This window comes from Columba livia, chromosome 1 (genome assembly GCF_036013475.1).
Source record: "Columba livia isolate bColLiv1 breed racing homer chromosome 1, bColLiv1.pat.W.v2, whole genome shotgun sequence".
Lineage (NCBI taxonomy): Eukaryota > Metazoa > Chordata > Aves > Columbiformes > Columbidae > Columba > Columba livia.
In genome coordinates, this window is record NC_088602.1 from 101,435,948 (window position 1) to 101,559,750 (window position 123,803).

At 38.8% G+C, this 123,803-nt stretch overlaps 1 long non-coding RNA gene across 2 annotated transcripts; it reads left to right on the forward strand.

The window, feature by feature from the left end:
- Positions 1-58,356: 58,356 nt before the first annotated feature.
- LOC110363036 (uncharacterized) lies at positions 58,357-121,217 on the forward strand. Of its 2 annotated transcripts, XR_010473994.1 has the most exons (7): positions 58,357-58,699; positions 61,192-61,333; positions 68,441-68,515; positions 69,965-70,011; positions 111,694-111,874; positions 117,449-117,569; positions 119,203-121,217. It is a non-coding gene; the product is annotated as an uncharacterized LOC110363036 (long non-coding RNA). The 2 variants fall into 2 exon arrangements; XR_010473993.1 differs by having other exon boundaries at positions 111,694-117,569.
- Positions 121,218-123,803: the final 2,586 nt, after the last annotated feature.

The window sequence follows — 123,803 nt, forward strand, 5'->3', positions numbered from 1 at the left end:
GGGCATCAACTGTCATCTGGTTATTTCGGGTGGATTTTCCATTTGTACATGCTGGTCAAATAGTCAGTTTGGGATCACAGTGTGTGGTCAGAAACATTGCTGGAAGTTTCTTGCTCCTGACTGCATAATTTCTGATCTTGGATTGACAAGCATGGTGTAAAAACAAAGGCATGTATACATTACAATCAGAACAGTTCAAATGAGTTGATTTGATATAGTAATAGTCCAAGCCCTGACAATGTGATGTTTATGTAACAGTTTTTTCCACGCAGATTTAGCAGCCGGTGCCAAACTCCATGTTACTGGGCTCACAAGAGGCCAGCAGCAGCATTAGTTCACTACAGTCATGGCTGTGATGGCAGTACCAGGCACCTCCACCATCCCAGTGAGGGGAGCTGGCCTTTCAGCCTTTAAGCACAGGGTAGCTTATTTGTTACTCAGTATTTCAAACAACTTTGAGATCCCTTCAGCAAACATTCCTGACCATGGCCCAGTTCTTTTTCTACCTCTGTGTGAATTCATCTGAACATCTTCTGAGTGAGGTAAGACAGCAGAAATGGACTGGCATATTTGGCCACACCTAGTTATTGCTTGACCACCTGATGCATGGAAAACAACTACCATAGTGCAAACAGGTCTGACTGTAGGCGAGGTCCTTACCTGCCATTCTGCAGCATGAAAGGCTCTTGGAGCTCACATGTAACTGTCCTATATACATGTCATATGATTGAAAAATGCAAAGCAAACACTTTGGGATTTTTTACTTTGCTGTTGAAGCAAATGATATAACAGAAGAAGCTTTGCCCATTTTAAAGGAAACCTCATACAAATTCTAGGTCTGAAAGGACAAGTACTGTATCTGAGTACCTAGGGAATAATTTTGTTTTGTCAAAGAAGGTAAAACCATGTATGATGCATGGTTAAAGCTCACACAATTCTTAACAATAAGACATGGCATTTTAGCACAGAAAAGGAATTACTTCTGATGGAGTACCTGTATGCTTCTATGCTGCTCTGTGTTTAAACGTTCTTGGTATTATGGAAAAAAGGAAAGCTAAATTCAAAGTAACTTTTATTTTGGAATTATCCATGCTATTTCTACAAAATACTAAATATTATATTGGATATTCCTACCCTGTCCTATGCTTATCCAAAAATACAAATTTGACATCAGAAAACTTAAGGGAAGCTAATGCTATTAACCCTTTTGCATTCTTCACTGCGGTATAATGCATTTCAGATTAAATGGCATATCATAAGGCATCTAAAAATATCTTCAAGGAACATTGCCAGTAGATGTTCATTTGCAGACGTTATATCTTTGGAGATAAGCTGTAACTTACTGTTTTATCTCAATCAGATATTTTTTTCCTGGATGCTAAAACAAGCCAGTACCCATTGTAATTGATACATTATTCCTTCTCATAGATGTGCTGAGTCACTGACAAATAATTCAGTTATGCCTGAAACCATCCTACAAGCCAACATTTATTTACTGCAGATACTTCACTTGTTCGCACACCTGCCCTGCAATCCAGTCCAGTGGGGGTGAAGGAAAAAAGAAAACTTTTCCCCTTCTTTACATTAGTCTTCTGGCATAGCACTGAATTGTTCAAATTATAATATGTCAAGCCACACTTTTAGTATCAAGAGACATTTCAGTTTTACCCTCCCCAAACCACTGCATCTGTCTTTTCCAATAATTGCTGTTGACTGTCATTGGTAAAGAACTTGGGAATATTATAAAACCTGAAAAATCCTTAGTTAGTTTTGCAAATTGGGTTACCATGATTTAGATGTTGACATGGACTTGAAGTGAGCCACACATTGCAGAGAAATTATTCCTAAGCAAGCAGTCTGTTTTGTGGGTTTGGTATCTGAGTTCGACTTGGCACAAGAACTGTTCTCACCTGCTGAGCACACATCCTTTTTCCTGCCATGCCTACGTAACAATAGCTGTAATGTTGAAGGATCTGGCAGGACCAGATACTGTGAAGAAAAATGAAAAAAGCAGTAGTTTGTATTGTGCGACTGGCTTGAGACTGACAACTTGTCCAGGACACCAACAACCATCACTGTGAAGTGTTGACACCTGGGACCTGCTGTTTCTGTGTCCCAGAATGTCCCTCTCTAATTCACTGTACTTCTTGCCTGCCTGACATTATCTGCAGGCAAAAATGTCAAACTTGTTGCTCATTATCTCCCTCTGTTCTGGCACATCACTTTTTGCCCATGGGAGTGAGGCCATTTTGAAGTGACTTGATCCAAATGGAGAAAAATGGATCTGTTTGGCTGCTGCAGCAGGCCGATGCTTCTTACCCTAAAATGTGCAATGTCAGTGCCATGAAGTGGTGCCAATTCCCATAATATTTTTCCCTCTTTGCCTTATCTGTCATTTGCATGTCCTTATATGTCTGGAAGGTTTACTGACTGATGCCAGTTTCTGGACTGCAGATATTCTCCTGTTTAACTTTCTGTTTTATCAGCTAGTAACAACCCAGACGTCTTTGCTTCTGTAATTTAAATGCACTAAATGTGGCTATCTTAACACTCACATTTTGGTGTTTTCTCTTAAGAAACTGCTAAAAAGGGGGCTCCCATATACAAATTCATAGGAAAAACAAGGAGAAAACCAGGCTACATTTTGATTTTTGCCCTGTTATTCAGGTGGTTGTCTCGCTAATAATAGTTGGTGGCAGAGATTTAGCCAAAGTCCATAAGTCATATGACAATTGCTCTTTAGTTTGCCAGCTATTCAGAGTGGCTTCCCTAATGCCATTTTTGGTGTGTTGTTCTTTCTTTGTGATGCTCAGAAATTGATGTTGGTGTGGAAAAGTAGTAGGAGGATGGAGGTGAGTATCCCCTCCCCTGCCTCCTTTCCATGGTCTTTGTTTTAATATGAAACCTGCTTCAAATTTGCTATACCTCCAGTTCCAGCAAAGTGTTTTGGAGAATCAGCACAGTCCAGCCTTTTCCAGTAGGAAATCGTCATACCTTAGATAAGGAAGGAAGTTGCATTGTCAAAAAGACACTTGCTTTCAGAAGTTTCAGGCTTTGGTATAAATCAGCTGTCTTTTTGTAGCTAGAAATATATGTGGAGTTCATGTTTGGGAAAGAAAACTACCTTTGATACTTACTTATAAACTCATTTTCTCCAAAATTATGTTATTGTCATAGTATTCAGTATGTTGGTTTTTGGTTGTTGCTGTTGTTGTTTTTCCCCATGTTTATTGAAAACATTCCTTTGTTAGAAAACAAAATCATAATCTACCATTGTATTGACATAGGTGTAAGGATTTAATTACCAGCTTGTTCATTACAGTACAAGTAGCTGCGCTTTTGAAGCAAAAATCATATTTCACTAAATTAATTGAGCTTTTAATGAACAAAAGTTCTCCCAAGCTTCATTCAAATGTGGGGAAAATGTTTCTCAAGTGGTCCATTCTCAGGAAAAACCTCCTAAAGTTGAATTTGATATGCCGTATGAAGATTTTTAGCTCCAGAATATTTTCATTAAGAAATCTCAGGAAACAAAATATGCTATATGGAAATATTTGCTCAAATTAACTGACTAAAATCCATTGTCTTTGCTCCAGGCTGCCCATTTTCCCATATTATAAACAAGATCTTGTTCTCTCAACATGACATATGATTTGGTATAGGTGTAAAGCGATAATTGCTGCATCAGTTTCACTGTTTGCTTTAGGTATTTCTTGCCTTTCTCTTAGATTTTGTAATTTTTTAACTTCTCATTCATTGAATAATTTAGGAATCTCTGTCCTTACAATTTTTAAGTAAAACCTGTTTGAAAACAATGGAGCTGAAAAGTACTTATTTTGGCTCTATAAAACTAGGTTCATTTAGTCCATCTGTATATTGAAAGTTTCCCTGACGTCTATGGATTTTTTTTTTCATAGCTGTAAAGTTCCAGGTGTCCCTTACAAAATTATCATTATATCAGTCATCTATAAATGGTCTCTGCAGAAATTTATTTTTTACCTTTGTGGCCAGTGAGTCAGTGATCAAGTATATTTTCACCAATCTACATAAGGTCTATTGTAGCTCTGAAATCAGAGGTTGTCAGAGGCAGTGGGAGCAGGAGGTATATTAACCAATGCTAGTTAAATGAAGATGTAAGTGTATGCTCTAATCTAGCAAATTCCCACAACTGTTTCTCACCAAATAAGAACTTCAACATAATTACTGCAAGCTCTGTTGAAAATAAAGATTTAGGAACATTTTTGCTCACCTTGAAAGGAAATGGCTATCTTAAAGCATCTATGATAATTTAACACAAGACTGACTAAGACAAGACCTTGTTAAAAAGATTAAACTAAAACTCTTTTTCATTACTGATAACAGGAACAATGCAGTGAAGTCGAAAGGAAAAGTCTGTAAATCTGGTCCGTCAGAAGAAAGAAAAAACATTTCATCATTTTGAAAACACAAACTTCATATGCCCCGGTGCTGGTTATGTTTTCCTGAATATTGGATTCGTCTCAGAAACCAGCTTCCAAGCATTAAGGAGGCCTCTCAGTCAGAACGTGTTATATTTTATTGATATCCAAGCTAATAAGAGCAGATACACAAGCAAACTCCATCATGTGAGCCAGAGCATGCTCTTGGGTCTTCGTTTAACCAGCACTGGTGAATAGATCTCTTTCCCCTCCCTCACTTCAGACAGCCTCTAATTTCAAAGCTACCAAAACCCCTCATGTAGGCTGGTTCAAAGATACTTGACTATTGACTCCTTGACCATAGATCAAAAAATACGAGTGAGTGTTTCTTTATGTTTTGCTACAATACATTTATTTAGGAGAAGTGAATCCTTGGCAGAAATATACTCCTAGCAATACTCATCCTTTTTATGCATCTTACCCTGCTGTTAACTCCCTCCTGCTCTTAGTGCAGTTGTGCTGGTGTTCTGCTTGAGATGTTACGGGACAAATTTATTTTCTCTTTGTGGCAGGGCTACACTGTGAGATTTATACATTCCCTTTGGCTAAAGGAGTAGCTTATGCAAAAGATTTGATTATACAATACACAATAATAATCTGGACATGAGGGCCAGGCTCATTGCTGAGGGCAAAAAGCAAGAGGAATGGGTTGCGCTAGATCCCACCCATTTATTCCAGCTGAGAATTTAATCAAAAGACTGCTATGGTGACCTACTTGTCTGGGTTAACTTGAAAAGAAATCTTTGTATTGTGGTATTTTCAGGTTAGAGTTTGACACTTGCCCACTTCTGATGAGAAATACAACCTCTACTGGTGTTCTGCGTTATTATATACCAATAGGTTCTCTGACTCTTCTGTACTCCGTGTTAACTCTATACCACTGTATTAAGGAATATCTAGAACCCTCTTCCCTCTAGACACACACCCACCATGATACCAGAGGGATTAGAAATTATATTCCTTCCATAATGTTGTTGAGGACAGGCACTGACGCTGTGAAATAACTGTGGTAATTCATAAGTGTCTGTGAAAAGAAAAATCACAGAGCAGAGAGAGAGAATACCTGAAATACTCTGCAACAGCTGTACTGCTTTTTATTATCTTCAAAGGCAGGCAGAAGCTCATTTCAATGCTATCATAATTTTCACACACAAAACATTAATAAAAATTGGTTCCTTGTTTAGTGTTTTACTAAAAGCAGTTACTTCTTTCCTTAACCACATTCAGGTAACTATATTAAAATTTATTTGACTGTGGTAGTAAATAGAATGATTGCAAATGGCTTCAAGATTACATTTACGAAATTCTTAGTTCCCTGAGAGATTCTGAAATAGCCACTGAATCTGCTGACCTAAAGTCTGTGTTTGTAGTTCATGTTTTTGAACCACCTGGGCTAACTACCTTTGGTAGAGGGAAAGGTTAATGAAGGTATTCTGTCTCCAGTACTCAAAGAAAGGAACCCAGAGGCAGCTAAGCATCACATTCAGGTCATCTGCAAGTGGAACAGGCTGCCCAGGGAGGTTGTGGAGTCTCCTTCTCTGGAGACATTCAAAACCCACCGGGACACATTCCTGTGTAACCTCATCTAGGTGTGCTCCGGCATGGGGAACTGGACTACATGATCTTTCGAGGTCCCTTCCAATGCCTAACATTCTGTGATTCTGTGAGGATGACAGCACAGAAAAGGCCTTCTATGTGTGCAAATATACTGAAACAATTTATCCCCTCTCTAGACAGCACAAAGAAAATATTTTGCCCGTAACTGGGCTACACAGTTTTGTGAGGTGTTCCACATGATGTAGGGAGCTGCTGTGTGACTCACTGGTGCCTCCACAGCTGTGAATGGAGAGATAGAGTGGGGGAGGTGAGCTTTTCTCTGTAGAATCCCAGATAATTTTTCTTCAAATTATACAAATGAGTGAACATTTACTTAACTCTCCAGGGATGTCTGCATCAGGAGTCTGCAACATAGATCACTCTTTCTGTTCCTTGAGTGCCTACTCATGCTCAGAAGAAGCCATTCAGAGCTGTTCAGTTTGAAAAGGTGGCTGTATTTAGTTTGCAAGCCTGCTCTTTCTCTTTAAGGCAGTCAAAACCACATAAGAAGCATTACAGAACATCTTTACTACAGAGTCCTTTCAGCTGGCTGTAAGGAAGGCAATAAGTAGGTTCATGCTGTTGAGGTTTGTATATGAAATGGTACAAAACTACTATACTCTTCATATCGAGATTATCTTGGATAAAGGACTTGGCAGTTTTTCCTAAAGGGAAATGCATAATTGCCCTATTTTAAATGTATTTTTAAGGAGAACTGTAAAAGGTGTTTGTTTACCATCCCCTCATAAGGTAATATACATGTACTTGCACTAAATCTACTGATCCTTGGGTGAGATGTACACAAATAAATACACAGTTCACCTTTGAGGACATGAAAAATAACAATAATAATGGTCAATAATAGTAATAGTAATTGTGGGTGGAAACTGTGTGTGCTCAGAAATCTCTGGGCTTGTATCCTAGTTTGTTTATCTTTTATGTGTACTGCAAAGTCCTTGCTGACTTTTGATGAAAACAAACGCTTACTGACTGAGATCAGAGGTCCTGAATCTGGGACTTTCTTTATTGACTCTGATTTACCCTTCTCTAACAGTATACTATACCTTTTAATACACAAAAATCACATTATCTATGCCATGAACAAAAAATGCAGGGAATCCCAACAATGGGAAGGAATTATATACAATTATACAAAAATATATATACAATATATACAATTATATACAAAAATATAATTTTTGTATTTTGCCTTTATTTTCCCACTTCACCATTGTAAAGTCATTTACAGTCACTACAGGAAGAGATACACTTTGGCAAAGGATAATTTTCCTTTACAACTTTCCTTGTAATCTTCTGGCAGATTTTTCCCTTACTCAGAGAAAAAAAAAGAAGTAAACATTAAGAGGCCGCATTAATATTGGATGTGCTGCATCATATGGCTGTTTCCCTTCTATTTTTGACACACATGAAGATTATGCTCAAGAATATGAAAGCAATATTCTCAGGATTTCCTTGATGAGAAAAATGGCTTTGGAACCATACTGGTTGAATTAAAAATTGAACTGATGGATCACACCTGAGCTAAAGATTTTGTTGCTGATTGTTTTTATTTTGTTTGCATTGATGTGAGAGTGTGTGTCAGGCTGGATCCAGTGAACAGAGCTGAAACCTGAAGGGCTTGCTGTTTCTCAAAACTATTTTTACCCATGAGCTTTCTTGGAAGGCTCTTTCTATTTATCTGTAGAGTTTTCTTTTCTTCCCTTGACATTTCTTCTATCATCTGATAAAACCTTCTTACAAGGAAGATGGAAACTGTTTTTCCTCTCACAATACAGATCAGATATCTGAATTAATAGACTGTGCTGATAATATTTCCATTGGACAGGTTAAAATGGGATACAGCACTATTTTTAAGTTGCAAGTACTCAGCCGTAAGCCACAAAGCTTACCTTTTTCTGTTTTCAAGGTGTTTTTAATTGAAGCTGAAATGAAACATGGCAATAGCCTGATTGCAGTTATTCTTTCAAGGTCATACAGCAATCCTTTAACTTAATTTTCTTTCAGGTCTTATGGAGCTTTTCTCCCTTGGGAAATACAGAGTTATTCACTTGCTGAGGGAAACAGGGAGGATGTTGTTTAATATTTTGCTTTGTTTATACAATGCCATTTGAAACATTTCAGGGCTCTGATTAAACTAGAGGAAATGACTTTATAACTGGAGTTTCTAAAGGCAATATATTCTGGGACATGTACGCCAGACTTTCTCTGCCTCCAACAATTTTGTAAATAACTTTAATATGCCTGTGAATACCACAGCTGTGTATCAGCAATGTCTAGAACATTGTTTGGGGGAAGGAAACGGAAGAGTGAGAACATTGTGAACAAGATCCTGAAAAAAAATGCAAAAATATCCTTTTGATGGATAGCTTCTGCTTTTCAAAGGTAAATAAACAATAAAATAGAAGCCTGCTCTTGTGAAATGTGGTATTGTAAAATTCCTTTTGAGGTAGAAAACTGTGTTGATACACGAATCTTGGATCATTCATTTAATTTTGCTTAAATGAAAACTGTATCTGAAGTTTCTGAATTAATTCCTCTCACACTGAAATGTTAGCACATCTTAGATTAAGACATATTAAAAATCTCTCACTTCATTAAGAAGTTATTAATAGATTTCTTGTAACCAGTCATCTTGAAGAAACACAATGTAATATTTTTATCAGCAGAGCATTTAAAAAATAACATTCAATCTAAAATAAAAGGCACTTGGAATGAGTATGATTAATAATTTAATACAAAGATTGGCAAATTAATTAGGCTGGGTGAGATTATTTTTCTTAATGTTCCTCTCATTGACAAAGCATTAATGACATTAAGGCTTCTTGGGGGGACACAGTGAGGAATGTCACTGGCACCCCATCTTCCTAGACCATAACAACAGGAGTACGGCCAGCAGACATACTGGCAGAGAGGTCTTGGGAGCTCACATATGGAGCCAGCTTGGCTCTGGGGGTGTTGGAGACCCAGCCTCTTTGCTCTTAGATAGATGGCAAATCTTTACATCAGCTTGTTGGCCCTGCAAACACTTCCAGTAGCAGCAGCAGCCTGTGGCAGAACTGGCCGTGATGGCTGAGGCTCACTGGCCTGAGGCAACCATGCCATCCTGGCAGGCAGCAGGCAGGGAGCTGCCGTGCTTGGCATATTTGTGTAGGAAAGGGAGGCAAGAAGAAGGGGAGAGGAAAGAGAGGATGAAAACAGCTAAATGGACACAGGACTAGTTATAACCAAACCCTGCTGGCATGCCAGGGGCTACCTGTGCCAGCCTTTACTTGGAAGGTCTGGGGGAGCTGCTGCAATTTTCAACATCAAGAGTTTGCTAGTTTTAAATGCCCCTAAGCTCTCGTAAGTGCCCCATTTCCTGGTTAGCCACCCTAGACAATCTGTGTGACTTAACAGCTGGAAAGGAAAGTTGTTTGTGTGCAACTGATTTGAGAGGGAAAGTAGAACCATCAATGCTGTGAGTACCAATAATACAGAGATTTTCAAGCAGCAAAAGCACTGAGATGGGATGCAGAAGTAATCAGCAAGGTTTGAAATGCAAGCAGTAGGTACCTAACTGATTTTGTGAGCGGCCCCTGAAACATCCAGGACGTTACCGTCAGAAGAAAAATTGCTTCAGAATCATTTGGTTTTGTTTCTTTCTCAATGGTTTTTCAAGCTATCTGTTTCAACTGAGATCTATAAAACAAGCTGAGCTTAAATTTTGGACTCTACATGAAACATTGTATCAAAATGTATAATACCAATGAGGTTGATATGCACAGGCCGGGCATGTATTGCATTGTATTCAAAACAAAGCATAGAATTCAGGAGTGCTTGGATGGATACTATGTAAACTACCAAAACTGAATCAGTCTTCTTGGCATATTCCAAACATTCAGCCTGATGAAATGGTTGCTGGCTACAAACAGAAAATGAAAGGAAGACTATAATGAAACTAGCATTTCAGTTTTAAAGCATAGCTGTTGCCACAGCAACCTCTGTAATGGACACATTTAATCCTAAAATTCAGCGTTGCATCTGAACTGACTTGAACAGTAAACAGGATGTCAGTGCTTGCAAACCATTTGACTGATAAGAGTTTACCCTTCCCAGATGGGATGAAAGGGATACATGTATATAAACTGGTGATGAAGGATATTGATTAACTTGCTGCCCTATACATTTTCTTTTAAGTTATTAATTGGGTTTCATAGCCTAATAAAGATAAACATCCCATAAATGATATTCTGAGGAGGATACTAGGCTGATATGGATATTTTTGAAGACTGTCAGTTTTTACAGGCCCAAGGTTCATGTAATAAACAGTGGCTTAACTCACTTCTGCTTATGAGGATTTCCGGCATGGTGTCACAAGATAACTGATATGTCTCTGGTTTGAGCCCTGAATCATATCTATTTTACCTAAGACTGTTTTCCTCCTTGTTTTAATCCTCTATCTGCTTCTACCAGAATGGAAAAATGAGATGACACCTTGCCAGTTTTTAGGACAAGCAAGAATCTTACTGTTTCTAATGATGGTCTGTCTCACCATAGGGTCACGATTCCTTGAAGACTGACTTCAGGCATAAATCTGATAAGTTTAAATGCCATTAAACAGGTCATAAATCTCATTTTACAGGGTCTGAAACTTGTTTCTGTTTGGATCCTGCTATGATTTGGAAGGAAAAGAGAAGTTTTAAGATGAGCAATGTTGTAACTGAATTATTTTATTTGCAGTAGGTATGTTGGATCTCCATTCTGTTAGGTGGTATTGCTTATGCTTCAGATAATGCAGAGGCAAGATAGCTCAACCCTTAACTCTCCTGCAAAACATCTGTTGTTAGACAGAGATCCATGAAGCACAGTAGTTAAAGACCCTCACTTTTTAGCTCCCAAACTGTGCAAGGGATTGAAATAGTACAGTCATTGATTTACACTGTGGCCATTTGCTTGACAAATTAATCTTCTTTCCATTATGTGGACTAAGGCTGTAAACATACCACATGCCAGAGGGAGAACACAAACAGTTCATCTTCCTACTTAACCAAAATGTAAAATAGAGCTACCCCAAAAAGCTGTACTAACCTGCTGGTTGGACCCCAGCTTGACTTCCTGCTTCTAGTACTGGAATCCAGATCAATTTACCTTTTCTCAGTGTTAACACTCCTATTACAGAGAGATGTGGACAGGCTGGAAGAGTGGGCCAGCAAGAACTGTATGAAATTCAACGAACACAAATGCAAGGTCCTGCATGTGGGATGACATAACTAAAGAGCTCAGTACAAGCCAGGATCTGATGTGACTAGGGAGAAGTCTTGCTGAAAGGTATCTGGGTGTCCTGGTGGATAAGAAGCTGTAGGTAATCATATTTGATTGCAGTGAACCACTTCTTACACCTCAGTGTGCTAGGAAAGGTGTGCAAAGTGAGGTTATATTAACTAAAGAGTCAATGAGGTAAGAAATAAACTGGACTAAACTAAGCCTGAGATTAGAGGAAGCTAAAGAAAACATCTAAAACTGTGTTAAGCAATGAATGAATGACTCATGTGGACCGTGAGAGGTACAGTTCTCACCTCCTTCCTATTTTTATTTAGTGGGGCAGAACTCACTCTTTTTGTGAATTAAATAATCTATGAAAGCAGAGTGCACATAGTGTTGCTTGTGGCTCAAAGCATGCTGGCAGGCATGAGAGAGCTCTGGGTGGCATCAGAAGTGGCTTGGTAAGGAAACCCTTTCAGTCTGCTGCCAGTGTGGGATTAAGAGCAGCTGTGGGCAACAGTGCCTGAATCATGCCAGGATGTCTTGCACCCATGTTAGGTCCAGTTATTCAGCTTTTGTCAGGAGCTTGTGTGCCTGCACCCATGGCACTGGGCTGTTCCTGCCCATTTGGTAACGCTGGTGCAGGCTGGCTCAGGCCTGCTGGAGGTCACAGTGCCAGCAATGGACCTGGTGCCACTTGCCAATGGGTGGGCAGAGGGACGGAAGGCACTGCTGATGGGACAGGGATGCAGCCAGGGACACAGGAGAGGCCAGGGGACACAGTGGTGGCTGGTGTGACCATGTACCAGGGGTAGGTGGTACAGCGTGCCAAAACCAAACATTGCAGCCCCTCCTCACAGCTCCCAGCTGAGCTGACTTGACTGGAAACAGAGCAGGACATGAGGTGTGGTGGCAGGTTTAACTCCATGCCTGCCCAAGGGGAGGGTAATCTGGGCAGAGAGATTCCTGAGGAGAGGGTCTGTGTGGGGAGAAGCACTAAGGCAAGTCCTCCCTGGGAAACAAATGAAGATGTGATCCTTGCCAAAAATAAATGTACTGGAGTTTTCCCTTTGCTTATATGATGCTCACTATCCCAGTACAAACACTTTTCTCCCTTTTCCCACATGTGTCTTCTTGGTATTCTTATATGTCTCTCTCCCTTGTAGCATCCCATCCCTTGCAGATAGCATTTCAGAAGAATATGGTCAGAAATTAGATCAGTATTTTCTCTAATATAATATTTAGGTTTTAGTTCCACCTTTTCCTCTCCCACTCTTTTTTCTAAATGCTGTTGAACTAATGCATGACTTCCTTTTGTTTTTCTGGTAAAACTTCTCATAGACCCTTTTGGGTTGAATTCTATCTTCTATGTGATGGCATTGCTTAGGCTACCTCAAAACAGATATTTAACAATTCTAGTACATGCTAGATAAATTCAAGTTTATGTTTTTGCATCAGTGTACTTGCAAAGAAGCTGTGGATGGTGGGGCTGAGTTGTCAGCACATAGAGAGGAGAAGCGGTAATAAAAAAATATTGCCAGGTACCAAGAATGTTCATATTAAGTGCTTTAGAAAATTGTCTTTCCAGAGCATCTCACAGAATCACAGAATCACAGAATCGACTAGGTTGGAAGAGACCTCAGAGATCATCGAGTCCAACCCTTGGTCCAACTCTAGTCCGTTTACTAGATCATGGCACTAAGTGCCATGTCCAATCTCAGTTTAAAAACCTCTAGGGACGGCGAGTCCACTACCTCCCTGGGCAGGCCATTCCAATGCCTGATCACTCTCTCTGTAAAGAATTTCTTTCTAATATCCAGCCTAAATTTCCCCTGGTAGAGTTTAAGCCCATGCCCCCTTGTTCTATTGCTAACTGCCTGGGAGAAGAGACCAATCCCCACCTGGCTATAACTTCCCTTCAGGTAGTTATAGAGAGTGATGAGGCCTCCTCTAAGCCTCCTCTTCTCTAGACTAAACAACCCCAGCTCCCTCAGCCTCTCCTCATAGCCTCTCAGTTATTGCAAACTTGCTGAACAATTAGTTGTATGAGTATATAATCAAATAAAAAAAGGAAAGAGACAGCCATGGAATTTTTCAGTTATAATCAGGATAGCTGATCCAATGACTTTTTTTTTTTTTTTAATTAATATAAAAGTAGGACATCAAATACACATGAAAAGATAACCATAATAATGCCCTTACTCTTAATAGTTTGAACATCAGATGTTCCCATAAAGGCATGCCATTATATCCAATCTTGCCTTGTCTTCTTTTTAAAATGAAAATAACTATAAAATTAAGTCTTTACCAGCAACAGCTTCTGTTGTGGCTATATATTGAACCTAAAACAGACAGTATTTTAGTTAAGTAGCACTATTTATCAAAACAATGTCTTAGAATGAAGTCTGGGAATTTATTCTTTGTGCTGTTTTTGAGTATTATTTGTCAAGTAAAATTACCACATGCCTGCTATCCCTGGCATACACTGAAGTCCCCTAATAATGAGAAATTACTTTTGCATTTCTCAGTCGCATTCATTAAGCACTTGAAAAATAATCAAGAGACTGCTTTTAAATTTGAAAGCTATTTAAATAGCAAATATATAGGGCAAAATCTCTTCCACTGAATCAGGTCCAATAGTTTACTTAGGCAGCATAAAAGAATCAGCCTCTGGCAGCATCTGTCCAGCTGAGAATATCCTTGATGAAAGGGAAATTTCAGTTGGCATGTAGTTTGTTTACCCACCTTCTTTGCCAGTCAGTCACACCAAAGCAGACATTCAAAGCATGGAGGGACAGAAGTGTGCAGCTGCACGGTGCTCATTCGCCTTTGGTGCAGGGCACCATGGAGGGAGCCTTACCAACAGAAGCGTGGAAAAGTGATGATCATCAGGCCTTAAAAATATTGTCATAAAAGTGTTTTGATCTTTCTGAAAGGGCACTCTCTGTGGGTACAAGCCCTTCCTGGGTTGGTCTGCAGCCCTCTGATTCCAGCCCTGCTCCTGAGCAGAGGGCGCTTGAGATGGGGATCCTACCGGGAGAGAGAGCAGACAAGGGGGTGTCCCCAGGCACAAGCCCACACCACAGCCCCTGCAGCCTGGACCAAGGGGCTGGTGGCCCCTGCTCCTGGCCTGCTTTCTGGGATTCACTGAGGAGTCAGAGGCAGGACCAGTTGGTGTCTTCCTTCTGTTTGCCGGGGAAAACAAACAAACAAACAAACATAAAACAAAACCAACCACCAACAACAAAAACAACAACAACAACAACAACAAAAAGCGGAGCCAAAACCAGAAAAAAACCCCACAAACCCACAAACAAACAAACAAACAAAAAACCAACCCAACTTTTTGAGAAACTCCCTGCGGATAAACAGTGCCAGGTACTCCAGAGGAGCAGCCAGCCTTTTCCAGCTTCATAGGGTGCTCTGGTGAGGACAGCAACTTGCAGCTTTACCACCAGCACTGTTCCCTCTCATCCATGTCTGCCAACATATCAAGCTGCTACCCCATCCTTTGTATGATCTGGGTGCTGTCTAGCACAAGGTGCCATCTGGTACTGCATATGATCCATCAAATTCACAGCCATCTAGTCAAACTAACAGGTGTATTATCATTTGGAAGTCATAAAGTTGTGACCACCTTGTACAGAGTAGATTGCTTCTCACTGTCTCAAATACCATATGCTTCCAGCAGGAGCATTCGTGACATGGAATTCCACTGTGGAATGTTAAAATACCTTATCAATTTTTGCCCCAGAAGCTTAAGTCTTAATATGGAAGATATCCAAAGTTCATTTCTGCATCTGAAGGAGCCAAGAATAGCAGTAGCAACAAGAAGAAAAGCTTTCTGTTCTGTTGAACTCCTAAAGTTTCAAAAATGTTTCTTGTCTTACAGTAGAAACCAGGAAAGGAAGAGTCGTCAGTGACCTCTCCTTGCCCCAAACCCTAGCACAGGGGTGTGCATTTGGCAGGAACCATCTCTGAGGATATCTGAACCCACACTTCCCCCATATCAGCTAAACATGTCAACGTCTGTTTGCACAGTCACATCTTCTTCCAGATGTCAAGCCATGGTAGGAGAGAAAGTCTATCTGTGGCTAGGGGAATTATGTGAGAATCCAAAAACCATTGCCATCCTTCTAGCATGCCTGGAGGTGAACATCTGAATATCCAATCAAGAATCACTCGGTATCTTTTGAACACTCTTTTATTTTAAATCCAGCTTCAGTTGCTCCCAAGAGGCTTGGACATTGTTTGCCTGACCTGCAGTTCTTTCAGCAATTACTGCTGGCAGTATTTGTTCTTAAGCAATGATTCATTTTTACTTCCTTTGATATTTCACGTTGAAAGAATACTGAAGGTAAATTGTTCAAATGGTCACATGAATGCTGTACGTCTTCTCACAGCAAGTTCACTGTCTTTGACCCCAGCATGTTTGTATCATAAGTATTCAGAATTACTCTCAAGGAAACTAAAATCTAGGCAGAAAAAAACCACTATAAAACGTATTGATGGAAAACAAATATAATGATATCTTACAGTGACTGCTAGCATCTGAACTAAGAAGCCATAAAATGATATTTGTGGTTATTCTACCATTGTTTCTCTCAAACTTGTTTGTGAAGCGTTGGTTTTATTTTGCTTAAGTAACTTTTGCCTGACGTCTGCACCTCCATCTGTGAAACTTCAGTGGTGTTATTTGAGGAAAATAGGAGCAGATGGAAAACATTTTAGCTCCATACTCACTGAGCACAAGATTAAAAGGAAGGCCTTGGTGCATTTTTAGTAAACTAGGTGATTACACATAGAGCATTCCTTTTCTGTCTGGGAAACCATGTAATTTACAGAGCAGTCTGGACTTCCTTGGTCAGCTGGTTTAAAAAATACATTTTCAATTCTGTTGCCACTTCTTCTTCTTCTAGGCAATTCAGAGAATCCTTGATAATCAAAATCAACTCTCTGTTCTATTGCATATTATCATTGTAAATTGTTGCACCTGGAATTGATGAACACTTGGTTTATTATGCTAGAGGAGTCAAGTCATATGCAGCTGTTCTTCCCCCAAGTGATTCATTATCACGTGTGAGGAGTGCATCCTACATTACACAGTAGCTGAATGAGTTTCCTGTCTGCCATTCAACTTCCTAACAATTTAAAAAAGAAAAATGTTGTGCATTAAAATCAGGCCAGATTCCTAATAAACCCAAAAGTTATCACCAGAGCCCTTTCAGTAAGCAACTTGTTGAAGATGTGTCATTGGAATTCCCCAGCTGTAATATTTATGAAAAATAACTTTTGTTCATAGATGAACTTTCTAAAAATTTACCAAAATTTCCTCAGACACTGAAATAAGGGGTGATCAATGTTTTACATATGGCACAAGAAATTTAAGCTTTCTTCAGAGTATTTCTCAAACATTAAAGCAAAAGATTTCTGTGGGACCTTGGACAAGGTGTTTCATTTCTCTGCAGGAAAAGTCAAAGTGTATCTATTAGACTTGTCATTTCCTATATTCAGAAGGATGAGAGTTGGCTATTCTAAACCACTTGTACTGTTAAAATAGTAGTGCTGTTACCTGATAGCTTAAGATCACGTAAGATTGTATTTCTTCTGAATAAGGCTATCTACCCTCCCATGTCCCTCCATATTCACCTCCATTGCTGCCTTCCTACTGCCATAACATGGTCCGGGTGAAAGCTGACCCTGAGGACAAACAATATGAGTAATTTGAGCCAGCTCATTCAATGTCTGGGATAACATGGTGTGACACAAAAGAGATGATGGGAATTTGTACACAAAGCATATGTAGAAGAGTGGGCTAGTGATTTGTAAGAAAGGCAAAGCCTAAATTGGCATCAGGTGACTGTGAAAAAACATATTTACATTGCTTAGGATTTGTGTATGTTTTCAGCTCTTGTTTTTATATCAGCAGAAAACCTAATCTAAGGATGATGATGACCAAAAAAAAAGTAGATTCAGCTGTGTATTATTTCTTTTGGGGAGCTGTTATGTCCGAGGCTGCATTTGCAATAGGAGTTCTTGCAGATATCACTTTACCAGCATCCTCTTTCTTGACTGCTGTGTAGTTTATTGGTCTCTTATGAGCTGAGGTGACAGTTATGAAAACATAATGTTCTGTGTCCCGGTTCTCCTCTGATGAAACAGAAATAACCCCTCCCACCTCACAGGAGCACTGAGAAAATTAATACTTCAAGCAATTGAAGGTTTGAGATACTGTGGTAATGACAGCTATATAACTGTGCAGCTTCACTTTGTGTTTAAATCAGCCTGACTGCAGGCTGAGCCAGAGATTGATGATTCCTCCAGTTGGTCTCCTTCCTGATGTGCCCATTCCACACTTTTTTTTATGCACCTCTGTGGGGATCCCACCAGTGCAGAGTAGCCCTGTCTGCCCCATCAGCAACGGGTACTCCACAACCTCTGCTGAAGCAACTTCTGCCGTTTCAATCACTCAAGTTTCCTCAAGGCTTTGTAGGTGTCTCTGTGACCTCCCTGTAATTTATTCCTCCTTTTTATTCATGTGTCTCCTTCTAAAAAATTTTCGTGTGTCTCTCTAATTGATTATGTGGAAAGTTTCTTGCTCTTGGATTATGGAAAAGTTTGTCCAAATGTTTACAATAGTTTTAAAATTGGTTGACTGAAAACATGGTACCATGTTTGGCTTAGAAAGGGACAAATAATTAATGCTGCCTGTAGAAAGCAGCTGTGCTGACACTCTTCAAACGCAAGTACTCTGTCTTATATGAAAAGGCCTTCCAAATGCCACTTACAGTATCCTGGTTCACTTTAACGGATGCAGTAGCTTTTATGTAGATCTTAATAAAAATACCTACCTGTAGCATACCAGCATGACTTAATTATCTACAGTTGCACAAAATGTAAAATGCTAAGCCATACTTAAACTGACACTCCCCCCTACTTTTAGTGTCAGTAACACATGCTGCATATTAACATATTGTTTGAGTGAATGTATTTCAAACTCAGGGGTCTTCAGCCATTTTAATACCCTGTTTCCCCAAAAATAAGACAGGGTCTTATATAAATTTTTGCTCCAACTGCAAAACGTATTACTTTTTTACATGTATAACTGCCTGGACATTCTTTAAATTAACTTTTTTTATTAACTGTAACTAGGGCTTATTTTTGGAGTGGGGCTTATGTTTCAAGCATCCTCAAAATTCCTGAAAAATCATGTTAGGGATTATTTTTAGGGAAACAGGGTAGTTTTTCTGTTGGCATACCTGGGATCATCAGGATATAAGCAGACTTTATAGCCTGGACTAAGAGGTATGGGAAATTACACTTCTTATGTCCACATATCGGATTTGCTACTGAAAGAAGAGGCATCCTGCCCTACCTGGAGCCTACTTACTTATCTAGTTGTCTTTAAACTGCCTGTCCATCTTCTTTTAACAGAAGGTACAGAATTAACATATGCCAATTCTGACAGCCAGGAAAATTGATATACATGTATGATTGCAATATACACCAGTATATACAGTTACATAATTATGAAGAATATATGTATGTATAGATGCACTGCCTATTTTGAACTTACTCTGCAGCAGGCCTCAGCCATTTTAATGACATTTTTCCTTGCTTCTTTCAACTCTATGCAGAAAATTAATAAATGCCAAATGTGCATTAACAAATGCAGGAGAAGACTGTGTTGTTTGCTTTGGCTTAATTGTGAAAAGCCCATCACTTTTTTCCTGGCATAAAGGAATAGGCTGTAGATATCTACTTCTGAAGCTCTTGTTGAAGCTTGTTCAAACAATATCTAAGGACAGAGCTAAGAGGAGAGCCATATACAGATTTTTCAGCCCTCATCATCTTTCATATTTTTGAGCATGCAAGTATTTATTCATATCTTTGAACTCCTACAAAAATAAGATAATATAGGTAGCATAAACACATTGTTGTAATTTAAATCCGTCAAGCTATATTATACAAATAATCTACTTTTGCTATCTCATTTTTTATTAGGAACAGTAGGAATTTCTACCCACGCCTTCACTCTTAATGAAAATATCTTCCTTTCCTCCTACAGTATCATTCCCTCTTCAGCACAACTGGATCCTTCACAATCCTCAAGGAACTGTTTTTCACAGAAAAAAAAAATAGAACTGATCGTGAACTTCTGTTCTTTGTTATACTATACTAATGTAGAAACAACAAGTATGATGAAAGAAAAAACATCCAGTTCTAGTCTTGACTACAAAAAAGTCATAAGACAGCTGAGCAGTCCCTCAAATTTAAATACTAACATTGATAAAACAACATCAAATGCTTTCATAGTAAAAGCTACTGCGTTGAAATTGAAATTATGTTACCTGGGCTTTTTCTTACGGCTCTGTCACTGTTACTAATACCCATTACTTCTCAAAAAAAAGCCATATTCAGTTCTACTGAACCTCATCTGGAGATGGGTTCTTGTTATAATTCCTCATTGTCATTTCCACTAGCATTTTCCTCTTTCTCCTTTTTCTGTCTTCTGACAGATACTCAGCAATGACTGGAAACTACCCATCACCTTTCACATACCACACACTCTGTAAGACTTCCTCCACTTTCCTAGTAAGAATAAGAACTAAATGAATACATATAAACATTTACGTGGATAAATTTCATAGTACCTTCACTTCTTGGTCATGCTAATAATTTATTGTTTAGTATGCAGCTTTTTAAGAATTATTTTTTTAAGAATTATTATTTTAAGAATTATTAAGAGTTTTTAAAATAGGTCTTTCAAGAATGGATGCATGGAGACATAATGTTACATTTCATGTCATGCAGAGCTTTCCCTTTTTCCATTAAAAAAACTTAAGAAAGCTCAATAGAAGATCCTGCCATTTGCTTAAAAAAAAAAAAAAAAAAAAAAAGCTGAACTTGAACATTCATTAAGGAAAATCACACAAATTTTACCAGAAAGGGCTTTTCACATAAAACTAGCAGAACTGAAACAGGATTTATTCTTAGCACAGGCACACAACAAGAAAAGGGTGAATCCAGAAAAAAGCTGTCCAGGTGGACATAGTTTTACATTTCTTCAGCGTCCTTCTCACTATTGTTTAAGGCTAAATAAATAACTCTATGGTAGATAGCACTTCCACAACAGGCATTAAAATAATACAAATAATAAGAAAAATAACCTAACATTGATTGCAGAGAGCAATAAAAACCAAACTGCTTTGCATAAGTTGAGAATACAGCATTCATGCAAGATTTTCTAAATTATGTACTATGTTCTTTGAAAATAAACTAAGCTCTACATAAACAGCCTTAATTATTCCCCTATTATACTTTCTTTGGGTATACAGAATAGATGAAAGATATTTATGCTCAGCTGGTTTAAAAGTAAATGGAAGAAACAAAACTCATGAGGCAATAAAAATTGTGACAGTAACAGTACTATGTTAAGTTCTTCTGAAATACTGTGTGCGAGATCAAAGGAATGCAGATTTTAAGAGTTAAGATGACAGATGAATATATAAAAACAATAATAAACCACCCTTGTTTTCTTATTCCTCAAAAATTTTGCTCTGATTTAAAATCAGTAGGACTTTTCCACTGGCATCACAAGCACCAAAGCTTCACATTTTGTTTTAAATGTTAGAGTACAACTAAGTAAACTGCTTTTTAGACTGAACAGAACGATTTTTCATAGAGATGTGAGAAAGATGGATTCAACCTAATTCCAACTGAAGAGCTATCTATTTAGTGTAGCTGCAGGGCCAACAATTAAATTTGCTTAAGGGGTGATTCACAGCAAAAAACTCGAGCAACTTATCTTCCTGGTGACTTTAGTAAAAAGACTGGATTTTCTAGCATCTGAAACTTCATAGTTACTTAAATTGGTGGCTTGGGATAATCAAACCAGAAAAAAATGTCTACATCCTTCCTTCATCACAGTTTTTTCAAGCTTTGAAAATTATGGAATAGAAAATTTTGGATTACTGTACTGATTTCGTATGGTAACTTTTCCTTAATTATTTTGGAAACTGTGAATAGCTTAAGTGTGGAAGCACTTCTGCCTCCAGATCATTTCTTTACAAAACTTCCAGGTACTCGTGGGTTTGAAACACAGCCTCATTTTCCTTCCACTTTTTTTTTGGGGGGGAACAATGTGGCATATTAGGCTTCCAAAAGGAACAAGTTCAAAATTTTCTGTTCTATAACTCCTTTCCTTTTTGGATGAATCAAAAGGTTTTTCAGTCTTCCTAGATCCTCATTTTCTCCTTGGAGTATCAAAAACTTCAGCATTATCATTTGACTAGTTATAGAAGTAGGTTCTAGATTGCTGAGTAATTTCAAATAGTAAACAAGTTCCATAAAAATTAAAATCTTTTAGTGATACTTCTTCAACTTACCTCCTCAGGTCTAACCCTTATGTTGTGCTTCTGCTGGTTTCTTAACATTTATTAGCATCTGTCAACACTTTTTAAAAATAATTTTTCTATGCTCTATCACAGCATTTCCTAATAATGTAAGCTAATGGAGACATTTTCCATCCTGAAATTGCAGCACTTGGGTTTCCTGAAAAAACTCTTGTAAGCCAAAGAAGTATAGCCGAACTATACTTTCTAGGTTATATAAAGCATTTTTGAATTAGTAAACATTTACGCAAGCAGAAAGATAAAATTTTTGCGCTTACTAATGGGAATTTGGATTATTCAGCATGCTAAAACTTTACCCACTACATGCTACTTTGAGGTAAAAGCAAGTGATTAAATGGAAATTAACATTTCAAGAGTAGCCATGTGATAGAAAAATGCTGGATATGTGTGAAATTACATGGGATATTTAATTTCAAACAGTCAAGTTACATTATTTCCGAGCATGCATACTGTGCAACTGATACAATAAACTCGTATTTGTTTCCTAGTAAAGTAACATATTGCTTTCACAGGGTGGTAATGGCCTGCTAGTGATCTGTGTTTGGAAGATGCCTTGTTATCTCCAATGCTGTTTTTATGTAAGCTTATGTAGTGTTCCATCAGAAGTGAAAAGCTTCTCAGAATATTGCCAACTCCAGCATTTTCTCCTGGAAAACAACAAATATTGTTCTGCAGTCAGCATTTTAACTTAATCCAAAATGGTGATGAGAGTCTATGACAGTTCAACTGCAGGCAAAAACTAGGCAAAAATGCCAAATTTTATCTAATGCTACTCTTCAATGCTGAACTTAATGTTAAACTTTAAAACTCATACAATAATTTTGCAGAACTTGCAAGTATTTTAGGTCTAAATTCTGCTTCTTTAGTATAGCTACTAGTCATTCAAAATGTGAGTTTTCTGAAGGAGGCAAATACTACTCAAAAGCTCAAAGGGTATGTATGATCTTTAGTTGCTGTAACTGTGAGGAAATCTAAACTTCAAATTGCCCAGATCTCTTCCAAGAAATATTGAGCTGTACCATCATTTCATACATTGTTCACATCTTCCAGGCATGGTGAAAACAATACATTCTGGTCTGTGTGGCCGTGAAAGTATGGTGTGTTAGGACATTTTCTGAGGTGTCGTTTTGCCTATGGCCAACTAAGACAGCTGGCGACCCTGCAAGATAAACAGAAAAACAGGAATAGCTTCCACTCCTATAGAAGAAGGATATATGGAATTAGCACACAACTTTTACTGCTCTTTCCCTGTATATTTACAGATGCTGATCTCAGCCTGGAAGGGTGTAGAATGAGTGAGCCACTGCAGAGGGGTCATGGCTAAATAAAGTAGTTCTTTGTTAACTCTGAGTACCACCAGTGGAATATTTCATTCCTCTGTCCTTTTTGCACTGTTGATCTCACACATGCTAATACTCTGGTGCTGGGGTGTTGCTTTAATGCCTGTCTTTCTGGTTGGCAGACAAAAAAAGAAATGGACTGCTGTGCAGCGCTCCTGGGATTGACTGACCTTCTGGTGATGTGGTGTCTCAGGGCAACAAAGAGAAGAAGGAAACACCCATTTTCTCTTCCTCCATGGGGACACCTGTCCCATGAGATGGGATTCAGGCACAGTGAGGCAATGGGCATGAAGTAATCTTCACAGTTTGCATCACAGTGCTCACATGACTATACTGAATATAAACATTCCTCTCCCTGTTGCTGTCTCAACCTCAAAATACTGGAGGCGGTGCAAAAGAAAAAGTACTAGACTGTTATGTCTGGTATTGTTAAACTTCAGAGAACTGGAAATCCAAATGATTAGCAAGTCTTATGAGAATGATGAAGCTTGCATATTTGAGGATGTGAAAGGATATACTGTGTGTGCTTTTTGGTTTTTTCTTCCTTTTTTTACCTTTTTTTTTTTGTTCCCCACCTCCCCTCCCCTTAAGAGATGAGTGGGTAATAAGTTACTGAAACTGTAGAGGATTGTTTAGCCTTCTTGTTGCTTAAGTGACTTTCCAAAAATTATGTCTTGATAGTGCTTCCACTTGCTGCTATTCTAATAAGGACAGTATGCCTAGAACTGTAATTAGGAGAAAGCATATCTTTAAATGAGCAGTATAATGCCTTTCCCAAACAATAACTTAAGTAGGTCTATATGATTCATGAGAAGTATTCTTCAGAGTATGTCTTTTTCCAGTGTTAAATTCTTATGTGCTGCAAATGCTTAGATACAGGCTTAGCAGTATGCATAAAAGCAGCCCAATTGACTTCAGAACAAAATTTTAAATATGTATGTAAGTATTTGCAGAGACTGGATCATTGTAAAGATAAGCTCTAGTTATTTTTAAGGTAAATACACTTTTTTATAAAGTTCAGCCAACAAGATGTGCGTGTCAGTTTTCTACCTTTAAAAAAATAGCAGGGCCAAGTTGGAGACTCAGCTTGACAGTTTGTCTTAGGCAGTGCTTAGATATCAGGTCTTTCCCAACAGCCACTCCTGCTTCTTGCATTGAGAAAACCCACACACATGATCCTAAAAGGATTTTCTGTCTTAATCTGCCAGACATAATCAGGTGACAGTCACCACGACTCTAAGATTTCATTGAAATCATTTTCTTCCTAAATGTTTGAAGAAAGAAAAAAAAAAAAAAGCAAAACAAAACAAAAACCAAACGTCACTAATTTTAGAGGCAAAACAGCAGCCATTAGGACCTTCTAATTCTAATTATCACTCGATTAGGAAAAAATCAGGTGACTCAGGCAGGGTGCTTGGTTACCTTGTTGGAGCCATATTTATACAGAAGTTTCTTAATACCATTTTGACAAGATAAAATGCTTTTAAAGTGTAGGAAGAGTAATTCATAGTTGAAAGCTTTTGCACTATCGCTTCAATGAAAAGCAGCTTTACTGCAAATAAAATTCATACCTCAAATTCTTATTTTTTTTTATTTGAAGCTGGAAAGTAAATAACTTTAGTCTGAAAGCTGATTTTCTGAAAACAGTGCTGGCACATGTACCTGTTCCTCTGATGGTAAACTATCCTGTGAATCAATCTTTTGAATGATGCATCAGCAGCCAGAGCACAGGCTTTTATCTGTTCATAACGTCAGAGGGCAGCCCCATGTGAGGCCAGCTCTCCACTCCTCAGTGCTGAGTTATGGCTCAACAAAAGTCAAGAACTGATCCTGTAGAAGAACTGCAGTTGTCATAGCTGTAGTTGTTTATTATTAGTACCAGACTCATATCATATATGATCCCTATTAGAAGTGGGCCGATTTGCTTTTGCTGGTTTTGGAAAAAATGCTGATCTGAAAGCTTGCCAGCATGCAGGGTAAAATCTAACCTCATACCACATTAAGTAGTTTGTCTTTGTTCTGTAAGGAAAGTTCAATGGCTAATTTATCATGAAACAAGACTGGTTTTTTGAAGTTTCTTCCAGGCTCCACAGTATTTTGTGAAATGTCCCTTGGAATATGTATTGACTACAATTTTCAGTCCAGTACAAGAGAAAAGTTGTCTGCTTGCATCTTTTAGGAAATCTGGAATCACCCCGCTTGTTTTGTATTTTTTTTTTCCCAACTGTTGTCTTCCTTGTTGCTTGGTAGGTAATGTTTTGGTTCATGGTAAAACCTAGGTAAAAGTGAATCTGAGCAATTTATTTTATATTTTAATTGTTTTGATTGACAATAGGCTACAAATATCTGCTTTACATGTATAAGTGATTTGTGTAAACAGGAATTCTACCAGTTTAAATTTTTTATATTTTTCACTTCTTTAAAAAAACTAAACTGATGTAAACACTCATTTGGAAACTCTTGGAGTAGCTTTCATAGGATTTATTTGGGTTTAGTTTTTACTAATGTATGCAACAGCTAATATACTTGATTATCAGTGGCATATATAGGTTTCCTCAGATAATTTGAAGCTAACCTTCTGAAACTTCATTACCACAGAAACCACACTATTCCAAGGTTAAGAAATCATTCCAGTTGCAGGGATTTAACTAGCAAAAGAAAACTAACTTACTTCTTGCGAACGTGCTGCTTGCTCCCGTGAAAATGCATCCCTGTCTGGAGAATTTATGAACAAGCAGTGCCAGGAAAATTGTGCCTGTGGCATCAGGCAGTGAGTGCTGGGCTTCTGCTGCCTGAAGGAACCCTGTGAAGTGGCTGGTAATGAAGTAAAGAATGCTCTTGAGAAGGAGTATAAGGATGGGATATGGTTTGCTTTTTCATGCTTAGCTAAATACAGCGTCAATCCAGGCACTAAGGAGTTGTTTACCTTAAGAGGGAGAACTTCAACAACAATTTGGATGACTCTGGCAGGCCTGTGACTAAGCAAATCTTCTCTACACAGTAGAGCAAGCTGCAGTGCCGGCAATACTGAGAGAGGATTGAAGGGTTCTGGATGATATACGACCCTCTCTTTTCACTGCTTCAAAATCTGGGAGAAAATTCTGGTTTAAATAAAGTTGCCCAATGGATCATTATTTGATAATATGCATAGGCTGAAAAACATCAGTTATCTAGAGATGAGAAAGTGAGACAACGCTGAGCAAGAGATTTTGTTTGTGTGTGTGCTTTGTGCATTGGAGGTCCTTGAGATCTTAGTAGTGGAGCGGTTTTTATTCTAATTGCCCTGCTCTATGACTCCAACTGAAAAGGATGCATAAACATGACAAAAAAGGCATGCCGCTGGTAAGCATTTCACTTTTTTTGCCTTTAAATAAATTGCACTGTATTTCATTGAGATCTGCCTTAGCAGCAGAACCACCTGTACTCTTCTTCTGTGGCAATTTTGCAGCACTCTTTAAGTATGCTTTCCAGTTTGGTGAAATTTTGGGGATTAAGAAAGTACAAAAAAGATTTCAAGATTCAAATTAAACTTCAGAACTGTATTATCCAAATAACTTTTACTTACTCAGTGATTAAATGTTCTTTATTTAAATAGCCTTTAAAATCCCCTTTAGCATCAGTTATGTGTATGAACTTAAGGTGAGTCACTGCTGTTCTTGGCACCAACCTGAATGTAAAGTTTGTCAGTCAGGCAGCACATACTTCAGAAGGGAAAGACCTAGGTGCAGTAGCTACTCTGGTGGCCTCTGCTTCCCTCCACCACAAGCCACCCCATCTATTACCTGCCTTACTCCTCTAAGTCACGCTGATTAGACACATCCTGTGTGCATTCTCAGCTTCATATAGGGGCTATGCCAGCCACAGCCTCCACAAGCCCTTTGTTCCACCCAAGGGATCCAGACAGCTGCACTGAGGAAGTTCAGCCAAGTCTGCGATCATGCTTGGTAAATGGAAGAAGGGAGGAGACTTGGAGCTCATGAGCTATGAGATTTCTCACTCCTTACTCCACCCTTGACCTTGGTAAATGCTGTTACTCTGCCTGACACTGAATTTTCCTTACTTGATGGCTCTGCTTTCAGAGTTGTGAGCTCATGACCATGGCTCACCCTCAGGTGAGCAGAGATTTTTGACAAGAGGTACAGGCAGCTGTTCAAGATGAACAGGATTACCCACAGTGCCCTGATTAATACCTTCCCTCTTCCTTCTTACAACTTTCTCCACAAGACGGGAGTTAATTGCAAGCTAGAAAACTGACCTCTCAAGGGTGACACAGAGCTGAACATCTTAGTTCTGGGGTAAGGTGTGAAGGCAGTGGATAGCTTAGACACCTGCTCAGGTACCTTGGGCCAGCCAGGCAGCTGAACACTGGCACAATGTAGGTGCATCCATATTGCAGCTGGGGTTGGACTCAAATATCTGTGTCCTGTTCGTCTGCATTCAGGTTTTATCACCCAGAGCGACAAATTATGTGCCAAAATGGAGCCAGATCACACAGAGCAGTTTGTAGGTGGTCTGGCTGATCAGGAATGGAGGCTTTGACCTGAAGCTGAGAATTCGTCACTATAGGAGTGCAGTGAGACCAGTACCCAGAGAAGCATCTGCAGTGGCTGGAGGGTCGTTGGCATCTCCGAGCGATTCAGAGCAGAAGCTCATAGTCACAGAACAGGGCAGGTGCTTTAAAACTACGCAGTGTGAATACCTTCATTCATTTTAAGTGCCAATAGCACTCCAGTTCTGAACAGCATTACAGGTGTTGAGTTAATTTCTGCTTTCGTCAGTGCAGAAGCCTATGTATATCTTTTCCACAGAAGTGCAAGCTTCATTTCACAATCTCCTCCTCACCAAGGAGAAACTTTGAGAGCCTGCAGGGACAGCAAATGAGCCTTACCTTTCAAGTCTGTTGCCATCTAGATTTGTGCAAACCCTTCTCAGTGGGTTCTGGGGTTTCCAGCTACTCTGCAGCCTAGATAACTTCACCTGAGGCAGTAGTACTTTTTTTAATGTCTGCCCCTCTTTACAGCTATACATGGAAGTAATCTAAGTGAGTGCTAGGGTTCTGGATATCCACAAAGTCCAGGAGATTATCCATGGAAAACACCCACTGCTGCACACCCCTTCTCCAAAATGTTTCCAAAGTATGTGCGAAGATCTGGAGATAGATTTGATGCATATTCAGGTCTCATATGCACCTGAAAAGTTGTTTGGAAATTACTTTTGTGGCTGTAATTTCTATGTGGTGCCACCTAGCCTGAGACTGAAGCCAGGGAGCTGTTTTCTAGAGTGGTATTCTGCCACCAGTCCAGGGCTATTTCTGAAAAACACAGGTACAGAATATGGAGTAAGAGTGTAGTTTCAAGCAAGTTTTTTCTCTGGGAAAGGTTTTCTATGAGGGTCCCATTGTTTTCACCAATGGCCACACATGGCAACTCCTGCACCTCAGGTCACCTTCTGTTTTGCTGTACCAATGCTGCTATGTATAAGGCCTCATTTTAAAATTAATTGTTGAAATTGTACATATTTATTTTCAAGTCAGGGTTAAAAAGAGCCCTAGGAAAGTCCCACAAAGAGGCAGTCCAGATGATAGGAATATGTGATTGGGAGTAAAGTGATCTGAAGAAAATTAACATAGGGTTAACCTAAAGAGGTTTAATTTGCATGTTGTGTGGGACTATTGTGTTTTAACAAGAAGTTATAAATTTGGATGAACTACTTTCACGGTGGCAAAATGCTGGATGAACCCAAACATATCTGCAAAGCCTAGTCTGAGCATTTACTTAATCTAATGCTTACTAACATCTCATGAAGATGACAAAGAAGGAAAGTTTACATGGCAAAGGCATTTGTGGGCTGCTGTACTAGCCTTGCAAAGTCATTATCATCACCCAGTGGCACAAGCAGCAAGTGGGTAACAGGAATAGACAGAGGAGAGCAGCAGTCATCAGAAACAACCAGAGGAAAGGGTTTAGCAAGAGGATCTAGGGATGGAAGATGGGATGAGGACAGCTAGCCAGGAAAGGAGTTATCATAAAGAATAAGTAGAAAAGATAGTTTCAGCTTAAGTGCAGTCAAGTCCAGTTTAAGTCCAGTGAGGCCTCCTGGCCCAGAAGTCCAAGCTGGTGTTATCAGATAGGCAGCACAGCTTCAGGATGAAATGTGTTTGGGCTGACACGCAGCAAATATGCCTTCCTGTAACAAGAAGAAGAGATTAATTCTTCTCTGTTCAGTTTGGGGCAGGATCCTAGTTTTTCTGTTGTGGATTTTTCTCTCTTTACGAAGTAAACCTCCTTTTCTGCCTGGTTAAGCCTGTTACTTATTAGCTGGAAGTGATGCAGTATAACTCGTTGCCCACCTACGCACCAGGCACTTTCTAAAGATGGGACGGTATTTTCCATTTTCCTGGACAGATGCTTCAGCCTTTGAGGGAAGACACAGCAAAGCCAGATTCAACTCAGCCAAGACCTGGCAGAGCCTGCAGTTATTATTTAAGATGGAGCAAAATTCTCATTAATTGGGCAGACAGTGAAGCAAAGCTGTTTCATTTCAGTGTTTGTCTGTCTGCATAGTCTTGAGTAGCACTCCAAACTATACTGTAAGCCTTGATCATGCCAGTTAGGCTTTCTAGTCTAATTAGAGATATTTGTATTCTTCAAGACAGTTGACTCATGATGATCTTTACTGACTTCTCTTCATAAGTGGATTTCTTATGTTAAACAGATCTTTGCTTTCACAAGTTTGCCAAAGTACTCTGAGTTTGTTATAGTTCTTTATCACTAAATGCGGTTGACCTTCCCTGTGGTGGGTGAGGCCCAACCTAATTCATCTCGCAGCTTCTGAAGAGGACAGTGCTCTTGTCCTATGTAGTTTACAGAAAACCCAATATATTTTAGTTCAATTTAATCAAATTTCTGGTAAATCTTCCCTGTGCAAAGGATTGCTATGTAGACCCTTGAGGCTTTTACTCATTGTGGCAAAACTGGTTAAATACATTAGTCATAGGATTTTGATTCTGGTGATAAATGAAGAGAAAGGATCACATTCAACAGCGGCAACAAACTGTCTTGACTGGGGTTAATTGTGATTTGAAGCAATTGTTTTTTTTTTTCTTTTGTGCTTTTATACTGATTACAGTTTGCATGCTTATGCTTCCAGGGTTTGTTTACATCTTGTAATGAAAACATTTTTATGACTCCCTATTCTCTTATTAATTTTCTGGAAATAATTTTATTTGGACCTTCTCAATCATAAAGACAAATAAATGAGGAATACAATCCTCATACGTGTATCCCCTAAACAGCTGTGCATCTGTCATTGCACTTCATCACTTTCTCTTTTTCTTCCTCTGTGTTAATATAACAAGTTGCAGATGGTAAGTGACCCGCATTTTAAAAATCTATTTTAAACCAATTACAGATACACACTATGGACATGAAGATGACTCTTTTTAACCATGTGCTGATGCAGCATTCATTTTCATCACAAAAGGTGACTTAAATTTGCTCAGATAATTTCTAACACTGTTCATAAGAAGATAATTGGCTTTTTAATTTTTCTATGCTGTTAATTTCTCTCGCCTTGTAAATAAAAACATTCTATATTTATTTGTTGTCATAGTATATCCCAATTTCAAAGGACTAAGGAACTACAGGGCCTATATGGTGAGAAAGCTGTGGTTTTTTATATCAGGTTTAAATACCTCTGCAGCCATTACTCAATAATTTCAATTATAGCAAAGGTGCCTTGTATCAGTAACACATTTGTGTTTCATTCCTATTCATGTCGAAATGAATTTGTTGCCTTGTCATTTAGTATGAAATGGGGTGAAATTGAGAGTTTGCTTCAATGAGATTTCCTTACAAAATACTAGGAATAAATGTGAAAGCAAAATGGAATTGCTTGCATTTTTTCAGTTTAACCTCAAGTAGTTGTAAGATTATTTTTTATTTAGTTCAGTTATAAAATATTTAGGCAGAAATACGCATGGAGAAGCAACATTTCATTCAAAGAATGGCTGGCAGTAAGGGGTAAGTTGCACATTAAAAATAAATTAGAACACAATGCTCATTATACAAACACCAGCAAAACCAGGAGTGCTTAGGACGTAATTTTCTAAAAATGCACATCTGCAACAATCTCCAGTGGTGCATATAGTAAGTGAAGTTTGTTATTTTTGTACAGCTGCTTATCTGTTATATGTCATTTCTTGCTGTAAGGGGAAGCAAGCTGCTAATTCACTTGAATAATCAGGAACTAATGCAGTCCTCTGTGCATATTTCTTTGTTTATGTTTGTTGTTTTTTGGGGTTTTTTTTTGTTTGTTTGTTTGGTTTTTTGTTTTAATTATAAGCTGTCTCTTCTGCTGTGACTCTCACCACTCTTATTTATTTATCTTACAGTATTACCAAGAAGTAGTAGGCTAGGACCGTAGCCCTGTTGTACTGGTTACCTGACCTGCAAAAGGACTTCTCCTGATTCAAATGTGCAATCAAAATCTCTGACCCTGGAATAGCTTAAAGCTGCATAATGAGACCATGCTGGTTAATGTTAGGCAGTAAATGTCTTTGATGGTTCAGGGTTTCCTGGGTAGATGAAGTAAGCCAAAGAGAACAGGAGAAAGTAATAACATGTGACAAATAAATACTAACAATACTTAATCACACTCCAGCATCATCAGAAACCCAGAAGGTCCCAGGACCCAGGTGGAGATACAGGATTTCTTTGTGAGGGTAGACTTTTTGTTATGACACACCTACTGAGAAGTGATCAGACTGAATTTTACCCAGACCATCTTTTTTAAAAAAAAAAAAAAAAAAAATTGAAAACATCCTTCATCTTACTGCATAAGCCTTTTTTTTTTTTCTTTTTTTTCTTTTTTTTTCTGGAGAAGATTATAATTTCTAAAATTATGTATATATTATAAATAGTTATTAAAGTTATCTGTGTAGACTCAAGCAGATTGAACAAGGCATTCTTTATCTCTAAATGATAAGACTGGACACTGTCTTCCATTTATAATTAATTGTCATTGGTAAAATCCTTCCAGGAGGTGGATAGTGGGGAGAGACAATGTTAGCTTTTGGGATTGCTGCATATGAGACTAAAGGCGCTACATGCAAAAGCAACAACAGTATCAGTGAGAGAAGTCATTCTGCTTCTCTTTCCCAGCCTGCTGATTAAGATGTCACAGTCCAATATTTTGCAGCTTTCCCATTGGAGGAGTGTAATCCACTGGATTCTACCTGGTGATGACCTCTGCACCAAAGCACTTTGTCTTTTCATGGAATCATAGAATGAGTGCTCCACTCCTCTGATCATCTTCCTGGCCCTCCTCTGGACTTCCTTCAACAGGTCCATCTCCTTTTTATGTTGGAGGCCCCAGAGCTGGATGCAGTACTTCAGGTGGGGTCTCACGAGAGTGGAGTAGAAGGGAAGAATCACCTCCCTTGATCTACTGGTTACAGAACATGGTTGGCTTTCTGAGCTGCAAGCACACATTGCTGCATCATGTTGAGCTTCTCATCAACGAACATCCTCAACAACTTTTACAACTCAGTTGCATGTATTATGAGTTTCATGTGATGCATTCATAATTCTCCCTGCTCTTATTTTCTTGGACTCTTTATGCTGTATTTTTTAGACATCATTGATTTTCTGTCACAAGGTGTACTATATCAATTCAAGGAAAAAGAAAGGAGGTATTCAATAATTTTATTCTAATCTTGACAGACTTTATCCATCCGAAATCAAGTATAAGGTCATTCACCCTTTGTTAAGACTGAGTCATGAACTCTCTCTCTTGCAAAATGCAAAATATTTCAGGCATGGGATTTAGGTTATCCCTAGACTAATAATGATTTTTTTCATATCTCTTCTATTCAAATGTTCAGAATATTTTTTTCCAGTAAGCCTATTGCTTAAAGGGAATTGGGAACAGAAAACAGCCTCTGATCATCTGCATTATTGTTATTTATTCAGTAGGTAAATGAAGGAAAAGTCATATGAGGTGTTGTCAGTTTGTCATTTCTGAATCTATATTCTGATTTACTTACAGTACCTCATGTGATCTTCTCTGGGGAAAGTGAACAACTTACTGTCATAATCACTCTGGAAGGTATACTGAGTGGTTAAATTGGGTGGTTATGGAAAAGGTCTTAGCTGACCAGGGAGTTCTTTTGTTCAGAACAGTCAGTCTTCACTCTGCTAAGCTTACTAATGCTTGGCTTACTGGAAATACAGGCATTTCTCCTCCTGTTTGAACAGATCTTCTCACATGCACATGCAGTTGATTTGCTGTTCTTGCCTAATCATCTTCTGAGTTCACATAAACTAGTTACTAGCATTCACCCAATCAAAGGAACCTCAAAATATTTCTGTCAAATCTTCTTCTCACAATCCCTTTCCCATATTAATGACAACTAAAAGGATGAGGTACTCGTAGTAGAGAGTGCAGTGTTCTCTCACAGTGACCCAGAGAGTCTGCTGTAGTAGAGATAGCTAGAAATATATCAGTTACTAACTGTTATAGTTAACTCAGACTACTTACTCAGTTAGTTTGTAGGATTAGCAGTTAGAATATAGTTAGTTTATTAGTGATTGGGTTGGTACAGAGACTAGGAACCACACCAGTTCAAGTTAAGGCAGCAGAAAAATAAGGACCAGAGATAAACGGTGTTTGGATGAGGTTTGGAGGGCAGGAAGGGGTTTGTAGGGAGGTCTCTAAAGACAGGACAAACAGCAGGCAGTAGGCAGACCCTGGAGATGCCTGTACATGTCAGCCAGTCCAGTTTCATTGAGGAAGTCTGTAATTACTGTTGTCTACCCCAGTGGGAGGCAGCATCCCCTATATGCCCCTGGCTCTAGGGCAGGTGCACCTCAAAGTGGCCTCACGCACCACAGCATCTGGCCTTGCCAGACAGTGGCTCATGCTATGGCTTGCAGTGCAGACCATGGGCATCATCCAGGCACTAGCACTGAAGACACAGCATATGTGTCTTGCAGTTCTGTTGATACTTGCGTGGACCAGATACCCTAGATATCTGAGACCCAAATACAGATCTACAGGCTGTCAAAGGAATGATTATGATACTTGGAGTAGCTGAAAGAATCAATGTTAAAGTCAGGAAGCCACAAGGAAAAATTCTTGGTCAGTGAAAAACAGAGGTGATGAGTGATGTTTGTGGTTTGGTGGTTAATAGAAATGGTGATAGCTGGTTCTTATAGCTGGAACAATCCATGGCAGCTGAAATAGGTGGAGGGATAGTTCAAATTTGGCTGAAGGTCACAGCTAAAAGTGATGGAGGTGACTGGATCTACCAAATGCACTGAACTACATGGGAAGTGGTATGTGGTAGTCTTTGTTGTGACAGTGGCAGAGTGATTGTATGTCAATGCAATTTTGGGAAAGCAGATTTTATTGTGTTGCAAGTCATGTGTTTCTGTGGGTGAGAAGTGGGTGCTATAAGAGGTAATGAATCCATTAGCATTAGTGTACCTTTCCACTGTCTCTTGTAGACTGATACTTTTCCATCTATGGAGGAAACAGATTCAGTTTTCATTTTTTTCTGGCATTTTCTGTTGCATGATATCCAGAAGAGTTACTGAGTTTTGTGCTTTTACACTGCTTTGCGTATACAGTTAGAGGCAACAAAGGCAAACAATTTTCTTGTTCTTTTGTTATGCATGATTCAAATTCCCAGTCTTCCTCTTCCTTGCTCACAGTCCAGCACAAGATCCATTTCCAATGAATGCTATTGCTCAGAAACAGAAGTGATAGATTTTGGCTACTACTTATCATTTGTGCAGCAGCATACATCCCAAAAGTCCTCACAAACAGCTTAGAGGCAGCACTTTTTGTGTGTCCGAGGAGAGAAAAGGGAACAATCTTTTCGATAGTCACATCTCTGTCTCTCCCCTGGAAATAGTGTGGGGAACACTGACTTGGCATGAGACCTGCAGGGCCACAGAGGAAGCTCTCTGCCAATTTCCTTTATGATGCCAGTCTAATGCAAAGATCTGGCAGCAATATGGGCTTAGAGAGAGACAGTATCTTCCTTGGTGAGCTGATTAGATGTGGATTTATGACATTGCATAACCTGCTAACTTCAGGAAGCCAATACTGGTGCCTTGGCTTCAGGTAATTGGAGAAGAGTGAAGGGGAGTCTCTTGTTTGATGATACAGTGATTCATGGCCAGTAGAATTCATGGCAGGAGCCTCTCTGTGAAGAGAGGCAGCCTTATTGGCACTTCAATTAGCTGTGTTTATAATTGATGGCATGGCTGGAAATCACTGTGGTTCATGAGCAATAATATTCATGACAAGAGCAACTCTTTCATTTCAGGGAAAAAGACCAGGAACTGCTCTAAATTGCACATGATTGTGATTAATGGCTTGGGAAGATAAATGGTGAGTGGGTGCCTCAGACCAGTGCTGTGCTGAGAAACCTCTTTAAGCCACTTTCAGAGGAACAGGAAAGAGAGGAGGGAACAGCTGTTTGAGCGCCCTTGCTTGTCAAATACCTCCAACAGGCTTTAATGGTGCATTAAGGTCTGTGCAGGTAGTGCAAAATTGCAGCAATGAGTGTTGCTGGCCAAAATTTTTTTTATATTGATTCTCCAACCTTTTGGCTGCTGTGGATACATGCAGTACTTTGTGGCATATCCAAACTTCTGTTTGTCATCAAAGAATTCTAGATGAAAATTACAAAATGAGAGGAGGAACGGAAGAAAGAATGGATTGTGGGAAGGCGATAGAAAAGAGAAATACAGCTAAGTTTCTACACCTTATTTCCTAGCAGAATTGGAAAGAACAGAAGGTCTCCAGCTAAGTGGATGGGATGACAGTCACCACTGTGCAGTGTAGAGCAGGACAGGGTCAGGGCTTTAGGAGAGCTCTACCCAAAGCAAAGAGCCACAATCTACAAAGTTAGAAAATAGATTTGAGGGAAATGGGATGGATTTATCTGGAAAAGGGAAAAATTGCACAAGAAAAATAACCAGCAGAGATGAGAGCACTGTCTCATCAGCCCAAGAATCTGTGGGCTACCATCATCTACTGCTGGTTCTAAGTATTGCAGTATAAATCCTTTTCCTTCTGTTTCTTTGTCATGTCCTCATAACACAAGTAAAATCTAGTGAAAAAAAATCTACTGTAGATCCATCTTCCGTAACAAACACTAATATGAAAATTTGCATCTCTTCGTCTTCACAACCATCCTGTTTATGAAAGTTTTCAGACTATAAGTTTCACCTTTTAACCAAAATTCTTAAACTGGAACATCTTGTTTATTAAAATATTCTCCTGTATAGAAATAGTGGCTTAGTTTATGATATCTGTCATCAGTATCTAGTACCCAGTAGCCCAGATAATGGACTAATCTCCATTAGGCTGCGTGTCATCCAGTCAGTGAGAATAAAAAAAAACTCCTAATGGATTGAACAAAGAGGATATATGAACAGTGAATACAGGTGAGGCTATAGTGATGCTTAATTATTTTTGCTGCTCATAGAAAGAAATATTTAAAAAACTTGTATTTAATGTAAAGCGACCTTTCTACATTCTTATTTTTCCTTGAAAATGGAGAAAGTACTTTTGTGCCTGCAAAATCTGTTTCTCCTCAGTAACTGTGTTTTCCTTTGCAGAACTAACTATAAAAATGTAGCTTCTGTGTGGGCTGAGAGATGTTTTCTGGAGATTCTCCACATGCTTAGCAAAATCACTGATTGAACTTGGAACTATGAATATGGATCTAGTTGAATCTGTAGTCTGGAGCAAGGGCCTGTTCTTATTTGAAAGCCATTCATGTTCCACTGGCTTTTAACGTGAATACTGCCAGCAAAATCATTTGATGCACTTTTCTTTTCAAAAGATATTCCTCCCTGAAGTGCCTAGGCTGACCCTTATTCCCTATGAGCTCTGAGGAGACAATCATGCTTTATATGGGGCAGCTGACCTGTGAACAAGCTCTGCTGCTGATGGAGGTGTCAAGAGAAAAGGTGATTTGAAAGAGAAGGGAATCACTCTCACAAAATTTCAGCAGTTTTAATGAGTTGAAGGTGCTTCACCTGCCAAGCTCAAGAGTCTTCCATCCTAAAATTGGATTCCTCTTAAGAGAAAATGAAACTGTCACATGCTACTTTTCATTAATAAAATTCCATTTTTTGTCTGGTGACATCTTCCTCTCATGTATCTTCTAAGGGAGAACAGTAATATTGCACGAAGACATTTACATTAGAAATAGTATTGTGTACACAGATGTCACCCAAGGTATGTCTAATAGTTTTTTTGTAGACTGATACGAGTTTTCTTTACTCATATTTTAGGTTGGATAGTGACAAGGCAGTTCCAAAACACGTAGTGTGGCACCGTGTTTAAATTAGTAAGCCCACAAAGAGAATGTCTGTTTGCAATCCTATCCTCCACCTCATATTTACACTTTCTTCTTTCTCAGGTTAAATCTATGGTATTGAAATGGAGTCTTTGGATAAAATATCTGTTGATATTTCTGAAGACATATAAATGTTGGAAATCTTGTGAGAATATCTGCTCCACTGAGTTTTCAGAGAGGCAAAAAAAATTGTTCCTGCAGTTGAGTAAAAATCTAGGTCTTGTTTGATGAAGAGTTAAGACAAACACAAATGCTATTTGTCAAATTCAGAATGGGTTTCATCAGGGTAAACAGTAAATGCCCTAGTGTGGTGACCTTAATTACTGGAAGTAGAACTAAAAGATGGATTTAAAAAAGAAGAGTTTGGAGAGTCCTGAAGTCCTGGCTATTGTGGCTGCTAGCAAAACAAATCACTTTTCCCTCCAACCTTGTTCACTCTGTGCTTGCAATAGGTCACCTCCTCATCTCACCACAGCTTTGACTTTCCTCTTTCAGCTGATTATTACCCTCCAAAATTAAAGACTTCTGAAGTGATATATTGATGTTTAAATGGTTGTTATATTTCCCCAACTAATTTTCATTCAGTCATTCCTCTTTTTCTCTCCTCTTTTTCTCTCCTCCATTTGTCCCCCAGTCACTGTTGTCAAATTCATATAGTCCCCAAGGTGTGATTAGTACCCTCATTCTCTACCTCAGTGTGAGAACTATATACCCCAAGCTTTGTGCTGATGTTTATCAAATGTGGTTTTATTTCATCAGATCTTCTGAAGAGAGAAAAATCTCTTTTCATAGATCAAGGAAGGGTTAGCATATTTAGGCTTATTATCCCCTCCTGTGCCCAGCAAAACTAAGTGTACCTCAAATTACGTAGTTAATAAAATGTATTATTTTGGAGATGAAGACAAGTATTATCTGAGGACATTTCCATGCATGTAGTAAGTTATTGTGTTTAGTTTTCCTTATTTGTGGTATTTATTTATTTTAGGCAGTTTGAATTAATGGTTTGGTCATGCATATTGTTAGGCTAATGCTTATGGGCACTAGTCACTGTGAATCAAAGATCTTTTGCTCCACAGATATTCATGTGGCTCCCTGTGATGCTGTCATGGATATGCTAAGACAAGAACCTGCTCAAAGTTTTGCATTATCTTCCTTAAGTACAAAAAGGCTGATAGCTCTCTAAGACTTCAGAGATAAATAGTTTTACTTCCTTCCAGAGTCTCATCCTCTGTTAGAGAGACCTGGTTGCTTCCAGAAGGTTTTCCTACAGCTCTTCTGTTTGTCTCTAATTACAAGTATAGTACAGTAAGTTGTTTCAAATCTATCACAGATATTACACTCATGAGGATGATAGTGCAAAATTTTTCAAATGCGGTAATAAGCAGTGCCTCCTCTAAGGTGCTTACAATCAAAGTAAAAACTACGTCCTAAAGATTATCAAGACCGACAAGCCAAGTGCCAATTAATCCCCAATTAAATGGATTGTTTTTTATCTTTTGAACAGGATCTAGACTGAAACCAGCTCATTATATACAGGCCACTATACACTGTTAATTGGATGGCAACATTTTTCTGTCATTATGTATTTGACCAGACAAAGTTAATGATGACCTAGTGGGGAAAAGTTCTTAAAACCATTACCCAGCACTTCATTTGCTAAGCTTGCAGAAGAATAGTATTGCTATTATCAATGCAATTGCTTTAAGAAGCATTAACACAACTTAAAAATATCTCTGATAATTACATAATGATGGCAAGCATAGGTCAGGCAAAAACTGAGGCAGCTTAAGGTCAATATGATGGTTTCTAGCAAGTCTATATAAATTCCTGTTACGCAAGTAATTTATTTTCCGATTAAAAGGTTTAATTGTCTTCCTTCTTATCATGTTTGATTCATGGCAAGGATAGACTTCTCACATGAACAGGTAGGGCAAAATACAGAATGTGTTTCCCAAACTGGAAAGCAGCCATAGCACTGAGCAGTTTGTGGATTCTCTGACCAGAGCTTAAGCAGCCCGAGAGGGAAGAATGTCACAAACAACTGGTGAGAAGAAAAAAGTGGCAGGTTATTGTCTGTTTGACAGGTCAGACAAGACAAGAACTGCCCTTTGGCCATACAATTGACTGTAAAGTGTCAATTAAACAAAAATCATTGTTTCAGATGCATGTCATGGACCACTGCTTATCTGCAAGAAACATGAAGCAGATGCATTATGGAATATATTAAAACAGTACAGAGCCTTGGAGAGTTATAATCTAAAAACACTGAATAAAAGCATTGTCTACCTATATATCTGGGTAAATTAAATGCTATGGACAGTTTTAGAAAACTAGCAATGATTGTGTTGGTTTCCATAAATACTTTTCCAAAGAACCTACATGTTGTTGATACATGTTCATTCAGTAGCTATACAGACACTGTGTTCAAGTTGTAGTTTCTTTCCACTTTTTGTAAACTAATCTATTTCACAGAGGTTTTAATCATCCTTTAGCACAGAGATGTATCTGTTTTTTCACACCTACCTTAACCTGTTTTCTGAACCTTCTGACAATGATGGTCCTTGAATAAGTAGCATCAACCACAATCTTAGAAGCTCTATGGAAATCTGATTCAATTTTTCTCTTTTTACAGTTCCTTCCAAAGAAGAAAAAGAACCGGGGGAGGGGGGAGAGGCATTAAAAATTTACTTTTCAACAGGGGATTTCACTTTCAAAACCAAAGAGGCAGAAGGAGGCACGGTTGTAAACAATAGGTTATGAAGGCTTAGTGAAAGTAATGCGCAGTGTTGCTCAGTGTCATTGAACTGGGAAAGGAATATATCCATTCAGTCAGAGTGAAATCACTCCAAAGCAATCTGCTGTCAGAGAACTGATCAATCCCACCCCTGCAAGTAGTGCTTAATGAAAACAACTAAAATAGCATGGAAAAAATTGAAAAATCTTTCACTGTTTCTGTTTTAAAAATAAAAAAATATGATTCAGGATAAGTAAATTGAGCTTTTGTTTAGTGAAATTGATAAATAGCAGATCGAAGGGAATTCAGTATATGGTTTGTCTCAATACAACTTATAATTACATCATTAGATGGCTTCAGTATCCCAACAGAAATAGGCTGGCCCCTTAAGAAAGAATTGGTCTGTTAAGCAGTTTGGGGATGTATATGGAAGATGTTGAAGATGAAGTGCTTTCAGATCCAGGCAAAAGAGCAGATATTGGCATCCTGGGGTGTATTAGAAAGGGGGTGGTTAGTAGGTCGAGAGAGATTCTGCTTCCCCTCTACTCTGCCCTGGTGAGACTGCATCTGGAATATTGTTTTCAGTTCTGGGCCCCTCAGTTCCAGAAGGACAGGGAACTGCTGGAGAAGAGTCCAGCACAGGCCAACAAAGATGATTAAGGGAGTGGAGTATCTCCCGTATGAGGAAAGGCTGAGGGAGCTGGGGCTCTTTAGCCTGGAGAAGAGGAGACTGAGGGGTGACCTCATTAATGTTTATAAATATGTAAAGGTTGAGTGTCACGAGGATGGAGCCAGGCTCTTCTTGGTGACAACCAATGGTAGGACAAGGGGCAATGGGTTCAAACTGGAACACAAGAGGTTCCACTTATATTTGAGAAGAAACTTCTTCTCAGTGAGGGTGACAGAACACCGGAACAGGCTGCCCGGGAGGGTTCTGAAGTCTCCTACTCTGGACACATTCAAAACCTGCCTGGACACATTCCTGTGTAGCCTCATCTAGGTGTTCCTGCTCTGGTGGGGGGATTGGACTGGATGATCTTTCGAGGTCCCTTCCAATCTCTAACATTCTGTGATTCTGTGATGTTAAAGATTTATTTATTTATTTACTTTTTATGTGCAGGCTACCAAGTAATTTTAGAAATAAATTACTGAACAAAATGAAGAAAAACCTCCATGTTGGCCTCAACTTCACAATCTGCTAAGATAAAAGAATGCAGAAAACTAATTAATGCAAACAGAACATCTGAAATAATACTATTCAGGATGAAAAAAATGTTAAACTGGCACATAACAGACTGATATCAATTTCTGCTGATGTAAGAAGAGAGTGGAGCAAGCTAGAGGTGAGAAATACCATTTAACAATCTCAGTGAAATACTTCAGAGCATTGTGCAGAATGGAGCTGTGTTATAATTACTCTCACAGGCACTTGGATACCATAGCAATGAGCACAAAATTGCAATAAATGGGAAAAAGGCCTCTAAAAAGTGCAGTGACAATGCAGTTAAAACCACTGTTTCTAAGGCTGTGCACTTTTATTTTTGTACTAACATGAATACTGAAAAATATTCCACAACTCCATGCTGTGTCCAGCATATTTGTGCTCCTCAAGTGAATTGGTTGTCTGTCAGCGCTGTTTCAGATAAGAGTAAATTTTAGGACTGAGAAAATATTTTGGAGCTGGCAATATATTTAGCGAATGAGGTTGATTTTTCTCTTTGTGAATGTTTTGCAAACCAACACTGAGTTTTCTCAAATGGATTTGCTATTCAAATAGTTCTGAGTGGCAGTTTGTTCCCAAGCAACTCACTGTAAATATTAATAATTTGAGAGGCATCATTTAATTGCGCTCAAATTGCATTCAGTGGTCGTGGTTCCTTGGTTGAATGAACTTAATTCCTAGCAGCATGTTTCTGATATGAATGCTTGCATAGGAATTTGATGTATTCCTTACAGTACTCTTGGATATTCATTTAGTATCTGTTACTTTGAAAAATAGTCCCAAAAAGAAAGTGCAGGTTCCCAGAATATGAATCAGGATGAACTCAAGAAGAGTAAATTCAGAGCACACTTCTCAGAGCTTTGAGAATATGGGTTCTATTTTGGAATCCCTCAGAAATTATACAGAGTAGGCCCTACAGAAAAAATACTCAGTTTTCATAAAAAATTTAAACAATTCCACTTATTAGTTCTTGGGAAGAAGGGGCTATATATATATTTTTTTTTTTTTGGTTATGTTTTACAAGGTTTGAAAGTAAAGGCAAAAAGAGACTTTCCATGGGAAAAAAAAAAAAAAAGTTCAGTCAACAAACAGCTTTTTCATAAATCTTTTTTTTAAAGGGAAAAATGTTGACCTTTTTTTGATATTTTCCTTGCTAGGAGGACTCACACTACAGGATTCCTTCTAGTAAATGGAGCTGGAGGGAAAAATACAGTGTGAGGGGGAGGGAGCCATGAGAGAATGTTATCAGTGGCTCCCCTGTCCTTGAGCTGGGATGCAGGGAAAGCCCGTCTCAGTGACTGCTGTATGTCTGTGTAGGCAGGGAAGAGTATAGCCACTCCTCACAGCCTGGTAGCTTGGTGGAGACTTGGCTCTGGGAACACTGAAGACTTGAAAATTTCATTGAATTCTTCTAAAAAGAGACAAAAAATCTCTCACAGTAGCTGTTGAACTTCATTTTCATTTCAAATTACTATCATTTTTATGACACAGTCGAAAACATTTACGACGGCTCTAATGCTAGTTGTATTTCACTTTTTTTGTTTTTCAGGAATGAAGAAACAAAAATAAAAACCAAAACAAACAAACAAAACAAAAACCAAAACCAAACAAAAATCACAAAAACAAGCAAGCAAACAAACAAACAACACAACAACAACGGCAACCAACAAAAAACAAGACCAACAAACAACCAGCAAATAAAAATTCTTGTCTGAGATGACACATCAAGTTGTAGCTTGGGGCTCATTTCTTCAATGAGCCAGTGCACAACCTCTATACTCAGAGATAGAGGTTTATGAATGGAAACACTGCTACATCTTTAACTTCAGCTGTTGAAATGTACTGCCAATATAATTTGAACACATTTGCTGTATGTTCTCTTCACGGACCAGTCCCAATGGATTGCTGTTGCCTTTGCATCACACTACCATATTAACTTCGTTTAACAGCTCATGCTATTCTTCAGGTTGGCTGCCTTAATAATCTGAAATTGGACAATTCTTTTTCTCCTCTAATACAGTCAGATGCTACAGTTTGTGGAACAGGGAACTGGTTCTTGTAAGCACACATCAATCATTTATTTCTATCTAAAGCTTGTCCACGGGTTGACCCTTGTATCTTCCCTACCCTCAGGCTCCAGCTCTGACAATGATAGATTGTCACTTTAATTTCTTTTTAAATTCAGTGACAGATATAAAGTGGAGCTACAGCCTGTCTTACTGACATGATTAGAAAGGAAGAACCACCCAGATGGATATGTATAGATGCAGCTTCATGTGTATGGGTCTTAGGGAGACATCCTTATCTCCTGCCTCAGCTCTTCTTTGCACAATATAGATGGCTGCAGAGGACAGGAGTCCCTGGTTAACCCACCTGCCTAGATGCAAGTTGCATTTGAAGGCAAGGCATCAGCAGCCAGACATAGTCAGTTCTATTCCCAGCAGTGAGTGCTTGGGCAGTATAGACCTCAGCACCTATATGAGGCACCATCTGCTAACTACATGTCAAATTAGCATGCTGGCACACTCTGGATGAATGAGTGGTCCTTAGTGCCACATGCACCGCAGTTTCTATTAGCGTTATTTGTGAATGCTTATTAGAAAGCAATAGCTGAAAGCAATCTGTGTTATCCTGGTTCAATACATTTTCTCCTCTGGGACAGGCACAGCAAGAAGCCTGCATCTATCATCCACCATGCAGCAGCCCACAAATGCCTGATTCTTCTTCTTCTCTGACCTCCAGCATAAGCACGTCCTGGCTTTTGGTGCATATTTCATCTATGCCGAGCTCCACCCTCCTGTGAAGCTGGGCATGGGGGAATGAGTGCTTCTTCCAAAACGGGTAATTGGGCTGGCAGCTGTTTTTGAAAGCAGTAGAGGAAGATAATAGATTTGGCTTTGATCTCAGATTAAAATATTTTTCTTTCCACCCACTAATACCACTGCCTATCAGACACCAGGCAGATCTGCCCACAGTTGCCCTCTGAAAACAGTCCTGGCAAAAAGGTGCTGTTAAACAAGGGCATCCACAGCCCTTTCTGGGCTGAACTGTCAGTGAAGCATTTATGCAGCAGACCAGCCTGACCAGCCCTCATCACTGCAAGGACACATTGCTCTCTGCTAGTCTGTTGTTCTCCCTTTCTATCATTTCAGAGAAGTATTGAATCTCTCTTGTAAAGGGAGTGTTGTTTATTCTGATCTCATCTTCCCTGCCACAAATTCCCATGTTTCCTTTACTTCTTCTCCATCTGTGTCTCAGAAATGGATGCTTCTAGAGAAGGAAACTGAGAAAATTGGCTTGGCCATATAAGGTTAGGGATATGGGGCTCTGTACACACAGAGACCTCTGCAAGAAGGAGGTTTTGCCTCACCTCCAGTGCAGCCCTCAGCAGAGGAGCTGCTGTATGAGATCCAGCAGGTGGGGAGGAGAAGCTGGCAAAGAGAAGCAGTAGCTATTGCTAAGGGCTCTCTATCAGTGACAGGGTTGTAACTGATGTGGGAGGATCTGTTTCCTGGGGAGTTTGGTTAAGTTTGGTTTAGGTACCACTTTTCTTCTTCTGAGTTGCCAGACGCAACAGGCAAACAATTATTTTGTGGGAATTTTATTTGTTTAGAGCCAAGTATACTGCTCTGCTGATGCTGTTAATTCAGAGGACTTCTCTATAGGCCTCCATCTGGAAAACATCGCAGATGTTGCATGCCTCCCAGAGAGCCTTTGACTCAGAGCCTGGCCAGCTGAGGCCTGCTTCTTTCTCAACCAGTTTCAGAAGACTTTAAAAGGTGGCAGAGCCGCATTTGGGTGGCTTAGGTGGCTGAAGTGTCAGTGCAAAGCCCTGAGTCCCTAAAGAAGGGAAAAGTTTTCTCTGAGATAGAAAAACTAAGATGTTTGGTATTGGACCAAAATAAAAGTTGCTGATAGCTGATGGGTGTGAAGTACATGGATGTTTATAACTTGTGTTCTGTTCCCCAACTTGGTGCCTGGGGAATGGCCGTTCTCCCAAATTCAGTCCCTTTTCCCTGTGACCACACTCATCTGAAGGCTCTGCTCTCTTTGCTTCTGGCTGTATTCTTGAGTTCCCCACCGATGAAGACACAGAGCCCATATTCCTTTCTTCCCACCCATCATCCTTAAAAATGCTGCTAGCTAAGGGAAAGAGGCACACTTCCACTGTGAGTTGGTGTGAGAGGGGGTGTACTTGACCCAGAAGTGGGTACCTGGGAAGCCTTCCCAGGCAAACACCACTGTTGGGATGAATGTCAAGGCTGTCTGTGTCCCATACATCAAACTAAGCTACTCTCAAAAATAATTAAGCATTTGTGGTGTGGAGTCAGACAAGGATTACAAGTCTGGTGGATTATCATAAGAGTGCTTTTAAAGAAAATGTTGATATAGTTGGTTGGAAATTACTTGTAGTGGGAGGAAGAGCCAGCTCAAAAGGCAGTGAAAAGATGGTGAGCTAATGAACTGCCTCCTGACTTTTTGATTCCTTTTGTGTTGAGAGAAGCAGGATATTATTTGCATTATTTGAAAATACACAGCATTCAATGGAAGAAATATCTGTCACCACCTACTTCTGTTTATGACAAAAACTGTCGATGTCCTAAGAACTCGCTAACCACTCATGTCAAAGGGGAAACATCACAGAAGACAGTAATAGTAATCTTTAATGAGGAGGCATTCATCAATGTAGTTAATAACCAGCTTTTTCAAGGTTTAGCATTATTGGATTTTTCTCCTACAAGTCTGTCATTGACTGCTGGCACAAATTAATCTCTTTATTCGTGTTCAGGAGAAGTGATCTATGGCCTTCTGCAGCATGTTAGAAAGTTAAAGCCAAGCTTGATAGATTCAGTTTTTGCATCTACCTCTTAATCAGCAGCACACCCACCATGATAAAAAAAAAAAAAACAAACAAAAATGTGTAGGTGTGTGTTTAAAATTCTGAGTGCAGAGAAAGCCACAAAGTGCTTGGAAGGTTCAATAACATTAATTTTTATTCTTTATGTGCCAGCAGAGCTCTTGACCAGCTTTAGTTGTAATTAAGTTGGACAATGACATATTTATTCCTGATGTGCTATGCTGTTGTTTGCCTTGTGCACGGAACAGCAGCTTTCAGTGAGAGCATGAGCTCTCAGATAGCTACATTGTTTAAAAAATATTAAATTCTGTAGTCATACACTAATAGAATCATTAACAAACTCTGCTGTATTACAAACATACTTTGAGACTGTAATGCTTCAGTTAGGTCTTTATTGCAAAGGTTAGAGGATATATATCATAATATATCATATTATCATATTAAGGATTTATGTCTATAGAGATTAACATCAGAAAGGAATGCTTGTATTGCAAAATTAGTAATTTAGCTGAACTTAGGTGGAATCAAATGTCTGGTTTAGACTTTCCATGAATTGGATGTGATGAGTTGTAAGGTTGTAAGGTTTTCAAAGCAGAAAATTTATTATAAAAACAATCCTTAGTTCATACATCTTGACCATCAGAATTAATACTTTGAATGCAACAGCTACTATTGCTTAACACTCTTTACCATGCTAAAATCCAAAAGAAAGTGTTACTGGAAAATGATAAAAATGATAAGTATGCTATATTATATCCAGTTTTTCAATGTATAAGCCATTGAAGTATTTGGAAAGAAACAGCCATTATAGTGCACTAAAAGAAAATATGTTTCTTCTAACAGCAACAGCGAGGAACAACTATTATAGGATTTGATCTGCTTGAATAGATAGTACTCTCATATGGTCTAAGGAAAACTAGATCTTGAAATGCAAAAGGAATAAGAAGTATGTAGGTCACATACGATTCTGGTGTCTTAATCAAAAGGCAGTGGACACACCGCTATAGCAAATCAGAATAAATCATTCAAAGACTTGGAAAGCTGACTGAACATTGTTATGTCAGATTACATGCTCCTAGACCATGATAAGAACAAAATTTCTTGTGGGAATTGACCAGAATCATGCTAAATGGGGCAAGGATTAACCACATGTACTTGCATCATGCAAGTAGCGATGGACAACTTCAGAATTTTCATAATTTCTGCTTCTTTGGATAACCAGCTGAAATCTTATATGACTCTGTGAAGACCATTCAAGTAATTTTTGTCTGGAGGAAAGAGATGGAAAGCTCTCAGAAACAGATTTTTCACATGAGGTTTCTAGCACTACTATCTCTGGTCTTGGGAAACATGCCTTTGAGAACACTGTTTTATAGTATTCTTTGTCTTATTTGGAAAGTATGTATAGGGAAAGAAATGTGCATATCTATCAGAATCCTCGTTTGAGTTCTAGAGAACTTAAATATTTAGGGAATATGATACCATTTGTTTCATTCTTACTTCTAGGAAGGGTGAACGTGAGCTTCTAATAAGAGTCCTGGTTTGGCTTATGACCAGCTACAATAGCAACTTCTGGTCAACCATTTCATCGTATAAGCCATAGAAACATCTTTTACACTGCCTTACAGTGTTAGTTGCAAAATGTGTGTTGCTAATCTTTGATTTCCCTGTTTTTCAACTTCAGTGTCTGTATGAATTCTGTGGGGGGGATGCCTGACTTCCAGGTGGCTCAATGGTACCGCTGGGCAACAATAAAAAAAAAAAACAAACATTTCTCAGCTCAGAATAATTTGTCTGATGATGACTGTTCTTATTTCACTTTCACAACTTTTGTTCATTCAGGACTCTTACCATTTAGTAGTTCAATAGCATAAAGAGGCAGTGCTGACGAGTAGGCAGTTTAGTTCCCGGGAGCCAAGTGCCTGGAGTTGTGCAGCTGGGCTGAGGGCTCAGCATCTCAGCACAACAGCTCACTGGTCTGTTAACACTTTCTCTGTCTACACTATATCTGTCTGTGTAAATCATCATTCCTAAGATCAAGAAATTACAGTCTTTAGTTGAATAGGGATGTTTGCTAAGATGAAAAGTAAAAAAGAAACAATACTACTAAAATGAGCATAAAGTCAGTCCTGAATAACAGCATGAGCTCTTGAAAAAAGCACCATACAGCACCCAAACAGACCACCAGTAATTAAGACAATTCAAACATGTGGGAAGAAAATTGATCTGCTAAGCAACAAAAAGAGAGATAAACTGACAATGGTGGGACCTCAGTCACTGCCTATAGAGAATCTATAGGATTCAAAATTGATGATTAGGCAGCTAAGAATGTTTGTTGGATAGCTAGAAGACAAAAGAAAATCAGCACTGCTCTAATAGAAAAAGAGTTATTTTGTTATTTGTGCAATTCCATGGAAAGCCCTATTGCTCCTGCAGTACAATCAGAAGCTGGTTTTGTACAAAATTACCTTCTCAGATCTACACAATGTATGTCTACTGATACTAAATGTAGAGAAATTGACAACTATAGCTGTCCTTTGAATGTAAGGAGGATCAGGGTATCAGAACAGAATGTCCTTGGAGAACTGCAAAATTAACCAGATTTTTGCATTCAAAAGGCTATGCAGCCTCACCCATTCTAAAATGTCCAGAAAGATTAAAACCACTTTTTTTTAATGTTTCTTTGGTTTCTTTGTATATCTCTCCCTCCTTCTTTCACAATTCCTCTCTCTCAGACTGTCCGTCTTTCTCTTTTCTGTTTTTTTCAAAGGGTTCAGAGGCAATTCCTTCTCCAATTTTCCTTTAGTAGAATTTTCAGCATAAAGATTCTATGTTGTAAATTTTGGCAATTCATAATTTATTTCTGAGTTTCCATAAACAGACCAACCACATGGATCACTTTATATAGGATATTTAGTTTTTATTTTCTCTACAGAAACTACTGCCTATTTTTTGGACTTCTGTTCCTTTTTTCCATCATTGGTATCAACATGGTGATGTCTTTATCATCAGTATGCAAGGTAATTGTATGGAGTTTCCTATATTTTGTTTTCCTACAATATACTCTGGTGCAGAGGCTTCATTCCCTAGAACTCAATGAAAATTGTCTATCCTCTGAAAACATGGATGACATCCTTTGTCCTCCAACACAAGTCCAACAGTATTTCATTTCTGTTGGCCTAAACAGAGTCACAGAGACATGGCCCCAAACATTTTTTTTTCTCTAATAGAAGCTTAATGTCATCAGTAATAATATTATCTTATTGCAAAAAATTGTGCTTTGTATTATATTTTTTGTCCAGCTTCAATATGCTTTCTTCATTTCCTCTGGGCTTCTTAAGTCCTGAACCAATGCCATGTCCAGAACTTATGCTCTATCCATTTCTTACATAGTCCTTGACAAAAAACCAAACCAAACCAAATCAAAATAGGTTTTTGCCTACCTGAGGGAGAAGCAATGATTAGGAAAAAACAAACAGCAAAGACGAAACATGGGTAAGGACTGTTTTCTGCTAATGTGGGCTAAAATGCAGTAATGATACAATTGAACCACATCAGGGAGATAGGAAATTAATAGAGGAGAGTGTCAAAGTACTCTTGCTGACATAAGGTGCTTCTAGCCAATTACTCTGATAGACTGAAAAGGGAGGGATTGATTTGGACCTTTCTTTCATAGGAACACTATTTTATGGCAAATGTGGATTTTTTGTTGTTTTGGAAGTGAATCTTGGAGTTAAGAAAAACATAAAGAATTATACAGGGGAGGAAAAGAAGCACTCAAACAGGATGTGGCGGAAAAGTGAGAAGTGTGTAGTGTGCAGTTCATGGACACATACTACCACTTAATTCCAGCATTTTAATGATATACTTGTGGGAATATTTACCACATTCCTTCAAAAGAAGCAAAACTCTAATTTACACACCACAACCATCTTTTTCAGGACTCAAGAAACCTGATTTTTTTTTTTTTTTTTTTTTTGGTACTTGTTGCTGCGAACAGCATAAATTATATAGATTATCATTTAATGATGCTCTAAAATTCCAGCATGACCCGTAAAATCTTTAGTTGGCCACCAAAACCAAGAATAAATAGCAAGGCAAATAAGAGAAAAAGCATTTATTATATTAGGTAGTACACATGTCTAATAATTCAGAAGGCTTGAAAAAAATGTTTAAAATTATACCTCTCATGTAGGGGTCAATTTTGAAAAAAATAAACTACAACCTCTTTAATCAGAACAAATTGTTAATGTTTTCCTTTTTTTAACTGTTATTTCTGCATACACATGTAACTGTACTACCTGACTTTCTGGTAGTCCTTCTGCAGATTGTTTTCAGAATCTGTTTTACAAGTCTAATATCTATGTTAATGAAACAAATGCTCTAGAAATCAAGCGCAAATGTATCCCACATTCTCAGTTTATCATACTTCTGGTTTTAATATTAATACTTGTTTTCCTAAGTGTTTCTTGTTGTTTGGGGTCTTTTTGTAGGGGTTTTTTTGTGTTTATTGTTTTTCAGCATGTGGCATTCTTCCTTCATGATTCAGCCAGTCTGATCTCTTGTGGGATTTAAGGCACAGAGTAAATATGTTCTCCTCAATATACCCATGGAAGCGGAGGTTGGGAGGGGGAAAAGTGCAGATGCAGATGTTTTGCTGGACCAGGCAACGTAGAACAGATATGGACAAAGACATGGAAGGTAGTATAAAGCAGGGCAAAACATGTTTGCAAGACACAGTGCTAGTTACTGTGCCTAATAATCTTAATACTGTTTGTTACTTCATGAATACAAAATCAAAACATTTAAATGGTATCTATTTATCTCTCGCCATTAGTCAAAACTAATTATTACTTATCCTAAATTTCTTTTGTAACAGGGTAATTCTGTTGTTTTCAGTTTATCTACATCATGCTGATGCAGGGAGAGATCATAGAACCATGACTCAAAGCTTTCAAATATGTGCCTTGAAATTAAAATATTACCAGGAATCCCATTTAAAAGGGATTTAATGCCCATATTTAGGCATTTATACTAGAATCTATTACCATTTTCATAGAAAATGCAAGTGTATTTTGTAAATGCATTGCAAATGCAGTGCACAAGTACATTAAAAAAAACCAAGTGTGAGATGAAGAAAATAATTGAAACTGTTGCTATGTTAGTATGTTTTGCATAAGTAAGCGGTAAGTTGTTGCAATTTGAATTCAACAAGGATTCCAGGAGAAGTGTAAAGTGCTGCCCTTGACTAAAGAAAGAAGCATCAGGTTCAAAGGACATGAATGGCAAAACATGGGACTGAATTTTGAATTTCCATTGACTTGATAAGGCAGAAGGTTAAAAAATTTGTGTGGATTTTGCTGATTCTTGCAGGCAAAAGGAAGTTGCAACCTTGTTATGAAGAACCAGGGGGATGGTCTGAAGAACAGAGAAAGAATCCCAGAAACAGCCAAGACTGAAGAGAGACTGTGAACTGATTTTGATGGTCTTTCTTAGTAAAAGCAAACTCCACAGACTATGTGATGTGGATGGTGCTTGTGGGTCAGGCTGATTAATCTGTTCAGACATATTTACAGTCAAAAATCATTAGGACAAACAGTATCCATAAATACATAGAGAATATTACATATATATAAAGACTAACTAATGCAGAAATTAAAATTATTTAGGCTACACAGAGCAAAACAGGTTGTAGATCAAGCTTTGAAATTTTGAGGAAGAGGGAGAAGAAAGGGTATAAAACTACTATAATATTGACATGCCAGCTTTGAAAAGTATCTGAGAAGCAGGCCATCTGCCGACTTAAAGATCAGTAGGAACACCAGATAGGGATCCAAGAGATATTAAAAAAGCCCAAGAATTATGTTCTAACTTGTATCTATGTCAATAAAGTGATAGAAAAAACATTGCTACAAAATTACTTGACAGACTTAATGTTCCTAAAATATGCAATGAATGAGGCTAACACCCTAGACAAATTGCTCATATGCACTGAAATAGAAAAGACTGTTCAGAGCTCAAGAGCTGATCTAAGGCCAGATGGCTTTATGATGGTGCCTTAAGTCTTTAAAAGAGGAGGTAACTCTTGTTCTGAAAAGAGTATTCACACATATGCATAAATGGGAATGTTGGCACCTACTGAAAAATAGGCTGCTATAACTCTTGCAGTGCCTGAACCACAACTTACTTTGTCTGTGGAGAGACCATGGCTGGAGCAAGAGAAGCTCATTAAATGATGCTCAGGAACGTAAAGTGTTTAGGCAGTGTATCTCAGTAACTTTGAGGTTTATTGAGTGTGATTTAGAACAAATTAGAAGTTTGCTTTGTACAATGTTGAAGACAAGTCAACAGACAGGCATGCAAAAGACAGTTTAAAACTGACAGTGAAATGTATCTGCTTTATCTGGCCAACAGAACAGGTAAATTTGCTTCTGTCTCATTTCATATTAATTTTGCTGGATAGACAATTTTATTTGATCACCTGTGTAATTCTGATGTTGTGTAAAAGGCAGAAGACCCATTAATTGTGATTTCCCTACATTTTTACACTGTGGTAGTCCTACTGAATTCACCAAAGGAGTTTAACTAAGTTACTGGATTTCTGTGCTGGCCAAAAAAATAACAATGCAGATATTATGCAGAATGGACAAATGACTCTGACCAAGTTTGAAGCAGAAAGAAGTTCTACAGACAAGCAAAGGGAAAATACCATGTAAAAAAATAATTGAAAACTTGATAATAAGGTTTTTAATTGTGGAATTCCTTTATTGGTTTTAAAGGTTAAAGCATTGCTATTTTTTGCAGTCATGCAGACAAGATATAGCTGGGACACAGGAGGTCATGTGCATGAACTAATCCTTTCATCCTCTTGTTCACATACGATCTCAATGACGTTCAATACAGCCACAGCTGAGATGAATAGAGTTTCATCATAAATCTTATATTTGCCTTCCTTTTGAACCAGGTACAAAACCACAAAAAGTATTTTTTTCACAGCTATAGAGAGATATAAGTTTGAGGGTATCTTGTCAAACATGACACTGTTGATACCTAAAGATGGAAATTTTGAACACAGTTGTTTGGGGTCTTAACAACAAGGGCATATTCTCATTGTAATGCTCAAAAATTTATCAAGACAATGAACAACACTATTAAATTAAGTACCTTACTGAGTTTACTTGAGCTTTCCTCACATATCTTCTCTGAGATAAGACTGCAGTCATTTCTCATGTGTATAATGAAGTTTCACAGAAGACTGCATATGCCATCACACAAAGTTACAAGATATGTTGGAGCCCAGATCTCATGGGGTTCAATGAGAATTAAGCTTCTAAAAGCCTATTTGAATCTCCTCCACCATACCTAATGTCATATGTTTGCTATGTTTGTTTGGCTTTTTTTGTTGTTTTTTTTTGTTGGTTGGTTGGTTTTTGTTTTGGTTTTTAGGTTTTTTCTCTGTTTATTTTTTTGGGTTGGAGTTTTTTTCCACCTTTAATCTTTGAATTATAGAATTCAGTGCTTGCAGTAATGGCAATTAAATTCAAAATGCTGCTTCTATTTTGACAAAACCAGAAAAGCTTAACAAATGCAAGTTGGAGATTTACAAGATTTAAACACGCCTAAAATTAAAAGTTTGCAACCTTTGTTACCGTCACATATTGTGTAAGTATCTTAAGAGTACTTAGGAACTTACCTTCCAACATATGTTTGACAGTTTTCATCACCTCTATTAAGAATTATCCATATTTCAGGACCCACAGGTGATGGATGAGAAACTCCAGCTCAGTGAATCTGAGCCTCTCTGATGGCTCCCTTTGTTTCTAATTTGTTGCTACATTTCTTTCTTTGGTTTCTTTCTTTTTTTTTTCCTTTTTTTTTTTTCTTTTCCCTCAGAGGTTTTTGGGGGCTTCTTAACAGATTTATTTTGGATTATTCATCCTCTTCTACTCATTTTCAGAACAAAGAATCAGCTATTTGAGAGTAACATAGTGCTTTTTATGTACCTGTTGCCTACAGACATTTAGTTGATTATCCTGCAAATTATCCTGTCTTTAATTAATTTCACTTTTGTTTCGGTTTCAGGAAAGATTTTAGCTTTCAGCTAAGATACTGTTAAATCCACAGGTAGCTTCTAGTATTGTTTTCTCATTGTCAGATTCAGAAACATATCTAGATATATTGCCTCTGCTATTTGTGGTCATGCTTGCCATTCCTAGGGCTGTATCTCAGCTGCTCGGATAACACTGGATTATAGTTTTCAATATCCCCTGGACACGATGACTAACAGGCATTTGTTCATTTTTTCAGCTAAAGCACTTGGATTCAGAAATCCTCACTACTTGTATTATTAACTTCAGTTACCAGGGGCCAAAACGATGCGACATTTATGAGGAAGGTGACAGGGCTCCTTTTGTGAGCCTGGAGCCAGGCACTGTGGTACAGCTAAGCACAGGAGAAATTAGTTGAGCCAAGGTACGTGTTTCAGCATATTACAGATGCAGGTTTCATTAGTTCACAGCCCAAGACAGACTTAGTGGGGGGCTGATGAATTGCAGACACTGTACTGTATTGGGGACAGACATTCTTGGCAAGGCCTGTTAGGACAGGACAAGGAGTAATGGTTTTAAATGAAAGGAGGGGAGATTCAGGCTAGACATAAGGAAGAAATATTTTACAATGAGGGTGGTGGAACACTGGCACAGGTTGCCCAGACTGGTGGTAGATGTCCCATCCCTGGAGACATTCCAGGCCAGGCTGGATGGGGCTCTGACCAACCTGATCTAGTTGGAGATGTCCCTGTTTATGGCAGGTGGGTTCAACTAGATGAGCTTTGAAGGTCCCTTCCAATCCAAACTGTTCTGTGATAATACTGAGTCTGCACCTTGGTCTCTATAGGCACTCGCTGAATAGATTCCTCCAAGAATTTGGGCAGGACTTTCTACACCTCTGTGGAATAGACTTCCACCTATTTTGTTTGTGGTATTTCCTATTGTCTTTTTTTTTTAATGCTCAGGAAAGTATTCTGTTCTAAACAAAAAAATAAAACAAAAGGATATGTTCCTAGCTCCTCTTTGTCTTCATATTCTCCAACAAAACTTCCTAGTTGTGTAATAAACAAAGGCAGGTGACTTTGACTCTAAAAATTTCACAGACAGTTTTGAGAAAGTCAGTAGGTGATACCAATGAGATTGGACAGACAGTTTCTAACACAGTTGTGTTAATATATCTTTCTAATTTGTTTCAAGAAAATAATTTAACTGAGGGACTTGGATCTAAGCAACCTCCTTTAGATTCCTGTGTTGCGTATGTTTCTGTATGTTTTTAGCGTGTGTTTCTGTATCACTGTTACCTCTCTAATGTAAGAAAAAAGGAGCTTCCCCTTCTTTTCAAATATTTTATCTCTACACTGCTGGTGGTCTTATTAATCTAATTCCTTTGATATTGGAAGAATATTGTAATGACCCTTACTGTTAAAGGGAAATTTCTCTTTCTGGTGGGAATGATATATGTAGTCTTATTTTAGAAATGGCAACTTTTGTTTTGTTGGAGAACTTGGTCCTACCTCTACAAAGCCCAAGAGTTGTTCAGGATTTCCAAGGCCACATTCACACTAATGAGATTTACAAATGCTCAAAAATTCAAGTGACAAGCCATTAAAAATGACTGATGTTTCCTTCTCACAAACTGCTTACTATAATTATTTTCCCACAATTGCCTCCTGTTTTCTTGCAGTGATTTACAGAAAATCCTTTTCTTTCTGCATAGGTAGTTACATGTAAAATGGGAATTCTGATTATTATCATCATATGCTCAAAAAAAAGCCATTTAGATACATATGTAGGATGACTTACTTGTGTTCTTAAAGCAGTCATTTATACCTGTGATCAAACATCAAATGAAAACTTCAAATAGCTATTCCATGTGAAAAGTAATGGAAAATAACATCCATACTTGCTTGCATTTTCAGGAACCAAAGGCGTTTTTTTTATTTTAAAGATGTAGGAATAGATTATTTTCACAATAAACAATTACTATAAATACTATAAATAACATAGGAAACTATATGATTTTAGAGCATTCTATAAATGCTGCAAAAAACGTGGAAATACCTACAGTGTGAAGCAGCATAACCTAGTTCTATAAACTGCTTTTATACACACACGTAAGTCACTGCAATTTAAACATTGGCCCAAAGCTGATTGTGTAGATATGCTTTGTGTAATTTATTTATTTATTAATAAGGCTGTTTGTGTGTACGCATTTACAGACGTATAGGCACGCATATATATGTGCACATTTATACCTATCTGTAGATGAAAAACGTACTTTCAGTGAGGTAAGTCAGAGTATGATCTGAGCGCACATCACATCACCGACACTGAAAAACTAGTTCAGTTTCTTGGCAGGGCTTAATAGATCACCCGGAGGGTGGCTTCACTTCCTTAGCTCTACCAGAACCTGAAAAATATTGGCAAGAGGGTTTACCTGTACTAGGGCATTGCTTTTCCAAGGGTTGTGCTTCTGAGTCTAATGACATCATCTGTGATTACTCAGTTATTTAGGGAGGACCTCAGAGCTCAAGGGTGCTGCAAAGACCAGAAATAATAATTTTCTCCCTGTTTAATCTTTACCAAGTCAAACTTTCAAAGTGACGGAAATGCACGTAAACCCCATTACCCTTAGTCTCCCCTTTGTCTCCATTTGCCTCTGCACATATTGACCCAGTGCAATGACAGATTAATGGTGACATTAAATGAGGTATTAAATTTAATCTTCTTTACTTCATGTAGTAAAAGTTGCCTTTCCAAATTGCCTTTCTTTAATTTTTGCTTCATGATTGCCATTTTTCTTTCGCTGATTTTATTCATGCTAGACTAGGCCAGTGACCTAAAACTGCCAACTGAGAAGTTAAATGCTAATCACATTTCTTCAATTGAAAGCGTCAGTGTAAAAGCTTCCCATGCATTATTTACATTAATTATTTTCTGTCTCAGGGATTCTCCTGCTTCCTCCTAAATCAGCTCAAACGAAACCAACAAAACAGTGTATTTTGACTCTAAGTGTTTATTACAGTCATTCAAATTGACAAAATCCATCTATAATTGCTTATTTCTGGTTTTCTTACAAAAAAGGCCTTTCTGGGTTTAGGCGGGCACACCACCCAATGGACTTACTAGACATAGAAGACCTATCTCCCAAGATCTTTTGTAGTCTTTTCTTTCCTTATAATGTATTAATGGGCTGTGGTGTTTAGTCTTTAGGTAGGAAGATTATTAACAGTTTTGCTGTGGCTTACACAGGGGTAGTGTTGCTAAATAATGACTTCTAACATGAAAAATGAGTCACCAGCAAAGACTCATTAATAATATGCATAGTGACAGAGGCTATATGACTTGATTTTCCATTAGTTACCTTATATAAGGCTTTGCTATCTAGTTTTTAGTTAAATCAGCAGATTTTGCTAAACTGTCAGAAATGGTTTCAGTACAGGACTTTTTTCCTAGGATAAAAAATAGCAAATAGAATAAGGCATTGGTTGAAGTTTCTTTGAAAAAAAATAAATATAAATCATTGCTTACTTTAGATGTTTTCTTTGAGAAATTTTATCAATTTCAATAAAAGTGTTCCTAGAATAATTTCTCAGCTCTCTGACAATTTGCCTTGCGATGGCGTGACTCTAATTTTGTTGGATATTTTGCATCCTCAGTTCCTACTGAAGAAAATATTCACTGAAACTACCCAATTCATCATAGCACATGCCAAAACCCCAGAGGTTCAAGTCTAGTGTATACAGACTTTCCTTATTGTATAAGCTCACTAACATTCACTGTGCCCTTTGCTTTCAAATGTGTTTCAATCTCAACACCGTTTTCCAAATTTACAGTGCTTCACTATAGCATGAAACTTTATCTGCAGGAACTCAGTATGTCTGAGTCAGTAGACACAGCTATTAGAATATTTTTATTTAACATATGACTGGCTGAATGCTGCTTGCTTCTGACTATGATACTGGCTTTTAGTCACCTCATTTCATTTTATGTAAAAGTATAGTGCCAAAGCATTCTTTATGGGAGCATGCAATTCATTTTAAATGTAACATATTTTAATAGAACTACATTTATTTTACCAAATACCAATGAAAGGCAGCAGATTATATGCACCTAGCTTCTGAAATAAAATAAAGCAAATAATTAAATAAAGGGAAGAAGTCTCAAGGAAGATATTAAAGCAGATTTTGGGAGCATCAGTCATTCAGTGATGTAAACATGAAAGGGCTTGTTCTTTGATCATGTAAATCCAGAAATCACTATGGTGCACTTGCTCTGTTTATTCTTTCAGGGGTCATTAACACACACAGGAGCTTCCATATAGTATCACTGAACCCTGAAAGTAAACTCCAGGACACCTTTCAATTAGAAAGAAGCAATGTACCAGGTAAGTCTGGAGGCAGCTGTGCCCCTGGCACAAGAAGCCACTGGTGAACTGTGGGGTTGCCCTGTTGCAGGACAGGATTTGAATTCAATGATCCTGTGGGTCCCTTCCAACTCAGGACATTCTATGTTAGCTGTCTGGACACCTTGTCACTCTGCCAGTGTCAGTCCTGCAAGAGGAGGGCAGGAGGTTATTCGTGCTGGCTGTCAGGGTGTTAGAAAATAGAAGAATGCATTCCATCGCTCCTTAGGAAATGACAGTGACTAAAATGATAGTGGCTAGGATTGCAGTCTGCTGGAAGCTGGTCTCTGCTCCTCTGCTCCCAAATAGAAACCCAACTGGTGAGGAGAGTTGGATTATGACAGAGTGGTGGAGTGGTGTTGTACAAAAAGTGTAGCATGGTTCTGTTAGGGAAACTTCTAAGATCAGATGAAATCTACAAGGTTAAGAAAGAAACCTTTTTGTAAGTACTGTGGTGAACAAAACCATGTAGCCTGTGGCACAAAAATATTTACTGACATCCACACCTCTCTCTGGGGTTGATAGCTTTTCTATCTCCTTCTCATCCCTCGCTGCAGTAGAATCTGAATCAGCAGTCTTTCACAACAGCTTTATCCTCATGGTACTGGGGTAAATTCTCATTTTTTTCTGTAGTAAATTGACATATGGGAGGCCAGATGAATGTTTTGAACATGAAAACTTCCATGTTGACAGTGTTAATAGTTACAGCATTCTCTCCTTGGCTGAACACAGTACTATACTAAATTTGATGGCTGCTCCTTTACAGCACCAAAGTTACCTTCTATTTTTCAAACCTGACTGTATGCAGAAGTCAGCAAGAGATGACAGTATTCTATTTATTTAAGTATTCTATTTTGGGCAGCTTGACTATGTGAGGTTTCTAACAGGTCATTTTGCAAGTACTCCTCTCCTCAGCTTACACATTCACTTTACAGGCAATTTTTCCATACATGAGGTCCATTCATGAACTGGATAAACTGTCTGAAAACAATAAACCACAATTAATTAAGAACATGTACAAAGTACAAGATGTCTAAATAAAAAGAAGAGTTAGTATGAATAAGATAGATCTCAGACTGAGTAGTAGTCAACACTATCATGTTGCTTCAAAAAAAAAACAAATCTTAGGTTGTCTAAAGAGTGTGTAAAGCTCAGAGGGTTTCTATTTTAATAAGGCTGCAGCAGTATTATTGTGTTCAGGTTACCTGTGACCTTTTAAAGAATCCTAAGCAGGCAACAAGAGTGGATCAGAGGTCTAGGAAAAAAAGAGTATGAAGAAAGATAGAAAGACCTGGAGTCATTTAATTTACAGGACAATGCACAAAGAAGACTTGTAATAACCATCTTCAATTATATAAAAACCTGGCTGCTCTAAGTTAAAAGGCAATAGACTTGTTGCAAAGGCTAAGATAGGAAGTAACAAACTTAATTTGCAGCAAAGAAGATCTAGATTAGGTGGTAGAGAAAAAATGTGCTGGCTATAAATGTGAGGATATACAGAATTCATTGCCCGAGAAGGCAACAGTCTACATAACTGGAAATTTTACAGAAAGGTTTAAACAATTATCCGATCAGAAATACCTGACTTTAGTTGGCTACAAATCTTCTGAAGATCTCACTGTATTTACTCAGAGTTTTTTGATTTGGAAATGTGGGTTTCAGGGAGACAGTCTAGAAAAAAACATATACCACAGAGAGAGCCATGTGCTCTTCCACCTCAAATTTTTTCCCTGTGATAGTGAAAAAGAAATGGGCAACATAGATTTTCCATTTGAATAGTAGAGTAATAAAGACTGCTCTGTTAATAGCAGTGGCTGACTTTCTCAGTCCAGCTGGTCTTAAGAATTTGGTCAAAGCAGATGCGAAACATGAAGACAATCCCAATGTTCTGATAAAGAAAAAACAGATCTTTAGGATTAATCCTTAAGATTAAGTAATACCAGATTCATTCATGTATGTAAATTTTACTTTGGGAGAAGAATGCTGATAGATGAAAACTACCCTGTCCACTAATTTTTTCTTTTAGGTGTTATGTGTTAAAGAACTCTTAATCCAAATGTCCCATTGTTCAGACTCTCTGCACCTCTGCTACAGGAAGCTACCCTCACTTTCAGGTGAATCTTATTAGAGGGGATGTAGAGAATCTCCTTTAGGTGTCAGGCATGAGCTGCTAAGCAGGTCAGTTGTGCTCTTAGGAAATGCAAAGGTAAGACGCTGAAGATTTAAAATAATAATAATGAAAAGAAGACACCCTACAATCCTCATAGTGTTTTGTTCTCCCGAAATTTTGACATTGTGAGAATATTTTGCTGGTTTTCTGGTGGTTTAGAATTGAACTAAGGTATTCAGATAGAAATAATGAAAGAAAAGCTGCTACGTATTCTGCATGGCTGTATCTATTGTGTTCTAAAACTCATTATGTTACTTTTTCACACTCACAATATTCTGCTACCTAACTCCAATATTTGTTACAGAAATAAAAGCTCCATATTTTAGAGTGGGAATGATGAAGTTCATGAATGTTCCTAAAAGGTTTTGGAAATGGAAGAACTCCTCTTCAGAGTTCCTGAACTAAAGTTCCACTGAAGAAAATGATCCTATCTTTTTCTATGCAGGGTGAGAATAATTTCATTTTTATCTGTGAATTTTAAGAAACTGAAATGTAACCTACATGCCACAATACAGCATACCATGTCACTTAGCCATGCTGTTGTGAATGTTCAAAACTCACAGAGAAGTTTAGGAGAATTTTTCCTTTTTCAGGTGTTTTGTCCTTCTGTGACAGAAATAACTTTTTTTTTATTTTTATTTTTTTTGGCTAGAAATGCTGTTTGGTATGATGAAACATCTTCATAGGGATCTATCACACAACTGGCCTCTATCATGTACAATTTTTTAAAAAGGGGGACTAACAAGTACTCTTTAGTCTGTAGCAGTAGGCAAAATATTTGGCGTGTTTATTTATGTATTAATTAATTAATTAATTAAAGGTATAGTCTTGAGATATGTGGTATAGAAGAAGGTTTACCAGACAGAACGGTGCTTATTCACCCAGGACATTTCCTGTGTGTCAACACTCTGCCCGTCACATGCTGAACTGGTGGCTCTAATGAGCCCAGCTGTCCTGGAGACACCTGATGTGTGTGGAAACATCTGGTCTGGGACTTGCAGTGTCTCCCTTGTAAGAGGGTGTGGACAGGGATCACACCATCTTTTTTTGAGCTATAAGCTTCTCCCAGGTGAAAAATACTGTGGTGCAACTGAGAGGGGCTGCTTGCCCAGAAAGTAAATTGCTGAAATCCTTTAGGGAAGGCCCTCTTACCCGTCTGACAGACCATGTGCTGTTGAAAAAGACATTGGCTGTCTATCAGTAGCTGATACTTCTGCTCTAGGCCTTCCCAGCCTTTTATCAGCTCAGAGCCACTCAGAAGAAGAGCAACTTTCCTACCAATGTGAAAGATTTAGCACTGTTCCCATCAGGTTACTGACTCAGCTGAGATGGAGAAGTCATGCCACAGCATCTACAGGGACCTTTGGAGGCTTTGGAAAGCAGCTACCCAAACTCTCCTGAAAAAAACTTGGAGAATGCAGCCCAGGGTAGGGAAACGGTCCTGTTTATGAAGCCCTCTGATAACTGACGGGGGTGGTAAGCTGGCTTTTCCTTCAAACAGAAGAGTCCCTCTAAAGGGGCTGAAGGGCTTGTTTGCTTCTGGCATCAGGAAAGGTTCTTTCCTTATCTAGACTAGAGTGCCTTATTTTCCCTTAAACTTAATCAAAATAAAAACCCATTTAAAAAGAAACTGCTGATGCTGGAACAGTTTATTTGCATATCTGTGGGAATGAAAAGCCTATAATATGTAATTCAGTGTATGTTAGGGTCCCTTTTGCTGATAGAAAAATATAAGGTGCTTATAATAATGGTTGCTTTTTCCCTATAGGTGTGAGTGAAGGAAATGAGAAGTTTAATTATATCATCTTTTTGCTCTGTTGCCTACAGATTGTAAGCCTTGGATTCATAATTGCATTAAGAACCATATCTTATGCTGATCATTAACAAGGAAAATTTCACACTAGAGATTCATTGTACTAAAGACCAGTTAAATTACAGTATGCATATACACATTACAGATATTATGATTCATTTCTTGAATTTAAAATACTATAGTTAGAAGAAATTATCTCACATATTTCTCTCAGTGTAAAACTAAAGCCTGGACAAAAGATTACTTAGTGTTTGTAGTATTTGACTTCTTTCACTGTAAAAATCTATCTTTTTTTCCTGTCACTCCCAGCTCCAATTACTTTGCCAGTTTTCCAGTGACCGACAGTAAAAATATTATGGAGATAGTCTTATTAATACTTTTTGGATCAGTGGAGCAGTATCCCTCCTTGGCTATTCCAGCAAAATAACAAGAACCAATGTCAAAAGCGGATACAGTGTCACTAAAGGTGCCTGGAAAAGAGCAAAAAAATTATAACATCAAAGCACAGTATTCTACTCTGGCCTGCTACGCTGAACTGCTTCATTTCACATTTCTGCTCTAGAAAGCTTACAGAAGAAAAACTAAGAAGAATAGAAGATAAGATCATTGAAGGAACTACATATACACCCCTCTCTTTTGGACATGAAATAGATTGAACAGTTGATAAGCTGTAATTAGGAACCCATCTTGCAGTTATGTTTTCATATGAGAGAGGACTGCAGATCAAGGGTCTACCAAATAATTAGTTTTTCTTAAACATGCACCTAATTAAATTGCAAGATACAGCAACTCTGATTCTTTCCCTAATGTGCTACTTAAAGGGTCAAGGAATAGGCCTTCGGATAGATCCTCCATCTGGGAAATAAATGCATTCCTCTTTTCCTGAGCATTACACAATGAATTTAGTAATTAGTCAGGACAGATAATTGCTCTTGTTCATTTTGAGAGAGCCTGTTCATTGATGCTGTTTTGTGTGTGGGTGTGGTGGTGGGGTTTTTCTTTTGTTTTGATTTTTAACATCTTATTATCCCCAATAGTTGCCCCTTAACAGTTTTTGCCTGGACAGTTGTTACCTTGGACACGAGCACTCAGTGAAAGAATTGAGAACATAATCCACGGGAAATAATGATGGTGTGGGATCCTGGCTTTCTGATAAATAGCTCTAAATAATGTATCAAAAAATGTTCAGTGGATGCTTCTGTGGAGCCAGAAGAACAGGTTTTGCCAGAGAGAGAACCAGGAGAGGGTCCTAGCTTTGCCTCCTGGAATTTAGTCTGAACACTGGCAACCTGAGATGAGGGCAGGGACGGAGCACTGGGTGTTGTGTTTCAACATGTAGATACTGATTAAGAAAATCTTACAGCAAAATAGACCAGAACTTCCTTACCCCAGAAGTGGGTCAGCTTCAAACTGCCCTTAGGGGAATGTATAGCCTTATGTCTTAGAGTATCTTAACACCTTATAACAACGTGTAGCAGTTTCAGACAAGCATATAAAACAGAATTAACATTTGCTTCCAAACCCCTGTATTGATTTATGCTCATGAAATTAACAATGCTATTCAGCTAATCATGTGGATATAGTTTATTTTGCTGCACTTTTGTTTCACTAGTCAAAATATATGCGAAATGGAGAAAAACAAAATTATCTTTACCTGCTCTTTATTACAAAGGTAAATAACTTGTCTAAAAGTTTCAGCAAGTAGCAAGACTGGAAGCTGCTACGTCATAATCTTGGTACTGAATTTGTCTCCATCTAGGTATGTAGACAAAAACTTGATTGTTTCTGATGGTATATTTTGTAGGAGCAACCAGACTAAGGAAAAAATTTAGAGTTCAGATTTACAGTTCACACTCTCTGCTATTTTAGGTTTATGGTAATAAATATAAATACAGATGTAATAAATACAGATGCTTTGCTAGAATTCCTAATGTCCTTCTGAGTTGGTTCCCATTTCAAAGGTAGTCACAATAACTAGACAAAATTCTGGGACATATTTTCAATGGCTTGGAAGGACAGATTTTAAATTTTTTTTAAATGGATATCCATCAGTAAGTATTATCATTTTGACTGTCTTTTGAGGGATCCTGCAGCTTTTTCAGTGCTAATAAGAACCTCTTGGATCACACAAACACACAACCGCATACCACAAGCACATTTACACTCATTTTTTCTGCATAGAGAGGACAGCACCAAGCACAGTTATGTTTTAAAGGCCATTTTATAGTTTCTTCTTGGACTGGTGCTGGCTATTTCTGTGTATTTCTGCAGGCTGATAAGCTCTCACTGATGCATCATGTCATCCCACCCATGGCTACTGCAGTTGTTTAATATCATCTTTTCACCTTGAGTCTAGTCAGCTGCATGCTGCATTTCTGTTTACTCAAGAAATGCAGCTGGATAGAACATTGACTTTTTTTTTTTTTTTAACCAGATTTTTTTTTTCCTGCCTTGCCACGCCGAACTAAAGCACAAATAGATGAACTTCATGAAGACTGAGAGTACTTTGCTCTTTTCTCCATAATAATTATTTATGAGCACACAGCTGCTATACTCGGCAAAGTTCATGGCAAAAGACAGGAAAACTGAAGGGGGGAAAAAGTGGAAAAAATAAATGTGCAAAATGTTATGAGGTAGAGCAATTCAATTGCATTTGTAGTGAGTGCCCCCTTTAATCTGTTTGTAGTCAGATTGCATGTACTTTTACGCTCATCTAATTTTTCCACAGAAATTTCATTACTAATTTAATTTAAACACTTTTTCACTTAAATCTGTGCAGAAATTCAGCAGATCATTCCAACTTGCAGTCATTTATTCTTTGAGTAAGGAATTTATTTTCTCAACATTCGCAAGTTTATTCATCAGCCTTAATTTAAATTACTAAAATTGTTAGAATCTTTGAAGAAATTCAGTCTCTGGATTACTCATTTCTCTGACCTAACTTCTCACTTTTTTGTATAGAGAGAGTTAACTTCAATCCTTTGCAAAGTTTATTTGGGTAAAAGTAGGATTCGATTAACCTACATTACTAAAAATTACATCTTGCTATTCATATGGGCTATGAATAGACTCATTTACAAAACTGATAAAACAGATATAGGATCACCATGACTGTGTATGTTCCATGCAGCTCAAGTTACTGCTATTTTTCATACCAGTTTATAATTCTGTTAAAATAATAACTTGGTGGCTTGATGAAAAGTATTGTATGTACAAATATATAAGCACTAAAAGGCTCATGGTGCTGAGTTACCTGCTCAGCTCTTGTTGCTCTGCAAGTGCACGACCTCCTGAAGACTACCATGGCTTTAATCTCTTAATTCTACCTTGAATGCAAAAGGCATCAGGGAAACTTGAAAGACAGCAAAAGACGGAGGCCCAAAGGCATAAAGACTCAGGCATTGCATCTTCTTTGAGGCACCTACCATGTGTGATGCTGATCCTGTTAACTGAGCACTCTAAATGTGTGAGTTCGTACAGAAGTGTGCCAAAAACACTGAACTGCAACTCTTCAACTTTACCCAACCAACTCAAAGGATATCCAACCCGTATTTTTAATGGACTTCTCCAGCTGCTGCTGAGGCTGTTCTGTACCAATGAATTTATGCTTAAAACATACATGTTTATTTTATGCATGTGAAACTACTGCCAAGTAGTTTCTAGCTACCAGAAACTGTTAGGCAGCTGCACTGCCTAGCAATCCCTTCTTCAGAATTGCATCTGTCATATTAAATAAATATAAAAAAAATTTTAAAGTATTATCTTACAAATGATGTAAAATGGGATTGCTGACTTTGTGTGTTTATATGACAAGACTGTTTTGATTATCCCCAAATCAAGCATTGTGATTGTAATAAATTTTAGAGTCAAAATACAATGTGTGTCACTGAAGTACACAACCATAATTCTGACCTAGGGTAATATTTTTTGGGAAGGAGGATAGGAGTAGGGGAAAAGGAGTAAAAATGTACAGGATTTATCAAGAATGCATAATATGGGGCTACAGATCATAACTATCTGATTATTTTGCTGATGTTTGCAGTGATCCTAAAAAAGTACACTACTGAAAACTCCTAATTAAAATGTATTCTGCTTTTACAAAACTGTAATGAAAAAAAATCTGCCTTTTAAGTGGAAATGTCTTCACAGTTCTACTGAGCACATCCCCAGGAAGTTTGCAAATGAGACCAAGTTGGGTGGGAGTGTTGATCTGCTGGAGGGTAGGAAGGGTCTACAGAGGGATCTGGACCAGCTGGATCAGTGGGTTGAGACCAGTTATATGAGGTTTAACAAGGCCAAGTGCTGGATCCTGCCCTTGGGTCACAACAATCTCAGGCAGTGCTACAGGCTCGGGAAGAGTGGCTGGAAAGCTGCCTGGCAGAAAAGGATCTGGGGGTGTTGGTCGACAGCCAGCTGAACATGAGCCAGCATAGTGCACAGGTGACCAAAAGGGCCAACAGCATCCTGGCTTGTATCAGGAACAGTGTGGCCAGCAGGACTAGAGAAGTGATTTTGCTCCTGGGCTCGGTGTTGGTGAGGCCCCACCTTAAATCCTGTGTTCAGTTTTGGGTCCCTCACTACAAGACATTGAGGTACTAGAGAGAGTGCAGAGGAGGGTGATGAAGCTGATGAGAGGTCTGGAAAGGAAACCCTCATGGAAAGGGTTGTGAAGCACTAAAACAGGGAACTGGTAGAGTCACTGTCCCTGGAGCCATTTAAAAGACACGTAGATGTGGTGATTAGGGACATGGTTTGAAGGTGGACTTGGCATTGCTAGGTTAACAGTTAGACTTGATGATCAAAAAGGTCTTTTCCAACTGAAATGATTCTGATTGTATGTAATTTTCATGCTTCAGTGGAGGAGTCTCTAGAAGGACTGCTGGATTTGCTTTCAGGGATGCTTATTAGGACCAGCTCTGCTGAACCCTGAATCAAGCTTTAATTTAACTGGAGCTAACCATGTTGTAGAGCTAGAAAAGAAACATAATTGGAGCAATCATGTACTATGTAAACAGTAGAACTGAGTGTACTGAAAATACGTACTGCATATTGCACAGTGCTGTTTGATGTATTACATAGGTAGGATAACTTTGCTCCTCTAGAAAGCCCAATGCAAAATTTCTGGAAGTAGCCTGGCAATTAATGCTATCAAATGAGCAGAAACCAGACAACTTAGAGATTAATTACTATCAGTCTTTTCAGCTATAGGTGCAAACTGAATTTCACACCAAATTTGGCTGCACAGATGTGGCACCACAGTCTATAGCTGTCTCTGAGTGCTCCACAAAACAAAGTCATGGGATAGACTCCTGTCTTCCAAATCCCACTTCCAGTGTTTCCCCATTCACATACAACAGTAATTACAGTAACGAGCCTTTTTTTTCTAATGTGAGAGAGATTAATGCATTAATACAGCCTTTCCTTTGAGTGGAACTAAAATTCCTGAAGGCAGCTTTGCCAAAATTATCCCATTTCTCATTAAGAGAGGGACTGGTCCTTTGAGGTCATTTTCAATGTGAACTAATAAAGTAAGAAACCAGGAGGCCAATACATATCTGACCTTTCCACAATATATTTTACATCTAAACAAGACTTTTATTTTCCCACCTTCTCCAATACCGTTGATTCATTCACTTTTTAAATGCAGTATGTCTGACTTGCCAGTTCTGTGAAAAACAAAGAAGCAGATTTATGCTTGGGCAAACTACCAAAGCAGTGTTACTCATCTTGTTTTTCATAGGAGTTAAAGGTGACCTGTTAAACCACAACAGTTTAAAGAAGCAAAACAAAGCAAAAATGCATCATGAACATATGGGTAAGGTCTTCCTTTTTCTCATATCATGTAACTTCTAAGGAACCCTTGACAGCATACTTGGGTGCTGTCTGTGACTGCTACTGTCAACAGCAGCTGCTGGGCTCTGGGTCATGTTCTTTTGTTTAACTGTTTAAGTTGGAAAACTTGTAAGCCTAAGAGTAAAATTACAGCCTTATAAAACAGTAGCATCTTGTTTATTCAACAGCAAACTGATTTTTCTTTCTACCTAAATATAAAAACTGTACCACATAAAAACTGGTCCATAAATTTTTCTGGAGGTTTTTTTTGGACTGGGGTGGGGTGGTGTTTGTTGTTTAAGTTAGTGACAATTTTACATGAAAACTGGAAAATCAAACAAAAAAAAAAAAGTAGGAAGAACATAGACAAGTAACAGCTTACAGAGAATTTTGTACATTTAAATAGTTGTCTTTGAAAGGATAAGTAGCCTTGCAGAGTTTTGTACAGAACACATAGATTTCAACAAGATTAAATATATTTGGAAAAAAATTCATACAGCCACTTACTATTTGTTTCTTTTGCAAGAAGGAGAAAATACTTTTTTACACAATTCACTTCTGTTGTCAGTGCTAGAAACACAGGAAAATAAGCCTGGATCTCAACAGACAACTTAGTTATGTTACCAGTGTTTCTTTACAAACACAATTTTCACCTGTTTTGAAGTCTGTCCAATTTAAATTCTTATTTTCCTGAAAAGGCAACTTCACTATAGAAATTCCACATATGGCAGGGAAAGAGGTAGTGAAGAGAGTTAATACTAGCCTTCGATTTCTAAATACTAAGCTCAATATTTAAACCCCATCAAATGAAAATAAGCTGGAGGATCTCATTCCCACCCCTGTTTGCGGACATTGCAGAATCGTTATATAGGTCAGCAGTTTGGCAAAAGCAGCAGTGTTTGCTTGAAAGAAGACCAGAGAATGAGAGAACATAGGTGCCCTTGTTTCAGACAGAAATGTGTTGTAAGACCATATAAAGAAATGTTTTCTAGGGCTCGCCTGCTCTGCTCTTGCTTGTGGCCAGGATCTCTGTAGCTTTGAGGGGGGTACTGGAGGTGGTCCAGCCCAGATAGAGCTTTCTTAAGTTCAGCTTTATTCTGCTCCCCCTTCTTCCCCTCCAAAGCTGTATTTAGTTGTTCATATAGCGTTTATGATTCTTACTGTCATGGTTCATATTGCTGCATCAAGATGAACTATTAATTTGTAGCCCCTTGAGTATAAAAATGGGACATGTGGAAGTTTTGTTCTACGTGCCTTATTTAGCAGTTTGCAACAAAAGACTGAGGAGGGTTTTCTAATTTGCTTCTGACTGGAGAGAAGGCCTGTTTAAGCCTAAAGCTGTTTTGAATTTGTTTGCAGAATAAAAGCATTCTGATGGGTTGCAAACATGTATGCTACAACTTTAGTTCACAAAACGTTTGTTATTTCACAGGTGCATTTTGCCTATGAAGTTGGCATGTGGGGGGGGAAAGACAAATGGTGAGTAATTAACTCTGTCTCCTGCTCCTTCAAAGGGCCTGTTCTGAGGTAACTTGGGAAGTTCATTATAAGCCCTCCTCTTCCATGCTTGTTAGAATAGCACATTACTTTTCATGTAAGCAGACTGAGCTTGTAATTTGTGACAGTAGAGCCACCTGCAACCTTTTCTGTGCCCTCTATTTTTACCCCCAGCTTCACCAGCTCAGGTAGTCTACTTTCATTTCCATCACTACAAGCACAACTATGATATCAAGTTTTTCCCTAACCCTGAGACTCTAAATTGAATAAATTTTGTTTATAGCTCCTGACAGAGCACTCTTCTCAGGGAAACAGATGACTTTAGAGCAAAGAGTGTTGGGGTATGTCATAGCTTATCCAAGCTATTGCTTCAGGCTGTCTGCTAACTCTGGAAGATGACAGTGAGTTGTCTCATTATGTTGTCAAGCTTTCCTTGATGTCACTGAAGAACAGAAAACTACAGACTGATTATGGCACAGACAGTGGTGTTTGTTTGGTTTGTTTTGGTGTTGTTTCTTTGTTTTGTTTTGTGGGTTTCCCCGTATCTGTTTGATTGGTTGGTTGGTGGGGTTTTGTTTGTTTGTTTGCTTTTGGTTTTTGTTGTTGTTTATTTGGGTTTTGTTTGTTTGGTTTGGGGTTTTTGTTTGCTTGCTTGGTTTGTTTGTTTGTTTGTTTTATTTTGTTTTGCTTTAATTTAAAAGCATCTTTACAGCATGTAAACTTGCATGATACCCTGTGACATCTTCAGGCTGTCTAATCCTTCTGGCATGGTTCCAGCTATTGGCCAGGGATCTGTGAAGACCTGCAGTCACCCAGTAATAAACACTGGAAATGCTTTCTCCCAAAGCGACTTGGGAGGAATTTAGACTTTCTCAATATGGCTACTAGTGTTGAAACCATAATCCGGATTTTGCAGGCCTGTGCTATTGTTCAGGCTCTCCTTTTATTACTTTGTGTAGTTCTAGAGTATCTCAGTAAATCTTTTTAGTCTTTTCTCTTTAAACCTCTTAAAAAGTAAAACTCTGTCAGCCCTCAGCCTTCTATTAGGAAAGAAATCCTCTTAAATATATGTCTGAGTTCAAGATTTGTTTTGTGTGAATTTCGAACCTTAAATACTAAGTTCAATGTCATAACCTGTGGAACCATTTTCATGTTTCCTGAGGCATATAAATGGTCTTCTGCTATGTATGCAATACCAAAACCTTTTGAATGTAGAAAAGAATGTACAGGAAAAAATGGTTGTTCTTGATTCCTTTTCTAAATGAACACACTATATTAATTCTTATATAATTTCTCTGATAGGTATACCAAATATTTTTCACATTAAAATTATTGTAAAATCACCTTTATCTATATGCCTATTATTTTTTTTCTCTCTTTGCTGGAATTGTGGCTTGCAACTAATAGTTAAATTTTGCTGTTAGGTGACCATAACTATCTGTCACAAATATTTACTGGAGTACTAACTTATGTATAACCATTCAATTAGAGCATATAGAACCATGTACAAAGCTGGCCTTGTAGCCTTTCTCTTTGTTGCAATGATGGCACAGGTTAAAATTAGATTATGCTCATTTACTGTTGGGTGCATGGAAACTTTTGGATGGTCAGCATAGTGATATGAACTTGAGTTAGTAGTGATTTTAAATCTTGTTCCTGCAATGAACTCATTTAAAGTAAATAATAATACTTTTCCATAAGCCAGAATAAGGTTTCCTTTAAACCAAGACCTCCAAATTCTGACCCCAGGCTTTTTATTTATTACATGGATCTATTTTATTTCCAGTGACATACTTTATAAGTTATTAACAACATTCTCTGGAAAGCTGAGTTGGAGATTTTCTTGTATTCTTTGACTGCAGCTACTTCTTTCAGTTGCCAAAGCATACAAATGAGAGAATTTTCGAAGGTGTTTTTCCTCTAGATATCTCTTAAAAAGAAAAGCTAAAATGCAGCCAGAAAATACAAGAGGAGAAATGCTGGATTATGTCAGGATTATGAACTTGGGAAAACTCAGCTAGGATGGATGTCTTCTGTACTGTGTTTTAGGTCATGTGATTTCTTTGGTGTGTTGGTTTTGTTTGTTTGTTTTGTTTCATGGGGTTTTTTTAAGTGTTAACTGAACTCTCTGGTGAACAGGAAGAAATAGAATTTCCAAGTTCCTTTTTTTTTTTTTTATTATTTTCTTTCAAGATACTAATACCTGTCAGAGTAAAAAAAACCCAGAAAGTCTTCCTGTGCACTTGGTGTATATCCTTGCCCAAAGTAGGTTCAGTATGGATGAGGATCTGTCAGCACAATCATAGAATAAATCCTTCAACTGATATTAAGCACTATTGGATAAATTATTTCATCTTTAAGTACCCCTGATTTTAACTTCTTTCCTGATAGTTTTAGTCTATTTTCTAAAGGAAACCAGAGTTATACATTTACACTATTGGTCTCTGGTCCTTCTCTTTTGTTCCCTTTCTTTCTCAGTTTGCAACCATTGACAAATTTGCTGTGTGTTTGACCTGAAGGTACAGTTTCCAAAGATGCTACATTTTTATAGGAAGCATGAGGGTGTATTAAAAAGGAGAGAGAGCACAAGAGAGACATCATTAGCAACCTTTTTAAGGAAGTGGCTACAGTGGAAGCTCACCTCAATCAGACAGGGAAGTAGCCAGGCTCAGAGTATTTTTAATCTTATTTCGTGAATCACGTAGGTTAGTAGGTAGTTCTTTAATAATGGCAAAATAGATGTGGAAATAGAAGATGGCTCTGTAGTGTATGTGCCTACAATCCACTCAAGTTACTCAACTCTTCTGCTCATACTTTCCTTAGCTCTTTACCTTACCTTTAGTACAACTGAGCTTTGGAAACTTGTCATGTCAAATTATACTAAAACGTGTTGGAACTGTGATGTTACTGAAATTGACATATAGTAAAATAATTTTTTTAGAGCTCAAAGCTTACAGGTTGACATTTTTGCAGGCAGCACCTTTTGGAGTTGGTTAAAATGACAGTAGTTGACCGGCCAAATGTTAACCAGTTGGAAGGTGGGTTGCTGGGCATCTGATACTTCATGTTTTTCAGTAGGCTGCAGCCTATTCTTCCTCTACCAAGGATCTTGAGGAGATTGCAAAATTTTAGATATGCAAGTAGTGCTGTTAAATTTACCCTACCTTTTTTAATTGTTAAAAAGTGCAGCATCTTAGGGAGACCTATAAGCTCTGAAGTAAGAATCTGAGGGAGAAGTAGTTATCGGTTTCCATTCTGAGGTGCTGATTCTCAATAAAACATGATTTGTTTTATCCAACCTGATTAGAAGTCTGTTTTCACGATAAAATATATGAACTGATTTCTAGGCTGCACAAGCTTATAAACACACAAATTGCAATTGTGTCTTTTTTTGTGTTTCACTTGTGTCTGTTGGTACTCTCTTACTTAGTGATGTACTATACCACTACCTACTGTCATGCAGTGTATACCCAGGTATTAAGAAATACAATGGTGAATACTCAGAAGAAAATTTCCCAAATTCTTTAACTTGGAAAAAAAAAACAAAAAACAAACAAACAAACATAGTTTGTTTTTAAAATTTCTGCAAAATGTTCATTTGAGTAATTCCTTAACCGGCCAGGCATATCCCTGCTAACTGAAATTGTACCACAGATTTTGGGACCACTTTAAAGTAGGTGGTTTGACTATCACAGCTTTATGTGTAGGTGAAACATGTATTTTAATCAGTTGGGCACTTACAATAATAGTTTCATACTATTACTTGAACCATCAAGGAAACTCAGCCACTCCAGACTTCAGGTAATGCTTGCAAGTTCTTCATCTTAGATTGTTCTTTGTGTAAAATAGCTCATGTTTAATTCCCCATGAAATAAAATTTTACTATTATGGTTGGTTGTGATGAGATTACAAGGAGAAATAGCGGGTGAAAGGAATGAAATTCAATTTATTTCCCCTGGTGTTGCAATATATTAAACCTTCTGTATGTTTTATGTGATCTAGAGGAAAATAATTTCATGTCAGCCAAACCATTCAGGAGGACTCTGAAAAAGTCATCACACCAAACAACTGGGGAATAACAACTTAAGTGTGTAAGTAACAAATAGCTCAGAATAGCTAATTCCCTTCACTGTGTCTGACAGCAGTCCTCTTAAAAATTAAGTGCCTGATTGGAAAGGGGGTTAGAGAAAACGCTATGTCGCAAAGTGTATCGTGGATTGTCCTGTGTAGCTATTGCAGAAAACTGATAACGTACTGAGGATGCTGAGCTTCACAAAACGTGCATGTTGCTGGAATCTTGTTTTATGTTCTCAAGGACATGTTAGTAACAAAGAAGATGAGTATAGACAGGGAGGGAAAAGTTCGGACTTAAACTCTGAAGAAACCCGTATTACATTCATTCAGCAGATTAAGTATAATAAGAAGGAGAGAAATTGTAGATGAAGCTGTAAAACAGTTGATTTTTGAGAACTGCAGGTGCATTTAGATTTGTAATTTAGTCTTTGATCACAAAGATATTTGAATAGTTCAGAGTGGGAAAAAAGGGGTTGTAAAACTGTAGACATGATCCAGAAAAAGTTCAGGCTGTGTAACCTGAGTCCTTCTTTCTCTGATGGCTTCTCAGAGAAAATGTGCTGTTAAATTGAGGTAAAGTGCCCTTATATGTATCTTTGCTTGTAATTTTTTTTCTAACCCTTAGCTAAATGTTTGACCTTAAATTTTGTTGAATACGCATTATTCTTCCTTTACTGTTAAGCCTTGGTGGGTTGTTGAAAAAGGTGAATTGTGATGTAGGGGTGCTTTGTTGTGGATGAGTAGTATGTACCTCAGTTGACAGAGAGAAGCAGCAATGTATTTTATAGAGGTAAAATACTTATTTGGCAGAGTTCAATGAATTCAATGGAATTTAACAAACAGTGGTTTGACAAGGTTCAATGAGTTTGATGGCCAGTTTCCCCTTATTAATTACTGCATGGAAGAAATATACAGAGGAAAATTGAGTCAGCTTCACGTTAGAATCATTTATACAGAGGTCAGAGATGCAAATGATAAGCAAAACCCTCTTGCTGAGTCACCAGGTTCAGACTGGACCCCCTTGCTTTCCAAACTACTTATGGAGCCTATGTGCAGCTAGGTCCAATCTTAGTCCCAGACTTAGTCAAGAGTTTATAGAATCTTTATGTCTAAGGGTAGGAATACAAGGAATAAGGAATACAGACATTATAATGATTAGTATTGAACAGCCACATGGATTGGTAATGTTTCATTAGCACCAATTCAGCATGCAGTCAAAGTTACCAAGATCATGAGTGGTATCAGTTCCTTATCAAAGATCTGCTATCGGTAAAAGGTCTCTCTCTCTTTCTAAAGAAGCAATCTAAACTAACCTGTCTCAGCTAAAGGGTAGATCACTGCCATGCACCCACACTGCCAAGCAGGGAGAGCTCAAATAAGGCTCACCTGGGCTGTCATATCTATGGAATAAAGTGATTGGCTCATGGCCAAATCACCTGTGATAGAAAGGTAGCCATGAGACTCCTTGTACTCACAACTTTCTTTGTTCCTTGATAAATAAGTCTTGGAAAAGCCACACACTATTCACGTGTTAACTGCATGGTGGGTGTTCCAAGCTCACACGTGTCCATGCTCACTGCACCATCCTGCTCCTTTGTGGGAGAGCTGGAGGAGTTCATGGTCCAGCCACGGCTCAGGCCTTTGCCTTCTTTGGACCTTGTACCAAACCACACTGCCAGTCTGGTCAAGGGGTCAAGCACACCTGTCACATGCTTCTTTCATCTGTAGTCTGAGATGGACGGATTAAACAAAGCATTGTTTGCATTTTAGGAGGGTTTTCTATTTGAAATATGCTAAAGCATAGCAGGGGCTTGAAAGTCTTTTCCAATAAGCACCCTTGTTGTGAAGGCTGGTGGTACCTAGTGCCACAGTTTCCTCTTCCTGTTTCAAACCAATGCCATCACAAGAAAACAGCAAAATGAGTATCACGACTTCCCATTATCTTCTGCCCTTCATATACTTTATTGCCTGTTTATACTGTTACCATGTCTAATGTAAAACCTTTCACGGTTGAGAGTTTAAACTGTTACTTTTATTAGCCTTTTAAACAAATAATGCCCTTGTTCTTTCCAGAAATGTATACATTTTAAGGCCTTGATATTATGCATGAGCTGACTATTTACATGGGTCTCTGCATAATTCTGTGCTAAATTCTAGGAAACAGTTGAACCTCTTGCTTTTACTTCATGTTACAATTCAAGCAAATCTCTTTACTAGTGCTCACTTGAGAGGAACACACACCTGTATGTATGAGCAGGTGAGACAAGAGCGTGGAGTGAGGATCTAAGAGAATTTCAGTTTTGGAGGAAACTCAGACTAAAAATTGTTATTTATGTGAAGTCTCATGAAGAAACATGAATTCTGAATACAGAGTGGGGTGGTAAAAACTTTGAATCATTCAGCTAATACATTTAACAGCAATATGTTGTCCTAATGTAGTGTTATTGAAATTTCTAATTCAGTCTCTATTACATGGAGGGTATTTATTTAGATACATGAGATTATCTTGCTTAGGGAGAAAAAAAAGTTTAAGAATATCTTGCTCATTTTATAGACACATTGATATGTTTTATACCTCATATATAGATTGGTTCCATGCCGCAAGCTAGGTCAGGGCAAGAATAGGAATTTTAGAAATATGGAATATATTGTGTGGAAATAAAGAATGAAGATTGAATTCTGCCCCATTATCTTCACAACATCTTTATGACATAACATGAGATGCATTTTAATAGTTAACTTTATTCTGAAACTGCTTAGCTTATGTGGTCATAGCTATTGGACTGTAGAAACTGGAATTAGCAGTGGACAAATTGGCTACTGCTACAGAAGGAGATAATAACCCACTATAGCACCTCCTGGGAAATATAAAAATAAAATAAACATAGCTTGACACAGCTCAGTAAGTAGAAAGCATATTATGGTCCTGTAGTTCTCATAGATCTTGATTAAAGGTCTGAGTGCTACTGAAAATAATTCGAGGGGATAAGTGTAACTAGTATATTATATTCCCAATTTGACTTTAAAAAAAAAAAAGTAAGTTTGACTGTTGAGATTGGGGCTACTCATTTTAAGTGTACCCTCAAACAAGCCATGTAGCAGAAGCAGTAGTGAACCCTGGCCATAACCCAGGCTTTCAACTCATCAGTCAATGACTGTTGACCTCATGCTGCTGCTTTTCTATCTGTGGAAAAGCCAGCTTGGGTATGTCTCCTCTGTTTAGTGCCCAGCTTTCCTAAAAGTATGAGAAATTAAGGGGGACTAGTCTTCACTAACTACAGAACTGCAGTGTTTTGTGTGCACCTGAACACAGGTCATCCTGTGTCATTTTAGTCAGCAACCCCTTACTTCTTTAGGATGGAGTAAATCACATCCTAGAAGGTGCTCTTTCTCACCATTGTAATTCTAGACTGCTCTTTGTGGTTAAAATCAGATACAGATGTCTGTATTTTGCCATCCTCAATCTCTTTCAAGAGCTATATCAGTTTGTCAAGACCAGACTGCAAACTTTGCTTTGGAGAAAACAGTGAAAAGCTGCTAGGCTTCATACATCACCCTAAGAGGGTCTTAACATGCCCTTGGTTTGTTTTTTGATGGTGGTGTTTTTTTTGTCGTTGTTGTTTTCTTTTGTTTGTTTATATTTGGTTTGGTTTTTTCTTTTTTATTTTATTTGTGCTTTTTGTTTGTTTGTTTGTTTTTGTTGTTGTTTTTTGTTGTTGTTGTTGTTGTTTGTTTTTTGTTTTGATTTGTTTTGAACTGACAGCTACAAGCTACCATTTTTGTGCCCATGGTTAAGGCACGGGGCTTGAGACACTTTTGTTTCACAGGCCCGTGACCTGTTCCTTATGGCTTGGAGGTACCATATCCTAACAAACTGCTAGAAAAAGGAGTTGGAGCCAAGCTGAGTTCCAGTTCCTGTGATTGCATTGGCTCATCCCTCTGAAATGTATGATGATGTATAGAAAATGAAATATTAGTATTAATACAGCCATGAAGTAGTTAGAGCAATTTGCTTTTTTGATGTAGCAGATATCATATCACCAGACACAATCTGCTCACCTTCGTTTTCAGTAAAACAAAAGCATCTCCAGTTTACACACTAAGATAATTAAGCAGAATAAGAAAGGAACTTGGAAAGAGATCTGGAACCAACTTACCTGTTCTTTTTAATACTTCCATGCAAGAGAGAAAGCCAATGGCCCTACAGGTGCTCCTCTGTGACACACAGCTGAGAGAAAGCACAGACATGAGAGGGAAAAGGTGATTTAAAGTACTCGGAGAATCCCTGGAGGGATATACAAGAACCTACTCTCATTCCTGTTCAGCTTTCAGAGTGGGGTTTTCTTCCCTGATGTCAGAACACGCTTGTCCTATGCTTTTGTAGGGGTTTCTTGCATCCAGGCTGACTGATTGCACTTCAGAAGTTGGAACAAGTTTGTGTGAGTCAGGTGGATGCCTATATCAAGGTACAGGTTTCCTGTAGCTCTATCTGTGTTATGGAGAGGGGAGAGGCACATAAGCAGACTTTCTGAACTTGCATTCTTTCCCAGAATCTCGAATAAGAAGCAAGAATGAATCAAAATATCTAAACATCTTCAGCATGTAATGTAATAACTAAGGAAAGTACACTATATGAGCTAATCCATTATAAAAGTATGATTAAAGGAGACTTTTAATAATTGTAATTCCTGTGCAGTACCTAGTACACTCTTGCATGAGTGACATTTTGAAAGACTGATGGGTGGAAATATTCTGTAAAAATTGCTTTTTTTTAGAAAAATGGCATAAAGCTCACTTGGTTATTTGAGAATTCACATTTGCAGAATATAGTTAATCAAGAACAACATTCATTGCTTAGCAGCAGAGCGAACCATAGTTGCAGCTATTTTAGTGCCTCTATTACAATAAACACCTTAAGGGGAATATAAACCACTCATTACAATTATTTTCCTGCAGTATTTCATAATGCTCCAGTTCATAAGCATTTCCTTTAAAAGCGCTCTAACATAGATGCCATTCTTACAAGAGATCTCTTCCACCAGAAGAGATCTGTTCTGCCAGAACATATTGCCAGATTGATGATCTAGAAAGATTCTGTAACATTCAGACCATCTAGATGTTTCTGTGCTGCTTTGTGGTTGCACTTCTATAATCTGCCCAATCATAGGGATACTGTCTGAAAGAAGTCAAAAAGAGGCTAGTGTTCAAAAGCATACTCGTTTTTTCTCGTGAAGATCTGCTCAACCACTTCTACAGCCTGTGCACTACAGCACCTGCAGCAATTTGATCAGTGGCTTAGGTTTGAAGTTTTTGTCTTAGTTTGTAGGCACATAAGATGTCTTAATGATTATTAAAATAACATGTCCATGAGGGTTTGTCATACTCATATTCTTTGTTCTTTAACTAAGCAGAGGTCTCCTCAATATACATGTTAAGTCATAGGTCTCAAAACTGAAGGACTGCTTGTGCTCAAAGACCATAGCCTAATATAAAAGTGTAAAATTTTGGAATGGGGCTCTGCTTTCCAACTGCATAATATATAAGAGTTTGAGTGCAAGGTAACAGATGGAAATGTATCTTGTAGTACCAAGGAAAGATATTCCTTCACTCAAATGTCAACAGTCATAATGCACAAGTGCAAATAAGCCTCCTTCAAAATGTGTTACAGAATCCTTAGAAAGACCAAAATATTTTGCAGAGAGGTTTATTACCATACAGCTGGTTCTACAGACTCTGTTTAAAAAGTAGGTTTGCGCTCATTTAGAAAGTCAGCATTCTTTTATAATACATCCTCAGTATAAATATATTTTTCTATTGGTGGGGCTCCATAGTAAAATTGATATGCCAATTGATATACCAGTAGACTCTGGTATATTAATAGCCATACATGAGAAACAATTTACTATCCTTTCTAAAACCCATAATCAGAACCATTGGGTACATGAAGCTCTAAAGTTCCTAAAACCAAGAAAGGACTTTAAAAACACCTGCAGGTGGTAAATGCAATCAGATGCTCTGTGTGGATTCATCACATAATTCCCCCAAGGAAACAGATGAAATCATTACACTGAGCGGTTGTATCCTTGGAAAGTGCTGTTCGTAATTGAACTGTTCCAAACATTCTGCCACTGAAAATGCATCCTTCAGATGTCAAATTCTGCTCTGCCAAGCAGCGTACGTGATCAACTGACGTAAGTCACGTCAGAGTTTTGATATGGCTGAATTAGCCATTCGATATAACTATTTTTCAGTGAGTTGTGTGCGAGCATATGTATTAATTTATATTTATAACTAGACAACATTATTTGAAACCTTCAGAAATTCAATATTCCTTATTATAAGGAACATTTCAACTTTCTATTGCCAATGAAAAGAAGTCATAACAGGCTTGGAACCCTGTAACTTTTTCAGAGTAAATGGAGAAAATGTCGTATGCAGTGAGGGCAGTCCCTAACTTGAGTCCAGGGACTATTTCCTATAAACAAGCATAAATATTGGCTTCATTTTCAGTAAGAAGATGTTTCGATAAGGCAGGACATCTAACTAAAAGGAGGATATGGAAATAGAAATGATCAGGCTGAGGAAGAAGCAAAAATCAGGGGTTCACGAACTGCATTGAGTAGGGATGTATCAGGTAACCTCTACCAAAGAAACCTGAATTGGATGGCACACAAAGCTGGCAGAAGGGCTTTCAAGAAATCTGAGTCAGAGTGGTACTGTACTGTTGGAAAATAGCAAATGTAGTAACTACTTTTTAGAAAGGGTAAATAAGTCATCTGGCCAAATGCCAGTCTGTTTTTCTGGTATCAAAAGTATGCAGCACTTCTAGGGAGGGTGGAGGGGAAAGAGCTAAAGAAAGAACTCCTTGGAAATGGGATCATTAGAATATTAGATTGACCAGAAATAAGTTTTATTTTATGCAAGTAATTTCATGTCACCTATGATCCAGCAGTGACTGTTTCAAATGGTCTATGCACTGAATCAAAGACTTCAGTAATGTGGAAAATTTTAACCAACTTGGACCTACTGGGGATTAACAGAGAAATTAAGTGGGTAATGAATTTGTGCTGGGCAAGGAGGCATTAAGTTCAGGCTAAAGGGAACTTGTTTGACTAAGTTATTAACAGGCATCTACACTGAGGCAAGATTTGTACGAGGAAATGTCTATACAGTGGCCATTCATAAGATCAGTCTGAATATCAGAAATATGTTTTGAGCCACAGTGACCTTCAGTATGCAGCTTCCAAAAAGAATGATAGAGCCAAGAGAGTTTGTGGAAGGAATTATATTTTAAAGGATTATATTAAACACTGCCTAAAACAATAGGTCTATGACCACAGAAGTAATTACCACAACACTTGAGAAATGCGAAGGGAGTGCCTAACTGTGGTTGAGGACTGCTGTTTTTTTGAGGGTTCACTTGCTAAAAAGATGCTGCTCATCATCACTCTTGGTTACACCTCAGTTCAGCTACCAAGTGTTTTCTTTGGCTGAGAAGACCCAGTCCCTGTGTTTGTCCCCAAAGAATGTGGTGTGCTGGCAGCTCTGCTGTGGTGTGGACGTGGGTGCCCAGGCTGCCCTCAGGTTTTGAGCAGTCTGTTTCCATGAACTGGAATGTTGGTAGTTTCCCAAAGTGAATGAGTTCTGGTTGTTGAAGCTGAATTACTGGAAGGTATAGGCAAACCTAAAACAACTTCAGAAGTTAAAGCTTTTTCTAGTTTCTTTTCTCTCTTTGTAAAGGAAATGCTGGCTGTCTTCTCCAGTCTGACAGTGAGTTTCTTGGCCCTCTAACAGAAGTCATAGAATCATAGAATCACTCAGGTTGGAAGAGACCCTTAAGCTCATTGAGTCCAACCATAACATAACTCTGGCACTAAATCATGTCCCTAAGCACCTAATCTATGCGTCTTTTAAACACCTCCAGGGATGGTGACCCAACCACTTCCCTGGGCAGCCTGTTGCAATGCCTGAAAACCCTTTCTGTGAATAAATGTTTCCCAATATCCAATTTAAACCTTCTCTGGCGCAACTTGAGGCCATTACCGTTGACTCTTGAATTTTTCTCTCAGGAAATATTTCTGTCCTGACAGGTTAACCCAGGCTCCAAATTGCTATAAATATGTAATTTGTGGGGTGTGGCTTTTCCAGCCCCAAAGTATACTGATTCCCTATACTAAGCAGGTCTGTCACAGAAAGTTTTTTTATGGTATGACAGATTAGAAGGGAAGACAACACTGGTGGTGAAGGGATAGTGCATTTTAAGAATGCAAAATGGGAAAACAGAAGTCAATGACTGACCAGTCACAAGGTAAAGTCAGCTCCATGGAGAGTGCTGGGAAAAAATTATACCCAGCTGTCTTCCATTTGACTCCAGTTTTTAATTAGGCAAGTTTTCAGGAATTAAATTTAATTTCTAGGTTTAGTGAAATAAAATTATTTTTGCCTCTCTCCCCCTTCCCCCCCCCAAAAAAAAAATTAGCAGCAGTTTAAGGCAGAGGCTTGAGAAAGAAGATTCAAAGATGACAGCAGAGATAGAAGTGAAATTTGAGCCATATAGAAGAGAACGAGTATGTAGCATCCTATCTAGTAGTGCTAAACCTGCGCATCAAAAAATGGGCTAGGCTATATGAGGAAAAATGAGTGGAGACTGAGGTTGAAGAATGACAATATAAAAAAATAAAAATTGATTGGGGTGGTGGGGGTGAGGAATCATAGATCCCTAACCCTCATCAGAAAATAACTAAAATAAGCTTCTCCATATTAGTTCATAGCAGAAGTAAGAGAAATGGAAGTGTCACAGGTAAAATGTGCATCAGAGCAGAATTGTTTCTGCTGCCTCTCTCTTTGCTCCTATTAGAGTCAGAAGCCATCACAGGCCATACAGCTCCCTCGTGTGTTGATTCCTCCCTCACAAGTTTCAACCTGCACAGTATATTGAACAACATATTTGCAGAATTTGCAGCTTTCAGTTATTCTATGTGCAGTGTTACGTGGTCAAACTGATATAGCAACTTCTTAATTTTTAATAAACAGTGGACAAGTGGTGTTTAACAGCAGAGGCAAAGAGGATCTCTCCTAACATGGGAGATGAATACACAGAGACCATTAAGAATGAAGGTCTGATGGTGCGAACACGAGGCTGGTGCCTGGCAGGCTCAGACTGTTTGCTTTATTATTATGAACTTCCTCTGTGACCTTTACCAAAAACCTCCCTTTGTGCGTCTGTTCAGCAGCTGTAAAATGGGAAGTCTAGAGATAAAAGCCATATGGGTCTCCAGCATTGTGGTTTTATGAACTATACAAAGACTCAAAATGAAATTTATATTAAAAAAAAAAAAAAAGTGAAGGGAATTACAACATCCCTTACTTCTGAGCTATTTGTTGCTGTTATGCCTGTTGAGATCTCACTTTAACTTCCTAAACACTAGCAGGTATAAGGTATTACTTTGGGCCACATATACATATTTTCAGGGTGATCACCTCATTCATTTCCGTGTGGATAACACAATAACACCACAAGTAATAAATTAGCCCTGTTTGGAAGGATTAAAGGCGAACAGTTCTACTGAGCTGGACGCTGCCCCCTCCCCTCCGCACTAGGCGCAGCCCCCCAAGTGCCCCGCGCTCCCTACGTAAAGAAGCGCTGACGTCAGCATGGCGAGGGTTTGAGGGGGATGTCACTTGTGTGTTGAGAGCCCCATCCAGTGGCAAAGTAGCGCTGTAGCACTGAAGACCTGCATTTTATGCAAGAAGCACTAGAGCATATTTACTGAGAAAACTCGAGGCTGATACAGAGCTGCAGGGCGCACCGGGCAGCTCGGGGTTCCCGCGCTCATCCCGGGTCGGAGCCCACCAAAGGCCGAGAGTGGCCAGTGGGGAAAGACTTGAGCCTTCTTGCTTTAAGAAAATTAAAAAAAAATAAAAATAAATAAAATAAATAAAAAATCTTGACCTACATTGCAGCCTCATCTGTATATGAACTGAAAAATATATGTAAATCTTTCTATGGATAAACCTGATGAAAACAGCTATCATTGCTTTACGAAAACACTTATTTTGTTACACAGGAACACTTCCTTCAGTATTTAATAGCTCAGTTCCCATCCAAGACTGCTTCAGGCCTTACCACCTGAAGTGTATCATAAATATTTAAGCAACCTGACATATAGGTGAATTCCAAATTTAAAACAATTACCAAGAAAATTCTGCTCTAGACGTTTAAGCCAGAAGTGAATCCAACTAGGAACACATGTTCACCCTAGGAATTCTTGTTTTCAATGTGTTTATTGGATTAAATGTTGACACCTTCCAGGAAATTACCTCTGATTAAATTATATCACTATTGCTATTGTCACTCTTGTATTGCCAGTCGTACTTCATTGCCTGCCACTGCCTTGCTCCCTCCATTCACAGTCCTCTTTCACAGCTTGTGCTGCAGTAATCATCAAGGGTTTGCTTCTTTCATCTTTGTTGGAACAGAACATTTAAGTTTCAAACACAGCTTTGAAAATCTCAGCCTAACATTCTAGAATAACGAAATTGTCAAATAATGCAGCATCTAGTAAGTGTTGCAAGTTGATTAGGAATGAGAACTGCCCTTCCCTAATTCCATCAAGCAGGCTGTGGAGTGCCCTCGTGCAGATATTCTTCATCTCCAAATATGTTTGTCTGCAGAAATAACTTCTAAACAGAGTTAGTGATCAACTTTGATTATTTTCCTTGTGTATGTTACATAAAACTAATTTTCACTGTACACGTTGCCTAATTCACAGTGAGATTTTAACCTGAAGAGTTCAAAAATCTGCCCATCAGGTGCTGGGAGGGGCGGCTTGTGTCTGAAGCAAGTGAGTACCACCCACACTGTGCTGCAGAAGCAAGTGTGGTAGCTCATGCAGCATGGTGCAGAGGTTGTCACTCCTTGGTTGTTAGACCATCTCACCTATTGCCAGTGTCCTTTAGTGCAGCTTACCATGGTATCCTCTAGACAGAGAGCTTATCACAAAAAGACCCAGATGGAGCACCTGCCGCGAACCATGGCTGTTCAGGTCTTTGGCTGCAGAGAGTGCCAGAGCCTGATGCTGCTGGGGGAGGGAGAAAGGCCTTCCAGCTGTGTGAGGTGTGAGCAGGTGCAAGATCTGCTCAGCATGGCGGTGAAACATAAGGAGGAGATTGAGGACCATCAGGGAGTGCGAGAAGGAGATTGACTGGTGGAGTAACTACCTGGAGTGCCAGTCAGAAAGGCCCCAGGGAGATACCCCCTCAAAAGATGATGGAACCCCCACCCTGTTGGGCAGAGTGGGGAGACCCAAGACAGCCTCTGCCCTGTTGCTGTTGGGCAGGGGCAGGGGATCGAAAAGATGAGGAGGGTTGGAAGCAAGTTCCAGTTTGGTGTGGGGGGCAACCCGCCTCCCTACCTGCTTTGCTTCCCAGATGCCCTCTGTAATAGGTTTGAGGCCCTGGATCTTGAAGGACAGGTAGGTGAGGATGTGGTGCAAGGCCCACCTACAAGGTCACATAGAAAGAGGTGGTTGACTCTGCACCTCAAGGCTGCCTCTGATAAGAAAGAAAGAAGGGTAATTGTAGTAGGTGATTCCCTTCTGAGAGAAACAGAGGGGCCAATATGCAGAGTTAACCCTCATCATAACGAAGTGTGCAGTCTACCTGGAGCCTGGATCAGGGACATCACCAGGGCGCTCCCCAACCTGGTGCACCCAGCAGACTACTACCCACTGCTGATCTTCCAGACACTTGGGGAGGAAGCTGCATCCTGCAGTCTGAGGTGAATAAAGAAAGATTTCGAGGCGTTAGGATGGTTGGTGAAAGAGTCTGTGATGCAAAGTATTTTGTCTTCTCTCCTTCCATTTTCGGGTGATGACGTGGGATGGAATAGAAGAATTCAGTCCACAAATGATTGACTACAAGATTGGTGCTACAGGCAGGGCTTTGGATTATTTGATAATGGCTGGTTTTATAAGACACCAGTCCAAACAGTGATGTGTGGGAAAGGTTTCTCTCACAAGAGCAAAATGATGCTGGGGCAGGAGTTAGCAGGGCTCATTTGGAGAGCTTTAAACTAGACTTGAAGGGGGATGGGGTTGTAGCTGGGCTTGCACCAGTGGGCCAGCACTATAGAATTGATGAAGACTGGGAGGCCTCCCATCCCCTCAGGGTGAAATCAGTGTGCTCAGCTCACTCCCTGGAATGCCTGTACACCAATGCACGCAGCATGGGGAATAAGCAGGAGGAGTTAGAAATCTGTGTTCGGTTGGGAGATTATGATCTGGTGGCAATTACAGAGACGTGGTGGGACAGCTCACATGACTGGAATGTGGTCATGGATGGCTATGTCCTTTTCAGGAAAGACAGGCCAGCAAGGTGAGGCGGTGGAGTTGCTCTGTACATGAGAGAGCAACTACAATGAATTGAGTACTGTCCAGGGCTGGATGAGGAGTGAATTCAGAGTCTATGGGTGAGAATTAAGGGGCAGACTGGCAGGGGTGTGCCCTGGTTTTGTTAAAAAAAAATTCTGTTTTAGTGAATTTGCCTGTCAGCTAAGCCTTCATATTAGCTGCATTTTTCCTGGAAAACCAGATACATGTTTTGGTAAACATAGCAATGGAATGCGAGGTTACTGATAACAATTGATGCACATCTCATAAGAGGGGCAATGAGAAACAGGTGACAAGAAAACCGACCAACTGAGTATGACATTCCATTCACGTGAATACTTCATATAAAAGTGGGAGATCATGAGGATCTCATCCCTTTTCCTTATAGCCAATATTAGGAGAGGACCTTGCTAGTTGTCCCTACGAACTGAGGCCTAGCGAGAGACTGAATCCAGCTCCAGTTGGCTGCAGAGTCCAATTTGACTTTGGGTGCTGGCTCTGCAGTTGCTGGGACTTTCAAGATTGGTTTTGTATATTTTGTATTAATTTCTCGATTCTTATTAGTAGCATTAGTAAAACATTTTTAGTTTTTCCAACTCTCTTCTCTCTGTCCTTCTTTCCCTCCTGATTGCCTGTCCTTAGTGGGAAGGGGGGAGAGGGAGGGGCTGAAGGGGAAAGGGGGAGAGAGGAAGTTAACAATATGTCTGCCACAGTTTTATTGTCACCCCACAATCAAAACCTCGACAGGGTGATACTGTTGTGGGTGTCTATTACAGGCCACCAGATCAGGGTGAGGAAGTTGATGAGGCCTTCTACAGGCAGCTGAGAGTGGACTCACAGTCACAGGCCCTGGTTGTCGTGGAGGATTTTAACTCCTCTGATGTTTGCTGGAAGGACCATTCAGCCAGCCAGCCACAGTCCAGGAGATTCCTCCAGTGCATTGATGATGATAACTTCCTGATGCAAATAGTGGATGAGCCAACTAGGAGACGAGCACTGCTGGATCTCATCCTCACTAACAAGGAGGGTCTGGTTGAAGCAGTAAAGGTTGAGGGCCGCCCTGACTGCAGCGACCATGATGGTGGTGGAGTTCAGGATCTCATGTGGTGGGAACAGAACACCAAGCAGAATCACAACCCTGGACTTCAGTAGGGCCAACTTTAGCCTTTTCAAGCAATTGTTAGGGGAAATCCCGTGGGTAAGGGTACTTGAAAGTAAAGGGGCCCAAGAAAGTTGATTAACATTCGGGGACTGCTTCTTCCAAGCTCAAGATCAGAGCATCCCAACATGAAGGAAGTCAAGGAAGGAAGCCAGGAGACCTGCTTGGTTAAACAAGGAACTGCTGGGCAAACTCAAATGGAAGAGGAGAGTTACAGATCATGGAAGGAGGGGCTGACCACTTGGGAAGAATATAAGGCTTTTGTGAGAGGATGTAGGAAGGCAACTAGGAAAGCTAAGGCCTCCTTAGAATTAAACCTTGCAAGAGGGGTCAAGGACAACAGAAAGAATTTCTTCAAATACATGGCAGATAAAACTAATACCAGAGGCAATGTAGGCCCACTGATGAATGGGGTGGGTGCCCTGGTGACAGAAGATACAGAGAAGGCAGAGTTACTCAATGTCGCTCTCTATCATCATTGCTAAGTCATGGGAAATGGGAGAGGTGCCTGAGGACTGGAGGAAAGAAAATGTCACTCCAGTCTTCGAAAAGGGCAAGAAGGAGTATTTGGGTAACTATAGACTAGTCATCCTCACCTCCATCCCTGGAAAGTGACGAAACAACTTATCCTTGGTGCCATCTCAAGGCATATCAAGAATAAGAGGGTCATTAGGGGCAGTCAACATGGCTTCACCAAGGGGAAGTCATGCTTGACCAACCTCATTGCATTTTATGAGGACATAACGAGGTGGATAGACAATGGGAAAGCAGTGGATGTGATCTACCTTTACTTCAGTAAAGCATTTTCCACAGTCTCTCACAGCATCCTCACAGCTAAACTGAGGAAATGTGGTCTGGATGATCAGGTAATGAGGTGGACTGGGAACTGGCTGAAGGAAAGAAGCCAGAGAGTCGTGGTCAATGGGGCAGAGTCTAGTTGGAGGCCTGTATCCAGTGGAGTGCTTCAAGGGTCAGTACTGGGACCAGTACTATTCAATATATTAATCAACAAATTTGATGAGGGAATAAAGTGCACTGTCAGCAAGTTTGCTGATGACACCAAGCTGGGAGGAGTGGCTGACACGCCAGAAGCTGTGCTGCCATCCAGTGAGACATGGACAGGCTGGAGAGTTGGGTGGGGAAAAATTTAATGAATAGAACAAGGGCAAGTGTAGAGTCTTGCATCTGGGTAGGAACAACCCCAGGTTCCAGTATAAGTTTGGGAATGGTGTGTTAGAGAGCAGTGTAGGGGAAAGAGACCTGGAGGTCCTGGCGGACTGTAACAGGCTGCTCAGGTAGGTTGTAGAGTCTGCTTCTCTGGAGACCTTCAAAACCCAACTGGATGCCTTCCTGTGTTACCTCATCTAGGTGTTCCTGCTCCGGTGGGGGGATTGGACTAGATGATCATCTGAGGTCCCTTCCAATCCCTAACATTCTGTGATTCTGTGAAATCTGTCCCTTTTAACAGCTAGTTGGAAGAAGAATGTTCATTGATGGAAATGTGTTTGCATACTGTCAAGACCAGATACTGCAGCCAGCACTGTGCTTTTTTCAGTTATGTTGAGAGTGTAGCTCTGTGTATTCTTCCCAGCAGCAAAATTCTGTTGCACAGTCACAGAAGAGAGAAACAGCGGTGCACAGGTAGAGATGACCAGCTGGAACAGAGGGATATGTACAAGGTAGGGACATTCAAGCTGGCTTTGCTGCTGGAGCATCCACTGAATGAAAAGCTGATTCACCGTCAGGTTAGTGCAGGCAAAGGGATGAAACTAACAACCAGCAAAGATCATTCTCAGGGTGTCTCTGGCACTATGTTTGGCTGTTGTGTTGAGAGAACTCTGAGCCTGGAAATCAGGATCTGAGATATGAGATTGTCCACTGCTTGAAGCTGGTTTTAGTGTTGATAATCCTCCAGATGAATTCACACTCAACAGAAGCCTTATGAAAGTTAGCATAAGAGCAAAGTTCACCTGCACTATAATTCTATTCATGGAATGCAAAATCCATGGCCGTGACGTCTTAGACAATTGTACAGACAGTATGAAAACACTACTCATTCAGCTTTCCTTTCCTATTTGAGTAGAATAGAGAAACTACCCTGAATTCAATTGAGATCAAGAGGGTTGGTTTTGTTTTACTCACTTATTTCAATCTGACTAGTGTCACAAAATCTCTGCAATTTACCCCAAAATCATTCTGACATCTTATTTGTATGTAAGCATGCTGGTATCTGAGCCAGGCATCCTAATACAAACTTGGACCCCAAAGGTCTCAAGGGTGAAGTTCTACTTAGTGGTAAGGAGTGGTTCAAACACTGGTTATATGAGACAAAGGAGAAAAGTTTCTTACTAGCAAGTGTTAGTGTGGCAGCATGCAAGCACCCCTCTCCCTCTCCCTCCTTCATCACGGAAGGAGTAGACACATCTCCCTCTCTCTCTGCTACTTGAGGCTAACAGCTTCTTTTGTTTGGCCCCAGAGCACCCTGGCCAGGGCCATTAGGAGAAGGGAGTGCCGAGGAGCCAGGGAGCTGCTGGGTGCCCATGGCCAGTGGGGGGGATGTTTGGAGGCTTCAGGGGCACCCAGCTGCCAGTGTGGGGGTGCAGAGAAGCTTCTGGAATGCCTACAGTCAGATCTGATCAGCCTATAAAAAACGGGACTCTCGTCGAGACTCCGCCCGTTGTTGCGGGTCTCTCGGAGCAGGAGCAAGAGCTCCCCTCCCCAGCATGGAGACTCCGCTTGCCATGCCGCCGCGTGTGTGAGTAAAATTAACCCTCGCAAGATTGCGAGTGTATTTATACTTTCTGTGCACATACGCACGTGTAACTGTCTGTGCTCAATATGAGCATGTGTAAAATTAATCCTCGCATAATCACGGGTGTATTTTCCTCCCGTGCTTCCACGTAAGCACGTGTAATATTCCGTGCACATCTGCATGTGTATTAACCCTCAGAGGATTGCGAGTGTATTATAAATTGACCCTCGCAGAATTGCGAGTGTACTAACTTTCCATACTCATTACAAGTACATGTATCTTTTTAAAATAATCCCACACCATGTACAGGCAAGTGTGTACTCCTCCCGTACTCAAGGGTGGCTCCGGCATTGTTGTGGTGAAGCCATGTGCATGCACTCTGTGGACTGCCTGTTGTATTAGTTGCTGCCCCTTAATAATTTTCCTCAACTGATATCTGAACCTGTATTTAAGTCACTTTTGGAGTGCTAAAACCCTGTTTCTCACCGGTTTAACAAAAGTTGTTTTGGACCCTGTTGTCCCTTAAACTAACCTTGGGGTGCCTCCGTGACAGTTAGCCATCAGGAGAGGGAAGGAAGAAGAGGAGGGGCTTTTGAGAAGGACAAAAATACTATTCTGTTCCTACCAAAGGGAAGAAAGGGAAAGCTTATTTACATCACAGAAAATATATGTTGAAAATTTGTTTAGCCTCTCTTCCACTCTGTCCTAGAAACTGCCCTTAACAATTAGACAATCATAAAACCTAGACTTTCACAAGGTGGTACCAAAGTCTTAGTATGGAGCTCCAGAGCTATTTGGAGAGAGTAAGTTCCCCTTAACTGAGTTTTTACAGTGCTAGCATTCACACTATTCAAGTTTAGGTACCTAACAAGCCAGATAATGCAATCTGTCTTGTTTCCCTTGACTCCTACTGCAGTGAGTGAAGGACAAGCAATGGCAAGTGCTTGCATTAGGTTTGGCTCTCAGCCACCCTCTGGAATGTCCCCTCATCTGTCACTGGTGACTTGGGCACCCAAATACACTCAGCACCTAAAGTGAAGTGCCATGAATTGCCTCATTAAAAGAGTGCAATTATGTATTTCCACAGTGATTCTGCTTGGCTTACATGGATATTACAGCCTTTTTAAAAAAGTACGCCCCCACCCCAAAATAGGAATGGCATTTGAGTTATTCTAAAGGAAGCACCACCAAATCCTTCAACTTCCCTTGCACAGATTGTAGTATTAATAAGGGGGGAAAGTTCAGCAGCTGCTTCACAAGAAAGAAAATCAAACAATAGTTCAGCGCTGCATGCTTTGCTTTTTAAGCCACACATACAGGGTCTGACAGAGCTATTTCAGCGCCAAATGTAAACTCTGAAAGAATGGTATTTCACTAGAAAACATCAGTTCAACAAAATCTGAATGTTACATGAGAATAGGTTATTTTTAGACTATTGTCACAAAAGTTAATTACCAAACCTACTTAAGGGAACTCAGATTTCTTAATGCTATTAATAATAGGTACCTTAAACTGTTCAAAACCCCACTTGTTTTAATGATTCTGTTCCTGGAAAACTATTACTTTATAGATTTATTTATTTATTTATTTATTTATTTATGTGTGATTTGAAGATGAAAGGATATTTCATCAGAGCTCCCTTTTAGGCAAAAGCTTTTATGTTTTAACAAGCTCTGCTACCTGTAACATTGCCTCTAATATACCATTCAAATCTACAGAGGTTTTTATGTGGGGAGTTTAACTACGTAAAGGTCTCTTTTCCTTGCATGGCCAGAGATTCAGAATATTGGCACTTTCAAAGTGAAACAAAAGTGTTCAAAATACCTTGAAATAAAAATGGTGTGCTTCATATTGAGGGTATTTGCAGCTATTGCAATAAATAAGGTGTAAATCCTAGTGGTTCTTGTGACTCTGGCAATATGATTTGTTTCTACACCGAACTGATTTTTTTCAAAGTGAAGGCAAGTATGCTTTGTATTCAAGAGGACTCCAAATCTTAAGCCTGCTCCAGTGTTCCTTGCTGTGAAGTCTCAGGAGGATCCAGGCTTTTGTCAGTTTGGGTGCTGTGCCCATGCTGCCCTTAAAAATCAACCACCTTCCCTTTATGTGCTGCCTGTGGTACAGGCTGATGTAAGTCTCTCCTCACAGAGGAGAGAAGGGAAATTTCTGGCAATGTTATAATCTCTTTTACATTCCTAGAAGTTTTGACTCCTTCTAGAAGTATTTTTGAGAGAGCCTTAGATATCTACCTGGTAGCATTTTCATCTTACCATGGAAACACACAGGCCATATAGTGCTTTTCCTTGATGTACAAGGTATGGCAGGCAAAAGAGTGGAACCCCCTCCCAAGCGTGGTCTCATGAAATGTAGGAGGCTTGAATTCAGCATATGCTCTGCCAGTTCAGACCACTTCAGCTCCTTGAGTGTGTCCTTACATCTTTCACAGTTATGTCACCCAAGCTTTTGAAAAGTATAGTTATTATCTGAAAATTACCCCCAAAAAGCATAATGAGCAAAAAAGAGTTGGTCCAAGAAGCCTGCTTGGAGTAGTGGGCATGTATGATCTGTTGGAAATGGGCAACTTAAGAACATTTTAAATATATTTTTCAGTTCTAAGAGAGGATAAATCCTGTAAGTTACACAAATCTAAAAAGAGTACTGCATTTGTAACCATGTAGATATGGTGCAGTTAGGACACAGTAAAATAAGAAGCCCCAGTCAGTAAGAGAATGTCTTGTGGGATGAGAAAGCTGCTGATAACTGTGACTGTACATTCCTGGTGTCTGGTCTCTTCCATTCAGGAAGAGATATGCTTTGTGTCCCACTGTTTCTGCTGGCATCATCTGTAACGTTGTGCTGGGACAGATGGAAACTCAGGTGAGGAGCTGTGATGGAACACAGGCAGGTTCCAACACATGCCTGGTCCAGGCAGCTGAAGGACTAAAAGCCAGTAGCATGGTATGTAGGTATAAAAAAAGCCTCAAGAAACCTCAGCGAGACCTATGACTTGGGTCAATGTCCCTCTAAGTTGCTTCACAGTGTTCATACAGATAAAATCACATCCAGCTCTGAAGTAAATGTGTGATAGATTAATTCCACAACATGCATCAAGAGAAGTTTTACCTCTTTAGTATTCCTCATGGTATTTTTCAGGGCTTTGGCTGCAACAGAAGAGGTACTTGGGACTGTTTGATACTTCTAAATGTGGGTAAAGCTTTCTTTTATTTCTTTCAAGCTGCACAAAATGTGTGGCCAGCTGCACTTCAACAAGACCAAAATGGCCATTGACACTATCAGAAGAATAGATTTCAAAAAAAACCTTTATGCCAGGTACCCTCTAGCTTTTGTTAGATTAAGTATGGGGTTTACTTTTGATAATGCAGAAAACTGCAGGAGAAAACTATTTTTACTGGCTGTACTTCATAGACTTAAATGAATTTTGGTTTTATTTGTACCTTTTTTGTATAGATATACATAGTTATAGAACCAAAATATCAGCTTTTTGTGAGCTGCCATTAGAAATCATCTGGAACTTACTATTCTTCTTTTTACGGCAAAAGGTTATTTTGGTTGTGTCCCCTCCAAATTTCTAACGAAAGAGAATGACACACAAAAAGTTGAATTAGTAAAGAAAAATATCCAATTTCATAAACAATATTGTTACGACCATATGGCATTATTTGGCAACAACAACAACAACAAAAAGTAAAATTTTTCCATTCATCTTTGCTAATGAATTATTCACCCTTCAGCTGCCAAACTTTGCTGCATGTGTTAGTTCAGCTGTTGTCAAATGTTCTGTACTGGCATACTGGCATGTAAATTTATTCTCTTGAGCAAATAAAGCTAATCTGCTTGTTAGTCTGAGAAGATACAAAGCTGTCTTTCACAGCAGTGTGGCTGTTTCATAAAGGTCAAAAAAAATATAGTATGAGAATTCAGCAGTTTTTATCTCAGCTCTGTGAAGGCATTTAATCACCCAAACATTGCTGGTTGCTTTTCCGTTTTCTGTTTCCAGTCAGTCAGTGGCTGTGATTTGAAGACAGGATAGCTCTTTTTTGAGCTGCCATCTGCTAGTAAGATCACAAAGCTCCTTTTAGGTTTATCAGTATATATATTACAGGTATAAAGAGTAGCTCAGTTTACAGTCCTAGTCTCGCAGCATTTAAAACTAATAATTTTCACTGGTAAAATCAAGCCCTTTTTTTGCTCTTGCTTCTTTGTTTTACTTCTTCTCGTCCTCTCCGTCACAAGAATCTCACAAATAACTTGATATTTCACACTCAGTTTTCCATGTTTTGGCAGCTGCTGGATATATTATTTTTTTTCTAAAGTTCTCATCAAATGACGTCATAGTCTCCTTTTCACATTGTGGGCTGTTCTTGACATGATTATGAACAGAAAAGCTTGGAGAGATGTGCTGGCCATGCTCCCTGGGTCAAGTTGTTTTCAGCACACCACCCAACATCTTGCTGTGTACTGGAGGGCCTTGATTACCACCTCCTCCTTGATCTCTCCTCCTTCTTCCCCTCTTCACTACTGTAAAGTGGTCTCTTCTCCTGCCCTGTGCAGCTTCTAGAGGAATCAATTATACGACTCCTGAAAACTCTGGAGAATGTGCCGAGGAACCAGAATACTTCAAAGCATCCCAGTGCCTGGTTTATTGATGTCTTGGATAGCAGGTATCTTGTTACTACTCAGTTAAATGGAGATTTATCTCTAGCCAGGCTAAAGTAAAATGCAAGCAGCTTAACTTGTTTACAACATCCAAACAGACAACAGTTACAAATGTTTATAAAAACTGATGTTACATGATCTGCTTTCACTGAGAATTAAAATAATTCTAAATGTCTCTCTCTTTTTTAGGCAACTTATTTGTTAGTCATGCAAGAGAGTGTATCTTTTGGTACCTATAATATGCATCTCCATGGTGGAGATTCTATAGCTGGATTTAATTTTTTGCCTCAAAATGCATTTTTTTTTCCGTGGGTGGTATGAAGTTATCGTACTTGTTAATTTTAATTTTTTTGGAAAAATGTGTCATTTTGCTTTGGTAGTATCAGTATTTTCCTGTTAGACTATCTATCTCCTGTGTTTCTTCTGGATTTGACTCCCTGCTACAAGGAGAGAGAACTATCTCTCCTCCTCCTCTATTGGTGAGCATTTTTCAATGTGAAGAGTATCAGGGTTTGATATTTAGGGTAAAATCCTGAATCTTGTAGCTCATGGAATCTAGTACAAATATATAAATGGGAGAGCTCATTACTGGCTTTTGACTGAGGTGAGACACTCCAGTAATTAACCTCTTCAAGGAGCTTCAGGCAGAGGGAAGTACTTTTCCGTCAAGCCCACTGGAAATACCTCTTCAAACACTTATGTAGATAGATTTTCAGTGACTAATTGAACACACAGTTATACTGAGATCATAATAATTATGACAGTCCATAAAACTTCACACTCATATAAAACACTACATTTTGGGGATTCAGTAAGTCAAATAAGCCATAACAGTTTCTGAGGTTGACTGACGTAAAAGTGAGTCGATTTCAAGCAAAATGGTCCAATACTGTCCTCTTTTATTTTAAAAGACTAGGCATAGTTATTAACCGGTGTAAGCTTCTGTGTTGAAAATAAGAGGTGTCAATAGTCTTTGTGCCTTGGGATGCATGATAGATATCCACTACATGCCAAAGTCTCATGAAAAACATACATATGTGGAGGTGGCAGAGAATTAATCAGGCAAACTGAGGAAAGGAAGGGGAGGTTGTGTTTCTCTATATATGTGTGTTACAATTAACACAGCTGCACTATGGTAGAAATCGTTGTGTGCTCTGTGAAACAGGGCTGCAAAGGACACGACTGGCATTGTCAGCAAGGCCCAATGTACACATTTATACTCTGCTGTGGGTTTTGTTGTTGTGAATGTGAACAGGTCTGCAGTTATCTTGCTAGTTCCTATCCAATTAATTTAGCTTTTGTACTTACTTGCAAAAGAAAGCTTCTCTTCTCCTTACTGCATCTGTTACGAAAGTGCTCACAGTTGTCAGGCAATCTTTGTTTCTGCCTGTCTTAGTTGCAATAGTTTGCCCAGAAAATGAATTCACACTTAGTCTTTGAACAGCATTTATTAGTATGGTCTAGTGAACACAAAAAAGATAACATAGAAACCTATTGAGATTGTTTGTGGTCTCTTTCTTCCTCCCTCGCAATACTTCTAACACTTTTTTTGTTGCCTTTATTTTCTACTTGTCGACTCCAGAGTTGTTCAACAGATATTATTTTTTTCCCCCTTCTTAACCCTCTTTTCAATAAAATACTTCTTATAAAGAACAATAGACTGACAAACTACTGTTAGAGCCAGCCATTAGGAAGGAATATGCACATATTCAGGTTTGGAGTGTAGATGCAATTCAATGGTTATTAAGGGGTACTGGTCCCCCAACCACAAGCTCTTAAAAATCAAGAGATGACAAAGAAGAGGCAAGAATTAAGTAACTTCTATCAGAGGGGAATGGAAAGTTTTCAGACAGGGAATGCAAAGCTGTGCAGATGGAGTCTTGGAGAAGAAAGCTGTAGGTATGGGAGATATAAGACTGGGTGGGCTGATACTGATAAGGAGAATTAAGAAGTGAGAAGATGACCGATATTTAGGTGTTAGTGGCTTGATATGAGAAATGGGTGACAGTTAAAATAACTAATTTCTCTCAGACCCATCCTGATTCCTGGTCATGAAGGTAAGTCAGGCAGTGCCGTCACACTCCAGGGAAGGCTCAGGACATGTGCACACAGTGTGCCCGTGGCCACCAGCACGCACATACAGGTTCTCTACAGCCTTGTGAAGGAGGAAACTCACACCAACACGAAGGCTAAGACAAGGACCGTGAATCACTTGGGCCCCGGTAGAACCTTGTGTGATTTTCTGCTTACATTTTTAAGGAGTTCTTTGCTACTTTAAAGCATTTTGTCCCATGTGCGTAATTTCTCTGAAAGTGCTGTAAGGTAAAGAATCATAATTAGAAAGAGAATGATATTATCGTCAAAGAGAAAAATGTGGTGGGGTTCTTTTTCCACTCTAATAAAGTCTGCTGTTTTAAATCACAGGAAGGGGAAGAGGAAGAGAAAAAACAAAACAAAGCTGTGAAACTGATTGTAGATATTATATTCTTAAAAGTAAATATAAACTTCAAGTAATAAACACTTTAATACACTATATTCCATGTTATTGTTTGATGCCTGTTTTGGGAAAATAGTCCAAAAGAAAACATGTTTCTAGCCTGCAGTTTATGTGCTGTTTTTCCAGTGATTATTTTTCAGGGCATGAAGCTCTCATATTTACTGTGCACCCTCAAGCTTCAGCACACATATCAAGTGTTGCCTCTGCTGATTCAGCAGCCCTGAGTGATGCTCTATGAATGCCATTAAATTGCCAGGCTGCAATTACATGGCAACTTTAAAAAATAAGCATTGGTGTGTTTTCACTAGAAATTGTGATAAAGACATGGGACAAAAAGAGAGCTGTCACATTCCTGTCATTAGATGTACATACAAAATTGTTTAAAACCTTCAGTCACACGTAATTTGTTACCTAATGTCAACAAAGATTTATCATTAACTGTGTTGATTCAAGGCAGACATTTTATGCATGTGAAAAGGTATCCTGGGTCTCAAAAGTATTTTACAACACATGTTACTGTCTTTGAGATGTGAATATAAGTTCACCAGTGAAGAACATATTTTAAAGCTGTAAGAAAGACTTTTTGCCAGTAGTACTCTTGTATGGTCACAAATGAGCAGGACTTGACAATAAATGAAAGACTAACGAAGTGAGGAGCTAGGCTGGAGCATCTCTAATCCACCCCTCTCAAAGCAGACACTGAATAGTGCCTATGCTGTAGTTACATATCTGGTGCCATCTAAAGCGTAATTTACAGTAGACTCTTCTCAGCATAAATATAAAATGACACATTAAAAGAATAAAGACATTTGACCAAAAAAAAATACTAAACATTACTTCTTAATAATGTTTTCTACTTCTACAGCTGACAAAAATATTAATAGAGTGAATCTATTCTACCATGGCTATTTCTATGTTTTCCCCAATGCTGTTAAAACATTGTGTTTTGACTTGCTCTTAAAGGTAATAACACTAAAGGTATTTTAGTCAAAATAACCTTTACTTTCAACTTGCTTTACAGAATATTAGTTGAAACCCAATGTGCATTTTGGTTTCTTGGAAAAAAATGGTTCAATCTACCTAAAATGATTTTATTTTAGACTTTTAAAAACTGTGGGTGGGTTCTTCAGATGACTTCAAAACTGGATGGATTTCTTGGTACTGGAGCAAAAAAGAAATGTGAAAAACTTAAAATCCTTAAAATTATTTGCATAACAGAGTTTCTGTTACGTTTACTGATATTCTTTTCATATAAGGCAGGTCCCTAACTACAAATACCCTGAATATCAGAGCAGAAGGCTGCTCAGCTCTACAGTCTGTAGGAGTGTACAGGTTTGTATGCTGAAGACACCAAGGAAGAATGCAAGATGCAGCGGTGATGGCCAAATGGCTCTGAAATACCTGGAAAGGCATTACGTGAAAACAATGTTCTTGATCATCTCATGTCTTCAAGGCAGAAATATATGCATGTTTGAAGGGAGGAAAAAAATTTATTTATCAGCAAAATACACTTTTTCATGGAATGACTGTCAGGCTAATCCAATGAATCCTTCCCTCCTCATGCCTCTTTGCTGCTGTAGGGAGGGGCATGCAATTTTCACTTAGTTGTCTTATAATCTTATAGAAGGCATGCATTTGAAATAACTTTTGCTTGTCATTAATTAAGGAGCAGGAAATTAGCATGTTTCTGGGATTGGCTGTCTACTGCATATTGAGAGCACCACCTGGCGGTAAAGCAGAACTAAACAAAATATGTATTAATGCAAAATAATGGACCACTACAAAAATGTATGGGTTGAATAAATCTCTATAAAACTATTGGCTATGTTGCTCCAAGAAGATGTGTATGCAACCAGCCTGATTTTTAAGCTAAAAAAAAACCAACCCAACCTATCAAGAAAGCAGTACAGAAAGAGGTTTGCCTTCCAAATTAGTTTTCAAGCAGACTTGTACATTGCTTTCTTTTGAGTTCTGTATGTGTGTGTATACATAATATGGGCTGCCTGATAAGCCTTAGTGTTCTGGTAATATAATCACCTCACCGAGGATATTTTGCTGTATTTTGCAAAATATATGTTAACATTTTTAAGAAAAAGAGCACCTAGCCTGTTCTCGGAAAAGAATACGGCTTATTTGAAAAATAAAGAAAGAAAAAAGTGTATTCCAACCAGAAAAGTGATACAAGTAGGGAATGAAATGAAAAATTTAATTAGGAGCTAAGGAATAGGTGTCCAACATGTACTAAGAAATAAGTACATCAGCTGCAGCTAATAATCATATTTGTCAGGGCTGGTTTTGTATCTAATAGTCTCCCATCAAATAAATGTGTATTTGGGAAAGGAAGAGAAAAGCTGGTTCTTCTTAAATGGAGCAAGTATCCTCCAGTGCAGCCCAGTCCCACCTATGACCACTGTCTGAGAGGCCATGGTAGTGCTGAAGTGTCCCCCAAGTTCAGCTGTCACTAGGAACCTCTGGATTTCCACAGCAATGTCTGTGAATCTGCTTCCTTTTCTTCCTGGCCTGTGTCTGAAGCTCAGAGGCTCCAAAATTAGTTATTTCCCAGGCTCCCTGCTCTGTAAGCATTCATTAAAGCTCAAAGATAGCTAAAGCCCTAGAGACCTTGGTGCCTGGAACTCTTGGCTTACTGTTGCTGAAAAAAATGTTTTATGCTTGTTAAATACAGGTCTTTGGACTTTCCTGCTGCAAACTTTCTATAATTTGTCCCAAACAAACAGGAAAAAAAAGAAGTCATGTGGAAGGAATTTGGTGCTGAATGCATACCTTTCTCCTCACCATTAATTAAGAGGAGGGAAACCAAATGACATTACCCTAGACCAGGGTTGTCAAACTCATTTTTATTGTGGGCCACATGAGCCTCACGGTTGCCTTCAAAGGGCTGAATGTAATTTTAGGACTGTATAAATGTAGGAGTAATTAAAATTACATTAGGCCCTTTGAAGGCAACCGTGAGGCTGATGTGGCCCCCAGAGAAAATGCTCTTGACACCTCTGCCCTAGACAGTACATTCTGGCCATCTGTCTCTGTGCTATAGCAAGTGTGCAGGATGTTAATATATCTAGCTCTACCTCTTCTGACTCAAACCATTAGCCAAAGTTCAGTTCTTGTGTAGTTTCCATTAGACAGAGAAACTGATGAGGTGCCGCCTTGATACAGTCCTCCTATCTGTTACAGACGTAACATAAATATGACCACTTTTCTCCACCTCACTATAGAAGTTAGAAAGGGGAAACAAGAAACAAAACCAGAAGTTTCTTTTTCCCCAGTGCAAGCTACTCTCAATTTTAATACAAGTACTTTTACAGTCTTCTTTCTCAGGTTGAGCGTTGTTTTTGTGGCCATCTTCATGTCTTTTTCACTGTTTTTCACTATCTATGATAGTTCTGTCTCTGGCTATCTGATGCCTAACGTCAATGAAGTCAAAGGTGTGCCCTGGTTGTTTTTAACAAGGTCCTAGGAAATCCCTTAAACCACATAGTCAAAATATATCTTCAAGAATTCTAGTCAAACAGCGACCTTTTGTTGATCTAGCCATTGTCAAAGCGACAACAAAGAGGGCTTCTAGCTGTTCCTTTATTTAGGTAGAAGTAACTGAAAACAGTAACCAACTAATTCAGCCAAGTAATAATGTTTGTGTTTTTATCCACTAGCCTGTCAGCTGCAGAACACTATCATGGTAATTGGTAAAAACAGACTGTATTCCTCCCTTGGCAAAATTGATGTAATATCAATCCTATGCTTTAAGTGTAGCTATGTAGACAGAGCTTTCTCTTGATAAAAAGCTGGTTTAGCTTACCATAAAATCTTTGCATACATCATGGTTTGAGGTGCCATTAAAGATTAAACCTCCTAAATTTATTCAGGTAGTAAATTAACTTTCATTTTTGTCTCCGAAGATGAAAGAGTGAAATCCCTTTTAAAAGGAAGAAGGCTAGATAAAGATGTAAATCAGTACTGATACGTTCTGACTTGAGTATTTTCCAATTAATAAGTCAGAATTTAAAAACCAAAGATCTGAATTTTAGTACTTGATTGTAGAGATGAGCACAAGCACTGAAGAAACAAGAGCAAGTCTGAAACCTTCCTTGCTGTCAAAGGACCATGGTGACTAATCTCATGTTCTCAGAATTCTGTTATCAAACCACAACTCAAATGCATTCACCACTTTTTTGTACTGACTTATCAGGTCTGTCTGCATGACAAATGATTGCTGTGCCAGACCTTTGATCAACTCATCAACTCTTCTTCATCCAACGCATGCAAAGAAAATCAGAGGAAAGAGATAACGTTTCTGTAGAAACTGCTACCAATAAACAACTACTTGCCACTTTATCAAGTGACATTTGTCCCTCTCAGTCAAGCCATTTCAGAAGAAAACAGGAGAAAGCTGTCAGGTAGTGTAGACATGAATCTGAAAATTAATTACTTTGCATCAGAGGCTATCCTCAACCAAATTGTAATGAGGCAGGGCCAAGTCCCTGCACCTCAGAACTGTACTGCCTGTTCAGATCCTCTAATTCACTCATTAAGGTTGACCACGCAGGGCTTGTCATCAATTCCAGAGAGACCTTAGTGAAGGCACCTGAGTGATGCTCCTCTCCCAAAACATGATGAAGGGTAATGCACTCACCACCAGTGTTGCCTACTTAGTGCTCTGTTGAGCTGTAGACAGAATGGCAAAGTGTTCATGGGCTGAGGAAACACAGCTCAATAAAGATATTCCCTCTCCTCTCCAGGAAAAGACAGGTGCTTAGATGAAAGCATTGCATGGGATACATTTTGAATATACCAAGATACACCTAGATGGCATGTCTTACTAGGAAATTTGCTTGGAGTAGACCTAGATTAAAATATAACTCACTGGTGATAAAACACTGATTCTCTGGAGGCTGTTGAAGTAAGATGGAAAGCTCTCATGTCTGTAAAATGATACCAAAGACTGGCTACTATTCCAAACACTAAAAAGACCATGCAAACATTTAGGAAAAAATAAAAAGGCAAACAATGATAACTGAGGATAAATTTTGATCAGGACTAGATTCTTACTTTTATCTATAAGTCACATGGAGCAGGAACATGTGTGGAGTTGCACCATAAAACAGGGAGTTGAAGAAGGCATCCTGCCATGGCAGACTTCCAGTTCCCGATACAGAGAAAGGTGGGCAATGTTGTGCTATGCTTCCCTAAGTTGAGTTGAGTCAGTGACAAGCTACCACTCATTGCTACTGGAGAGAGAGAGACACAACACTTTTATCCATCCTTATTTCTCTGCTATGTGTGGGGGAGTTATTGCCATGCTGGGTTTCCTACAGAACAATCCTACTGTTGTTTCCTGGGCGTTTGGAAAGTGACTTTGTGCTAGCCCTGCCTGGAAGCTTGTGGTTTTGCTCCTTTTTTGATCAAAACAATCTCTACTGGGAGGTGTAACTTGATGAGGATATACCTATCCAAATTCAAATAGTTCTTTTATACCTTCTGATATGGCAGATCTCAAAATCCTTTCCACAGCACAGAAGATGTTTAAGACACGGCATCTAAGTCTGTTACTGTTTTGATTTTCCATCCATTATCGCCTTGCTGAAGTGCAAAACATCAGGGAAGACACAGTCCTTTCTCCAAGGTATCTAACACGGACAGGTATGTGACAGACTGGGCATACAACATCAGTCTTCCAGAAAGTAGTACAAGCAGTCTTTCCCCATGGATTTTGTAATGCCAAGCAGATACAGTTATTTTTTCTGGAGGCAAAGGTGAAAAGTTCCTATAGATGAAAGACAGCTTGTTATGGATCATCTGCTACATCGGTATTGACTAAATAGAAACTTCAGGGCTTGCAACAGCAACTCTTTCTGTAATTTACCTCTCCCATGCTGGCATCACATGTGTGGATCTCTGTCCCCCAGTGTCTCACAGTTTGTATACTTAGGTTTCTGAGCTCCATGTTGTTATATTTAAAGTGGAATCAAACTGAAAGTTTATTTAACTATGTATTAAACATCGGAAATAATTTATAGTGTTATAGATGTACCCAGATACATAATAGTGGCATAGTGTATAACAAAGCATGGCATATTCCCTTTGTAGCATGTAAAAGAATGTTGCATGCCAAATTTATCACCGTCTCAAGTAATCTAATTTACTTCGTTTTCCTCTATCTACAACATAGCTGCTTATGTCCTGCACAATGTGCGTAGGGCAACTATTTCTGCTCAGTCATGCTTGGAGCTGATGCAGTATCTTTCATTTTTCTGAACAAATGAGATAACTTAAATACAAGTGAGAGAGTCAACTACCCAGCTGGGCCTATGAGCATCATTAAAGCATCCTATGGCTTTGATAGTTGTGTACTGATGTGCATTGTACATATGCTGATACAAGGTTTTGATCTGATAAACTTGCAAAAATCAATAGAATCTTTTCTTTTTTTCTCTTGAGGTTCCCAGGCTACTAAAAACATATTTATTTGACAGTATTCTGCTGGCACTTTAGAAAAAATTTTTGATTTTTAGTGGTATACATTTTGTCATATGGCTTTCAGGCAGCTAACAGTAGCTGAGCATTAATGTTTGTGTTCAAATGACTAGAGGAATGTTCTTTCCTAATATTGACTGTTTATTTTAATAAGGGTACTGTTGTATTACCTCATAGCTTTAAGAAGAGTGATGAGCAATGTGGCATGTGTTTAACTTCAGCTGGCAACTAAGCACCACACAGCCACTCAATACCCTCTTCCCCAGTGGAATGGGAGAGAGAATGAAAAAAAGAAGTCAAACTCCTGGGCTGAGATAAAGGCAGTTTAACAGGACAGCAAAGGAAGACGGAATAATGACAATAATAACAAAAATAATAATAGAATATACAAGACAAGTGATGCACAGTGCATCTTGGAAATCTATGCACTTGGGAATCTATGCTCAGCTCACCCCCAAGCAGCAGTTCCCTCAGCCAGCTTCCCCCAAAATATGTACTGAGAATGACATCATATGGTATCAAATATCCCTTCAGCCAGTTTGGGTCAGCTATCCCAGCTGTGCCCCTGTCACAGCTTCTTGTGCATGTGGCACAGCCTGAGAAGCTGAAAAATCCTTGACTAATCAGCAACAACTAAAATATCTATGTGTTATCAACATTATTCTCATTCTAAATCCAAAACACAGCACTAAAACAGCTACTGGAAAGAAAATTAATTCTGTCTCAGCTAAAACCAAGACAGTAGGGTACAGGGAAATCATAGAAATCTTTTAAGAAAATTCTCATTAAACAAACAAACAAACAAACAAACAAAAACACAAAAAAAAAAAAAAAAAAACAGGAAAGCAACATTCTGGAAGAGAGAAGCCAGCTTTTTGCAGCAGGAGGAAGAAGCATGCTAATTTGCCTTGAAAGTGACTGGCCTATTTATTTTTTATGAAGAAAGGAGAAAATACATATGCATATCCAGATACCCATGTATATGATTAAACAAAGAAATACGATCTTCTTCTAAATTGCTGAGCACTTGGAAGTGAAAAAGTTTTGAGCTTTTTGTAGTCTGTTCATGCAGCCCAATGGGATGGCAGACTGTGTGATATCTTGTGGCATCCTCATTCAGTATCCTGAGCTGGCAATAGATTATCAAACACATGGGATGAGATTTTTCTTCACTTAAAATAACAGTGTTATGTACTCACCTCTGTGCCCAGTTCACAAGGGATATAATTCTGCAACAGTTCTGCATACACGACTCTACACTTTAGTAAAAGCTGTAGAAATTTTTGCTTTTAGCCTGTGAGTACACTGGCTCTTTTTCCCAGTATCTGGCAATATGGTGGCTGTCAGATCTCAGTTTCATGACCTCTTTAGACATGGAAATGCTTTGCCAGATACCACTTTTCTTTGGAAAGAGTTTCAAGGGAGAATCAAATACAAACAAATATGAAGTCAGCCTGCCGAGAAGCGGGAAATGCAAAACACTGAGAGCATGCATTACTTTGAAAGTACATTGTCAACACACTACCCTGTAAGTCTAGTATGCTGTGAGATACAAAAATCCCTCTCAGTTAACAGACAGCTGAACAATTATTTTTCAAGAACTGACAAAATACTGAATTTCATTATATTCTTTAAAAATAAAGAAAAACAAAAACCAAAACAACATATACCCCCCCACCAAAACCAAAAAACAAAAACCAACCAAACAAACTAAAACCAAAAAAAACCCCAACACTGAACCTAAGGATAATATGTGGAAAAGTACTGTAGGTGAACGAACTCTGACAGACTATGAAAGACTAAATACTGAGGTAAAAGGGAAATTTCTGGATCACAACTCCTTTAAGATAGAACAGGTAAACAACATCAAACCTTCAGGGCACCAAGCTCAATCTAGAATATCATATATTTTGAGCCCTGACTGGAAATCAGGTTTTGTAGAAGCTTCTGAAAGATATTTTTTTGTAGTAATTAGCTTAAAAATTAAAGAACTGTTTTTTGCACATGAATTTATTGACTTCTGAGACTGAATGCTGAAACTGACAGCTTCACACTGTAGAGGAGCTGGCCAGTAGAATAAAAAAGCCTTGGCTTCTGGCGTGGTAAACTATATCTATAGAAGTAGTTATTTGTTAATAACTTATATTGCAAACCAATATTTTATTATATAGTTTACCACATCGGTCCTAGCTACAAGACCAGTTCAGTTTCTAACCTTTATGAAAGCAATTCAGAGCACTTTCTGTATCAGCTAAGTCAATATGAAAAGTCTTGCAACCCTGCCTGAGGCACTACCACTCTTCCTTGGGCCATATTGGAAAATAAGTCAGAAAATGTCCAGGTTTAAAATAGCACTAAACAAACAAACAAACAAAAACAAAAACAAAAACAGAAAAAGAAAAAAAAATGCACCAAAAAAAAACAAAAAAAACCCCACAAACAAACAAACAAACAAACAAAAACAGCTGTTGGTATTTCAAATGTGCTTTACATGAAAAGAAGTCCAGCAGAGAAACAGTGGCAACACAGACATCTTTATGCCAAGAGATATGGAAAAGTTTTACCCAGTAAAACTAAGGAAAATTACTCCTTAGTAACTCCTTTACCAGCAATCCATTGGAGTACTTTTTGAGTCCAAAGAGTGTTTCTTGCATCCAGAGAGGATGGTGATAATGCCCAAAAACTAGAATAACACGTAGTATCAATGGTAAGACTCATGATGTGACAGCACTTTTCCATGTGAGGTCACCTCAATTCTACCATTAAATGCATATGACATTTAGTTGGAGGTTGGATGTGCTGGCACTTTCTAAGTTGAAAAGGGCAGAAAAGATGGGCAAGTGAAGGAAAAGAAATATGTAAAAAAAAGCCAACCCAAAACTTGACTGATAATCAATAATCTTTCCAATACAAATGAATTTGGAATAAACTATTGAAATCTTATGTTGGAGGCATTGAACAGTGAAAAGGAGTGGCTCAAAACATTTTAAATGTTTTAAAATGTTTTCAAATGTTCTTAAAATGTTTTAAGTGTTTTAAAATGTTCTCAATCACAGTTTTATTAAAATCCCCTTTTAAACAAACTTTTTGCAAGTGAAAACTCCACTCAAAGACTCTTAACAGCTCTGTCAGTACAATACTAGTTTAGAAGTTGGGCACCTTTGACGATAAGGATGGATATGAAAATGGGGTCCTCACTGTGGGCTACTTCTGTCTCAGAGAGATTTGTGACATTGAGAAGGGTTCCTAAGAGCATTAGGGATATGTGAAAGAAGAAAGACAGGGGATTAGCTGGAGATAATGCAAGGCTAAGGTTTGTCAAGAAATGAAGCAGATGACTCTTGAGAAGACTGCAGAGCTGGGTATAATTCTGACAGAGAAGGACAGAAGCAGAGTTTAAGAAGTGAGTCATTATTTCCCTCCTCTCAGCCCAGCTGATAAACCATAAAAATGAGCAGCTTTAATATTAAAGTATGCTACCAAGGACCTGAACTGGGAACAACTTGTATGCTTTATATAAATCTTCTTAAGACCTTAGCAGAGAGTAAAACTTAAAAGGCTGCAACTATTATATGTGAGATTTTTTTCCCCCCACTTGCATCCTGAGCTGCCTCAGGCCCAAAAGTCTGAACTGTTCAAGGAGAGTATCAGGCAGATGGAAATCACAAGATCCAGGATCCTTTAAAAAAACAAGTCACTGAATTATTCAACATGCTTGAAGTAATGAATATGCCTTAAGTTTTAGCGAGTTAGTATGTTTATTAGTTCCTGGGTTAGACCTTTGTCTGACATACCTTGTTTCTGCCTTTTGTAATACTACTGCGTCAATTCTATGATAGCATGGTCAATAGCAGAAAGGTGTGAGAAAGAAGAGTCCTCTTTTGGTATGAAAACAGCAAATTCAGTGTGAAAGTCAAAATTATTCCTAGCATAGTTACTTTCAAATACTTCTTGCTCCGTGATGTTAGAAAGTTAAGCTGTGCTGTGATAGACCCACTTATTGTAAGGAACAAACACTTCATTATAGATACAATGTAAAGCAACCCCTACCTACTCTAACACCTCTTGGGAGTGTGCCCAGAAGCTACCACTCTTACTCATAGTCTTGCTCGCTCAAAGCGTATTAAATGGACACAGAAGTTACCCATGTCCAATAATTAATTTTACAATGAATATCACCAGTGCATTTTCCCAAAATTTATCTGCCTTTTTTTAAAAAAAAAAAAACAAAACCATCCCTATCACCCTGTATGTATGAAAAAGCGAGAGGGAACAATCTACCTTCCATCATTAAGAGAAATTCCAAGCAAAAAATTTTTTTTTGTATCCCCAATGTCTCGTCCTATTTCAAAACTGTTTCCTGGAGATTCAACTTTGGAAACATCACTGGAGAATGCTGATGTTCTGTCACTCTTACACATCAAATGGTTGAAGCTTGGGAGCTTATGAGAGCAGCTGTTTCTTGCCTCACTCTGCAAAAGCATGTCCTGAACCTTACTGAGGTGAAAATGTTACTTATTTTTTCATGGGATTCATCAGTGTCAGAGAAAAGGAGTAGAAAAGGACTCCAACTTTGCAGGGCTCTTCTGACCTCTCCCTCCAGATCAGACATCAAGTGATGTGGACTTATCTTAGACAAAAATGTAGTGGGAAAACCTGCCAAATTAGTAAGATTCATAGAAATAACATTCCCTTATACTGAACAGGCCACCCCAAGCTCATGAAGATTTCAGAGGCCTCTGGAGGTGTATTGCTCCTGCAACAGAGAAGACATGCTTGTTCTCCCCATTTTAACAGCAGCACCATGAAGCAAGAGGCCAAACTGGTGTTTAAAGCAAACATTTCAAAGAATTAAAACACCCACTTCGCATAGCTCTGCTCCTTACAGTGGTGTCTCCTACATTCTATATGGTCATTAAGAAAACTCTGCTTCCTCTGGAAAAGAAAGAGTGGGCAATGAGACAAAAAGCTCTGAAGCAACTATTTTGACAAGAGTGCTGTGTTCAATGAAGGTTCACATTTCTGTGACTGTAAAAGAGCTCGTTCTTATGCTACTAAATTCTTCAGTGCTAGTTCAGTAATGCAGTGAAGAAAGTGAAGCAGAAACCTGAGACTGACAGCTATTTGGATGCTTCTGGCTGAGAATATTGCCTTCAATAAACCCATTCACACTCATATGTTGCTGATCCACAGGTCATTCCTCTGGGCAAGAAGGAGGACCAGGGTAACTATAGACCAATCAGCCTCACCTCCATCCCTGGGAAAGTCATGGAACAACTTATCCTTGGTGCCATCTCAAGGCATATCAAGGATAAGAAGGTCATTAGGGGCAGTCAACACGGCTTCACCAAGTGGAAGTCATGCTTAACCAACCTCATAGCCTTTTATGAAGACACAACAAGGTGGATAGATGATGGCAGAGCGATGGATGTGGTCTACCTTGACTTCAGTAAAGCACTTGACAGAGTCTCCCACAGCACCCTTGCAGCTAAACTGAGGGAGTGTGGACTTGATGATCGTGTAGTGAGGTGGAATGCGAACTGGCTGAAGGAAAGAAGCCAGAGGGTTACGGTCAATGGGGCAGAGTCCAGTTGGAGGCCTGTATCCAGTACTGGGACCAGTATTACTCAATATATTCATCAATGACTTGGATGAGGGAATAGAGTGCACTGTCAGCAAGTTTACTGATGACATGGATCTGGGAGGAGTAGCTGACACGCCAGAAGGCTTTGCTGCCATCTAGTGAGACCTGGACAGGCTGGAGAGTTGGGCAAGGAAAAATTTAATGAAATACAACAAGGGAAAATGTAGAGTCTTGCATCTGGGTAGGAACAACCCCAGGTTCCAGTATAGCTTGAGGAACAACGTTTTAGAGAGCAGTGTAGGGGAAAGGGACCTGGGGGTCCTGGTGGACAGCAGGATGACCACGAGCCAGCACTGTGCCCTTGTGGCCAGGAAGGCAAATGGCATCCTGGGGTGTATTAGAAGGGGGGTGGTTAGTAGGTCGAGAGAGGTTCTCCTTCCCCTCTACTCTGCCCTGGTGAGACCACATCTGGAATATTGTGTCCAGTTCTGGGCCCCTCACTTCAAGAAGGACAGGGAACTGCTGGAGAGAGTCCAGTGCAGGCCAACAAAGATGATGGAGTGGAGCATCTCCCATATGAGGAAAGGCTGAGGGAGCTGGGTCTCTTTAGCTTGGGGAAAAGGAGACTGAGGGGTGACTTCATTAGTGTTTATAAATATGTAAAGGGTGAGTGTCACAAGGATGGAGCCAGGCTCTTCTCAGTGACAACCAATGATAGGACAAGGGGTAATGGGTTCAAACTGGAACACAAGAGGTTCCACTTTAAATTTGAGAAGAAACTTCTTCTTATTGAGGGTGCCAGAGCACTGGAACAGGCTGCCCAGGGGGTTGTGGAGTCTCCTACTCTGGAGACATTCAAAACCCGCCTGAACACATTCCTGTGTAACCTCATCTTCTTGAGGTCCCTTCCAATCCCTAACATTCTGATTCTGTGATTCTTTGACTTCCTCTGACTAGCCTTTTTCTACATATAATTCAGTTCATTAAGTTGTTATTATTGGAAACTTACACAGTCTTCGCTATGATACTCCTGGTGTAGTAATATGAATATAATCTAGTTGTTTTTAAAAATATATATCTATTTAATTAATAACCATTGCCTTATGTATTATTTCACAGTGCAAATAATATGCTAACACAGACAATGCTAAAAGACTGGGGGAGGCTGCAGGTTCTTCTGTTGTAAAAAAAAAAATAATAGAAAAGGTCTGTAACAAAACTGTAACTGTACCATATTTGTTTTAGTTCCTCTGTCCTTGCTCTGGATTGTATTTGTTTCAGCTACCGCCAATCAACCACACTCATAACTCAGTATAACCCACACTCTTCATCTATCTATTTGCAAGAAATGTAGGCAATGAAACATTTTTTGCAACAAGTTTTACATCAAAATAAAAAGGAAAAATGGGAATGGAACTGCTGATTTGCAGTAAGACAGTGGGAAAGTAAGGAAAGGGCAGCAGAAATGACTCTCTGAGGTTTCAAGTCAGCTTTCTTCCTAAACTCCTGAAAACCCACTATAGACCTACCAGTGTTGGTGTCAGAAATGGCAGAATACTTTCTAGGTCTGTTTTCCTAAAGCTAATTACATAGGAGCATTAGGGCAATTATGGGAATGTACCGGTAACAACTGAAAGCTCACAGTGAGTTCAGACACATGAAGAAAGTTATAGATGAAGGAAAAGATGACCTTCTAAAAATTCTGTTGATACACTCACTAATCTTGTATGCCATTATTTTTACCTTTGACTCTCTGGAGTTTCAAGAAGCAAACACCATCTGCTAAGAGCATAAATAGAGCAGGGAAACGAGACCGTACCTGGAAAACAAAGCCTTCTTGTATAGTAGTGTATCTCTCCAAAAAACTTCTCTAGTGCTTTCAGCTTCCCCTTAACATAATTTCCATATTAATTCCATGCAACAACTGGCTGCTCAGTAGACCTTACAGTAATTTTCCTTACTTATCAGTTAAATAAATAAATAAATAAATAAACAAATAAATAACAAATGAACTTTTTTACCTTTTTTTTTTTTTTTTTTAAGGAGCTGCAAGTCGTCAGAGCAGTAGGCAGCCTGGACCCAGCCTGGACCTGCCATTTCTTGGATGCGTGTTTTTACCTCTCTTCTGGAGAAAGTTCTATCCTCAGGCAAAGTGGCAAAATAAAAGTATACAGCATACTGCTTATATTTATTGACCTTGATTATGTGGTGTATACATATAGAGGTAAAGTTTAACAAATAACTATTGCAAGAAATATCTCTTATACCTAAGGCAAATAATGGAGTAGCGGTCAGAGAATTAAATGTTTCCTTTATGTTAAGAATAGAAAACCGGTAGTCAGTTGTCTGATGCTCACTGACCCGTGGAAATTTAACTGGCATATAGTGATACTTTTGCCTCAAAGGGTTATTCTTGAATGCCACATTAAATTGCTGTGGCAAACTATAGATAGCTTAGAAATACCCCACAGCCTGCTGTGTACACCACTCCACACATACACTGCTATTCACTCAAAGCTACATCAAACTTGAAAGGCCAATCTTATTCACTCTTTTCCACTCCTTGCCATCTTTAATCGTCTCTGCTGCTTTCTTAGTCTAGTGATTTCTTGACATGCTTTATTCCTTCACCTAGCTTGTCTATTATTCTGCAACATTGTTTTCTTACCAGTAATACCTGAAGTTACACTGAGCAGCAGTGCTTTGGTAGTATGTGTCATTTTTTCCATAGTAGAGGTTTTGAGACTTTTTTTACTTTTGTTTCCCTCCTCTTCTCTTCCTCTGCACTGACCCTGTTTACCTACCCATCAGCAGTTTCAGTCTGAGAAGGAAATCCATAAGATAGCATGATCTTCCATTTTATCTTCCCAAATCCTGCCTGAAACAACAAGCAGTAGCATAACATTTGGAAAAAGATGTTATAACCCCATTTTTCTTAGATGCTTTTTCTTTTATCTTTGCTATTTTCAGAAGTCCGAGACATGCTCTAGGCTAATGTTGCCATGGTGTTGTCTCAGATTTGGTCTGGCATCCTCCCAAGGACATGTGTGCATAGCTTTTTTCCTGGAGTTTAAAGATGCACCATTGACATTTTTCTCCCTCATGGCCATTTCAAATGAGTAGAGAAGAACAACCAAACCATCAAACAGATTTCTTTGAGCAGAGGTCAATCCTACATCTGCCTTGTGTATATTGTGCCTGGATGAACACTGATACATTCAGCATTTCTGGTGCTGCCATTATCATTTCATGCATTTTACAAACAAAGAACATACAGATGAAAATCCAAGTATTAGTTAGGCATATGAATTTAGTTTTTTCTTTTTGATGCAGGTGGTCCTGAGGACAGGTCCAAATTTTTCTTCAGCTCATCCTTCTCACCTCTGCTTCCCAACATACATTTTCACAAAAATGTCATTCACCTGCCCTACCCTGGAACCGTTTAATTTCTGGGTATGTTTAGACATACTTTTAATCAAAATATTGTATTGAAAATACTTTTAGAGTGTACAGCACTCTTACAGAGTGCTTACATTTTTGGTAACGTATTAAGTTCTCAAAAGCTGCTGTAAACATTTTAATTTCATGACAAAACCCAAGATTTTCAATCCTGTTTTCTGAAAACAAGGAGTTCTTCCTTAATCTTTTTGATAAAACTGTATTTTAATAGAAAAAGCTCTAGGTTGTACTGCTTTTTAAAATATGTCAAAACAAAAATCTAGCAAAGACAAGATAATAGCCAAAACTTTGCTGTATAATATTATCCACTCCCTTATGGCTTGTGTGTTAAAATATCTGCCCGTTTTTGTTATTCAATCTAATTAAGGAATAGTTCCCTAGGAAATGTTTTTCTCTGAGTAAATCCTTATGGAAAGCTGTTGTTTGCTATCACCAGCATTTCTGTCCTTAGTGCTGTTTTATATTCTTGTCTACAAACAGAATTATAACTGAAACAATATAAGGGTGTCTTGCCATTAAAAAAACATGTATTAATCTGAGAACCAATGTTGCACCTGAAAAAATGAAGGACTTCTGGTATTATATCTGACTTGTGCTGTTTTAACTTTTGACCCTTGTGTTTAAACATTAGATGTCTTACCTGAATAGAGAGATCTTGAACTTAGCAAAGAGAGAAAATGGTTTTAATGGGATTTGAATGTCTGAACATTTTTTTAAAAAGGTCTGTCTGCAAAAAGACAAAACAATGCGTTTTTCATGTTAATGAAAGTGAAGATTTAAAAATTCTGAGGGTTGTAAACATCACTTTGAAAGCTTCTGGTAGGAAAGATGATATAGTCACAAGCCTCCTCTCTGCATTTTTGTTGATAAGGAGATAGGTGAGAGTGAAACACTACAAATCTGCAGGATTTTGCTCATTTATACCTGTGTCAGGACTTAGGTTAATTTTAGATTATCTCACTTCTAGATTTTGTGCACTTCAGTATTTTCACTGAGTGCTGTTGCTGGAGGTGACTGGCAGCAGACGTGCTCTTACCTGTCTTTTTTCTCTGTCATAGTCCCTCACCTGTATGTTTTTGTTTAAGCATTTTGGCTAGTTAATGAGTTGAGAAATGTTCTGTAAGCCAAGTATTGGGTGGAGTATGAGCACTCAGAATTTAATTAAGGAGTTCCCAAATCACCCACCTCTAAAGGCGGGAGTTAGTCCCAAGGATGAGGGACTCACTGACTTTGATTTTGCTGTAGTCCCTACTGGGTTAAGCAAATACATTCAATAGGAACTGCATTTCTTCAGAGAGAGGGCAATGCAACCCTCTGTGCATCTGCTCTGAGAGGTTTATTTTGACCATTTTAAGATCCTACATAAAGACAAAACCGAAATTATAGCTGTTGTCTCTAGTGCAGAGAATTCAGGTATTTGGGTTTTTTTTTTTCATGTTCAAATTCAGGGAGGAACTTCATCAGTATTGGAGCCTGCACCATGAACAAAACAAGACAGACTATTGAAAGAAAACAAGATAAAACGCATGGAGAAGTATTTGCTCAATAGCTTATGGTGAAATGAAATGCAAAATGTGTTCATGTGTACCAATAACCTTGAAATGGGATGGCTGCTGACGGATATCTGTTTTTGTTTGGGGCACTCAGCATAAAAAGCTGAACTGCTTCATACATTTAATTCTTCAACTGGCAAGCTTACAGAAATGAAACCAATCCAAAAGAATAATGTAAGCATGGAAAAGATTACACGATGTTATTGAATTATTGTTAGTTTCCCAAAATCTTTTTATCTCTGTACAATTTGCATTGCCTGACCACAGAAAAGGTGATGCCAGAGCTGAAAATGTCTTCGGTAAGTTTTATACTACTTTGTTGTTTTACAAGGCAGAAGTTCAAGTGTGTACTGGGCGTAGGTGGCAAGGCACTGGCAATAAGGTGCAGGGGTGGCTTTTGAGGGAAGAGATCAGGGGCTGCTCTGTGCTGGATGCACCCAGTTACAGTCAGCTCTAAAACAGAAGGAAACACCTTGTATTCCTCATGGCATTATAATTAGAGTGATGAAAGTTTGCTAATAGGTCAATGACTTTAAAGGAAATCACAACAAGGAAGCATCTACAGAAGGTATTCAGCTTGTTATACAGTTTTTGAGTGGTCCTAAAGTGACAGTGCACAGTGTACTGTGTAGCTGCAGCTCTGTATTGGCTCTCTTAATCATCCATTTAGAAATAGAAATAAAAAGTTTGGCCTTAATTCTGATAATCTAATTATCTTCCTTTGTGGTTTTTCATAACTGAAAACTGATCAACTGACAAGTGGTATTGAAAAACTGTGTATCTCATCATTCAGTTCAAATCACTGCTTTCTTCTTGGCTCCCTGGGTGATCTTTTGCAAAATTAACGCTGCATATTAACACTTCTGTAAGCAAACTTCTATCTGCCTGGAAAAGACTAAGGAACTCCATTTGTCCCCAGAGGGAAAAATCATAGAATCAGATATTCAGCTCAAAGTGTAGGTACTTATCCTACTTCCAGTTGCCTCAGTCTACCCAAGACACTTCTAGCCCAATTTCACAATCAGTTGAAGAACTCCCAGTTCTGGTTCCAGAAACTATTACCTGCAGTAATTAGTATTGTTAAGTTAAACATGGCTTTTCAAAACCCAAAGCTTTGTTCTAATTTCATTTTTTTGTTCAAAGCTCATAGCTGCATTTTCACAGAATCACAGAATCGACTGGGTTGGAAAAGATCTCAGAGATCATCGAGTCCATATGTCCATATGTTCGTTTCCATATGTCAAGTTTTAACTGTTTACATTGAGCATGGATATTCAGTTCAGCAGAAAGAATTTCCACAATGAAAAATCAGAGCTATTTCAAATTCCACAAAAAGAAAAACTACAAACAACTTAAGAGTCCAGCTCTATATTTTTTCATACACAGAAGTAGCTTTGGCAGGTTTTAGTGGTGCTTCTCACAGAATTAAGAATCTCATGACTTGTATATTACAGGTCACAATGATGTCAGCTCATGTAGAATGCAGATGAGAAAGCTGAAACATTTTCCAAATTGCATTTTAGAAAGGAATATTTTCTAAGACACATTTTAAACTGTGTTCTTTTTGATATTTCTTGGAGTTACGAATGTGTTAAAAATGTGACAGTCCAAAAGCACAAGTCCTTGTCACTTTCTATTATCCAGTAATTTTAAGCATTTTCAATTAAAATATAACAGTAGTCAGTACATCAGGAATAACTTCTTTGCAGCTATAAAAAGAAACCTGTTATAGAGTCCATAATGAGGAAATATTTTGAAACTGTGTGAAATATAATGAGGAGTGCACACTGCAAAGTGGCCTCAATTGTAGTGTTTAATCATAGTCCTTCCAAAAGAACAGCAAATGAACTATTTTGTAGCCATAGTTTTCATCTTTTTCTTTTTTTCTTTGATAAGCATGTGTTTGTGTCAGCAGTTGCGTTAAAGATGACATAGAATTATATCTTTTGTATTGGGCTGCAACTTTAGTGATGCTCCTTTATGAGAGAGATACTTCTGTGATCTTTAACTCCATAATAATACATGTCAGAAAGAATTTCAGTCCTGTGCCTGTGTGTAGTTACACCCCTACCTTGCTTTGTGTCTCATCTGAAGCAACTGTTTTCTACTCCACGCATGCACTTTTCTTTCCTACAAAAACATGGAGTAGTAAGTTGGCCTTTCTGCATGCCCTGGTGTCACCTCAATGTGGAGACAGGATGTTATCAGGAAACAGAAACTCCCATGCGCTTTGTGCTCATCACTCTGGATGTAGTCTTGGGTATCTAAACATTGCAGATAGGTGCCCCGACCCTGAATTTGATTTGATGTTCTATGGAAAGCAATTGTAAACAGAAAATTATAAGCTTAAAGTTCTCCTGGTAGCGATGCTGTTGAGGAGATGTGTGATTGCCTTCTCTGTTAACTGGAGTTTCCCAAGTGTTCTGTTGCATGAGAGAAAAAAATTCAAGGTATCAAACAAATTATATCCTTTTAGGACACAGGCACACAGTAGCAATACAGTCAGAAGTCTTGGTCAAGAAATAATTTCTCGTATTTTTCCACTAAGCACATTTTTTTTTTCTGCTGAAGCTTTGTTTTTCTAGTTTAACCTTGTATGATTTGGCTTTAAAAAAGTACAATGACTAAACCTGATATGTTTTCTCTTTACCATTTCAAAATACTTCTAGTTAAATCTTTGGAAACATCAGAAGACTAAAATGTCTGATGAAATGAATAGGTAAGATTATGGGTGGTTGCTTTCATCTAAGGGTGAAGTCACTACTACCAATGTAATTGTTTTGCAGCCTGTGCTCCTTGGAGAGCTGCAAATGGAAATGCACACACTGCTCAGCAGGATCACAAGGAATAAGGAATGAATCTCAGAGGAGCTGAATGATGGCCCTTCACGAAGTCATGATGTATTAGGTAATTTCTCATTTTCACTACTATTTTCACAAATTCTTGACAGAAAAAGAAACAAATCCATGGAAGTAACTACAAGACAGTTCTACCCAAGTCGTTCCAATAGCCATTTATTTTCCTTCTGTGTTTTATTTATCATGACAGCAAACTAAAAAAAAACAAACAAACAAAAAAAAAAAAAAAACAAACAAAAAAACCCAAACAAACCAAAACCAACCACAAAAACAACAAAGCCCCCCAAAAACCCACAAACAAACAAGCAAATAAAAACCCCACATTATATCATAAGAACACACTCGGCCCTGCTACCAGCATGCTGGTTAGATAGAGGAAGGGAGTGCAGCAGAGAGCAGAGAAAATTGTAGGTGATTTGATAGATAGAACACTGGCACATTTTGCAGGTATATGCAGAGCAAATGCCTTTTCTACATTTGAAAAAATATAACGTTATTTTTAAGTTACAGAAATGTAAGTATATGAAATAAATTTAAATTACTGTGCTTGTAATTGCCAACCAAGATGAAAAATGTGTTGGAGATAGAAAACAAGTTTTGATTATTAGTCTGGAAAAAGTAAAACAAACAAACCAAATTCCTAGTAACCAGTGTTACAATTCTTACAGGCCGGAAATATCTGCATTTCGATTTACAAGGGTTGCCTTTGGGTTAGAGAAAAATAAACCATCTGTCCTTAGCCAATATAATGTTGCTGTTGAGCCTGTCAAAGTTCACTACATTGACCATCAGGCTATTTGGTATGGAAGCTGCAGCCTATCAAGCTCAAAAATCAACAGTTTTATCTACCAGGTGACAAATCGTAATGGAAAGGAAGAGGATCAGAGACGACCCTCAGAAGAAAAGTAGCTGACACAGTTTGCCCAGGCAGCACTGACATGTTGGCAAATATGCTCACGCTTGCAGTGAAAGTGAACGCAAGAATTTAGCTGCAAAATTCTTCATTCGTTCCTTGAACATGTCATAGAAAATAATTCAGCTTAATAGTGTGAGGATTTCTTATTTTTGCAGTTTTCATCGGTCTACAGAGAACAGATTTTAAACCCCTTTCTTTGTCCTATTTTTTCTAATTTTTCCTTCTATTATAGAACATCAAAATACAGCTTTGTTTCTACCACCCACACTCAACTGAAACACTATGTACATGTATTAAATCTGACATCATGGTCATGTCTCACTTTTGTGTTTAGAAGGAAACTATTAACATTCACATTCCTCAAAGGAGCATTTGTAGTTTACCTTCATTCTCCCTCTGCGTTTACCTATGCATTTTCTTCAGGTTCTTTCTGGTCTTGCTAACTTCTCACTGAGATCACCTAAACCAGAAATATGGTAGAAATAAAACATATCCAGTTATTAAATAATTTTTCATAATGAAATAATCCAGAATACTGGCATGAAGATTGACTTCTCCTGTCAGTCAGAAGATCACAAGGTGATTGACAAATGAGAGGAAAAATAGAAAAAAAAGCCAGAACTCTGAGGGAAAGTAATGAAAATTTCCACACTGCCTGATCTGGACCATGCTTGTGCTATTTGGTATTCACTGATTTCTTTCACACTTCTGCCCTGTGCTGTCAGCCAGTAGCTCCTTTGCTCAAAGGTTTCCTTTTTTTCCCCAGCTGTGCACCTGTGAAAAGTCCTCCATGCCATACCATTTTTGTTCATCTCAACACTAACTTCAAAGCACTAGAAATTTTATAACATGAAAAAGGAAGATTCTAGTAATAATGTTTAAGAAAAATGTCTTCGTATGGGCAACATTGAAGCTTTAGTATAACCAAAGAACTTTTCCAAGGAAGTCCTGGAATTATGTGAGTATAAAGTAATTTTTGCCACAGATGTTGGGGGAACATCTGCAATTACAACAAATCCCACATGTCACAAAACCAAAATAAGTAGAAAGGTGTTGATTTTGTGTTGCTTTGATTGTGTGGTGTGGTTGGTAGCTTCACAGAGTGACTGAGAGGATGTGATCCCATCATGGTCTGGGCATGAGGATGGTGTACTAAGAGCTGCTGGAGAGAAAGCTTAGTACAGATGTCATTCACCATTTGTAGAAATGTATACACAGAGATAGGTGAGGAATAAATGTTTCCCACATATTTTAAAAACTAGAGCATTCCATAATTAAAGGCACAGGACATTGTTTTGAGAACTCACCCACGGTGCACAAGTGTGCAGAAATGGAGTAAAACAAGAAGTAGCTTGTTGGCAAAAGAGAACGTGATTGCTGTTGATGGCAAAGATTTTGGTTAAAAGTGTTACAACCTGCCACATTTCCACTCTAGTGTTATAATTTAAGATGTGACAGTGAGGACAAAGAAATGTGCTGCCATTAAGCTTTCTTTGATTCACTTTCATTTCAATTCACATTTTCCTGTTATAACTAATCAGACTGTATTCTCTCCATTATCATCTTCTGCACAGAGTCTTAGGGCAACATTTCTTTTGAAAAACATAGTGGAGGGACAGGCTGAGCTTAATTTTTTTTTCTCCCCCAATATTGAGACTGGGGAGTTTGTGATCCCTTTTCAAGAAATGATCTGCATTATTTTAGAAAACATATTTAATGACAATACTGAACAAAAACCAAATGCACACTTTCTAGTTCAGCAAAACCAGCACAAAATGGATTCTTTTGTTGGAAGATGACATGGCATTTTTTCTTCTCTTGTTTCTCTGTAAATATAATGCTAAAATACTAAGGATGTAAGGTAGCTGAGATGATGGTAAGTGGATCTGATTGCATTATGATGGGGAAAACAACACACAAATTCCAATAATCTCTAACTTCAATGCTTTCAGGGTTTCTCTGTTCGTTTGCTTTTTAAGGTGTTTCTCTTCCTTGTCCCTGCCCTGTGGCTAGGGCTAAGGAGCAATGGTGTTAACATATTAGCACAAGCCAGAGCTCCACCTGATATGCTAGCACCTTGCTACAGTGCTGTTTGTGCTCTCCATCAAAACCAAAAGCAGGCACTTTGTTGCCAAAGTTGAGGCTTTTATCATGAGCCTTGTGACATTTGTTGTTTCTCTTTCAAAGCCCCACAAAGTCAAGAGGGAGCTTTGTGGGACAGGATCAGGTAGATCTCTGCGGTGCAGCTGGTGGCACTGTGGCAGGATGCTGGCAGGGAACAGTGTCGCCCTACGCTGTCTGTGAGCCCCATCAGTTTCAGCCTCTGACCTATGGAATAGGGTTAGTAATTTTCCACTGCACAGCAATGCTGTAACTCCTTCTCTCAGGAGCATTTGTTGACAGGTACAAAAGAGCCAGAAGTCTCTTTAAAAACTGAGCACTCCTCCCTTTTTCTATACTTGAGATTCCCAACCTTATTAGTGCCTGCAGGATGTGAGCCAAAATCTCTTGAGCAAAGGTATAATAGCTGCTCAGAGACGTTGATTGTAGGTGCAGTCATCAGAGCCTTATGGGTTTATAATCTGGGCCATTTGCTCATCTTCCTCTAACAGAAAAATATGTTTATTAATAAAGCCATGTGAAAACGGGAATGAAGAATAACATTGGCATTAAAAGAAACAATATAGTATAAAGGCAACTTTTCCCAGTCCTCTAAGTAGAATTAAGTTAGTAAGAATTTATAGCAGTACAGGTTTTTATTGCAACAAGTGTTAGTATGAATGCCTGCACACCGTACATTTGTAAAATAATATCATCTTCAAGTGTGCACCATTATACTCTAGGTGCTAGTATTATTTTGAAATATACCATACTGCTTTTAACATTTTCATTATGTATAGAAGTCATGAGACAGAAAGCTATGTTTACTAATGTCTCTTCTGTATTTTCACAGGGCAGAACTTTAAATATTTACAGCAATAAGTGTTTATGTTCAGGAATTCTGTTTGACAATGCAGATTCCTTAAATAAGGTTGCAAGACACTTTAATTCAGAGTCTAGAAGTAAAATGCTGTTGTCTTACAGCCTTAGCTTTTGTTGTACCTTACATGAATCTTCCAAATGATATCTATTTTCACCTTCCAGTGCTCGTTTCTCTGATACTCGTCTAAAAAATGCCTCACCAGCACGGCAGCGAAATGATTAGTGTCTATTCATGGAAAACACCTGAAAGCTGTAACTGTCCAAAAGTGTACCGAGTATCAGATTTGCAATCCTGCTCTGCTGACAGCTTAACTGTTGCTTCTGAAAAGGAGTTTGCAACACAGAGAGAAGTAAAAGACTTCACAATAATCTGCACAATCCTACATTATTTACTACCTATCTGTAGAGCACAGCTTCAGCTGGCAGGAAGAGTTAGGACTGAGAATGAAAGACACATACTGCTGCTGCGAGAAATGTAAATAAGATTAGAGTTGCCAGACCCTGCCGAGAGGTAGATTTCTTTTCCAGAAGCTGAACACACCTTTTCTTTGAAACAGCATCTTTGTTTGTGGAAACTGCTAGTCTGCATCCATCTGCCACACTTAAATCCTGGACCATGTAAATAATCTCTGCTCATTGAGTGCAGCTATGACAAAAAATGTAATGTCGTCTTGTTCTGCATGTCTAAGAACTAATCTTCCCCTGGCAGCAAACTTGTGGCCTGTCAACCTGAGTTCCTTGTCATTTATATACTTATTTTGCTCAGCACAGATGTGGGTGAAGAGGTGAAACACAAGGGGGAACTCACAAAATAAACAAACCGTACCTAACAGCTGGGGTGATCAGCTTGTGAGTATAGATAAAAGATGTCAGCTGCTACAGCTATCCTGATGCACTATTGCTGTTCCTGCATTTATAATGGGATTCATGAGCTAATGGGGGAACCCGGTGTTGGACATACTAGTACAATCTGAATGTTCAAGATGGCAGAGCTGTCATGACTGGCTGATTGAAGGAATCGTCTACTTGAGGATGAGACTGCAGAGCTAAAATTTACAGTGGCTAACCATGGCCATACTCCAATATGTTCTGCAAGTGGTTAATGTTGGAGGCTACTCAGACTTCAGCTAGATCAGAAAATTCTTGGCCAAAGGGCATACTATAGTAGTTCTAGTTCTAGTAAAGGCAAGTTTTTCTGTTTTGGATTTTGATGCAGGGTTTACCTTTATTTTTCCCAAAGAGCAGTATGTTTTCAAGAAATCTAAGAGATCATCGCCATCCTAAAATATAATATCATGGTGAAGCTGTTATGCTGAATCTGAAATGTGTAATAAATGGACTTAGTTTGCTGACATTTAAAGAAAGATAGAGACAGTGTGTGTCTCTTCAGGCTTTTTGGGAAAAGAGGGTTTGTAATGGTCTCCCAAGATGCTTGTTTGAGGAAAGATGCTATTTTGAAGTTAGACATGCCAAATGTTTCACATGATTGAGGCTGACTTAAAATACCTCAATTATCCATCAACACAATGGGTATCTACACTTGGCAGCCTGTCCGATAAGTGGCCTTTACTGCAGAAGCAGATATTGAAGGAATGGAAAGAAAATAACTAATGGTTGTTGCAAGTAATCTCTACTGTAAGATTTTTTTCTCAGTGACCCTTTGGGGAAACCAATAAACTGTGAAACTGCGCAGCTAATTCTACCCTAATGGTATCAAATACCTAGACCAGAGCTTGCCACCTCTATTGCCAAAACAAGCCATGTGGTCTGGCTATGAAACCACTAAATGGTCTCTTCTTTCCACGTGTTTAAATGTATGCCCAGAGTCTCCGTCGTGCATGGCTGTGTGCGTTCACACTGTCACATAGCTCTAACCTGGTCAGATACAGATCTCTCTCCTTGTGCTTCAGTTCACAGCACAATCCTTAGCTTTCGTGTGCACATCACTGTCACCATGTTAGCCCTGTCAAACAAGCTGCCTCCTCTCTGACAAGGGGTCTGAGACTCAGGAACCTTATCGCAGTGCCACATTCAAGCTAGCTCAAAAAGGCCAGCAGGCTTTTAGTCTGTGAGGAACCAAAATAACCCACCTAGCCTGAAGCCTACTTCCCACCTTCTTGCTAGGACAGTTGTCCTGGGGAGGGTATGTCACTTCAACCACTCCTTCTCCAACCTTCCCAGAGCCACAGCTTCCCTGTAGTTCAGTTTGGGGTGAGTTTCTTGCTAAGATTTTTAAAGATGCAGAGCAGTGTGTTCTAGAGGAAGCTTACTTTTTGCCTAAGGCTATGAAATTACGCTGTTTTCTTCTGTCCATGTTCTGAATATTTAAAAAAGATTAAAGATGCGATAGCAGCTTCTGAAAAGTATTGGAATTGTTTATGCTGG